This window comes from Magnolia sinica, chromosome 3, assembly GCF_029962835.1.
Source record: "Magnolia sinica isolate HGM2019 chromosome 3, MsV1, whole genome shotgun sequence".
NCBI classification, from domain to species: Eukaryota; Viridiplantae; Streptophyta; class Magnoliopsida; order Magnoliales; family Magnoliaceae; genus Magnolia; species Magnolia sinica.
This window is the reverse complement of record NC_080575.1, coordinates 14,352,719-14,496,897: the sequence shown is the minus strand read 5'-3', so window position 1 is coordinate 14,496,897 and position 144,179 is coordinate 14,352,719. Positions and strand designations below refer to the sequence as shown.

The following is a 144,179-nucleotide window of genomic DNA, read 5'->3' as shown; positions in this document are numbered from 1 at the left end:
AATTCAGCATGGGCAACCCAGCATTGGTTGCCTAAAGTAGCTCGTCCTGCTCCAAAATCATATATAGAACGTCCAGTGACTCATTCCAGTTTGTGAGAGACATGTTTTTTAGGAATAAAATCAACGGTCCACATTCAAGATAGGTCGGCTAAGTGAGGACTTGAATAAAAGTTTTGAAAGCTGGGTCAGGCTAAAATGAGTCTAGTGCATGGCTAACTCGAAAGTTGATTGGGCCATGCATGTGAGGCCCGAGCTCGCCCCACAGGACAAGATAGTAGGTCCAAGCTCGTCAGATCCGTCGGACTACCCGGCACATTGCCACCGTTAATTCTAGTCAGCCATTCTTCTGGCATACATGATGAGCAACCTGCCTTATTTGGTGGGCCTCACCTGATGAATACCCCACACCCATGTGTAAGAGAGCCATCTACATATCACTGTACGTGCCAACGTGGCACACTGGTGCATGATCCCAGCCATTCATCAGGTGGCCCACCTGATGAATGAACTGACCTGATGGAAAGCGGGAAAGCTGCACGTCTGTGGCCCACCTGATGGATGGTTTGGTCGACGAGTAGTCATAGAAATAAACCGATGGCTCAGAAACTCCAACCAAGGTTTCACAGCCATACATTTTATTTTTCTTTAAACCGTGGTGTACTTGATTGGCAGACTAACCTGATACTTGGTCCAGGGCATCTATATATTAGGACCCCCCTAATGGATGGATTGGATCTCATAGTTGTGTACCATGCTGGCAAATATGATGTTGGGAATGTGAGCTGCCCAATAGAAGTGAGTGGGTTAACGGATGGTGCTCTGTGAGACCAAACTGATGTATGTGTTGTATCCACGCCGTTCATCTATTTTGGATTATTATTTTAGGTGTAAGCCTGAAAATAAGTTAGATCTAAATTTCATATGCACCACACCACATAAAAATAGCTGAGGATTGAACGTCCACCATTAGTAACCTTCTATAGCCCTCAAGAAGTCTTTAATAATGGGCTACCATTCACGGCCTAAAATTTGGATATGCCTCATTTTTTAGCTCATGCCTTTATATAAGCCAGAACATTAGATGAGCTGCATGGATAAAACATATGTACAATACAATCTCTATACATTGTCTTCCTACCATATATACTCAAGTTGGGAGTTGAATTTAATAGGAAAATAATAAAACAATAGTTTTATATAAGTTTTTATTTATTTATTTATTTAAGGTATGTCTCACATGTATTAAGCACACATAGTATCGAACAAAATATGTCCAACAATTTACACTACAAAAGCAGTATGTTTCACCAAATCATCTTTTACAAAATTTAAGCTCATCACTTCAACATGTGTGGCCCATCTAATGAAAGGATTTAGGACGGAGTCTTCTCTTGGTATGCTCTTGTTGACTGATCAGGATGAGGTGTTGTCGGGTCTTGTCCTTTCAATGTCGGGTCTCATCTTTTTTGACCTATGCCCCATGCCCATAAGGTTCATCAGCCTATCGGGTCTCTCAACCTTGGGTTTAAAAAATGCTGATTTGGTCCACATCAACGGTATTTACATAGTTTAGCCCATTTGATTGTATGAATTAAATGATAAACTCATGTTCTACTTATACACATTTGTCATGATATTACTATCAAAATTAATTGAACCCCACTCAAAATAAATAATAACTTTGACCAGTAATTTAGACCGTAAAGTCAAGTAGAACTTTGACGTATGATTGCATTTTCACTTGAGCATGAGACACCTGAAATCGTGGGACATACATTAGATTTGGTCTTATACTCTATAAAGCTGTACACAAGCAGAGTTAGCTCAGTAATTTGCTCGACTTGGCTCGAAAAAGCTCGAATCGACTTAGATCAAAACTCTGTTCGAACCGAGTAGAGCTTTTTTTTGAGAGCTTGGAATATTTCGAGTCGAGTCCGAACTAGACCTAACTTGACTCAGTATTGAGCTCGACTCGAATCGAGTTTTGAGTGAATATATAAGGGTTTTTTTTTTTTAAAAAAAAAAACCCTCATTCACCCGACCCTATTCGCCCAACCTAGCAACCCTAACCCATTTCTCCCTCCCTTTCGCCCAAATTGCTCCACCTTAACCCATTTCTCCCTCCCTTTCGCCTAAATTACTCCACCTTAACCCATTTCTCCCTCCCTTCTGCCCAAATCGACCGTCCGTTTGCCTAATATGCTTGTCGTTCTCCACCGCCCGGTGACACTTCCAGCGTGTCCAGACGATCTCTTCTTCCAAAGTGAGTCCTCTCCTCCACTGTCTCTATTTTTTCCGGCGAGTAGCATCCATTCGAGTAACAGAACACATCCAAAAACTCAGCTCAAACTGGACCGATCTATTGGCCGAGCTGAGCACGAGCTGCTGTTCTAAGCTCGAAGGCCGAGTCAAGCTGAGCACGATTTGAGACACGAGCTGTCCGAGTCGAGCATGATCTAGGCAAAGCTCAACTCGACTCAACTCATGTACACCTCTAGTACTCTACTCAAATTGAGCCGGTTGGATACTATTGTTTTCTGTATACCATGTGTGAATAAGATTGGATAGCATACCACTATCAAAAGTGCAAAACATATTTAAATTATATTTGAGTGAGCCCGTCTGAAAAAGCAGTCTGTCCTCCAATCAAATCTTGTGGGATCCATCTTGCTCACTGAGTAGAGGCCACGGCAATACCTTGTCTAAGTCCACCCAAATCAAGATCAATGAGCCAGGGAAGCAGATTGGGTGGTGACCACAGCACCAGTAGTGTTGGGTGCTGTGAGGCCACCCAATTGGCTTCCAATTAGAGAGTCTTGAACGAGGTAATGACCACATGCACTTGATAATTTAAGATGCGTGGCCCACCTGAACTTTGGAATGGCTTGAGTTTAGCTGTGTCTCTTCCCGGTAATGAGGCACATATGATGGTTGGCTTAGCCCACACTCTTTAGATTTCCTGGCCAAAAAGTTAGGCCATTCCCACTCCTCCAGAGAGCCAGATCGTAGGAAACAAATGTATGGTCTGAAAAGATGTTTTAACGTAGCAGTGTGGCCCAACGAATGGAAAGGCCTGATTGTGAGGCCAGAAGATTTAAAAGGTGAGGCCCACCCGTGGGAATCAAGGACCTGTCACACGTGTGCTACATTGCTTTCGTGGATGGCCAACGGTCCACACGCGTGTGGGCGTGGCCAACATGATTCCCGGGGAAAGGGATTGGCTATTCCCCTGCCACTATCCAATGGCCACTGGAGGGTGCTTTGTGGGACCCACCATGATGTATGTGTTTCATCCATGCCGTCCACCCATTCTTCCATATCATTTTATGGTATGGGCCCAAAAATGAGGTTAATCCAAATCTCAAGTGGACCGCACAGTGTTGATTGAACTCCCACCGTTAAAAAATTCTTGGAGCCCACAAAAGTTTTGGATCAAGCTGATATATATTTTTTCTCATCATCCAAGTCTTTATGACCTAATCAACAGGTTAGATGTCAAATAACCATTACAGTAGGCCCTAGGAGGTTTTTAATGGTGGGCATCAATCTCTACTGTTTTCCCGTGGTGTGGTCCACCTGAGATTTACATCTAACTAAAATTTGGTATCTAGCCCTAAAATTATATTTTAAAATGTATGGACGGCGTGGATAAAACACATACATCATAATGGGGTCCACATGGCACCTACCACTGGCTGGTGGCAGCTTCACTGGCCAAACCGCGTCTGATTCCCGGTAGGTGTTTTCAGTTATTTGATACTCGGGCCGGTGCTAACGGTTCATACTCATGACTCTGATACCCGTGGTTTGAAAGTAAAACTTCAAATCCAGTCCATCCACATAATAACAAAATAAAAAATAAAAAAAGACCATTAGGATGATTATTACTTTGATCAATGGACATTTGCTCACTGAATATGGACAGTTGATAAATATAATTTCAGCTATCCATTAGATGTTGGCTCATGGTCCGATCAGGAAACCATTTCGAATTACTTAGAAGGCGTACTCGACACGTCCGATTTCCGGTTGCCTGCGTATCAGCTGTCATACTCCGTCCGAGACTCTTGTTTAGGCAGCAACCACGCGGGCGTACCTCGCTGCTAGGTACCTATCGGTAGGTAAGAGGGTTACTTTCCCAAACCGGCAGCCACGTGGGTGGATCTTTCATGGATCCACCCTGTCCGTCCGTTACCCTGACTCGTTTTAATTGAACCCAAAAATAAGTGATGATCCAATAATTACGTAGGCCCCACCTTTGGAACCCGTTGTGACTATAGCTGGGCATGGAGTTGAGTCGGACCCGGTTTTGAAAAAGGCCTAACCCGTGTTCGATCCTACTCAATACGAACGGCCTATTTGGCCGGGCAGATTGGATGAGATTGGATGGTATTAGAGTCGGTTGCATGGATTTCAAAGTAATGATAGCTGCGTAAGTGGATTGGTGCAAGATATAGGGATTGCTATATCCGGCCTGTTTGGCATGCCGGCCAATCCCGAGATTAAACCTTCCAATCCCTTTCAATCCCTCGAGCCAAGCATGTCGTAGCAATTTTGATGGGATTAGGATAGATTGGATGAGATTTAAAGGTAATGATAGTGAGTCTTAAGATCCATGGGTTTGCTATATCGCAGGTTAGGATCATGTCTGTTTGGCACGCCTCGCAAATCCCAGGATCTATCTTCCAATCCCTTCCGGCCAAACAGGCCCTAAGTCTATCATGCCTAACTCGATTAGGGCATGTGTTGTGCAGTGGGATTAGGAGGGATTAGGTGGGATGGGATTCATCCTGTGCTAATTCCACTCCATGTTTGGGAATAATAAAAAAGCTTGGAATTAAATTAGATGGAGTTGCATTCGGTCCAGTCCATGTTTCACTCAATGTTAGCAAGTTGTGTAGGTCTCACCATGATGTGTTGGCTATATCCACACTGTCCACCCATTTTTTAAGATTATTTTAGAGCATGGACCAAAAAATCAAGTAAATTTAAAGCTCAAGTGGACCCCACCATAGAAAGCAATGGGGATTGAATACTTACTGTTGAAAACTTCTTTGGGGCCACATAGGTTTTGGATCTACCTCGTTTTTAGGCCCATATCATAAAATGAGGTTACAAAACAAATAAACGGTTTAGATATAACACGTGTGTTATTCTAAGTAATTTCAAATGATGGTGGGTACGACCATTCAATATACTACCGTATTACCAACAAAGCATAGCATTAATTTTATCCCATGGCAACAGGGATAATCCCCTGCCATGGGTAATAATTATATTTTTTCCATCCCATTCCACTTAATCCCACCGCTCAAACACGCCCTAGACTGGGATGTTCTAAACCGAGTTTGACCCCGTCAGAAATACCTAGTCAGATCAGCCTAGACCGCTCAATTTGATGATTTATCTGTTAAAATTTTAAGAAAGAAAAAAAATATATATCTGAAATCGAGCCGGATGGGTGGTGTTGTGCAGACAAGTGGAGGAGACAGAGAGGGGAGGAGGACCTGGAAGCCTTGAATGGGTGGCTGTTGGTCGGACGGGTGCTGCTGTGCGGACATGTGGAGGAGAGAGAGAGGAGAAGGAAGAGAAGGAGCTCGCTTATAGAGGGTGGCTCCGTCAGAGTAGGGTTCTCGGATCAGGTTGGGTGCGACGGGCAACTGCTGGCAAGGATCAGGGAACGTAGAAGGGGCTTTTTTTTTCTTTTTTTTTTTTTTTGTATAATAGCTGATAACTAAATCCGAATCGGATTGCGGATTGGGTCGAGTTGGACCGATCGAGTTTCAGTTGGAGTAACTTAGAACTCAACTCGGTAGGGTTCACCGTTTCGGATCGAGATAGGATTAGTCGATCCGAACTCGACTCTGCCATTCGGTTCGAGTTGAGTCGGATCCATCAAGTGGAGTCGCACCGTGTGAACCCTAGTTATGATGGAAATCTCAGTATCAATTTTTGTGTAAGGCACACCATGTTGTTATTTCCTATCCAATCCATTTTCAAGTTGGGCCACATGATTCTTGAATCAACCTGATTTTTGGGATCAAGAACAAAAAAGGGACGTTCTACCTGATGGACGGCGTGGATTTCATGCAACTTAAGCCGTTTTCCGACGTATGTAATATGTAACAAGCGCGTTGTACACGAGCGTTTTCGGCGACCACCATACAGTAGATTGTTAGGTGGGGTGCACCAGCAGAAAGGTTCGAACTCGTGAAACGTCCTTTTCTTGTGATGGCAAAACTAACGTGACCACTGATAAGAGAGTGGGGCCCACTCTCTCTTTCACTATCTGCATTTATTACGTGCGCGTTTTGGGTTGGGTCAAAGGGGCCGTGCGGTTCCAAGGAACCACCTGGAAATGGAATGTGGTCAGAGACGGCAGCGTAGAGCCTCAGAGAGTCACTGCATATACTCTGAAGGAGAAGGATACTCTATACACACGCACCTGCATTTATGTATTAGGACGTCCATTAATTCAAATTAAACTGTTCATATCATGGGGCCCACTGTAGATAGATCACGGGAAACGGATCGGCTACTAACCCTGGCTAGTGGTCGGTGCTCTATGGCCCCCACCATAATGTGTGTGTTTCATCCATACCGTCCACCCATTCTTGGGTATCATTTCACGGTATGAGATCAAAAATGAGGTTGATCCAAATCTCAAGTGGACCATGCAGTATTAATCGAACACGTACCATTAAAACCTTATTCGAACAGCAAAAGTTTTAGATTAATTCAAGATATATATATATATATATATATATATATATATATATATGAAAAAAGGACTATGCGCTCGACCTTGCGATAAGCTCCCATGAGGTTGAGTTGTGTGGGCCCCACCGTGATGCGTGTCAACCATCAACATCGTGCATTTGATGGGTCCCCTCTAAATTATGGGATGTCCCAAAAATCAGCCGTATATGGAACTCAGGTGGGCCATACCATCTAAAATCATGTGAAGACATACCAAAAACATATAAAAGCACTTGGTGGGGTTCACCTGAGTTTTGAATGCTGCTAAAACTTGGTTTGAACCCTCATCCAAGTAGGACATACATAATGGATGAGCTGGATTTGCAAACCATGTCTCGGTGGGCCTAAAAAATGATTATGAATGTTTTAAGAGTGCACGTCCCCTCCCTACTTTTGAATGTGGTGTGGCCCACACAAGTCATGGATTGACTTGATTTTTGAGAACTACGCCCACAATGGAATGATGCATCAGACTGATGGGGTAGATGTTCGAAAAGCATCACGGTAGGACCCACACAGCTCAACCTCTTGGGACGATCCCATCCCCTCAAGGGCATAGTACCTTTTCATATATATATATATATATATATATATATATATATATATATATATATATATATTTCCTTTCATTCAAATACGTGTGACCTAATTAATAGGTTAAATGTCAAATAACCATTAAGTGGGCCTTATGAGGTTTTTAACGGTGGACATTCAATCAAAACTATTTTCCCGTGGTGTGGTCCACCTGATATTTATATCAACCTCATCTTTTAGATCCAGCCCTATAATTATCTTTCAAAATGAATGGACATCATGGTGGGTCCACGTGGCACCGATCACTAGCCAAACCGGCTCCTAGATAAACTGTTTGATTATGCCTCGTTTCCACAATGAGGTTTTGGTATCGACTCCCAGTGGGGGTGGCTGTGGCTAACAGTGAAGCGTACAGTGGGTGTACTCGCGAGATGACAACCAAAAAAAGAAAAAACTGTTTGATTGGACCAATCGACGATTTTATTAGATCACATTTATTTGTTGGTTTCAAGTGCTTGATTATCCACCATATCTCACCGTCCATCAGTTAAGACATGGATGGGGCATCAGTTCAAGCCATTAGATATCCACCAATCAGCTTTAAAGAAATGGACGGTCAGAAGAAGGATAAACGAAGAAAAAAAAATTCAAAAGAGCATGTATGGCCTGTCTGGTGAATCCTACAGACTAATATTTATCATAATGCAAGTCACACGAGGGCCTTTACTTATGAACGTCGAAGATTTCTCACACGCTTGCCAACTTTGCAAGCATGGGGCGCTTGTGATTAGCAAATGTAAACGCGTGGCTGCCAACACAACTCCACGCCGATGTCGCTCCCTCCTCGGGACTCGGGCCCGATTTACCCCTCGGCGGATCGGGCGACTCTCCCTCTTTGGGCCCGTGCGGGTTTACCGATACGTTGATTAATACGCGGTATCATTTGATACTCTTCCGGAGTGTGTTGGTTGATACGCACGCGCCACAGAAAATTGTACATTCCAAAACTTTAAATCAAATCAAACCATTCAAACTTCATAGATCAATGTAGACAGGGCATCAAACCGTTGATTTACTGAAACTAGCCTTCTGAATCTAAAGGGCTGGAAATTTTTTAATTTCAATCACTGAATATCCTCCTATCGGCTAATTAGGTAATCAAATCACTGTAATTTTGCCATCATGGTCCATTTAAACTGGGCCCCACAAAATGAAAAGTGTAATTTGAGTTACTTTTTTGAACGTGTGCCGATTTCCTTCTTCGGATATAAGTCCAGGGGTAGGAGTAAAGAGTACCCGCGTTATCACATGATAAAACGAGTGCTCTTACTCTGAGCGGTCGTTTGACACCTTGGATTGGAGGGGATTGGAGAGGATTGGAGGGGGTTTCAAATCCCTATGGTCGTTTCGCAGCATAAAGCAATTGGGAATTGCCTATCTAGGGGGTTTTCAATCCCCTCTTTGAGGGGATTTGTAATCCAAGGTGCACCTAAAATCATTTGAATAGTTGCAGGTATAAATGTATGTCACTGTACACTATCATTCTACTAGGCACATGGCCCACTAATGATGATTAGCACCATCCAAACATTGTTTATGTAGATCAGCACTGTCCAAATATTGTCCAGCACCGTCCAAACATTGTCTATATCAATCAATGATTAAAAATCGTTAGTTAGTCACTTAGACATGATCTTGTGCTTGCGATCCATCTGAGACTTGGAATTCCATCACTTTTAGACAAAACATATATTTTAACGGGCTTATTACAACCATAGTATCAAAAATTATATATCTCACCAATTGAGGATATTAAAGTTGATTTAGTAATTAAATTCAAACCCCCCAATGAATATACCATGTATAGGTATTTTTGAATTAAAGTTGATTCACACTCAAGGGTACCAAACACATGGAGGGGATTGCTAATCCAGGAGGTTTTCAATCCTGGGGGTTGCGAATCCAGGGGGTTCCAAATCCACGCTCCCAAACAGGCCCTGAGTTGCTCATGAGCGGTCCAGATAAATTATAAAAATGCCTGGATTGTACGTAGTATGTGCTCCCAAACAGGCCCTGAGTTGCTCATGAGCGGTCCAGATAAATTATAAGAATGCCTGGATTGTACGTAGTATGTACACTTGTGACGCACCCAATCTTCATGCAGGTCTACTTTTCGCATATAGATCGCCAGATGAGTGGTTCCGATCTATCACACGTATGCCTCGTTGTGGTGAGTATTACACAAGGTGAGGCCCATCATATGAACGGTTGGGAAGCTTTGGATCCTTAAAACATGGCCCCACATCAGACGTCCATGGTCCCGAAGTGAAAAGTAAGTACGGTTGTAATGCAGCGAATCTCTATCATGACAACGTTTACATTTGTGCATGCACGCATTATCACCTTATGAAAAAACTAGCATACTGCATGCTGCAGACCCTCAATGACTGATGTGTGTCCACATCAGTCAGGATCTGACGGTCCTCAGTAGAGCAGAAAGTAAGCTCACGCCAATAAATGATTCCTATACGGACTTTGTTTCCTTTTTCTTATTAATTGGTACGAAAGCGACTGGAAAGAAAATGGGGAAATCGTCATCCAACGGTCCAGGTTGTTCCAGGGCAGAGGACCAAATACCTAACTGTGGGGCCCACCTTGATTTTATGCATATTATATCCTTGCCGTCCATCAGTTTCTCCCACTCATTTTAGGGCATGAGCCTAAAAATTAAGCAGATCCAAATCTCAGGTGGACTCCACACTGAGAAACTGTGGCGATTGACCGTTAAAAACTCCTAGTGGGCCACAAAAGTTTTGAATAAAGCTGATATTTGTGTTTTCCCTTCGTCCTCCTGGTGTGTAAGCTTATCAACAGGTTAGATGGAAAATAAACTTTCCGGTGGGCCTTAAAAGTTTTTAACGGTGGGCGTTCAATCACGTGTTTTTTGTCATGGGGTCTACTTGAGATTTGGATATGCTCTACTTTTGCAATCCAAACAACCACTTAATAAGGAGAGAAAAGCTTTGATACTTTGGTAAAGTACGGTCACTGACACACAAAATATAATAATAAATATTTAAAGTGATTTCAAATTATTTTACATTTTGGATGAAATACATAATATTTAATGTCCATTAACCTATTTAGTAACAACACAATTTGGACAATTATATTTATTCAAATAATGTCTTGGTTGGTGGACTCACCTAAAATGAGCATAGAGTAGAAAGACCTATTAACCTAGTATCCATATGTCCTTGAAAAGGAAAGTGGTCTTTGAGTCAAATTCAGGGGGTTTCAAATTCCCTCATTAAGGGAGTTTGAAATCCAAGGTGGGACCTTAGATTACATCTAAAATTATTCTCATTGTTTTATGTGTGACATGTGTATCACTAGATTATTAATCTATTGGACACATGACCCACTAATGATATCCTAAAATAATTAGATTATCAATTGCATCACTATAATTACTTGAATATGATGATCAGCACCATCTAAACATTGTCCATGTAAATCAATGGTTAAAAATCATTGGTTAGTCACTTGGATGTGATCTTGTGCTTGTGGCCCATCCGAGCATTGAAATTTCATCATTATGGGACAAAGTATACATTTCAATGGGCTTGTCACAACCATTGTGTCAAAAATTATAAAAGTTCACTAATTAGATATATTAAAGTTGATTTAGTAATTAAATTCAAACCCCTGCAAATATATTATGAACCGTTACTTTTGGATTAAAGTTAATTCTCAATTTAGGATGCCAAACACAACAAAAGGTTTTCAATTCCAAGGGGTTCTAAATCCACGCTAAAAAAGGATGTAAATGGCAAGTAAATCATTGTATGGTCTTGAACTTTGGTATAATCTACAATGACATGCTAAATTTGGACTCTTTAGATCTAAATCATGCATGCCAAGTGTAATTATTGAAAAAAGTACATTAGAAATAATTAATGGATAGTTTAATTGTCAAAAAAGTTCATTAATAACATACTCGGCCATGGCTCTAAATAAATAAATATATAAAAAGAAGAAGCAGAGATACCCATGTGTAGCTATTATTGTGGAACACAACATAAATTGCGCAGTGTAGAACACAGCATGGATGTCAATATGGTATAAAAATGACAAAGCTTTGTAGGCCAACTCAAGATATTTTTAATGATATGGTCAACCATGTATCCTAAGCCTTAGCGGCGGCTTTAAATCTTTAAAATGTATTATTCTAAATCCATTTGGTGTTTGTCTGAGAGAAAAGTACATGCACCAATTAAGTAGGACGATGTCCGAACTAAAAGTACCTGCACCTACTACATAGGTTGATATCCACACATATGCCAGCATCGGCAGTCACTTGCATGTGTTCTATGTGCTACATTACAGAGTATGGTACAATTGTCTGATTTGTTTCTACATAGAGGTGGTAGTATGGAAATCTAACACACTGTACCGGACTCGAACTGCATAGTGTAGAACACAACGTTGATGTTGGTACTGTGCATACATGGAAAAAGTCTATGACCCTTACTGTAATGTATGTGTTTTATCCATGATTCTATTTTTTAAAAAAAATTTCTTTTAGGGCAGGAACCAAAAAATAAGGCTATTTGCATTTGGAAGCAGGTTTCTAATTTTGGATAGTTGAGATGAGAGGATATCGCATGTAAGCATTAGTAGTTGAGGTGCATGTGTTTTATGTGTCGTACCACAAAGTATGGTGCAATTGTTTTCATATAAAGGTAGCAGTACATGAACATTACGGTGGGCATTACCGAGTGCCTTAGTAAGTTTTTTAGTAGTGGGTGTTCAATCACTACCGTTCCTGTGGTGTGGTCCACCTGCGATTTGTATCGGCTTAATTTTTGAGACCACACCTAAAATGGGAACAGATTGGCTACTCCCCCTGCCACCAGCCCAGTGGCTGGTGGTCAGTGCTCTGTTGGACACACCATGATGCATGTTACTCCATTTTTAAGGATCATTTTAGGGCTTCGTACCTAAAATGATATGAATATAAATCCAAGGTGCACCAATGGGAAAACAATAGTGATTGGATATCCACCATTAAAACCCTCCTAAGGCGTACTATACTGTTTATTTGACATCCAATTTGTTGATTAGGTCATGCAGGCCCCGACGAAGGAAAAAAACTAAATATCAGTTGATCCAAAACTTTTATGGCCTTCATAAAGTTTTTAATGGTAAAAGTTTATTAAACATTTTTTTCTTTAATGTGGTCCACTTGCGATTGGAATATACCTCAGTTTTGGTATCATGTCATAAAATGATCTAGAAAAATAAATAGATGGCAGGAATGAAACACATACATCATGGTGGGGTTCACAGAGCACCGACCACAAGCCATTGGCCGGTGGCAGGGGGAGTAGCCAATCCGTTTCCACCTAAAATGGGGGGACCAATTGGCTACTCCCCCTCACACCAACTTCGTTGCTGGTGGTTGGTGCTTTGTGGGCCCCACCATGATGTATGTGTTTCATCCATTCCGTTCATCTATTTTTAAAGATCATTTTAGGGCATGATACCAAAAACGATACCAATATAAATCTAAGGTGCACCACACCACATAAAAACAATAGTGATTGGATATCCACCATTAAAACCCTCCTAAGGCCCATTATACTGTTTATTTGACATCCAATTTATTGATTAGGTCATTCAAACCTAAATGAAAGGAAAAAACAAAGATTAGATTGATCCAAAACTTATATGGCCCCCAAAAAGATTTAAATGGTCCACATTCATTCGACACTGTTTCCTGTAATTTGTTTCACTTGACGGTGGCAGGAGTAGCCAATCCGTTTCCACCTAAAATGGACTGGATGAATGAATGGACGGCGTGGATATACAACGCACTTGGCATTTTCAAGTGGGCCTAACTTGACGAACGGACTGGATCTTGTATACGTGTACCAGGTTGACACGTGCTGATAATTGACTTTTCAACATATCCTTATTAAAATAGCCAAATTTTTGGTTTGAGGCGCCTGCACCACGTTGTCTCACTAATCAACGGCTTGGATCTCATACACATGATCCATCTTGCCAATGAAGTGTACTTGCGTGATCTATAAATGGACCCATGACCTAGATTAATCTTCAAAAACTTCCATATTAGATCAATCAGAAGCCTAAAATAGAAAGTTTCCAGAGAGGGCCTGTGAAATTAGATAGATAAGATCTTCTAATCTGAAAGAATTTTGAGACATCTGCATCTACAGCGGATCTGCCTCTTCAACGGTGTGGATCACCGAAAAACAGGCCCATTATGAGAAACAATGAATCGTGACCGTACTCATGCTCACGGACTCGGCATTGCAGGGCATGAAATCTACATGGGATAGGGGGCGGATTGCCTGTGACCCCGGGCACACTGGGCGGTGTCGGGTGACTCGGGTCCACAGAGATGTCGTGGTAAATCCACTCCGTCCATATTCTTTTAAAGGTCATGATAGTACAGTATTCTAAAAATCAGGAATATCCAAACCTAAGGTGGGCCACACCAACAAAACAGTTGGAACAGAAAAGTCCACCGTTGAAACTTTCCTGGAGCTGACCAGGATGTTTAAATTCCATCAAAATCGTTCATGGAATTATTACCACTCAGATAAACCGTAGGAACAAGTACAATCTTGATACAAAACTTCTGTCACTGTCAGGCTGTTCAATCCTCACTTTTTTGGTGTGGTATGGCCCACATGAGTTCTTTATATGCCTGATTTTCAAAATCCTATCCTAATGTGGTTTTTCGAAAACATATGGGCAGAGTGGATTTGTCACCGGTATCTTCATGGGTCCCACACATCTTTGGACTAGAGATATCTGCTCCCGACTTGAGCCATGGCATGTTGCACTTGATGTTTTAAATCTTATTTTTTGGTATGCTTGACCGGTCGAGGGACTGGCTCGACCGATTGAGAGAGTTGCTCGACTTGAAGTTTAGCGAGCATAGGTTTTGGGTGTCTGAGCTACTCGACCAGTCGAGGGTCAGGCTCGACCAGTCGAGGGTCAGGCTTGACCGGTCGAGGTTACGCAGATTTGAGTCCAGATCTTGTGCGGACTGCAAAAATCTGAAACGGTTTTCGCAAGGGTGTAAAAGTGAAGTTTCTTAAACTATAAATAGGGGTCCCTAGGGCTATTCTAAGGTGTTCTAAAGCTTCCTAAAGGTATTCTAAAGGGTTCTAGGGTTATCAAAGGATGTAATAAGGGTGAGATTTGAGGTTGTTCGAATTGGCTAAGTCCTCTCTCTTTGTAATTGATGCTTTCATAGTGGAATTTTGTCATTTTGTGACGTGATTTTTTCCCGCAAGGGTTTTCCACATTAAATCTGCGTGTTCTCTTGTGTGCTTGGTGTCATTGGATTGTTATTCTAGATCTAGATCTGTGTGATTCCGCAGGCCCAAATCCCAACAAGTGGTATCAGAGCAATCGTTGGGGCACAGATCTGAATCTGAGGTATTAGTAATAATGGAAAGCACTATATATGAGATTGAGAAGTACTCAGGGAAAAATTATTTTGAGTTATGGAAGATCAAGATGATGAGTTCCTTAATCAAGTAAGGCGAAGACGGTGCTCTTAAGGAGCGAAAGTCTAATATGACTGATAATGATTGAAATACTCTTGATAAGAAGGTTTTATCATTGATCCGTTTATGTCTCACGGATGAGGTTCTCTACAGTGTCATGAGGGAGAAAACTGCAGCTAAGTTATGGGTGAAGTTAGAGGATGTCTATGCGAAAAATTCTCTAAAAATCGCTTACACTTGAAGCGGCAATGGTATAACTTCAAGATGACAGAGGGTAGAGATCTGGAGGCTTACATCAGCAATTTTAATAAATTAGTTTACAAATTGCTGAATATGGAGAAGGTGATAAAAGATGAAGAATAAGCATGTATATTGCTGAATTCTCTCCCGACGTCGTATGAGTCATTCAAGGACACTATGTGCAGCACGAATAAGGGCGCCCCTCCTATGTCTAGTCGTCTATGTCGTTGCCCTGTAGCTTGTTTTGTTACTGTTTTAGGATGTCCGTGTTTTAAATGTTGATGGGCCTAGTAGTATTGTAGGTAGAAAGTGTGTTTGCGTTTATTTGTTTGTTTTAATGTTTGCAGCCTTACTTATAATAGCTCATATGCATTTCCTGTCATGATTCATGTAATGCCGTATCTCATGTAATTGTGACAATTTTAGTAAATGAAATGCATAAAGTTTCTTAAAACTGTGCGTGAATGCTGTGTGGTTGAGTTAGTGGGCATGCTGAATCTGACCTGGGTTGCACTCTATGTTGTGTATAGGGAATGTCACCTAAGGCTGCACGGAGTACGGCACGTCTCACTATTGGCGAGTCGTTTGACGGGACACCTCCCCTAAGCGATAGCCATACAGACCCCAGTTCGGACCCGTCTCCCTTTGACACCATGTCGGATTCTCAGCCAGCCACTAACCCCACCAATGAGCCTACACCTGTTGTACTACCGGTTTCACAGCAAAACCGTGCGTCCTCTTCGACGCCATCTGGACCTCAGTTAGTTCCCCCTATTGATAGGTTGGAGCAGATGATGTTGTTGATACAGCAGCAGCAGTAGCAGTGTAACATCCTGGATTTTCACTGTTTTGAATTTTCAAAAATTCATCAATTTTTTAATTTTATTTTTTTATTTAATTAACCTAAATATTACTTAATAACCATTACCACTCAATGTTAGTGTATACAGGGGTGGTACCAGTAAAGAACCGCACCGGTCCAATTAATCAGCCGTATGAAGGCAATGAATCCGCCCGATCACTTGAATATCATGTGTAGTGTAACGTCCCGCCCAACCAGAACAGTGTCCTGGGGCGTCCACGTAGGATTTGCCACAGGACCATTCGTTTAAGCCACTCGTAGTGAGGTATCACAAATAAATTAGACCAAGATTAGCCCAATTGAATAGACCAGGCGGGTCCTGATAGAACCTGGTACGGGCCTCCAAGCCAGATGGCTGTTTACACCTAGCGACAGCCCATGCGAGCTATACCGCGACACGGGAAGGTTAGAAAATTATAAAAATTTAGGGGAGCATAGATCTCACTGGGCTTAGGGACCATCGTGAACCACGGACCCAGTGGACACCCAGAAGTGGAATCTGACACTTGCCAGATGCACCCCACCAATGCCAGAATTGAAATCTAACACATGTAAATAAAACTGGGATGTAAGACATTTCAGCCTTTGAATTTTTTCATAATTTACGATGAGGGTCTAATGTATTTTTCTACGCCCATCTACAAACTCTGGGACCTGATCGTGGAACGGTGACCGTTGATCGCAAATCGGACCCGTGTGACCAAACCCTATATCCGATCGTTTTCAAATTTTACATGGCCTTTCATCGGGCCATGGAGCACCTATCCTATAAGTTTCGTGAACAGAGGGCCACCAGAATTGCTCCAATCACCGGAATGGACCCCACAGAGTCATTTGAAGATCGGAACCGTTTACTCAAACCCTATATCCGTTCATCCGTTTGTTCCAATTTTTATATGGCCCCTCACCAGGCCATAAAGTACGTACACACCAAATTTGGTGGCCAAGAAGGTTTGGGTCCGCCCCAAAGCCAATGAGGAGTCCTAGAGGGCCATTGTGGGAATTCATTGAAACTTAAGGCCAGATGGCCCAAATCTAATCGACCGTTCACTAACTAATTAAGGCAAACATAACTAAATTAAAGATCTAACCGAGGCAGAGTCAGATAATGCCCGAATCTTGAATAATAGAGCAAATCAACCCCGTTACACTTTTAGCCTAAAACCGATGGCTTAGAGTAATCATAACTAAATCTTCACTTTCACTAGTTATGACTAGGCCACACTATGAACATAGTTAATTCAAACCCTAATCATTGCCCATGAGAAATCTCAATACCTAATTCATTCCAAAAATGCCCCGATTTTTCGTACAAGCTCTAGACTGCTCGTTGGTGGGTCACTAGTTACAAAATTATAGAGTAATGTCCATCTTGCCGGGCTTGACATCCATCGCGAGAGTCGGACCTGAGTACTGCCCAGAACCGCTCAACTTGAACTAAAGAACGAGTACATGAGAAGTGCAAATACCTTAAAGAAAGGAGCTGAAACTTAAGTGAACTGGGTTGTCCCCTCTTATGCAAAGTTGAGGATTTCAGACCGTCTATTTGAGACTAAATTTCACACGTGGAGTAAGAATATTTCCCTACTCATATCCGTATAGCGGCGGCCTCGATCGACTATCGGTGACCGTTGAACAAACTTCTGATCATATCTGTTGATCGACGCATCCAAATGGCGGGCCGATCATATCCATACGTAAATCATCATTAGGGCTAACTATCCTACAGTGTAAATCAATGTGTACACCCCATAGTGGGCCCTAGGGCTTAGAAAGACCTCCCATAGGTTTAGTATAGTAAAAACCTAGCCCTTGGGGCCATTTACGCCAAATCTCTGTGCCCGGGGCTGTGTCGAGTCCACAGAGATGTCGGGATAAATCCACTCCGTCCATATTCTTTTAAAGGTCATGATAGTACAGTATTCTAAAAATCAGGAATATCCAAACCTAAGGTGGGCCACACCAACAAAACAGTTGGAACAGAAAAGTCCATCGTTGAAACTTTCCTGGAGCTGACCAGGTTGTTTATATTCCATCCAAATCGTTCATGAATTATTACCACTCAGGTAAACCGTATGAACAAATACAATCCTGATACAAAACTTCTGTCACTGTCAAGCTGTTCAATCCTCACTTTTTTCGTGTGGTATGGCCCACATGAGTTTTTTATATGCCTGATTTTCAAAATCCTATTCTAATGTGGTTTTTCAAAAACTTATGGACGGAGTGGATTTGTCACGAACATCTTCATGGGCCCCACACAGCTCTGGACCAGAGATATCTGCTCCCGGCTCGAGCCATGGCATGTTGCACTTAATGTCTTAAATCTTTTTTTTTGGTATGCTGGCTCGACCGGTCGAGGGAGCTGCTCGACTAGTCGAAGCTTGCTCGACTCGAAGTCCAACGAGCACAAGTGTTGGGCGTCTGAGCTGCTCGACCAGTCGAGGGTCAGGCTCAACTGATCGAGGGTGCCCTTCGACCAGTTGAGGCTTCGGCTTGACTAGTCGATGTTACGCAGATTTGAGTCCGCATCTTGTGCGAACTGCGAAAATCTGAAGCGATTTTCGCAAGGGTACGAAAGTGAAGTTTTCTAAACTATAAATAGGGGTCCCAAAGGGTCTGTTTGGGCGGTGGGATTAGAAGGGATTAGGTGGGATGGGATTCATCTGGTCCTGTGCCAATTCCACTCCATGTTTGGGAAGAATGGAAAAGCTTGGAATTACATTAAATAGAATTGCATTGGGTCCCGTGCCAATTTCAAAGTTGTTGTAGGTCCCACCATGATGTGTGGGCTATATCCACACCATCCACCCATTTATCGAGATTATTTTAGAGCATGGGCCAAAAAATCAGGTAAATCTAATGCTCAAGTGGACCCCACCATAGAAAGAAACGGGGATTGAATACTTACCGTTGAAAACTTCTTTGGGCCACATAAGTTTTGGATCTACCTCATTTTTAGGCCCATGACATAAAATGAGGTTACAAAACAAATGAACAGTTTAGATATAACACATGTGTGTCTCAGTAATTTCAAATGATGGTGGGTATATCCATTCAATGTACCACTGTATTATCAACAAAGCAGGGCATTAATCTTATCCCATGGCAACATGGGACAATACCTGCCATGGGAAATAATTATGTTTTTTGAATCCCATCCCACTTAATCCTTTCTAATCCCACCGCCCAAACAGACCCTGGGGCTATTCTAAGGTATTCTAAAGGGTTCTAGGGTTATCAAAGGGTGTAGCAAGGGTGAGATTCGAGGTTGTTTAAATCCGGTAAGTCCTCTCTCTTTGTAATTGATGCTTTCATAGTGGAATTCTGTCGCTTTGTGCCGTGGTTTTTTCCCCCAAGGGTTTTCCATGTTAAATCTGTGTATTCTCTTGTGTGCTTGGTGTCATTGGATTGTTATCATAGATCTAGATCTATGTGATTCTGCAGACCAAAATCCCGATAAGTGATATCAGAGCAATCATTGAGGTACATATCTGAATCTGAGAAATTAGTAATAATGGGAAGCACTGGGTATGAGATTGAGAAGTACTCAGGAAAAATAATTTTGAGTTATAGAAGATCAAGATGATGAGTTCCTTAATCAAGCAAGGCGAAGATTGTGCTCTTGAGGAGCGAAAGTCTACTATGACTGATGATGATTGGAATACTCTTGATAAGAAGGCTTTATCATCGATCTGTTTATGTCTCATGGATAAGATTCTCTATAATATCGTGAGGGAGAAAACTCTGGCTAAGTTATGGGTGAAGTTAGAGGATGTCTATGCGAAAAATTCTCTAAAAATTGCCTACACTTGAAGCGGCAGTGGTATAACTTCAAGATGGCAGAGGGTGGAGATCTGGAGGCTCACATCAGTAAATTTAATAAATTAGTTTACAAATTGCTGGATATGGAGGAAGTGATGAAAGATGAAGAACAAGCATGTATGTTGCTGAATTCTCTCCCAGTGTCGTATGAGTCATTCGAGGACACTATGTGCAGCATGAATAAAAGCCTGAGTGTCGACACCGTTATCTCAGCCCTTCAAGGGAAGGCTATGAGAAAGTTAAACGGCGATATGGGGACAACTTCTGATGCACTATTTACAATGGGTAGGAATTCTGAACAAGGTACGGGTTTTTCAAGTTCTAAATTCAAATCCAAAGGCAAGGACAAAGGAAAGGTAAAGTGCTGAAACTGTGGGAAGGAAGGACATGTGAAGAAGGATTGTGAAAATCCTAAATCGAAGAAAGAAGATTCTGAGGCTTCATATAGGGAGGCCAATGCTGCCACGTCTGATGGATCGAGTGGATGTGATGGTAATATTTTGTCTGTGTCTACTATCAGGTGGCCATACGATGATCGTAAGGACGAGTGGATGTTAGACACAGACTTCTGATCATATCTGTTGATCGACGCATCCAAATGGCGGGCCGATCATATCCATACGTAAATCATCATTAGGGCTAACTATCCTACAGTGTAAATCAATGTGTACACCCCATAGTATTAAGATGTTTGATGGGGTGGAGCGTACGTACGTTGACTGATGATGTCAGGCACATTCCTAATTTGAAGTAGAATATGATTTCTCTTGGTGTACTTGAGGCAAAAAGATGCAAGTACACAAGTATTGATGGTACTCTTAAAGTATCTAAGGGGACACGGGTAATCATGAAAGCGCAACGACTCGGTAACTTATACAAGTTGATCGGGAGCACTTCTAATTATGCATGCTTGTGTTTGGAATTATTATTTGAACATACTTTTAATTATACTTGTGACCTTACTTTGTTGAATTATGTATGTATGATTGGATGTATGATAGGAGTTGAATAGTTAGCACATCCCCCACGCATGGTACACTGTCTAATTAGACTAGTTACTTAATTGGCATATCTCTTGTAATTTATGAGATTAGACTCACTTTAGGTTAAACGCCTAAGTGTAAATTGCCTTAGTTAAATTGATAAATTATTTAAGTAGACGTTTGTGGTTTGATTTGTATAATTTTAAAATAGTCCTAATCACACTCTCATTTAGGACTTGGCCATAATTTTATAGTTCCACCAAGCTTCTGCACATGTCGTGGTAGACCACCATTATCACATCATGCAATTTCAGTAGCGCCCTTCTTTTTGTTTGATAATCATCTTTTATATTTAGAGCCTTTTATAGGAGAATATGATTTTCCATGGACTCCAACACCAGATGAATTTTCATTGCTGCCAAATAGCTAATATGGCTTGATTTTAGGCTTTTGATGGCTTGAATTAGACTTTTGGTCAATTTGAAATGAATTAGGGCAATTATAAGGTGAATCTATATAAAATTTTATGAACTTGGCTTAAACAAAGTGTGTGGTTCTAAAATTTCATGTGAGAATGATCCTTAGGCTCGTTTAACACTGTCGCTTTGGAATACTTTGATGGGAAATCTCCTGAATTTGGAATACACAATATCTAGAATTCTCCATTTGTGTTTGACACATAATAAAAAATATAGTTATGCACTTAAATTACGTGGCATATTTATAAGAGTTTGAATTTAGTTACCAATTTAACTTTAATATTCGTGATTAGTGTACATATGTAATGATTGAAATAAGCCCGTTGAAATATATGCCTTGGCAAAAAATGATGAAAGTCCAAATCTTGGTGAGCTACAAGCATAGGATCACAATTGAGCACTAACCATCATTTTTAACTGTTGATTTACATGCCAATGTTTGGACTACTCAGATCATTCTACTAATGTAATTTTACTGATGCAGTTGATAATATAGTTGTCTTGTGATATCACCAGCAAACCACGTGTACAATAGATTAGTATATTTAAAAATGAGCAAAAGAAGAAGAAGAAAAAAATAGGGAATTGGTAATCCAAACAAAAGGAGGGATTGCAAAACTCAATAACATGAGGATTTGAAATCCCTCGGATTTGGAATACCCCTTAATCTACTATGCCAAACAATTGATGTATACAAAATACCCTCGAATCCCCCCAAATATGTAGTGCCAAGTGACCCCTTATGATCAAGTGTGATCGATTATTCCATTATCATATAAGGTATTTATAGATTATTTTTATAAAATGGGTCCAATAAATCAATGTATTAATGCTCATAGTTTATAATTCCAAGGAGGTACTTTTATTAGGCAACTGTAGCATCCCATCGATGGCATGGGACAAAAATGATATGGTGTGATAGAAGTGTTGCTTATGCGTCAACATAGAGGGGTTTCGAAGCTTACCTCTATTGTGTTGGATAACAACCATTGAAGTCAATGATAGATCTTGTCTTCTTCGACACACACACACACACACACACACACTCTCTCTCTCTCTCTCTCTCTCTCTCCCTTTCTCCCTCTCTCAATAGGAATGCTTGTTGAAGAAGATGGGAAGAGAGTTGGGGACCGAGTCTTCTTATATAGCTGAAGCTGGCAACGAGTCCTACCCAATATCGAACTCGCCGTTGATGACGTTGACTTCACGCCTCTCCTCATGGGAGAGAAAAACCTTAGCGTAAGAGAAACAATCTTTCTTTACTTTATGGTACTACGTAAGACCTTGATAATTTGGTATGTGCCACACCACTAGAGCTGGGCATCAGACCGAGTCGGATCAGATTGGGTCCAACTCGATTCGGTCTGAAATCTACATGGGCTGACCCGAACTCGATCCGATCCGGGACCGAGTCCGGGACATTTGACTCGAATCGATCCGATGCACGGTTGGCCTGACCCGAATCGAGTCCGACTCGGTTAGGGAAACCGAGTCGGATCAGGTTAGGTAGGGTTCAAATCGGGTTGGGTCTGTGGGTTAAATTATGAGGTATATGTTATATCTGATCTGTCCATCCATTTGGAGACTCATCTTAAGGCTTGAGCTGAAAAATAAGACAGATCTAAAGATCAGTTGGACCACACTACAAAAAATGGTTGGGGATTGAACGCTCACCATTGAAACCTTTTTGGAGATCACAGAAGTTTCGGAACAATATGAAATTTGTTTTTCCTATTCACCAATGTATTTTTAGCCTTATTAACAGATTAGATGGAAAATAAACGTTATAGTGGCGCCCTTGTAACTTTGATCTCATTTGAGCCGTTCCTATAACTCAGAGCTCGAGGCGCGTCGGGGCTCGTCTTTACATGACACATATCTACACCAGTTGTATTGTTGGAGTGTCTCACATGAAATCGAATTTTTACAATATGTTACTTAGTACGCTCTTATCATACTGAGTAAACTTTGTTGGGCCCACCGTGAATGTATGTGGTTTATCCACGTCGTCCATTCGTTTTTCTAGATCATTTTAGGGATTGAACCCAAAATTGATGCATATCCAAAGCTCAAGTGGACTATACCAGAAGAAAAAGTAGATTTATGGATTTCCATTGTTGAAAACTTTATAAGGCCCAGTGATGTTCATTTTGTCATCCAACCTGTTCAAAAGATCAGAAAGACATGGATTAAGGGAAAAAAATATCAGCTTGATCTCAAACTTCTTTGGCCCCCAATAAATTTTCAACGGTAGATGTTCAATTCGCACTGTTTCCGATGGTGTGCTCTACTTGAGGATTGGATACACTCTATTTTTGGGATAAAGCCTTAAAATTACCTGTTAAAAGAGATTAACGGAGTAGATAAATTGCATGAATGATATTTTGGCTCACAAAGTACATGTGGATGGGTATTGACTATGGAGGGTGGTACATTGTTTTTTAAGAGTTTTTTCTTATACACGAAATTGACAGGTTACGACCGACCGCTCGGGTGCGGGGTAAAAACTAAAAAGTAAAAGAGATAAAATAAAAATGGGTAAAAAAAGTAAAAAATAAAAATATTTAATATATATATATATACTTAATAATAGATCCGGATCGGATCAGATCGGATCGGTCCGGATTGACATTGATCTGAACTCGATCTGATAAACGGTCGGATCTTTCTGATCCTACTTGAACCGCACCAATCCAAGCATTCGGTTCTGTTTGGATCGGGTCAGAAATGCCCAGCTCTACACACCACTATGGGCCCCACCTGCAACTCGAACGATTGATCCAATTCGTTCATTTAGTTGCCCCAGCAACCAATGCCTCATGTGAGCCACAAATTACAACATAATGACCATATAAAATAAGGCCAAATAAAAGGCATGATCGCGATATTTCTTTATGGTGATCCATGAATGTCTTCTAAACAGGTTAATTAGGCAGTTTAGGTGAAGCGATGCAACTAGCAGCACTGAGACTTTATATTACTTTGAGAGCATCGAACCATTTGTTGATAATAATATTAAATATAGTAATTATTAGTAATAAGAAGTGGCACATGTGTGTGATCGGACCCCTTCATGAAGTGAGCCTGAGCATGCTAATGTCTTGTTTGTAACATATGGACCTAGCCTAAACCTAAGTCAAGTACATAGAGTAGATGGGTGCCTGAACTCAATCGGATCTAGATAATTGAAAATGGGTTTAAGTTTACGAACCCAATCACCCTTCAACAGATTGTTGTTAAAGATGAAGCCAAGGTAAAACATATTTTGAAGTTATTCAGTCAAATACTTGACCCGATCCCATCTCTGACAGGGAGAATTGCACAGTGCCCTAACACCATGCAACTCGTGTTGGTGTCGGGATATGGTGGGATTTAATTGAACCATGTACTGCTGGCAAAGATGCTTAGGTTGACTATACATTGGATTGTGCCTAGGCAATGGTAGGTGGCACAATCAAATCATGCTATGTCCCAATAGTATTGAGCTACATGGTATTGGATCATCAAGTAATCTGCATCCCAATACTATTGAGCTACATGGTGTTCGGTCATCAAGTAATCTGCATCCATCTGGTAATTTTTAGGGACCCAATCAAATCTTGTCAGATCATGTTTATATATTCAATCCCTGTTCACTAGGCTTTTTTTGGCCTCCAGTCAAATGGAATTGAATAAGTTACTGGTCCTCACATCAAGCTTTTTTATGTGATATGATTTAATTAGACAGCGGGCCACTCTCAAATATTAGGCCATAGAAAACATATATGAAAGTTGTTTAGTTGAGCACAAACTTGACCAGACCCATCTCTAACACTTGCCTGCCATTAAATTAAATTCCTATAAAATGGAAGTGAGCTTAGCCTGGGTAGGGAAAATACCCAATCAGTCCTACTATGTTATCTCTATGTGGCATATGCGGTCTAATCAAATCTTGCTATCTTAGGTGGAGAGAGGTTGGTCTAGGAAGGAGCTATATGGGCCACCATGATTTGTGGATGTCGTATAATATTTCTGACCATTCGTAAGAACCCAAATTGGAAATGACACGTATTATATCAAAGGAAAGATATAACATGCTAAAAATCTTTAACGTTGCTTGGAGTTTTTTACGGAATCACAGTTGACATGATGATAAGACATAGAGCAATTGAGAAATATTTAAAAACAAACCAAGTTGCTGAAAGGCATTCAAGAGATACGGTTGAGAGGTGTTCAACAATAGACCGAGTGGTCGAAAGAACCCAGGAAAAAAAATACTGCCGAGAAGCTCGTTCGAGTGGTCAAAACAAACAAATGTAAAGAGCGGCCAAGTGAAGTGTAGGCAAGCGACCGAAAAAAGAGATATGTTCGATGTGTAGTCGAAGGGTAAGTGACGACCGAGAGAAACACAACTTGGTCGAGTGGAAGAGAAATGATAACAAGAGAAAGATCTAGATAAGAGAAGGATCTGTAAAGATTTTTTGATTATCGTAACTATTACAGTAATGGAAGAAGGATCTGGAAGAACAAGCTACAAAAAAACTCTATAAATAGCAGAGAAATCTAACAGAAAGAACTACTTATCCAATCTAACACAATAAACAAACAAACTTATCTTATCAATTTATCTTTTATCTAAGCTTATCCTACAAGTAGTAGTAATTAAGTAGTGATAATTCTTAGTTATAATCTTTAGTTGCAATCCAAGTCTACACTCATATGCTGGATTTATTTTTTATCCGATATCAAGTCGTTCTTTCAAGAGATGCATTATTGCAGTCGCTCCTAATGACTGATTATAAGTTTTTTTCATTTGTTTTATTTGCACCAGTATTTTGAAAGTCTTTTCTTGTGGAAGATACAAAGTAACCTATCTATGGAGGAAGAACCTCACCCTCTGATTATTGCTTAATCGTTATAAACTTCTACAAGTGACTGAGCGACCGATCTTCTTAGAATTTAGTCATATACATTCATATTGGATGTATCTGCTTATTTTGGTGCTTGGGGTCAAAGTTGATCAGTTTACATCGAGCCGTTGTATCGATTTTGGCACGCCCGCATAATTAAAAACAAACTAAGCAACCAACATTTTTTTTGCATGCTCGGTGGGACTATAAACTACTTTGTTGCGATAAATATTCATTGTGCACCGGTCGTGCAACTATTTTGGCTAATACCAACATTTTTTTGCACACCTGCTAAGACTACAAACTACTTGGTTGCCATAAATATTCATGGTGCACCAATCATGCAATATGCCAAAAAAATTTGGCACGCCCGGTGGGACTATAACACTGAGCCAGTATGAAAGTAAAGTGAAAGCAAGGTACACAATGGATTCTATCGAGATTATGTTGTGTTGGAATGCTCGATATGCGATGATGAATTCAACATATCGTTGAATAGTCATGAGTTCAGGCTAAATTTTAGGTAAATGGATGGCCAGTCATATCGAAAATATGAATCAGATGATGACTCTTTTTGCTGAAAGAACGTCATAGAGCTAGCACCACAACCGACACTACAATTACCTCTTCAACAATGAAATACACCTCTTTCATTATAGGAAGTGTGAAATCTTTCTCCACCTGCCGAGTTTAAGCGACCAAAACGGGAGGTTAGGAATGTTGCTTGTAAAGAAGAAAATCAGGGTTAACCCTTCATTGGGAATCCACCGTATCAGGGAAAACAAAACCATGTAGGCCCCGAACCTCCTTGAACGGTCAAATCTCATCATTTGAATCATAACCAAATTATTCAAATAGTTTAGGAAATAGTAAGCCAAGTTATTGTTTGTATTGCTACCTCAGTTAACCATAAGCACTATTCAGAATGGATTGACTGATAATCTCCATTGTCAAGACCGACTTTGCCGTTTTTCAATTAAGACGGTCGAGTTCAACTAAGACAGTCGAATGTGTTGTCTCTCGATCAAGATAGCCAAGTTCGACCAAGATGACCAAATTTACCGTTTCTTGATCAAGACGGCCGAGTTCAACCAAAACGACCGAATTTACTATTTTTCGACTAAGATGTCCGAAATTTACCAAGGTGGCTAAATCTATCATTTTTTGACCAAGACAGTCGAGTTTGACTAAGACAGCTGAATTTGTTGTTTTTCGATAAAGATGGTTGAGTTCGCCTAAGAGGGCTAAATTTGTCATTTTTTTTTTTACCAAGATAGCCGAATTTTTCAATTTTCAATCAACATGGTTGAGTTCGACCAAGACGAACGAATTTGATGTTTTTCGACCGAGACTATCGAATTCGACCAAGATAGGTGAATTTGTTATTTTACCAAGATGGCTAAGTTCGGCTAAGTCAACCGACTTTGATGTTTTCTAATCAAGATGGTCATTCGACCAAGATGGCTGGAAATTGATGTTTTTACACGGTCGAGCAATCGCATTTATTGGGTCAAATAATGAATAAATGTCGCATTCACCTTTTACCAAGGGTGAGGCGATAGATGGGCCAATGTATCTTATTTCTAACAATTATTATAAAATCGAATTGGAAAGGACACGTGTTATAACGAAAAAAAAGATATAACATATTAAAGATATTTAATGGTGATTGGAGTGCTTTTTAATGAATTATATTTGACACGATGATAAGACATGAAGCAATTGAGAGATATTCAAAAACAAACCAAGAATACATGCAAGAGGTGTGGTCGAGAAGTGTCTAACAGTAGACCAAGCAATTGAGAGATCCTATAAAACATAATGCGGTCGAGAAGCTCAGTCGAGCGGTTGAAACGGAAAGATGCAGAGAGTGGTCGAATGGAGCGCGGACGAGCGATCGACAAAAGAGATGCGACTAATGTGTAATCGAAAGTGAGCGATGGTGGAAAAAAAATAGAACTTGGTCGAAGGGAAGAGGAACAATCACAAAAAAATGATGTAGATAAGAGAAAAATATTAAAATATTTTTCGATTATCGCAACGGTCGCAATAATGGAAGAACAAGCTTTAACAACACTGTATAAATAATAGAGGAATCCATCGAAGTGAATCACATATCCAATCCAACACAACTAATAAACAAAATTATCTTTTTAAATTATCGTGATCTCAGCTTATTATAGAAATAGTAATAATCAACTAACAATAATTCTTAGCTATAATCTTAAATTAAAATTTGAGTCTATGTTTGTTGGATATATTTATTATTTATTAATTTTGAATTTTTTATTTTATTTGATTCGCATTATTATTTTAAAAGTACTGTTTATACTAAAGTTAAAAAGTAATTCATATTTCGATTATTGTTTGGTGGTTGATAAAGTAACAAAATTGATCAAAATTTGATCATATACGTTTATTATATTAACGTATCTATTTATTATAGCGATTGGGGTCAAAGTTGATGGGTTGTATTAGAGTTGCTCTACTGATTCCGAAACGCTTGCACAGTTGCAATGAAAACAAACCGAGCAGCCAACCGTGGATCTTATCAAAGCCGTCCATCCTTTCCCGATCGAAGGCTCAGGGGGTTTATCCATCCACAACGGGCCCAGTGCGCTTCCGGGCGAGCGTGGGAAGTACCCGTTCCCCGTCCCAACCGAACGCACACGGTCACTATCGTGCAAAAGCCTGGGTATTTTTGTAATTTTAATATTCGATTTTTACTTTTTTTTTTTTTGTCTGCTTGTGCAGACTCTCTCCCTCTCTCTATCTCTGGGTGGCAGAGATGTAACCGCCTGTGAAGCCTCGTGTACTGCAGTTCTCACGCCTTCCATGCCAAGTAAGAAAGGCAATCCCACCAACCCTCGAATCTCTCTCTCTCTCTCTCTCTCTCTCTCTCTCTCTCCGTAGAGCATTTCTCCTTCCATGGCTGAGTGTCGTACGTTCATCAGAGCTGGAGAGAAAATATCACAGACAGTACTCCGAAACTGAAAGATGCCTTTTCCTTCTCTTCTTCTTCTTCTTCTACCTCTCTCTCTTTCAGGTATTGCTTTCTGAAGAAGGAGCAACCCTTTCAGGTCTCGTTCGCTCCCTTTCAGGTCTCGTTCTTCCCTCCGTCTCATCACATTACCAGCATTTTCAAAACGAGAGAGAGAGAGGTAGAATTTTCAGGTTTTGCTTGATGTTCTCTGTTTTTTGAGAGAACGGCATTTCCTGGTTTCTTTTTTCAATTTCAAAATCTCGAACTTTTTGGATCGCATTCTTTAAAAAGAGAAGAATCAGTAGCTGGATTCTTGAAAAAATCACTTTTCTTAGCTTTCAGAGGCTTTTTGATGGTAGTAGTCTCAGCTTCTTTACTCCGAAGAGCAGTTGCTTTTACGTGCCTTTTCTATCATTTCTCAGCTTCTTTACTCCGAAGAGCAGTTGCTTTTCGTGCCTTTTCTATCATTCCTGAGACGTATGATTCTTGAAAAGGTGCTTTTCACAGCGTCTTCTGGGATCTTGAAGCTTTTGGATCGTAATATCAGATACTCGGAAATCAGTAGATTTTTCGGCTGCTTGGGTATCAGATATTCCATGTTCTTGAAAAAATTGCATTTCTTCAGCTTTCTTGAACACGTCAGGTCGAATCTCTGCATCTTCTTGCAACAGATGAAGTGATTTTCTTCTTCTTCTTCTTTTATTTTTTGAGATTTTTGCATGTCTGAACAATCTTTCAGCTGACTGATCTCAATGAAAAATCAAGAAATTTCAGGGGTTCTGAATCCTCTCTCTGTCAAACGGTTCTTTATTTCTTTCGGACCTGCCGGAATTTCAAAACGAAAAGAGTTCCAATCTCTCAGCTACTGAAATCAGAATACTGAGATTTCCAGTCTAGATTGCTTTATCAGACCTAATGTCTTATCAGTATGAAATTTCTAGGTTTTGAATATTTTTATCCGTCATCTCACCATTTTCTGTCTTGTTTTTGAGCTGCTGTAAATCAGAAATCTCATCTCTCATTCAAGCAGGAAAAGAATCTCGTTTTTCTTTTATTTTTTTCTAATAAGATAGATCATATTCGAGTTCTCGCACGTAGAAATTTCTGAACTTCTTTTTTTTAATCGATTGAAAAATATTTGTTTTTTCTATCTCGTAAGCTCTCATATCCTCTCGAGAAATCCTCTTTACAGCATTCTGCAGTCGTTTTCTCAACAGCTTTGATCGAGAAAACAAGAATCCGTTTGTTCTCATGTGTATTTTTAAATACATTTTCTTCCACAAACGTTCGCTTTTCCGCTTTTCCTGGTGAGACATCCATCTTCTCTTTTTCCTAATTTTTTAAAACCCCGAGTGGAGGGATTCTCGGAGCATTTCGATTTACCCCTTTTATTTAATTATTTTTAATGTTCTCCCACTCTCTCCTCTCCATCCAACTTGCTTAGTTGCATCTTTTTCGAGCCCCATGCCATTTAAAAATCACGCTTTTTTTTTTTTTTTTTTTTTCATGCTTTCCCATCAGGACTCCCCCTTTTCATCTCTCTCATTTTTTTTGTCTATAAGTGGGAGTTGGGAGTCTCAGCCATGGAGATGATGGGTGTTGTTTCTATTAAAAACCAAAAATTACCAGGGTTTGAGTTTTAGGGTTTTGGGTTATTTTTCTTGTGTATGTTTCTATCTGTTTCTTGGGCATTTTTTAATGCTTTGATGGTGTTTGACATTTGGTTTCAGGTTCTCGTAGGTAAGAGCTGAGTTGGGTTTCTGTTTAATGAGCTTTTAGGTGCATTTACTCTCTTGCTGCTGCGATTGAGAGGATTTCGAGGTGCGTTTGATGTCTTTATTTGAGCTGTTGAGCTTCTCGTCGCATTTTCTTGTCATCCGGGTTTTTTTTTGTCTTTTATTATATAGCTTTTTGGCTGAGGGGATGTTTGGCTCTCTGAATTTTGCCTTTTCGTATGCATCTGAATTCTGCTTTATCTATATCAGCTACAAATCCTTCTGTTTTTGTCTTCTTTTTTGGGTTCCGGAAATTTTACATGTTAGGCCAGCTGGCCTCAACATCGCGTTGGATGGAAAGTGGTGTGGACTGAGCAAAGAAAAAATGATTGGATGATCGTGGCCATTTATTTTCAGCCCCTATCTTTATGGTTGTGATTATAAATCATGGTTATTTTTGGATCACGTACAACCTAAAGGTGGACCCGTCTATTAAGTTGATCGGGTAGAGGACTGAGTAACTCTGTGGGGCCTACTGAGGATGTATGTGTCTTATCCTCACTGTCCATCCCTTTTTCAACATCATTTCAGGGCATGAGCCCAAAATTGAAGCATATCCAAAGCCCAAGTGGACCACACCATAGGAAGCAGTAGAGATGATGATGTCCACCCTAGAAACCTTCCTAGGGCCCACAGCATGTTTATTTATCATCCAACCTGTTTATAAAGTCACATAGACATGGATGAATGGAAAACACAAACATCATCTTGATCCACAACTCTGTAGCCCCTAAGAAGTTTTCAATGGTGGGTGTTCATTTCACACTATTTCCCATGGTGTGGTCCACTTGAGATTTGGATGTGCTTCAATTTTGGGTGCATGCCCTAAAATGAGCTGGTAAAATGGATGGACTGTGTGGATAAGATACATCCCGGTGGGCTTCACAAAATTTACTTAGTATGCAATCTGCTTCCCGTTGATGGTTAGTGGAGCCACTTGGGGCCTGCCTATACATCTGTGCCATAATAAGGCGCGGTGATTTTGCATTGGATCATGACTGGAGAGAATTTGCTTTGAGGGTTGTCAAATTCATTCCCAGATTTTAAAAAAATAAATTTTAGGCTTCAACTTTTTAAAGTTATTTTACAATTTGTATGTGCAACTGTGAAAGTACCTCTGGTGGGTTTTTTTGAGTATGGGGTTGAGATAATGGTCATAATATTCCCTCTGTGGCACTGGTCTGGGTGGAAGAAGACGATGGGGTGATCTGATGGAATCATCTATTGACCGGGCACACCATGGATGGGTTATAACCTAATGATCTTGTGGCTTGGATAATCCTGGTCAGGTGCAAACATGGTCAACCATCCATTTCGAATGGGTGTAACTCTTTGAATAGATGGGCATGATCACCTGACTGGTGTGATTTTTGGGGGTTATTTCCTATCTGCAGTGAGTGCAAATGGAGGAGCAGTTTGGTCTGCACCACCCATGTGCCACAAAGACTGTTGAGATTGCCTAGATTTTTTATTTTTTTTGTTTGCTCAATAACTTTTCCATTTTTGCTGGGGTTTTATTGAGTTTTAGTTAATGGGCATTTGGATGCCTTGAAAATTTTAAGTTATAAACACTATACATCCGAAAAGAGTTTCATGTGTAAATTACTTGTTATGCTGTTTGGGTTTTAAGTGGTAAAGTAGGTAAACATATAAAGTTTTTTGCTAACTTGTAAAGTGTTTACAATATATAAAGTATTCACACCACATAGAGCTTCGGACAATAAATCTCCCCAAAATTTGCAAATCACATAAAAAGGGCTTGACTTTTTTGGGCTTTTGGAGAGCATCAAATACACATGTTGGATGGATTGGATGTCCAACACCCTTCACAGTGGCACCCCACACTATTTGGAAGGTTTATAATAGTGTGAGTATCATCCTAGATGATCCCTCTCGTGTAGCCCATCTGATGATCAATCAAGCTATTTTTCTTAGAGGCAGTAGGAGAGTATCAAGGGACGCATGTGATGGACAAATTAATAGATGTAATGTGCACATTATAGTGCCCCTACACAGCACGAGTGTGTATCAACCATTGTGTTCAACTATGTATAATGTCTTTTTAGCCCTAGAGACTTTACGGGCATGTTTGGATACTATCCAGCATGCAACTCTTTTTTAACTTATTAAGTTTCTTTTTTAAAAAAAAAAAAAAAAAAAAAACTTAAAAGTTATTTTGGTAATGGTAACTGACATGATGAAAGTTACTTATCCTTAAGGGCCTATTTGAATTAATAAAAAGTATGAGAAAGGAAATAATGTTTCTTGGGAAACTTTATTTCCAAGAAACCGTGTGAAAGGAAATATTGTTTTCCTTGTTTGCTTTTTAACAAGATTTTCATAGAAATATAGAATCAATTTTCCATATTATTGTTTGGTAAAACAAAAACTTTTCTTGCAAAGATTTTAGGTAGTCACTAGCTTGTGCTAGATTAGCACATGTGGCGCATGTGGGATGCTTAGAGATGAATAGTTGCACATGTGGCATACACGACATGTGGGTACTTGAGGTTGAATCGTGGCACGTGTGGTATTTGTGAGGTGTTTGAAGTTGCACCGTAGCACATGTGGCACGAGACATGCATTTGCACATTTGGCATGTGGGCACTAGGGCTAGATGGTGACACTTGTACACATTAGCACCATCTGCTCGTGGCGTATTTGGAGAATTGAAGATGGACAATGGCACGTGTTACACATTCGTGCATGTGGGGTGATTTGCACATGTTGGGCATAATTAAGATGAGTAGTGGTACATGCGGCACAATAGCACATGTGGGGCGCAAGAGAAGATGGATGGTGGCATATGTGGCACATTAGCACATTGGGGGCTCTTTACACATACGTGGCATAAGATAAGATGAATGGTGGCACATGTGGCATGGTGGCACATGTGGGGGATGATTGAAGATGAACAATGTCTCAGTTGGCACATGTAAGGCGATTGAACATGGATAGTAGCGCATTTGGACTTTAACCCTTACGAAAGCCATTTTCCTTCCTCCATTGGAAAATATATTTCTTAGGAGTGAAGGTGGGAAAATAAGTTCATTTATTTTCATACAAAGATTGAAAGTGGGAAATGGTATTTTCTACAATTTCCCACAAAGAAACGCTTACCAAACAATGGAAAGTGAGTTTCATGGGAAATGCTATTTCATTTCCCATACTTTCCATGAATCCAAACAGGCCCTAAGGTTTTTTGTTTTTTTGTTTTTTTTGTTTTTTTCCGACTTTTTACTTTTCTACTTCTCTCTCCCTCTCATTTCTCCATGTGATAGATGGTCCATATCAAAGGAAGCCCCATATGATGGACGGTCCACATTGAAGGTGGGATCCACGGGATGGACGTTCCACATCAAAGGTGGGCCCCACATGATGGATGACCCATATTGACGTAGGCCCACATCAAAGGTCAGCTCCTAATGATGATTGGCACACATCTAAGGTTGAGCCATGCATGATGGACAACCCATGTTGAGGGGGGGCCCACATGATGGACAATCCACATCAAAGCTGGGCTCCACAGGATGGGAAATGCACAATGAAGGTGGGCCACACATGATGGATGATTGACATCAACGTGGGCTCGTTATAATGGATGGTCCACATCAAAGGTTGGCCCCTAATGATGAATGGCCCACATCCAAGGTGGGCCCTGCATGATGAACTGCCCACATTGAAGGTGAGGCCCACAGATGGATGGTTCACAACAAAGGTGGGCTCCACGTGATGGGCAGTGGATATTGAAGGTGGGCCCCACGTGATGGATGACCCACATCAAGGTGGGCCCCATATAATGGACAATCCACATCAAAGGTTGGCCCCTAATCATGAATGGCCCACATCCAAGGCAGGCCACGCATGATGGATGGCCCACATCGAAGGTGTGGCCCACACTATGGACAGTCCACATCAAAGGTGGTATCAATGTGATGGGCGGCGGATATTGAAGGTGGGTCCCACACGGATAATCCATGTTAAGGTGGGCCCCTCATGATGGATGGTCACATCCAATGTGCGGCATGATGGGCGACCCACATCCAAGGTGGTCCCACATGATTGATAGCCTACAACGAAGGTGGGCCTCACAAGGTAGACGGTAGCCCACATCAAAGCTAGGTCTCGTATGGTGGATGATCCACATTAAAGGTTGGCCCCACACGATGGACAGTTCACATTGAAGACAGGGCCAAGGTGGGCCCAATATAATGAATGGTCCGTTATCAAAGGTTGGCCCACATGATGGATGGTGGATATTAAGGGTGAACCAAAAAAATTTGAGGGACAAGTACTTACATGAGATTGGAAACCAAAAATATTTTTCTACTTTTTGTCGGATAAGTATGTTCCGAATAAATAGAAACCAAGATAAGCTACTTGAGGTAGTAACTTATGTAAAATAACTTACTATCCGAATGTGCCCTACATGTAATCTAAAGCATGCCCTTTTGCCTAGAAAAAAAGGATGAGTTCCATCCAAACACCCTCGCCTGGGAACTGTGCACTTGCAAACCCTTTACAACTGAGGATTTTACAGGCATCCAAATGGTTAAGAGTACTTTTGCGCTTCTACATGATCAACAGTTTTAGGACTGGGAATCAGTTCTCAGCAATGCATATACTGGGGCAAGATATCCGCTCCCAGATTTGTTTAGAGGTTCCAGTGTGTAGCAGATGCACTGATAATCGGTGTATGCCCTTATCATGACCATTTGGTCATCTGGCAAGGTCTATGGCCCAGCCAAGCAGGTCCAAATCTCGCGTGGGTACTGGATCCCTCAGTGTATGTGCTCCAAGCTGTGATTGCTGGTTATTGAAAATTCAGGAGGAATAGAGATTTTTTATTTTTTATTTTTCTCATTATTGTTACTGCATTACAAATGTACTTTGAGATATGCTTGTGAGTACATTTTTCTGAAGGAATTGCAAAATTTTCCCTTCTATAGGAGAGTAGTTGGTGAGAGAAGGGGTGCTGGGTTCTTGTCGACCTTGAATTCCAAGAGCGATTGAAGTCGCTCCATCCAAGTTGCAGGTAATGTTCACTTATTAAGCATGTCTGAGTTGTTGGAAATTAACGTCATTTAAGCCTGAATGTGATAAATATTGTTTAGTGTTCCATGCTTGTTACTAAGATTTGCAATCAGCGTATCATTTTTCTTTTTTCTTTTTACTGTATAACTCAATATCAGTGTATCTTACACTGTATGGCCTTGAAATGGGCCCCATACTTGGCCTTTAGAAGGTGGAGTCCAGTGGGTCCAGTCCCACTTCACATCTCAGCCCGACCTTTTGTTGGATGGCTATAAGATTCAGCCAAAAAAAACTTCCCAATGGGCATTTCACTGGCTCCTTTCCTTTTTAATGTGGTCATGAATGAGTAATAAATCTGGAAACCCCTGAAATAACCTTGACTTCTCACAAAGCTTGAAAAACTCTGGTAGGGAAGTGGTTCGAAGATTCTGTGGATTGTCTAGTGCTATGTAACATAGACAAGAAATGCGAATGGGAGTAGCATGTGTTAGATGGCTCCATTCATCTTGTGTACTCCACTGAACATGCTTTGGTTGAATATGGTCCACCGTCTTTGTTTTCAAGCCTTCTGTTCTTCTCATGCATCTGGGCCTCCTGACACGAGTACCAGCCTGAATTTTGGTCCAGTTCTAGCACACGTATGACATGATGGTTTGTGCTGTGATACCTCCCTCTTTCTCTCACAAGTTACAAGTGTTGTGGTGCCATGGTAGTAGGGTTCAACTTAGGCAGACATTGGGTGAACCCCAAAAGACTGACATTCCTACTTGTCTGTACAGCTATATGTTATTGAATGATATAGTGTCTAGATATAAATTTACAAATATAACTATAAATTTTAGAATCTGGAGGATCCTATCTATCCAATCTTAAGCATTTTTGCTTTTAATGTGGACCATTGCTTTTGCATTTTCTTAACTATTGATCTTCATGCAATTATCTAAGCATGGGGATTATTTCATCTGGGATATTTTTGGCAACTGGTCCACCTGCAGTGGGACCCATCAGGTGAACAGTCCAGATTACAAACCATGGGCCCCATTTGTATCGAAACTTTATACTGAATAAGAAACTTCCTCATCTGTCACAAATAGAGAGCTGGATTTTGGGGAAAACATATTTAGATAAACAGGAATGCATCAAAAGTTGAAACTATAGGCATATGAATAACGCAAAAAACCAAAGAATTAAGTTTTTTTACTCTATCGTAAAAGCCATGTAAACTGATCACTTGGCACAAATTCTCTGAGTAATGGCAAGCCTAACGCATCCAGAGGGCATGTTTGCATACATCCAATCCAACGCAAAAGAAACAATAAAGAGAGGAAGAAAAAAACAGTAATCATCCCATAATGATTTCAATGAGATTGAAACGTTGATGCCAATTTTGAGTTCTTGTTTGGGTAGTAAATGGAAATCTCATGTTCCTCTAACAATACTCATTTAATTTCTTGTGAATCCAAATTATGGAAAAGTATAATAATTGTTAGGAGGAATATTCTCTTTCCTTTGCTATCCAAACAACACTAATCGTACATCAAAGGAAAACTCCTTTTCCAAATCATGGGAAGAGAACTCAAGATCTGTTAAAGTCCCTCAATATACATTGATACACCATCCTCTGATGGCTCGAGCTTTTAGAGAAAGTGGTTGTTTGACTTGGTATCAGAGCGGAAGGTCTTGTGTTCAAATTCCGGGAGCAAGCCCGGGGACTGGAAAATCAAGCTCAGCCTGTTTATAGTGTGAGTGCCCCTCCACCCTTAATCCATTATGTTCCCGTGCAAAGTTCCACCCCACACATGCAGGGGAGTGTTAAAGTCCATACATTGATACACCATCCTCTGATGGCTCGAGCTTTTAGAGCAAGTGGTTGTTTGACAAGACCTGTTGAAAGATGAAGTTCCCGGACTTTATTTTTCTGACTGTCCATGCATCAATAGTGGGCAGAAAAGAGAAAATGACAGGAATTTCATCTTTTAACAGATCTTGACCTTTTCTCTTCCCATAACCGGGAAAAGGGATTTTCCTTTGATGTAACAAGTGTTGTTTGATAGAAAAGAAAAGGGTCGATTCCACCAATCAATCATTACACTTTCCCATAATATGATTCTGGGCACAAGAATTTAGGTGAGTATTGTGAGAGGAGCATGAGAAAATGCCAGGAATTGGTTCGGTTCTCACATTACTCACATAAAGATTTCTGGTATAGGAGTCTTCGTTTTCTTCGATGTTGCTGATGAATGCAGATGGCCACAGCGCCGTATTCAAAACTTTGAATATAAAGTTATATACCACACCCCAGTTTACTGCATTACTGTTAATTACATTTTCTTAATCACCCTTGATCTTTTGATAAACAGTCTGATGATTGTTTATGGGCACTTGTGAGAAAAGATAATAATTACCAAAACCGAAATTTAGCTGATGGATGAAATGTAAGGGTACTGTTCATTTCTACTACCACTTACATTTTTCCTCCTCTTTTTTTTTTCCCTATTTGCCATTCAAATTTCTAAAGAACCTCCATAGCTCTATTTCTGTATGTTTTCCATGAATATATGCAACTGATAATTTTGTCTCTGAAACAGCTATTTCTAAATTTTTTTTTAGAAAATTAAAGTTAGAAACAAATTGACCCCTTTGCACTTCTGCTGCAGTACTCCCAAAATCCAAACTTGAAAGCTGTTTACGAGATTACTCTGTGCAAACCGCCCCCCCTCAAAATCTTTCTTCATTAATAGAGTCAGCTGCAATATGTCCATGGCAGCAACAAGGTTGTTGAGTTATCACGCTCACATGTTCCTCGTCGTCATCCTCCTTATCCTCCATTCATCCTTCTCTGGCGCAAATTACTCTGGTGACTTCAGGTCGTTAGTAGCTCTCCGGGACTCCCTTGCTGAAAGAAGAGATGCCATTCCTAGTTGGTTTGATCCAGGGACCCCATCTTGCAGCTGGGCTGGTGTAAGGTGTGTGGGTCTTGAAGTTCACCAGATAGACTTATCATACACGCCCCTGGGCCTTTCGATTCCACGCTGCATTGGTGATTTCAGGTCTCTGAAGGTCCTTAACTTGAGCAACTGCGGACTCACTGGTTCTATACCAGACTCCTTGTGGAACTTGCAGAAGTTGCAGTCTCTGGATTTGAGTGAGAACCAACTGTTTGGTGCTCTACCTCCAGCAGTATCCAACCTGAAAATGCTCAGAGAACTCGTGCTTGATCACAACAGCTTTTCTGGAAGCTTAACATCCAATATTGGACGGCTTGGAGACCTAATTGAGTTGTCCCTCTCTGGAAATTCATTCTCTGGAAGTCTTCCTTTGGAGCTGGGGAGCCTACAGAACTTGGAGTCTCTAGATATAAGCATGAATTCCTTCTCTGGGAATTTTCCATCTAGCTTGGGAAATCTCACGAGTCTTTTGCACTTAGATGCTGGTTCGAACGGGTTCACAGGAGCAATTTGCTCTGAGATTGGAGGTTTGAGGCGGCTTCTGTCAATAGATCTCTCTTCAAACAGTTTGACAGGATATATACCATCAGAAATTGGCAGATTGACAAGTCTAGAGTCTCTCTCCATCGGAAGAAACAACTTCAATGGAGGAATTCCAGCTGAAATTGGCAATCTGTTAGAGCTGAAGATATTCGAGATTCAGAACTGCGGACTGTCAGGGAAAATTCCAGATGAAATCTCCAACCTCAGAAGCTTGACAGCCTTAGACATATCGGAGAACAGTCTCGAGGGGGGACTGCCTGCCAGCTTTGGTAAGCTGAGTAATCTAACTTATCTGATTGCAGCCAGTGCAGGATTGAGTGGGCCCATACCAGAAGAAATGGGCAACTGTAAGAAGCTAAAAGCCCTGGATCTGTCTTTCAATTCCTTCTCCGGTCCACTGCCTGCCGCACTTTTGGGGCTCGAAGCCATTAGCGTGTTTATAGTTGATGGGAACCGTCTATCAGGCCCAATCCCCCCCTGGATTTCAAACTGGAAAGGAGCGAATTCAATAAGGCTAAGCAAGAACTTTTTTGAAGGACGTTTGCCTCCATTGGCACTGCAGTCCTTGAAGACGTTCTCTGTGGACTCCAACCAGCTTTCCGGCGAGATTCCGCCAGAGATATGTGATGCTGTGTCATTGACTATTCTTTCGCTATCAGAGAACGAATTTACGGGTAGCATCCAGAACACTTTCCGGGGTTGCTCGAACCTCACTGATTTGATACTGGCAGGAAATGATTTCTATGGCGAAATCCCAGGCTATTTAGGGGAGCTGCCTTTGGTTACGCTGGAAATGTCTCAGAACAACTTCTCAGGCAGGATTCCAGATGAGCTCTGGGAGTCCCGGACCCTTCTCGAGATATCTCTGAGCAACAATCTGCTGGTAGGTCAGATTCCGGCTGCCATTGGTAGGATCTCGGCTCTACAGAGGCTGCTGCTGGACAACAATTTTTTTGAGGGTCCCATCCCGAATTCCATTGGCAACATGAAAAACCTGACTAATCTATCACTCCATGGGAACAGATTAACAGGTGAGATCCCATTGGAACTCTTCGAATGTACAAATCTGGTGGCACTGGACCTGGGTTCGAATGGCCTCACCGGTCTCATCCCCAAAAGCATATCCCAGCTGAAGCTGCTGGATAATCTGGTTCTGTCAAGAAACCGGCTCTCCGGCCAGATCCCTGGAGAGATATGCACTGGGTTTCAGCAGGCTGCATTTCCAGATTCCGAGTTCACCCAGCACTATGGCGTGCTTGATCTTTCAAGCAACGAGCTTGTGGGCCCAATTCCTTCAGCTATCAAGCATTGTGCGGTGCTGATCGAGCTTCGAATGCAGGAGAACAAGCTCAATGGCAGCCTCCCCCACGAACTTTTGAGCCTGGTGAACCTGACATTCATCGATCTGTCTTCCAATTCTCTCACAGGACCCATCCTACCGCAGTTCTTCAAGTCAAAAAATCTCCAAGGCCTCCTCCTCTCAAACAACCATCTGACTGGCCAGATACCGGACGGGCTGGAATTGATGATGCCTAGTCTGGTGAAGCTTAATCTGTCAAGCAACTGTCTCACTGGCCCCTTCCCATCATCCATCTTCAACATCAAGAGCCTGACCCACCTAGACATTAGCCAGAACTCCCTCGCTGGGCCCATTTCGTTTCCCTGGCGAAGTCCCACCATCAGCTCTCTATTAGTCCTGAATGCCAGCAATAACCGCTTCTCTGGTGTCCTAGCTGAAACAATCTCCAACCTTACATCCCTCGCCATCCTCGACCTCCACAACAACAGCTTCACAGGCAGCTTGCCACTGTCCATCTCGAACATGGCTAGCCTGACATATCTCGACCTCTCCAGTAACAACTTCCAGGAGTCCGTACCATGCGCTATCTGCACCATACTGGGCCTCACTTTCATCAACTTCTCTGGCAACAAGTTCAATGGCTACGTGCCTGAAACCTGCACTGCTGTGAAGCCATGCTCTCTGGACAACGCTGTTCTCTCACCCCTACGTGCTTATCCACCCACGTCTGCTCTAACTCGAGCCTCCATCTGGGCGATTGCATTCTGCGCTCTGGTTATCTTCCTCGGCTTACTATTCGGTTTGATCAGGTGGAAGCTGCTGCGGCAAGAGGCCGCTTCGGCCATCCTTTCGCCCAAGGCCAAGCCTGCATCCATTGAGCCAGCCTCCACTGACGAGCTCCTAGCTAAGAAGACAAAGGAGCCACTGAGCATCAATGTAGCCACCTTTGAGCACGCGTTGCTGCGGCTGACACCGGCCGATATACTAACAGCAACTGAGAACTTCAGCAAGGCCCACATTATCGGTGACGGTGGATTCGGCACCGTCTACAGGGCATTGCTGCCAGAGGGACGGACTGTTGCTGTCAAAAGGCTCAACGATGGCCACTTCCAAGGTGACCGTGAGTTCCTAGCAGAGATGGAGACGATTGGGAAGGTGAAACACCGCAACCTGGTTCCACTGCTTGGCTACTGTGTTTTTGGTGAGGAGCGGTTCCTGATATACGAGTACATGGAAAATGGCAGCCTGGACCTTTGGCTGAGGAACCGAGCTGACGCGGTCGAGACACTCAACTGGCCAGCCCGGTTCAAGATATGCCTGGGTGCAGCCCGTGGGCTCGCTTTCCTGCACAATGGGTTCGTGCCACACATCATACACCGAGACATGAAGTCGAGTAACATCCTGCTGGATCGCGGTTTCGAGCCGCGAGTGTCGGACTTTGGGCTTGCACGCATTATCAGTGCATGTGAGACTCACGTGAGCACTGATCTTGCTGGCACGTTCGGGTACATACCGCCTGAGTATGGGCAGACGATGAAGGCGACTGCGAAGGGTGATGTCTACAGCTTTGGGGTGGTGATGTTGGAGCTGCTGACTGGGCGAGCCCCGACTGGGCAGGATGAGGTGGAGGGGGGCAACCTGGTGGGGTGGGTGAGGTGGATGGCTGCAGCTGGGAGGGAGTCGGAGGTGCTGGATCCCTGCGTGTCGGGTCCTGGCCCGTGGAGAGAGCAGATGGTGCGTGTGCTCACGGTCGCAAGGGCGTGCACGTGCGATGAGCCATCGAGGAGGCCTACCATGCTGGAGGTGGTGAAGCTGTTGAAGGATATTAAGATGGAAGGTTCTGGGGTGTGATCAAAATCAAAATGCACACGTGTGGGGGTAGTGTGCGTGTGTGGGGGGGATGGTTAGTAGTTAGTGGTGGTAGGCATGTTCTCGTGCATTGGTTTTTATAATATTAGCAAGGGAAAGTAGGTTGAAGATTACCCTGTAAATAAGCGTGTGAAAAAGGTTAAAAAAGAGAGAAGTTGTGATGTTTGGATTGCAAAAACTGACTTTGATGGACTGCTCGCTCTGTGTTCCCTATGGGGCCCACATGCGGAGGTGGTCCAATTAGAGCTGTTCACGTTTCGGGTGGGGATTTTAGAGTGGTGAACGGTAAGGGACGATCCAGACCCTTTGATTTAAGGAGTTGGAATGGTTCCATATCGTCCATCTGCACTGCATCAGTGGTCGTAAGCTTCTTATTGCGGCTGTAAATGGTAGCGCGTGGAACATGGGTGATTCCCATTGGATAGTTAGGATGGCCTTTGGACATGATAATGGTTTAGATAGTTTATAGGTAGCTTAATGGAAAGTGGATGTTAACTCATTATATTCGACTTTAAATTATCTCTAGGAGGATTTATAAGACTTAATGTTGATCGTCTGTGCATCAGTTATGGATATCATAAACTAAATAACTGAATTTTAAAAGCTGATCTTGAAGGCATCAGATTATTTACATGTGATGAATCGACTAGTTTAGTGTTCTATACGTGGAAGACCACATGCCTTTCTGAAATTTTTTTAATGAGATTTGAGTTTTCAATCTTGTATGAACTTGGGACCAAGACATAAATTTATAGGTCTTGGAGTGGCTCAATGAATCACAAGTACTCCCTCATGAATCCACATTGGATAAAAGTAATGTGGATGGGCGACACAGTCTAAGCACACCTTCTCATTACATATCTAAATCAATCACAATTGTAGTGGGGTCCACCAATATGCTCAATCTAAATATTCAACTATCAAATCATCCAAACCATTGATCACGTGTGGCCCACATAATAGAAATCTTGCATTTTTTTATTTTTATGAAAACAGTTTGCAAAACCCGTTGGTTTGAAATTTCCTAATGGGTACCTACTAGATTTTTAAAAACTATATTGTTATATTTATGAGCAATGCTTCTTAGACCTATTCCATTGAGACAACTAATACTGGATTGTGATAGTCAAGACAATATTTAGTTCTGGCAAAGTAAGACAAATCATGGTCGTAGATGCCAGCAACCTTAATGACATAGATCATGGACATGGAGTGTGGTATGAAAATTGCATGTCTAATGTGATCATACGTGTCTATATTCAAGTGGTCCTACTATCTCTGTTAAGAGTTTTATATGTTTTCAATGAGATAAATCAAATTTTGCTTACTTAAACAAATGTGTGTGTTAAAATAGAAACAAAAACAAAGAATATAACAAAATTGTCAAAATGAATGAGATCTCCACATGTCTATACATAAATCCGATTAAATAAAGCTCCTACTAATTTAGTGCTTCATTGGAGTCAACAATTTCCATAGAAGATATGGCTCATAAGTAGCGTGATAGAACGACCTTTAGGGAGTAGATATGCCATTATTGGCTTTACACTAATAAATTCTACGGGCATTTGACAATTTTGCATTGAGTATAACTTGAAGCCATAATGCCTATTTGTAGGCTTAAGAGAAGCTACGTATTCTGCTATATTATTTCACGCTTTCTATTATACAATGTCATTATGAAAATGTAGTTAACTATGGACTTCTTACCATTAAGGCAGGCCACAAGGTTTGCATCTATATATCCGATGGATTTAAATGATCAAATTTTTTATATGTGTGAGTAAAGCTTATATATTATTCGTTCGTTAAAAGCACAAAATTTACTTTGATCAATGCCTATATTTATTAAAGCCCCTTAGTAATAATTCTGCATATATATACATACATATATATATATATATATATATATGTAGGAAAAGGTTCTATGCGATCGAGCTCATGGGAACTATGTACGAACTTTTTTGAGAACCCATCTTCCGTGATGTGGATCCAAAATCTGAACCGTTCATGTGAAGCAGCACCTCGTGAAACCCCCCGGGTTCAAGTTTTACTTTGATCTAACACTTTAATAGGCCATGAAAAATTAAAACAATTTACTCCCTTGATTTGCATTTCTCTTTGCTATGGCCCACCAGAATTTTAGATCAGGGTGAAAATTTTTCACATGAGGTTTCATGGGATTCCGCATCACATGGACCGTTCAGATTAGACACCCATGACACGTGTGCAAAGGTGCGCACATGCGTAGGTGCACAGGAGAGCATGACTCTATATATATATATATATATATATATATATATATATATATATATATATATATATATATATATATATATAAGCTATAGAGTCTCATTTGTTTTACAATACTCATTTACTATCAAATGACTTAACCCCTTCGGTCAATTTAACATTATTCCATATTTCCTTATCCCTTAAGGGCTTCAATCCATCATTTATGCATCAATATGGAGAGTTAAGACTCAACACTCTTTTTGATATCCTTACTTAACTTAAAGTTCTAAGTTCTCAATGTTCACAATCCTAATCAATATTAATGGATGTGAATGATAATGAAATCCGTAAACTTTTAATTATTTTGAATATCCAACAATCAATTATCCTGGGTCAGCTTTTCTTTCTTGTGGCTTCTAAGGGACAACTCCATGTATGAAGGTACCATAAACTAGAAGCTTTCACTTCGAACTCATTAAGGATATGCATGGTGTACATGTATTATGTCACATGTCACAATTCTATAGGTATTTTACAAATTTTAAAAATATTTAAGGTAACTTATTTATCATAAATAAGGTATGCATGCCCATAATAAGATTAGTCATCTAAATGGGATAAAATATTTCCATCCATTCCAGGTGTTGTGGGGAACGGTACATAAATGTTTGTATCACCTTTGAGAATCTTACACTTTATGTAACAACCTGGATTTTTATGTGTGAGTTTACCCTTATGTAAGAATGAACGATTACACTCGTTCAACCATACAATTGTAGATCCATTAATTTTAATAATCTATTTGTAGTTTAGCTTAAATCTAAATCATATAAAATATTTTTCATCCCTAGATTATGCCAAGTGACTGTTGATTAATAGGACAAACCCCTGTATACCTTGGTATTTACATCCGTTCATCAAACCGACCGTTAAATCAACTATTTACTGGTAGATGAGGATATCTGACTGACCACTTTGAATTTGAAACACCCAATCATAGTAAACCAACTACCTGATCTCCATATTCACTCGTACACATATCAAATTAAAATTATGATTTGTTCATCTTATTTGTCACTTATGATTATGCTTAACCTACCGTCAAAATTATCATCTAGATAATTTGTAGATATGAACGAGTCCCTAGAATTGAACGATATACATTTCTAACATATACCACATCCAAAATCCACTTTTAACATATCCATTTGCGAAATCAACCGTACAATAACTTGTAAACATGATTAACATACTAACATCTAAATACTTAAATTTTTTTACTATCAATTGATCATCCATCACAGTCTGATCTGTTAACTGGGTCATCCAAATGCCTAAATGAACTATTCATTAGAAAGATCACAGGGTATACATTAAAACTACTAGTTAATTTTTACATAGGATGTCGGTAAATGTTGTTTTAAGTTATAAATAGACATAAGCCATTAAATAGACATCTTGGTCATCTTTGAGAAATCATTGCCTAAATTTAGTTTATTGATAGACTGTATAAAATGATATGATTCGGTATAGTTTCACCTCAAACATACGGTACAAATTGAAGTTTTAGTTGTAAAATGGAAGGTGAGAAAAACCATACCCACCCTTACGTGTTTTCAATTACGGATGAAGTCCAGGATGGTTTAATGGTGGTGATTAATACCCATGGCGCGACCCATCTAAGAATCAAATCTACTTCATTTTTAAGCCACGATCTTAATATGAGTAGACAAAACTAATGGAAGGAGTTGTTCTCTCTACAGCTAACTCAAGTGTGGCATGTTGACCATGTAAAATAAATAAAGAAGGAAGAAAGATTTACCAATTTACGTTATTTAAGTAACTGTCTTCCTGGCTATTTAAAAAACAAAAAGCAATCATTGTAACCCAACAAGTCTAGATAATTTACAACCGATCAAGGTCATTCATAGAGATCACCTTGTCCTGAAATGATAGGAAAAAACGGATGGACAGTATGGATATACAAAATATTCATCAAGGTGGGCCACTCACGGTAAGGGTAAACCTACATTCTCGTTGCCCATCCACACACAAGCACGCCTTCTAAAATGGTACGCATTTGTGGGATTTGAGCTTTCCATCAGGTGGTTTGCTACATTTAGATTTTTATCCAAAAATCAAGCTATTCATTCATCGAGTGGATCAAATAGAACTCGTTGTGGACTCATCATCTTGCAGTCTCTATTTGACTATACACAGCTTGGATCGCACATCTGCCTTATATGGCTTTGACTGCATATTTGACCTATGCGGCTTAAATTGTATATTTGTCATTTGCAGCTTTAATAAAATATTGACTCCCTTTGTGATTTGATGGTTATATTTGTATAAACTTGTTGATTTTCGGGTCATTATGTAGAGTTTGATATAATTTTCGAGTGGAGCTAAAGTTCTCTTATCAATTTTCTAGCCATCTTGCATAGTTCATACGATTTTCGAATGACACCGGATTTCCTATATTGATTATCTTTTCATCTTGTGGTGTTCGGTCGTGTGGTAATTTTCAGGTGGAGCTGAAGTTCACTTATCAATTTTCTAGCCATTTTGTTGTGTTTACATACGATATGATTTCCAGGTGAAGTAGAAGTTTAGATGTTGATTTTCTAGTTATCTTGCAGTGTCCAATTGTATTGTGATTTCTGAGTAGAGTGGGAGTTCGCTTATTGATTTTTTAGCCATCTTGCGGTGTTCACATATGATATGATTTTCGGCTGATCTAAAGTTTGTATGCTAATTATCTCTTTATCTTACAGTGTTCAGTTGTATGGTGATTTTCGGGTGGAATCAGAATTCGCTTATCGATTTTATAGTCGTCTTGTGGAGTTCACATACGATATGATTTCCGGGTGAAGTAAATGTTTAAATATTAATTTCCATTATACGAAGTTCGTTATGATTTCTGGGTGGAGTGAGAGTTCGCTTATTTATTTTTTAGTCATCTTGTGGAGTTTATACGATTTTCGGATAATGTTGGAGTGCCTATGTTGATTCTGTCTTCATCTTGCAAAGTTCATTCGTACCATAATTTTCGGGTGGAGCGTGAGTTTATTTATCGATTTTTTAGTCATCTTGCGAAGTTCATATACAATATGATTTTCGGGTGAAGTAGAGGTTTAAAGCTTAATTTTCTATTCACCTTACGAAGTTCACTTGCATTGTGATTTCTGAGTAGAGTGAGAGTTCGCTCATCGATTTTCTAGTCATCTTGCGAAGTTCACGTACAATGTGATTTCGAGGTGTAATAGAAAGTTGTATGATTGATTATTGAGCTATCTGGACACGTTCACCAGCATCGCGATTGTTATTATATTTTCTTAAAGTTGAAATTATATTAATTGGCTTATTCCTGAATACATGATTATGATTTTAAATTACGTTGCTTAATATGTCTCTTCTCATAACTTGCAATCTATCCTGGATTATGAATGATGAGTGTGTAATCTTATAGGGTACTCCTCACTGCGATAGCCATTAACGTTATCAAATCATATCAGTTGATGCAGGTGTAGAACGAGCTGATGTTGTCCACTGAATTGCTATAACAGATTGGGTAGCCGAAGAGTTAGACGAGGTCCTTGCGACCCATATTGAGCTTCATCATTAGATGATAGATTTTTGTTTTTGTTTAATGAAGTTTTGTTATTTGGGTTGTATAAGTCTTGTATAGGCGCTACATTTGGATTTTGGTTATGAATGAAAATTTTTTATACAATGCATGGTTTACTCCACCAGCATTTGTTGCTAACTCTGATATTTAATAAGACCGTTTAAATTTGGACTGAATTTTAAAAGCTAACACTCGGATTTCAAAAACTGAAATGTTACAATTTTTACATATAATGTTAGTAAACGTTGTTTTGAGTTATAAATAGATGTAAGCCATTAAATAGGCATATTGGTCATCCTTGAGAGATCATTGCCCAAATTTAATTTGTTGATAAGCTGAATAAAATGACAGGACTTAATAAAGTTTCACCTCAAACATACGGCACAAATTGATTACACGTACAATTAAGGTTTTGGTTGTAAAATGGGAAGTGAGAAAAACCATGCCCCTAACATCTCTCTCTCTCTCTCTCTCTCTATATATATATATATATATATTACTATGAGGTTTGACCTCATGGGAACTTCCTCATCGAGTTGTGTGGGCCCCATTGTGATGTGCATCGAATATCTACCCCATTAGTTAGATGCACCATTCCATGGTGGACCACGAGCTTAAAATTTAAGTCAATCCATCACTTGGGTGGGCCACAGTACATACAACATTTGAGAGGGATTTCCCTCCTATTAAGACATTCATAATCATTTATTAGGCCCAATGAGAAGTATTTCACAAATCCAGCCCATCTATTGTGTGCGTCCCACTTGGATGAGGGGTCAGACCAAGTTTCTGCCACATACAAAACTCACGTGGGCCCACCAAGTGATGATTATGGACGGAGTCTTGGATGGTTTAAAGGTGGCAATTAATGCCCACGGTGTGGCGTATCTAAGAACTGAATTTACTTCATTTTAGCCACTTTCTTAATATGAGTAGAAAAAAAAACTAATGGAAGGAGTTGATCTCTCCACAGCCAGCTCAAGTGGGGCCTGCTTAGTGCTGACAATGTAAAGCAAATAAAGAAGAAACGAAGATAAACCAATTCACGTTATCTTAGGAATCGTCCTCACAGCTATTTAAAAAGCAGAAAGCCATCGTTGTAACCCAACGAGAATCTAGATAATTTACAACCGATCAAAGCCATTCATAAAGATCACCTCGTCCTAAGATGATAGGAAAAAACGGATGGACGGTATAGATATACAAAATATTATCAAGGTGGGCCACTCACGGTAAGGATAAACCCACGTGCTCGCGCCCATCCACATGCAAGCACACCTTCCAACATGGCACACGTTCGTAGGATCTAAGCTTTCCATTAGGTGGTCCGCTGCATTTAGATTTTTTATCCAAAAATCAGGCTATTCATTCATTCATTACTCGAAAAAAGGAGCCGCTATTTTTTTTTACACTGTGGCCCACCCAAGTAGTGCAACAGTCTGACTCTTTGGCAAAAAGATTTAAAAATTATGACCCACTTGATGGACAGCTCGGATCTCATACACGAGCGCCATATTGACACGCTTACTTGCGCGTGGATGGGTTTGCCAACTCCACGTTATTGGATCCGGCAACCTTTATTTATATGGTTTTTTAATAAAAATAGGAAGCGGTTTGGGTACATTTCCTACCTGTACCCGAACTTGGGACGGGCTGTGCCTCTCAGGGGCTAATGTGATGTATGTGCTTTATCCACCGCCGTCCATACATTTTCCATATCATTTTTGATTAAAAGGTCAAAAATGAGATAGATCTACGGCCCAAGTGGACTACAAAATGGGAATTAAACGGATACCGTTGAAAATTTCTTAGGAGCCACACAAGTTTTGGATAAAGCTGATGTGTTTTTTTTTTTTCTGGTTAATAAAATTCTATATGACCTTATGAATAGGTTGGATGGTAAAAAAAAAAATGCCACGGTGGGCCCTAGGAAGGTTTTAACGGTGGGCATCATCATAAGTGCTCTATCCTATGTTGTGGTCCACTTGAGTCTTGAATCTGCTTAATTTTGGATTTAAAATCTAAAATAACATGAAAAAAAATGAATGGACGGTGTGGATATAATATATACATCAAGATGGACCATCAGAGTCCTAGTATGTCGCGCGCTCGGAACAGGCTGGGTAGTACCTAATCTACGTCCCTACACGTTAGGCTGGTATTTTCTGTAACTCTTTTTATTCCCAAAACGCCCCTACGCATGAGTAGGAGTCTACCCATATATGCAAGTGTGATACACGTGTGCAAGATCCACCGTCCATCCACTGTTACCTATGCGCGGTCAAAAGTTCAGGCCAGTCCACTCGTGAGGTGGGCTACACTAATTTGATACATTGAATGTTGGCTGTGTCAATTTTTTCTGACCATCCAATGTTTTGTATCTTTATGGGCCATTTGATGAAAGTATGCAATGGACCATGGTGCATATACGGTGAGGATCGGCTGATAAACGGCAGGATCTCAAATATGTAAGCTAAGGTGGCCCGCGAGTGGAATTTTATTCCCATTCGCGCGAGTGGCCTTTGTAAGACTGTTATACGCACCGCCGGCCGCGGATGCGAATATCACGTGAATCGGGGTTTACGGAGCCCGCTCACCGGACGCGGAATTCCTGCGACGAAGCCTTTCCCAGAAAGTTCCTGCGCAAGATTCTGTTTGGGTCCAAACTGCGATGTTTGTGAGAAAGCAACTCCGTCCATCCGTTTTTCGAGTTCATTTTAAGACATGCGATGAAAAAATGACGAGGATCAAAAACTCAAGTGCGCCACACGATAGAAACAGTGGGGATTTAATGACCACCGCTGAAACATTTATATGGCCACGAAGGTTTTGTATCGGTTTAATTTCTTTGTTTTTCTTTTTTTTTTTTTACTTCATCTCAGTGAAAATGACCTTATAAACGGTTTGGATGGAATATAAACATCAAGGTGGATCCTGGAAGGTTCTAACGGTAGGAATTCCTTTCCTCACTGTTTCATCTTGTATGGCCCACTTGAATTTTGGATCCTCATCATTTTAGGTCTCATGTTCTGAAATGATCTCGAAAAAGGGATGGATGGGTTGGATTTCTAACAAACATCACGGTGGGCCCCACCCAGAATACTTGCGAAGGAACATCCTTGCTTTTGCAGGACGCGGATATCCTGCAACTGCAAGAGCTTTCCCGTAACGTTCCTGCGCATGGATGCTTGGTGGGTCCACTGAAATGTACGTGAGAAATTCATTCCGTCCATCCTTTTGAGATCTCATTCAGGACGAGGTACAAAATTCAAGTGGGTCACACGAGAGGAAAAATTAGGAAAAGAAATTCCAACAGTTGAAATCTTCATAAGCTCCACTTGATGTTTATATGCTATCCAGACCGTTTATAAGGCCATTTGGGATGAACTGAAAACACCAAAATTATAGCCTGAACTTTTATGGTCATAAGAATGCATCAACGGTGCTAACTGAATGACCATTATTTCTTCTAGTATGGCCTACTTTGGTTTTGGATACACCTGTTTTTTGGTATATCGTTCTAAAATGAGCTCTCAAAACGGATGGACGGAGTGGATTTTACACAAACATCTCAGCGGGCCCCACCCAGCATCCTTGCGCAGGAACTTTTTGGGAAAAGGCTTTCCCATGGAATCCGCGTCCCCCTAACCCTAAGCTCCGTGGGCCCACAGATATGTCTGTGTTACATCCGCTCAGTCCATCAGTTTCTCCAAATGAGAAGTATGATAAAAAAATCAGGATCAGGTAGATCAGAGACTTAAGTGGGTCACAGCACAATAAACAGTGAGGATTGAACGTTCACCGTTCAAACCTTCCTGGAGCCCACAGAAGTTATGGATCGGACTGATATTTATATTATCCCTTCTTCCGGGTCAGAATCATTAACTGAATGGGTTGGATGGCATATAATCATCTCGGTGGGCCTGGGAAGGTATCTAAGTTGGAAACGGATTGGCTGCTCCCCCTGCCACCAGCCAGGATGGTGGTCGGTGCCATGTGGGCCCACCATGATGTATGTGTTTCATCCATGCCGTTCATCTATTTTTATAGATCATTTTAAGGTATAAGACCAAAATTGAGGTATATTCCAATCTCAACTGGACCACATTACAGAAAGCAGTGTTGAATGAACTTCAACTATTAAAAGCTTTTTGGGGGCCATAAAAGTTTTGGATCTAGCTGATCTTTGTTTTTTCCCTTCAGTGTGTATGACCTAATCAACAGATTGGATGTCAAATAAACAATACAGTGGGCCTTAAGAGAATTTTGATGGTGAATATTCCATCACTATTGTTTTTCTGTGGTGTGGTCTACCTGAGATTTATATTGCTATAATTTTTGGTATCAAACCCTAAAATGATCTTAAAAAATGGATGAACGGAATAGATGAAGCACATACATTATGGTGGGGCTCACAAAGCACCGACCACCAGCCACGGGGCTGGTGGCCGGTGGAGTGGCCAATCCGTTCCCATCTAAGTTGGGCGTTCAATCCGAAAATGGATTGGCTACTCCTAGGGCTATTCATGAGTCGAGCTAGCTCGAAAAACTCGCTCAACTCAACTCGACTTAGCTCGGATTGACTCGGCTTGAATGACTGATTCAGGCCGAATTAAGCTAATTATTTGAATCTCGAGTTTAGTTTAAGCCGACTTTTACCAGGGGGCATTTCAACTCGACTCAACTCAATTAATAAACATATTAAATATTATATAATATATAATATATATATTGTATTAATATAAGTTTTAAGTTTTAACTAAAAACCAAAAAAAACCTAGAGTCTTTACTTGACCGCACACACCCCCTTTCCCTTTCCCTTTCTTCTCTCTCTACCCATTGTCAGCCGCACTCTCGCTCGGACCACTACCGCCAATTTTCATTTCAGCTCCACAATAGTATGATTTCAATATCTTGAGATAAACTATTTCTTGGGCGAGAAATCCAAGAAATCTGAGATGGGCTCTTCTCAAATTTGTTAGAGCTTCAAGGAAATCCAATGATCTAATTGGTTGGAGCTCTTTACTTGGATTTATAATTTGTGTTCTGCTCTATTTTTTTTTTAGTGCTTGGATTTCTACTGGTGGAAGAAGATCAAGAATAGATCGGTTCTTACAGGTTTCTTCATCCTATTCGAACTTTGTTTAATTTTTTAATCGAGTTTTACTTTGATTCTCCTAAGATTTTTGATTTTTTCATCAATAGAGGAGGATCAAGAACAGAATCCATCACTCTCTCACCCAACAAGCTCGAGCTCGACTTGGGGTAAACTCAACTCAAATCGAATCATTAGCTTGACTTGAACTCAATTGACAGCTTTGGCAAACAAACCAAACTTTGATGTTAAGCTCGAGGCTGAGCTCGAGCAACCTCGAACTCGAGTACAGCATGGACAAGTTGAGCCGAGCTTGGCCCACCTTGACTTGGCTCGGCTCGATGGCCACCTTTAGCTACTCCGCCGCAACCAGCCAATGGTTGATAGTTGATACTCTGTGGATCTCACCATGATGTATGTGTTTCATCTATGCCGTTCATCTGTTTTTTAGGATTATTTTATAATATAAGATAAAAAATGAGGTATGTATCATTGTTAACTGGACCACATTACAGGAAACAATGTTGAATGAATGGCGACCATTAAAAACTTTATAGGTCATAAAAGTTTTGGATCAAGCTGATCTTAGTTTCTTTTTTCATTCATCTGGTTCTGTATGACCTAATCAACGGATTGGATGTCAAATGAACAAAAGAGTGAGCCTAAGGATGATTTTAATGGTGGATATCCAATCACTATTGTTTTCCTGTGGTGTGGTCCACCTGAGATTTATATCCCTATAATTTTTGGGTCAAGCTCTCAAATGATCTAAAAAAATATGGATGAAAAGGATGGATGAAACATATAGATCATGGGGTCCACGGAGCACTGACCATCATCCACCGGGCTGGTGGCAGGGGAGTATCCAATCCGTTTCCGTTCAATCTCCACTTCTTGTGGTGTGGCCCAGGTCCTGGCATGAGCTGGCGAAATTGATGGACGGATTTAGATTTCACCCGTACATTTCAGTTGTCCCACAGCTAGCAACCCCGTTTACAGGAAATTGACGTCCGCCAGCCACAAATAGTCTGCTGGTGCGCCAATTCTGTACAAATGAATGGTATGCTCCTTTGATCCAGACCGTTGATATGTGGGCCCTACCATGGATGATGGATGCCTCAAATATTTCCTGAAACTGAAAAGTAACTTAGATGTCTGTTCATTGGCATTTTCTACTGGAGGTATTACACGGTCCGGTTCACCAGCATGACTGTGTACACGTAGAGCCTTGTGATCCATCGATCAAATGGGATGTAAGTCTACGGTGGATGCTTCTAAAATCTTCAAGATTGGAAGATCCCAACCCTTAGATCGATAGCCCTTAAAGAGGCAGTTAAAGAGACGGTCAATGATAAAAAAATTGTACCCTGCGTGTGTATTTTCTCTCAACCGTCTGTTTGTAGGCCATTAACTTCAGTGATGAATTTTTCTAAATTCGATGGAATATTCCCATATCCCATCGACGATGAAATAGATCTTATCAACGGTCCAGATCAACGAATCAGAAATTTGTTTACATGCAATAAACTCCTTAGGACATTCATTACCAATTTCCCGATGCATCAGCACCATAGGAAGTGGTAGCACCGCAATTCCACGACAAAAGCGGGGGTACTTTCGTAACAACACCCACCAACTTTCGTCCCGATACCGCGCTCCTTAATACAAGGCCATTAATTCCGGTAGTCCTTCGGAGATCCTTCTTTCAGAGCTCTCCCAACCCAAGAGGGAGGAGGAGGGGAAGAAGCGTCAGCTGCGGGTGCACTGAAGCAAATGCCGGACCACCATTCCTAATCTGACGAATTCTCCGTCTCTGTAAGATTCCAACCTCCCATCCCATTTTCTCGTCCCGAAATTCTCAGATCTCGATTCCGTTTTCCCCCTTTTCTCATCCATCTCTTCGAATCTGAAAGCTTCTAGGGTTTGAAATCCCGGCCATGGATCGATCCACAAGCCCTATATTTGGATCTTTTCGCCTCGCTTTCGTCCTCATTCTTCTCGTCGTTGGATCTGCTCAGGTAATTCCGTTTTGTGTATTATTGGAGAATTCTAACCCGTGCACGGCGCACTCGTTTCCTTATCTGGTGGTCACAATGAAACTGGACAGTTGGGACGGCTGTTTCAATGATCTGGACCGTTCATCGTGTGTGTTCCATTATGGATTGACGACTGTTAGCAGATCACATGGAATTTACAGGCTATCCAAACACAGACAATCATTTACCTGTAAATCATTTACCTGTAAATCATTTATAGCTTACAGCCAAACAGGACGGCTAAAAACATTTACAGGCATCCAAACGACCCCTAATTGATTGGACGGTTGGATTGGGCGATCATCTAGATTTTATCTTTCACGGCTGATCCATGTATGGACCTTCCTGATGAATGGTATGGACCATGAATGTTGTGCCACGTATCCAGTTCTTTTGTGGGAACTCACAATAAGGAGCGCTGGTGAATGGTGTGAAAGACAAAATCTAGATAACTGCTATCTCAAATTCCTTTTTTCATCATTACTGCACAATAGATTGGAAGATTGGAAGAAGAAATGATTTTTGCTATTTCTTATTTTGTTTTAAACTTGTAGGAGTTAGGGTTTGAGGAGACAGACAATGATAATCAGTCTAACGAATCTCGATACTTGGATCGGCGTAGCAAAGTGAGATGGATTTTCTCTTTGATCTCTTTCTTTCTTATTTATTTGCAGCATTAGAATGTTTTGTCTTTCTGCATATGCGGTTTGTAATCACTGATTTTAGGTTATCTATAGAAAAATGTCAATCCTTTTAGGATGCATTTCTGTTGATGTGCGCCATCGGAATAGAACTCTTGTAAAATTGCAATGCAATCAGCTGCATTTTATGTCACGATTCTGTTTTAACAGAACACTTTGTCATATTCCGATGACAAAGTGTGAGTAAAAATCCCACGTATGTAAATACAAGATGTTTAGATGTGGGTCAAGTGGTGAAAAAAAGGAGTATCTAGAGGTAAAAGCCGCTCATATAAGGAAACACGGTAGTGGAATGGTGAGGGCCAACTGGCTATTAGTGGGAAACAATCATGTTTCAAGGCATGGCAATTGGCAATTGACTAGAAACGATAAAAATTTAGAAGAATATTGAAATGACAAAAAAGAAGAAGAAAAAACTAAGAAAGTAGGAAGTGAGGCTAAACACAAGGCATATGATGATCTGCACTACAGATTGGGGAGAAAGATGTTTTCAAACTTGTAAAAATGTGAGAGAGGAAGGGTAGAGATCTGGATTATGTTAGATGCATTAAGAGTGATGACCAAAGCATATTTCTAGTTGTTAAATGATGACCACTTTGAGAACTTAGGGATGGAAGAAGGAACCATTGACTCAAAGTGGCCAGAGACTGTAGTTACTTCTGTTGGATTGTCATATCTGAATTGAAGTGAAATAAGCTTTGAGAAAGATGAGGACATGAAAGGCCTGAGGATCAGATGGTATACTAGTAGAGTATTGGAAGTGCATGGGAGATCAGTTTATTTTGGCTGACCAAGTTGTTCAACAAGATTGTAAGATTGAAGAAAATTACAAATGAGTGGAGAAAACACATTGTGGTACTTATTTACAAGAATAAAAGCGATACCGAGCTGCACTAATTCTCATGGGATTTAACTTATGAGTTAACCGTTGGAGTTATTTTCCTACTTAGACAGTTGGCGGAGAAATACTGGAAGGGAAGGAAGGAAGGATCTACGCACAATCTTTATGGACTTAGAGAAAGCATATGATAGGGCCCGCCAATGAGATAATTTCTTGTGTCTTAGGAAAGAAAAGAGTCTCAAGAGGATATATTGACGTGATTAATGATATAAGGACAAATGACCAATAACAAATTTGAGGACAACTAGTGGAGAGAGAAGTGAGTTTCTAATTTCTATAGGCTTGCATTAGGGTTCTACATTGGCTCCATATCTTTTTACATTGTTATGGATGAGTTAACAATGTGTTTATAGGAAGTGTTCACATCGCCCATTGTATATGTTGTTTGTAGATGACATAGTTTTGATTAACAAGACAAGGGAGGGATAAACTCAAAGTTAAAGCTATGGGGGGATGCTTTGGAATCCAATGGTTTTAAAATTAGTTAGACCAAAACTGAGTACGTGGGTCGATAATTCATGTGAGTGAAGAGGTTGAGAAGGATATTACTCAAAGAATTAGAGCTGGGAGGATGAAGTGGATTTTTGCCTTTGGAGTTTATAACTTTATGTGGTCGCTGCATACCAATAGAATAGACGGGAGATTGTATAGGATACCTATAAGACCAGCCATGCAATAACATTATTGCATGGATTCGAGATGCCTAGTTTGATAGTGGGTTTCAGCATGGTTTTGGTCTATTTGAGACTCTGTCCTTGCATATCCTTCATATTCCAAGATCCAAGTAGATTGAAGCCAAGGACAATTGACATGTCCTCCCCCAAACTATCTCAAACCAGGGTATAAGTAGAGGGTTGGTACTATAAGAAGGTTTGATCCTTATTTGAACTTTTTCCACATATGTACAAATACTGTTGCTGGGGTGTGGGCTTTTCTAAGTGGCATGATTTACTGTATGCAGCTGGCTTTAAAAGGATCCTTGTTGAGAGTGATTCGAAGTTTTCAGTTGATACGTGAGTGACTAAAAGATAATGGAGTAACATGGGAATCTGGCAAGGTGGATCCAGATTATGAACTTCGAACCAAAATGGATGTTCGACCCCATCATATCTTTAGGGAAAGTAATCACGTGGCTGATTCATTGGTGAACCATGCTGTGTCTCAAGGCAAGATTCTTTATTTTATGGCCTTTAGTAGCATCTAGATTTATTTAAGGTTGCATTTAAGACCAATAATTGCATTGATTAGGAGTGAGTTGATTCAAGTTGAAGGCTCTAAAAGGGCAAGGGGAAGGCCCAAAAGGACGCAAAAAAAAGAAGGCATTCTTAGCAAAGTGTTCCATATCTGTTACGATATACTCGTAAAGGCCGATACGTATAGGTAATGGCTATGACCGTTACACGATATGAGGGTGAAAAGGGGCAGTTAGTTTTTTGAGAGTGTATCAGCCGTTACGGTGGCCGTAAAGGTCGTTACAGGGCATAATGACCATTACTCTCGTAACAATCGAAAAATGATCACCCTTTTTTTTTTTTCCTTTTTAAATTCAATTTTCTCATCTTTTTCACTTTTTTCATTAAAAAAACTCTCCTATATCATTTTACAACAGATTTCGACCACTTTTACTATAGCTTTTAAGATTAAAACTGTGGATTGAAGTGATTTGAGTGAATAGAATTTCCGAGTGCCTTTTTTTCAAAAAACTGAAAAAGCAGTATTTATGTCTTTTTTCTGATATCTAGTTCTAATGCTTGATTGTGATGTGTAAACATTAGAGACATAATCATATTAAACAATTCACTAGACAGCCCGATAAAACACTCACCAAAGAGTGGACCGTTACACTACCATAAACATGTTTAAAATAAAAAATGAATACATATTTGAAATATTTACATTATTCTTGATTTCGTAGATATTTTTTTCAGAATTTTTAGGGCAAAAGAAAATTTTCAATCATTACAAGGGTCATAATGGTTGTTATGCCCCTGTATCGGCCGTTATGGTTGATACCCGTATCGGTATACGGAATACCTTGATTCTCAGCCACTCCTTAACTTGCTGTTAATGCAGCTTCCATTGTGCATGTGTGCAATGAAGATGGCCAAATCAGAACAATACACAGGCCTCACTGTGAATAGGCTTTGGGAGAAGGATCAAAAGACCTCTTCTATAGGCTTTCGGTAGTAAATGCCCCCCAATTTTATTTTCATTCATGTAAAAGCTCCTTTTTCCTGAGTAATCGTCCTTACCATAGTTATGAATATCGGTATCGCATCAGCCAATACAGCCGTATCGTATTCTTATCAGCCAAATACACTATGATACGAGATATGGTACCGTTTCGGTCCGTTATGAAAAAAAAGCCCATATCAGCTGTGTTAGCACCAATATTGCTGTGCCATATCAGTTAAGGTGTGCTGTATCGGTTAAACTGTAACCAATACAATTATAAAAAGGCTACAACCAGTCCCTGTTTTTTGATATTTCTCTTTGCTTTCTTCTCGATTTGATTTTCTTTTTTCTTTTTCTAGTGAGTGTTTCACATTTTCGACTAGATTTAGGTCAGATTCGAAGATCAAATTTATTTATTTTTGCATCAAATTGAATGATTCAAGCTACTGAGCCTGATTTTGCAAAAATTGAAAGAGGTAAAAATATATTTTTTAGCCGTTTCAAACTGGAATCCCATCGAAATAATTCTAATTACCATTTCGATCAAATTGTGGTTGATTTGATCTCGATCTGGTTTATTTATTTTTATTTATGCAGGAAATTTATGAAAATTTCATACACACACACACACACACATATACTGATTGTTGTTATGATGCTTGAAGAGTTTTCTGATACTTTGGATCTACTGATTTGGTCTCGATTTGTTTGTTTGTTTTTTTTTTTTTTAAAAAAAAAATTACGCATGAATTTTCTTTAAATTTTTTATTTTATTTTATTTTTATTTTTTTAAAGGAGATTTTTTCCCCCCCTATAGATTGTTGTTATGATGCTTGACAAGTCTTTTAATACTATGGATCTAATGACTTCACACATGCATTGATTAGAATTTTTTTCCCCCCTATTTTCGATTTATTTTTGGTCACTTTAGGAAATTTTTTCTTGAAAATAATTCTTGGAAAATAATATGATTATGAATGATAGATTTAGGTTAAAATATGTTTGTTTTGAACATAGATCTACCATTTACCGCTAGATTTACAGTATTTTCTTACATTCGAGCCATTTAATACATTTTTTAGGTATTTTGTTGAATTGTTTTTCTTCCTAACTTTCCTTGGGAGAATGATAGATCTATGTTACTTAAAAAAACCAACAGCACACCTTATAGTAGGTCAACCCATCGAAATAACATTATGTCTAAAGAATTGTCCAATACACCCTTGAATACATTGTCAAAATACCAAAAATGATGGATTCTTGGATATATCATTTTTCCTAATTTTCTAATATTCTTCCGCGCGCGCGCGTGCGCGTGTGTGTTATATATATATTAAATCTGACTGATACGGCCTCGATACCGATATGTGATGCCGTATCGTATAATTTTTTTGGCTGGGCCAATATGCCCACTGATACTGACATTCAGAACCATGATCCTTACCACCCCTTGGGTAACAAAAAAAAAAAGAATAGCTTGGGACTTGGTGACTTTTTTGTCTATTTCTAGTAATATGCCCTTCCTTTTGAATTGCGATAGCTTGATTATGGGTAGTCATAAGGGGATGCCAACAATTAACTGAGCACCATGTGCAAAAGAATGCGTGCATGGGATCCATGCTGTCAATTGGGTGTGTTGCCTCATGTTGACTTTGGAAGCCAAAAATTGGGTTGGTTCCAAACTCAGGTGGGCATATTGTAAGGAAGAGTTGGGATGGAATGCTCACTATTAGCTGCGTATGGGACCCACCGTGGTTTGTATTTGCCATCCAATCCATTCATATGACTCTTCTCACCAAGGTGAAGGTACTCTTGAAAAAATCATTCTATTTTAAGACTCAAGTAGACCATGCTACTTGAATTTGTAGGTTCTATGCAGATTTAGACTGTTTCCTTTATTTAGGTCCACCTGAGTTTTATATCAATGTGATGTTTGGAATCAAGGCCTAACATGGGTGGTGCACCTGATGGACAGGTTGGATCTCATCCACATGAAGTTGTCCATCCATGTTAGGGAGAACAGTCATGCCCTTGCATGACTAGGTGTAGTCACTCTAGCATTTCTGCTCCTAAATCATGCTATTTTAAGACTCAAGTAGACCATGCTACTTGAATTTGTAGGTTCTATGCAGATTTAGACTGTTTCCTTTTTTTAGGTCCACCTGAGTTTTATATCAATGTGATGTTTGGAATCAAGGCCTAACATGGGTGGTGCACCTGGTGGACAGGTATATATCATCCACATGAAGTTGTCCATCCATGTTAGGGAGAACAGTCATGCCCTTGCATGATTAGGTGTAGTCACTCTAGCACTTCTGCTCCTTTTACCCGAGTGGTTTGCCCTCTTTAAAAGAGGGGAAGTCATTTAATACACCTGCTGTGTATGACGGTTGAGACACATTCACTTATAAATTGTCACTGAGGCACACATGAACTCAGATTAAACTAATTAAATTATGGGAGTTTCTGTCTCCAACTCAAAGCATACCAAAATCAGATTGGCCAGACAATCCTAGCCTCTGATTTGTGGACAATTATATGTTGAAATATGATTTTTGGATATTTTTCAGTTTTAACCATCAAATAGATGTCCACCAATTGGATAGCCAACCAATCGAACAAGCGTAGATTTTTTTTGTTTGTTCATGATACATCTAAATTGAGCCCCACAATTTGGACAATCAATTTGAGTCATTTGTATTCCACATAGGCACTTTCTAAGATGTTAGAAGTGCCTGTATATCATCCATCGGACTTTGGTAGTGAGCCTGGTGTGAAAATGTCCTTGCATTAATTACCACCCCCCCCCGTGAGGAGTTTCTAACATGAGACCTCCCGCTTTTGACGTAGGACAACTTACCACTTGCTCTAAAAGCTCGAACTGATAGAGTGTGACAAATCAATCCCTTTATCTCACAGACAAGGTGATGCGGACACAAGCGCATTCAAGGTGTACCAACGAAGAAAGTGCCAACCACAAGTGTTGTCTTTGTGGATAGGCGACTATTGAGGAGCTGAAGACCTTTCACATGTGATTGGACATATAGAAGACCCCACTCAGGGAAGACGCATGTGAAAGAAGACCGAGCGCCCAAACTTTCCCGTACTTATGTTATTTGCGTGTTTTTGACTTAGTTAGGGGTCTTTTAGTAATTTTATGTCTTTATTTGCTTATTCTAGGGGTATTTTAGTAATTTTATGTCTTTATTTGCTTATTTAAGTGGGCTAAAGCCCTAAACTCGAATTTTTAACTATTGATTAATGAAAAGCAAACCCTTTGGTTGCCTCCTTCCTCTTTTCTCTCTAATGGTGCTTCTTTTCTCCCCTTGATCTTCTTCTTCTAATTTCTTCTTGTGTACCTCCAACTTCTTCAAGGTAATAATTTTCTTCCTTTTATTTTCCAGTTTTGGCTAATCCTTCTTCGATCAAAATCTTGAGAATCGACCTAAACCCTAAATTCTCAAATCCGTAATCGGAGAAACTTCTTGGTTCTTCGGACTAGTGATCTTCATTGATCGATTGGGTGTGACCATGCAAGATTGGGAGGTCTCATCCCTCGCCGGATCCAACCTAAGTAGTAATTGAATTCCATAATCCATGGTTGTAGTGATGGCCCGCTCCATTGCATGTTTCCTTTATGATTTTCTCAGTTATGATGATTACTGTTAGAATTTTAGATCATTTATTCCTTTTATTTCCGCTGTTTAATTATCTCCATGAGCATGCATCATAATTAGGGCTGTCCTGCGTCAAATTTGGTATCAAAGCCAAGTTTTGCATGGTTTTTGTCTAGATCGAATAATCAAATTAGGGTCTTGATTTTTAGGTTTAACTTAGGAAAGTTCCAGGTTTAGAAAGTTTTCAATTTTAGAAACTTTTCAATTTTAAAAAGTTCCTAATCTGGAAAAATTTTCAGATTTGAGTTGTTTCCTGTTTCAACTTAATTGTGTCAGTTCATAGTAGTTTTGCATTCATCGCATTCATCTTGAAAGTCATAACACCTAGTAGTCTAGTTAGGTAGAGTATGGTTCAAGTCTTCATTGTATACCCACGAGAAGAGGTAGAGGTTTCGGACTTCAACCTACCATGAATAACGAGCAGTTATCTGAGCAACTTGCTCAATTGATACAAAAGATAACCGCCCTAGAAGCGGGTCAAAGGCGTGAGTTTGCCTGCCTTGAGAACCAAATTACTACTACCATGATTAAGGTGGAGCAACTAGAGGCGTCCCAAAAGGAAAACCCCGCTGTAGGGGAAGATGCACACTCCCAAGTGGAAGGAATCATTGAAGAACGCGCTGCCACACGTGGTGGTAGTGAGGATAGAGATCGTGGTAATGGTCGTCGTGTGGTGCGAGAGGCACGAGCCACATGTGGTCATTAAGACCGTTATGATCCAGATGAGCGTGCGATGAAGAGTGTGAGAGTTGAGGCCCCGAGTTTTGATGCGCGCTTGGATCCCAAGGCGTTCCTTGATTGGGTTGCTGACATGGACTACCACTTTGAGTGGTATGGCATGTCGTAAAACCGTCAAATGCAGTTTGCTAAGATAAAGCTTGTGGGTCAAGCCAAGCTCTTCTGGACTAACACCGAGCATAGGATAGAGAGAGTTGGTAGAGCCCCTATCACACATTGGTATGAGATGAAAGGGAAGTTAAAGGAGAAGTACCTTCCTCTCTCATATCGTCAGAAGCTCCTTGACCAATGGCAATCCTTACGCCAAGGGTCAATGCCTGCCGCTGACTACATCGCTAAATTTGAAGAGTATGTGATGCGATGTGATATCCGAGAAGACCCTCTAGTAACGCTCTCGCGTTTCAAGACGGGCCTTTGTGCAGATCTTCAGCGCGAGCTTATTACTCGGCCCTTAACGGACTTAGATGAGGCATTTCAAGTCGTGCAGGAGTTAGAACAATATCTGAAGGCTCCTGTCGTTCGTCGTTTTGAGTCCCGAGACTCCAGTGTTAGATCTAGTTCCCAAGGAACTAGACCTAATATTGGTGGTCAACCTAGGGCACAGGCGACCATTCCGTCTAGGCCTAGGGAGGACAAGGGCAAAGGGGTTCTTGGTGTCGGTCCTAGTAACATGAGCCAAGTGAGGTGCTATGAGTGTGGCAACCTTGGCCACATGTCTAATCAGTGTCCTACGAAGAGCCGTGGGAGAGCCTTAGTTATAGGCGAGCCCCACGAGGGTGGAGATGGCCAGGGTGATTATGAAGTTGAAGAGTATCACCCCGAAGGAGGACTTACTGATGAAGAAGTGGATGGAGAAGCAACGCTTGCGATAGTCAGGCGTGTGTTAGCTCAGTCTAGAAGTAGTGCTGACTGGCGTCGAAGCACTATCTTCTACACTATTGCCAAGTGTGGTGAAAAGAATTATAAGGTGATAGTGGACAGTGGAAGTTGTCAGAATGTGATATCCACTAGCACCTTAGATCGCTTAAAACTGAAATCCACACCTCATCTAGACCCGTATAAAGTTTCTTGGGTTGACAAGACATCCCTACCTGTCACTCAGCAATGTCTAGTCCCCATCGAGTTTGGGTCATACAAAGAATCCCTGTGGTGTGATGTTTTACCTATGGATGTGGGACATGTTATCCTAGGTAGACCGTGGCTATTCGATAATGATGTCACGATCTTTGGCCATTCGAATGCGTGTACTTTTATGTATAATGGTAAAAAGATCAAACTTAATCCCATGCCACTTGAGAATACACTAGGGAAGAAGAAGGATGAGAAGGCAAGTGAGCCTAGAGAAATGGAAAAATCCAAACCTAAGTCTTTACATATAATCAGCGCAAGAGAGTTTGAAAAAGAGGCTAAGGAGGATTCTATGGTGTATGCCCTTGTGGCTAGAGAAATTACACCTGAGGTTCCATCAGAATTGCCCCGTGAGGTGACCTCGGTCCTGAAGGAATACAGTGATGTATTTCCTGAAGACTTACCGAATGAGTTGCCACCTATGAAGGACATACAACATGCCATTGACCTTGTCCCAGGGTCTACTCTACCGAACCTTCCTCACTATAGGATGAACCCTGCAGTGCATGCAGAGTTGAAGAAGCAAGTTGATGAGCTTCTGCAAAAGGGTTTCATCCAAGAGAGTATGAGCCCGTGTGTCGTGCCTGCATTGTTGACGCCAAAGAGAGATGACACGTGGCGCATGTGTGTGGACAGCCGTGCCATAAACAAAATTACTGTCAAGTATATGTTCCCTATACCTAGACTTGATGATATGCTTGACATGATGGCCAGGTCCACTATATTCTCTAAGATAGACCTCAAGAGTGGATATCACCAAATTCGTATACGCCCAGGAGATGAGTGGAAGACGGCGTTTAAGACGAAAGATGGGCTGTATGAGTAGTTGGTCATGCCCTTCGGCTTGACTAACGCACTCAGTACTTTCATGCGGGTGATGACACAAACTTTGAGGCCGTTCATGGAAAAATTCCTAGTGGTGTACTTTGACGATATTCTTATTTATAGTACCACTAAGGAATCACACATTGAACATTTAAAGAAGGTCTGTAGTGTCCTTAGGAAGGAAAAGTTGTACGCTAATCTTAAGAAATGTGCATTCATGTTTAACTAAGTTGTGTTCTTAAGATTTATAGTGTCATCTGAAGGGATGCGCGCAGACCCTGAAAAAGTCAGGGCCATAGTTGAGTGGCCAGAACCAAGGAACATTCATGAGGTGCGAAGTTTTCACGGCCTAACAACTTTTTATCGTCGGTTCATTAGGGGTTTTAGCGCGATCATGGCTCTCATTACTGAGTGCATGAAAAAGGGAGAGTTCGTGTGGTCTAAAGCCGCCGTCAAGGCTTTTAAAGAAATTAAGGGCAAGATGGTGGAAGCTCCTGTCATGCGTCTACCTGATTTTTCTAAAGTCTTTGTAGTAGCGTGCGATGCGTCTGGTGTCGGTATAGGTGGAGTGTTGAGTCAAGAAGGACACCCAGTGGCCTATTTCAGTGAGAAACTGAATGAGGCAAAACAAAAATACTCCACTTACGATAAAGAATTTTATGCGGTAGTGCAATCCCTGAGACATTGGCGACACTATCTCCTACCGCAAGAATTCGTTTTGTTTTTTGACCATGAGGCTTTGAGATATTTGCAGTCTCAGAAGAAACTCAACCCAAGGCATGCCAAGTGGGTAGCGTTTCTTCAGGAATATTCGTTTGTTTTGAAATACAAGGCCCGGGTTGAAAACAAACCAGCGGATGCCCTTAGTAGGAGAGTGGCGTTGCTCAACTCCTTGAGTGTAGAGGTAGTCGGATTTGAGCAACTGAAAGATGAATACCCTATATGTCCTGATTTTGGGGGTACTTACGCGTCGCTCTCTAGTGACCAGCATATTATGGGTGAATATGTTCTTAAAGATGGCTTTCTTTTCAAGGGAGACAGGCTTTGTATTCCCCGTATGTCCCTTCGTGAATTCCTCATCTGGGAGCTTCATTCAGGAGGGATAGCTGGCCATTTTGGTCGTGATAAGACCATTATCCTCGTGGAAGATCGTTTCTATTGGCCAAGCCTCAAGCAAGACGTAACCAAAGTTTTAAGGCAGTGTCGAACATGTCAGTTGGCAAAGCAAAGAAAGCAAAATACCCGGCTGTACACGCCATTGCCAGTGCCACATGCTCCGTGGCAGGACATTAGTATGGGCTTCGTGCTCGGGCTTCCCAAGACTATAAAAAAACACGATTCTGTTTTTGTCGTTGTGGACCGTTTTTCTAAAATGGCGCATTTCCTCCCATGTTCGAAGACGTCAGATGCGTCTCATGTTGCTCATCTCCTTTTTGATGGTGTGGTGCGTCTCCATGGGTTACCTAAAACCATAGTGTCTGATCGTGATGTTCGATTTACTAGCTATTTTTGGAAGACACTATGACACATTATGGGAACTCGTTTGCAATTTTCTACTGCTTACCACCCACAAACAGATGGTTAAACTGAAGTGGTAAACCGTAGACTTGGAAATCTTCTACGTTGTCTAGTGGGTGAACATGTTAAGACTTGGGACCTAATTTTACCAACTGCTGAACTTGCTTATAATGGGTTAGTTAATAGATCTACAGGGTTGAGTCCTTTTGAAATTGTAAGTGGTTATAAACCTAGAATACCCATAGATCTCTTACCTATGTCTGTTACCCAAAGGTCTTCTGAGTCAGCCGATGCATTCGCATGCCGTATTCATGATTTGCATACACATATTAGACAACGGTTAAATAAGAGCAATGATAAGAAGGAGACTATGTAATGGTGCGAATAAGGCCAGAGTGATTCTCTCAAGGATCTGCAAAGAAATTACAAGCGCGTAGTGCTGGACCATTCAAGATATTACAAAAGGTTGGGTCCAACGTGTATCGGGTTGACCGTCCACCTGAAATGAGCATTAATCCAACTTTTAATGTGGAAGATTTAGTCCGTGCCCATACTCCCATTGTTGATACATCGTCCCTTTCATGGCCTTTTTCTGAGTTTGCTACCCAACCCCTTCCACCCCCTCCTCCACCCATTACCCATAAAGAAGCAATTGAGGAAATCTTGGATGACGAGATAGTATCCACGAGAGATGGGGGTTTCCAAAGGTATCTTGTCAAGTGGAAGAACAAACCATCGTCTGAATCTACGTGGCTGTCGGGCGACACATTGCAGGGTATTGATCCAGATCTACTCGAGCGCTACAAAAGTTTCAACTCGTCGGAGTTGAGTTTTTCTCACCCGGGGGGAATTGATGCGGACACAAGTGCATTTAAGGTGTACCAACGAAGAAAGCGCCAACCACAAGTATCGTCCTTGTGGATAGGCGACTATTGAGGAGCTGAAGACCTTTCACATGTGATTGGACATATAGAAGACCCCACTTAGGGAAGACGCATGTGAAAGAAGACCGAGCGCCCAAACTTTTCCGTACTTATGTTATTTACGTGTTTTTGACTTAGTTAGGGGTCTTTTAGTAATTTTATGTCTTTATTTGCTTATTCTAGGGGTATTTTAGTAATTTTATGTCTTTATTTGCTTATTTAAGTGGGCTAAAACCCTAAACTCGAATTTTTAACTATTGATTAATGAAAAGCAGACCCTTTGATTGCCTCCTTCCTCTCTTCTCTCTAATGGTGCTTCTTTTCTCCCCTTGATCTTCTTCTTCTAATTTCTTCTTGTGCTCCTCCAACTTCTTCAAGGTAATAATTTTCTTCCTTTTATTTTCCAGTTTTGGCTAATCCTTCTTCGATCAAAATCTTGAGAACCGACCTAAACCCTAAATTCTCAAATCCGTAATCGGAGAAACTTCTTGGTTCTTCGGACTAGTGATCTTCATTGATCGATTGGGTGTGACCATGCAAGATCGGGAGGTCTCATCCCTCGCCGGATCCAACCTAAGTAGTAATTGAATTCCATAATCCATGGTTGTAGTGATGGCCCGCTCCATTGCATGTTTCCTTTATGATTTTCTCAGTTATGATGATTACTGTTAGAATTTTAGATCATTTATTCCTTTTATTTCCGCTGTTTAATTATCTCCATGAGCATGCATCATAATTAGGGCTGTCCTGCGTCACAAGGTCAGGCGCCGAACCCCCCTCATGGGCCCCATTTCACACAAGCCACCTGCCTCATACGGGCCACCCACCCCAAGTGTGCCCCCACTTCACAGAGGCCACCCCACTCGTGCCCGGTGTGAAAATGCCACTGCATTAGGTTCCCTAGAGTATGTTTGCTCGAATATGTCTTGACCTGTACTGGATGGGGAATGTTGATCCACTGTGCGAAGGTCAAGATAAAATTATTGATTAGATTACATCTGTCGCCTTAGTGTCCAAAGAAAGCTGAAAAAAATTGGGAGGTGAAATGTGACTCATGTGCCAACTTGGCGCATGGTACTAGATCTGAGCCATTCACCAGGTGGAGTCAACTATGAACGAATACAGTCCCATAAATCAGGCTAATCCACTCATCAGGTGGACCACACTTGTATTGGAAGAATGGACAATTGCAAAATGTTTTACCATGACCTAAATTCATATTGCACTGTGAAAGAACTTACAAATGGACCTGATGTGATAGGGCATCTTCACGATGAGCAACACCCAGTAGTCCAGATGTAGCGCGTGTATAGCCACACCTGTATGTGGTTCAGTTTCACACATGCACCAACTTGGCAAGTGTGCTGAGATTCTTTTTTGATCTGTCTTTTTCTTGTTCTGATCCATGTTTGTCTTAGGAGGGTGTCAAAAAAGTCAATGGTGCAAGTCATTTTCTTCCATCTCGGGGTGGTTAGGATGGTTTCCCAAAATGCGGGGTTTTGCTAGAATGAAAATAGCAGCGGGCGGTTGCTACGGAAAGCTTATGGGAGGGGGCTTTTGGTCATACAAATATTCCATGGGCCGAGCATCCTAAGTGTATGATTGGCGGCTGTAAAGCAGATGATTAAAGCAAAGAAAGCCACTCTGGGATCGTTAGGCCATTGAATACCCATTCAAGGCAAGCCCACCAGTTATGCTGATCTGACTCGTAACTGATTCATGTAAAATAGAGATCAGAGCAACACAATATTTGGAGTGGCAGAAGTCTCTCCTTTTCATTCTAACATTGCTTTTAAAGAAGGCTTCTTGTTTTTTTTTGGTACTGATGCGCATTTAATTATAAATTTCTTTGGGCAGATTTCGCTGTCCACTCTGCAAAATGAAGCTGCAAATGAAATTGATGTTCGAGATTTGGGCATTAGGAACACAATTTCTCGTGGAAATTCAGAACCAGTTGGTCTTGGGATTTTTGATGCTTTCTTTACAAGTTTATCAATGATCTTGGTTAGCGAGGTCTGTGCACACAATACCAAGTATTTTTTGTTTTGCCATTTTTCTTATTATTGTATATTTCAATCTGATGTAAATGCTGATAACTGACACCATTGCTAGATTGGTGATGAGACCTTTATAATTGCTGCACTTATGGCGATGCGTCATCCGAAGTCAATTGTTCTGTCAGGCGCACTCTCTGCCCTCGTTATAATGACGGTAAGTGTGTAGGTTACACTCTGCATTTGAAGCAAGAATCAATCTCTGTTGGCAATGCTTTTCCGTTTTGCGGTGATTGCCTGTAAGATTCCTATTAACATGTATATTGTTGTTTCCATGGGGTGATAGGTTACCATGGTTGGGCCCTGTGCATATCAATTTAGTGCTAGGTTAAGGGGTTTTCCATTAGCTTTTCTCAATGGCATCAACCTCACATATTTTACTTGTAAATTAGGTGCTTTCAACTGGACTGGGTAGGATTGTACCCAACTTGATCTCGAGGAAGCACACAAACAGTGCAGCTACAGGTACTTTGTCACTGACCACTTCTAACTACCAAGAAATTCTCTGTCAGATGTTTGAAGCTTTATGTTTTGGAGTTTCATTCGTCTTTGATATTTTATGGTTGCTGTAAATTTTCTACTCTTAAATAGGTAATTGCCATAACCCATTATAGAAAAAGGCCATAATTATAGGAATTTGTACTAGGCATTTAGTCTGCATTTAGCATCCATTGTCTTGTCAAGTTGTATCTGCCTTCTTGTGTGCTGTGCATTTGTGGAATACAAACAGAAACAAGATGTCTGATCCCTGAAAAAGTGTTTATTGGTTAGCTTTTTACCAAATTGTTTATTCTGGTGGGCGTCTTAGAATTGAAGATGCCTGATCATTTATGAACAGTTGTATTTAGACTACAGCCTTCTTTTGATTTTATTATTTGGTTATTTCATACAAGATCATGTTGATTTAATTTATTTGGCTGATTGGTGCTCATTTAATTTATTTGGCATCTTCTGCTTCTTACAGTGGCAAAGGGTCTGAAAAACCGTGCCAGTGGCAAAGGGTCAGGATAGATGAGTGATGAGTCAGTCCAGGGAACCCAGCCAACACTAGAAACAAACACGAGGGAAGACAATTTCTTCCAAACTATAACCCCTGAAACAGGGACCCCCCATGCTGAAACTAGAAACAAACATTGGGCCTGTTTGGTACGTGGGCTTAGGCGGGATGGAATTGCATTTGATCCTGAGCGGGATTTCTAGTGGATTTTGAAATCCACTACATCTGTGGGCCCCACATTGATGCATGTGTTTTATCCATGCCATCCATCCATATGCGGCCTTTACACGTTACATTCGATTTGTATACGTGTGCAAGTGATTGACATCAGTTGTGAATTTGGTCTGTTGATTACAATTTCATGTTCCACCAAACGTGGGTTTGGCTTAATACAGGGTTTTCCCATTGGAAGAATCTGATTCCAAACGTGGGGATTGGATGGTCAAAATACTATGGTATTTCCAGGCATGCAATCATTATGCAATAATGGTGTTAATCCCATCTAATGCAATTCCATACCATTTAATCCCATGGACCAAAACTATACAGCGGCATAGGGTCAGGATAGACAAGGAGTCAGTCCAAGGAACCCAGCTGAAACTAGAAACAAACACCATGGGGACACAATTTCTTCCAAATTACAACTGCTGAAGTAAGGGTACCTTCATTGCCCAAAATAACATATCCTTTTTCTTTTTAAAACACCATAGTTTTGTTGAAGGGTCCTGTTGTTACACTCTTTCCACGTGGCCCATAAAGACGCACGAATCATAAACTGTTACAAAACTGCTTTCCTTTTGCTAAAAAAAGAAACCCCTCTCCCACCTACATTAGGATATTGTATTTTAGAAAATGAACTTTAGAAGGAAGCTATAGGACTTGGAATTCTGATGTTTGAGGAGGTAATCTTGACTTTAGAGAACAATTACATAATTCTAAGTGAGGAGACGAAAGAATGTGGCCTCAAGGCCCCCTCTGACAACTTTCATCTAGGGCATTCTTTATAGCAATTGTACTTGAGAACCTATGAAGACCACCCACTCACAAGTGTGGTCTCATGAAGGCTTTTTCTTGTGCATCAGTTTACAACAAAATCTTGAACTTCGATCATCTTCGGAATAGGAACATTTCACTACTAAACATTTGCTTCATGTGTACGGGTGATGGAGAGAATGTTGAACACTTATTTCTTCTATTGCTGGTTAAGAAAAAGTCTTTTGGGTGATTACGAAATCAGTGGTTGAGCTCTACAAAGATGGACAACAGGCCTGTTCTCCAATGATGGTCAGATCCTTTGGAATCTCCTTCCAACGGACAATCATGTGGACCTTTTTGGGATGAGCGGAGTATAAATGGAGAGTTCAATTGACATGGCTGTTGTTGGGTCTGCATGAAATAGGAAGCCCGACAACAGCTAGATTGGATCCTTTGTTCTGTTCTAAGTTCTAACATCTGTTGTTGTTATTCAGACGTGCATGCCTTTCTGTATCTCCATAAATCTTAACGGCTGTTGTTCTCTCCTTTTTTATTTCTAATAATAATAAAATGTTCCTGTTTTAGCCGAAAGGCTTAGATGATGATGAATGAACTGTTTCTGTTGCCGATACAAAAAAGGAGCCTATGCATGTGCCAATTTGGTTGAAGCTGATTTTTTTTTTTCCTCCTAATCTGGAAAATGTGATGGTTTATAAAAATTGAATGGGCCTGTTCCATGAATCAGAATTGACTTCTAATACTACAAAACTGAAATTCTCGTATCTGTTCATTCTTCGTCTTATCCTGCTTTGTTGATATTTATATGATCAGATATTTCCTTTCTAGATTTAAGGAGCTACCAGCACACATTTCCCATAACTTTTCAACATTATGATGAGCTTAGTAGTTCATTTCCATATCCAAATCAGAGAATATCTGCTTCTACTTATAATAAGAGTGGTTATGGTTATTAAATTTTGTGTCGTGATAACTACTTTATAATCATTTAACTTGAACACTGTCTTGTTTTGTCGTGCAGTTCTCTATGCATTTTTCGGGCTGCGGCTACTTTACATTGCTTGGAGATCAGATTCAAAGACGTCACAGAAAAAGGAAATGGAAGAAGTACGTCTTCTTTTTCTCATTATCAGACACACTTACATGTAATTGAGGCAGAATTCTCTATTACTCACTGATAGAGAACTTCGCCACTGCGCATCAAGTTAGTACATGTGGGACCCATGGTTTGGTTATTCAGATTGTTTATTTGATGCCACCTGTATGGAGGGACAATGCCCAGAAAAATCTGCCAATTGGAAGATCTTGGCCATCCAAATTGTTGCCCTTCTTCATTGAATGCGGACTGTTGGTTGGGTTGTTTCCTCTTAACAAACCATATGCAGGCCAATAATTGAAAAGTTGGGATTGTCCCATTGTGAAGATTTGTGGGGCACGGGCCAATTATGAGGGCCATTAGGCCAATGGTTTGGATCACTGAACCATAGGCCTCGCATATACAAACTTGGTGTAAATAAGGAAGTTCCCTGATAGAGAACTCTACCTTATATGTATTTTTTAACAGAGAATGTGTCTGTTGATCCTTGTTAAGTACTTTATTGCACTGTCCATTGCATTTCCATGTCATGCACCCTAGGTAACTGATGCAATTGAATGACATTTTATCGAGGCCTGTGCACCATTTGGTTCCAATTGATGCAGTTAAATAGGCAAGGAAATGCCCATTGGATTCATAATTCTGTTTGCTATAAACTTCGTTTTCACATACCATGTGGTTGCATGATGGATCATTTTCACACATTTTTTCTCTTCAGCAATAAACTTATCTCAGAGACTCAGCTGAACAACATAATCCTTTCAACATAGGTAGAAAAGAGGAGAAAGTGTAGGTTTGTTGGTCATCTGGGTTATTTCAAAGGAAAAATTGGGGAATAAAAACATAGATATTTTATATTCTCGATAAAAATTGAGCCCTCTATTTTTTTGATGGGTAATAAATAGATTTTATTCAGGTGCCCGAAGGGCAAAAAACAGAGCAGATTCAAATATCCAATATGGAGGCATCCCCTAGAACATGATGGGGATTGATGCCAGCTGCTTCCACCCTAAAATAAACAGGCTGTTTAACTCTTAGGATAACCGCAGAGACAGGAACACATACAATTTGATTGGTATATCCAGAAGCTGTTTTGAATTTGATTGTTAATAGAGCTTAGTCATCTCTCTCTCTCTCTCTCTCTCAGTAACTTCTTTTCATTGCTTTTTAATTTTCTATCCATTTCTTAATGTACCTTTACAGATTCTGCTTATTTGCAGTATGTGTAAATCTAACGCTGTAACCTCTCTTTGTTTGCGGTTAATAGCCGACTTTGCTCAGATTTTGAATTGCAACTGCATATTCATTCAGCAGTTTGTTTTGCACTATTACCTTAATGTCTGCTGTCTGTTTGCGTGTTCACAATAGGGTGATTCTGAACTGATATTCATGCTTCTGTTTCTTAATCTAAATGTTTGCCATGTCCCATGCGAATGAGGACTTTGTAATCGTGAATGCATATTGCTGTTCTCAATGCATTTATTTTCTGATATCTGCTGTTCTTAATGGGCTCTACCCAATTAATTTTGAATCTAGTGTAGCACCTATCTAGAGATCCTTTTGTAGTCAGACTGGAGTCAGACATCAGAACATTTGTTTGACTATTGGCAGAGTTAATGTCATTCTCTGCCAAACCTTTGGATCCTCTTTTTGAAAGGCGGCTCTTTTGAATCTCCCTCTATACTTCATGTCTGTGTTCAAATGCCAGGCTTCGATATTGGTAAGACTAGAAAATCAAGGCATGACTTCCTATGGCATGGGATGGAAGAGAAGAAGAAATTCCACTTGGTCGATTGGAAGGAGGTGTGCAAGCATGTCCAAGGAGGGGTCGGCGAAAAAAATCTCAAAAGTATGAATTGAGCTCTATTAGGCAAGTGGACTTAGACACTTGGGACAGAGAATGGGGCTCTTTGGAATACGGTTATCAAAAGCAAGTATGGTCGCTTGGAGGGAGGTTGTTGGAACAAAGACTCCTCCAATTATAGATCCTTAGCTCTTTGGAGAGGCATGTTATCCATAAAGGAGGAGGTTCTGAAAGGAGTTGGTTTCACAATTGGGAATGGCGAAAGCACTCGCTTTTGGGAAGACTTTTGGGTGGGAGATGTAGCATTGAAAGAGGATTTCCTGTGTATCTTCTGTCTCGCCCCAAATCAATCCATCGTGGTAGCAAGATGCTTCTCTATAGTTGGGGGAGAAGAGTGGAATCCTCCTTGCAGAAGATGCCTTCAGGATGAGGAGGTTGACAAATATGTGGCCCTTCTTAATCGCATCTATCTGTGCCCTGTGTAGACAATTTAGTTAGGAGATTCGATAAGTTTAGTGGGTTCTCGGTAAAGTCTTTCTATGAATTTCTTAGCAAGGATCTCTCTTCAAGAGAAGAGGCGTTGGCAGATCATGTCTGGAAGTACCAAGTCTTGCCCAAGCTTGTGGCCTTTGGATGGCTATTTGGCAAGAAGAAGGTCCTCATGGTGGACAATTTGCGTAAAAGGGGTATGGTTATCACAAATGTTTGTCCATGCTGCATGGCAAATGAAGAATCGGTGGACCACCCTTTTGTCCACCACTGTAATTTCATTAATCAGATTTGGTAAGATAATTTAGCCTGGTTTGAAGTCCTCTAGTCCTTTCCCTCTTCAGTGGGAGAGCTCTTAAAGGCTTGGCATGGAGCAAAATTGGGCATACAAAGGACCGCTTTACGGAGAATGTCCCTGCTGGCAGTCTGGTGGTCTGTGTGGGAAGAAAGGAATGGTAGATGTTTTAGTGGTGTTACCAATCCGATGGAGTCCATAGCTCAAAGGGCGATGTTGCTAATAGTTGAGTGCGCTTCTAATGTTGAAAAATTAAAGGGTTGTAATCTTCATTTTATAGGAGTGTAGCTGGTTTGCTATCTCAGCAGCTCGGTTTCTCTTTGTAGTCCTTTTGCTTTGTTTGCTTAATAAAATCTTCATCATCTTTTAAAAAAAAAAAGAAAAAAAGGTGTAGTGGCTCTCCTTATATATGCATTGAAAGGCACCACTTCTAATCTTTGCAAATCATGGTGTAACATTTCAATCTCCAAGTCTGGATGAGTGGATGGTGTGCCTATTTTTTCTTGTTTATTTGGGAGCACTGTGATATGCTGGCCTAACTTTTGGTGCATGTGTGCTCGTGTGTGCGCTGGTGGTGCATGTGTGCGTCATGCCCGGTTACATGCATGCGCATGCACATGGTTTGTGTTTGTCACTCATGGTGTGTGTTTCTGGTGATGCAGCATGATAATTTCCATTCTGCCCAAATTTTACAAGATTGTTTTGGGTGCCGTTGGCATAAAGGATGCGAATGGCATTTAAACGAGCCAACTTATGTTTGAAACGGTGCTTTGTTTTGAAAGTGAGGAAACTCCATTATGCATTTAGTGGAATGGAGAAAGACTGTCAAACCAACTCCAATCAAAGCTCATTTCTTCAAATAGAAGAAACCAGCAAAATATGGCATTTAGACCATAGTCCATATCTCTGTATGATTTTATGGTGTGTTGCCATCTTACTTGGAATGATCTAGATGTGTGGATGATAGCGTCCATTCTGCCCAAAATTTACAAGATTGTTTTAGGTGCCGTTGGCATAAAGGATGCAAATGGCATTTAAACGAGCCAACTTCTGTTTGAAACGGTGCTTTGTTTTGAAAGTGAGGAAACTCCGTAATGCATTTAGTGGAATGGAGAAAGACTGTCAAACCAACTCCAATCAAGCTTATTTCTTCAAATAGAAGAAACCAGCAAAATTTGCCATTTAGACCACAGTCCATTTCTCTGGATGATTTTATAGTGTGTTGCCATCTTACTTGGAATGATCTAGATGCTGACTGGATTGCCCATCGCCAAATTTATGCAGGTAGAAGAAAAACTGGAAGCTGGGCAGGGGAAAACAACATTCCGCCGCTACTTTTCAAGATTTTGCACACCGATTTTTCTGGAGGTGTGTTTTCTGTAAGCATTAATTCAAGAATGCCAGTTATCGTGATTGATAACTCATTTCAGATGTTCATGCCACATATAAGAGGCATTAGTACTACATCCACATAATTAGGGGCATTGCGCCTTTATGCACTGTGCACAAAAATCTTAGTCTTTTCCAGGTTGTTCAGTGCTTGTACAATTAGAAATTTTCTCTTGAACTACATCATGATCAGGAACTCTAGAGATATGGACTATAGTCTTATCATATTCATCTAAGTCCTAAACCAATTAATTGGGGTTGGCTGCATGAATCTATTCTGCCATTCCAATCCATCAATGGTCAGATCTTCAGTTAGGGAACAACCTAGCATGAGTTTGGAGCGTCATACTGTTCGGATTCATGATGAAAGTTATGAGTTCAACGCCGGCTGCCAACCTGGCTCAACCCTCCTTTATCCGGTCTGGGGACCGGCAATGAGAGCACAAAACTCTCACAGGCACAATGTAATAGACTATTCTGTAGGTTGATTACAATCAATCGCTCTGTTATAGTCTATTACAGTAGGTTGGAATAGTCTAATACTCTATGTACTAGACTATTGCATATGTTGATTTCAATCAATGAGTTATTTATATGAATTCTTATCCTATCTGTTTTTTAATTATCTACAGTCGTTTATTTTAACATTTCTGGCTGAATGGGGGGATCGAAGCCAGATTGCCACGATTGCAGTAAGCTGATTATACTCCATCCTGTTTATTTTGGTTTATATTTTCTTGTTGTGATCTTTTAGGTTGGATTCTTATAATTGAATGATTGTTTTAATCAGTATAGTTGAATGAGATTTTGACATCCATTGCATATTTGTCTTATGAGGCTGTTGACATTTGGTTCTGTGATGGTATGTTGGTATCTGGTTTTATGTAAAGACTAGTGAGGTTTCAGGTTTATATTCTTCTGTTGTCAAATTTCGGTCCTCACATGATTTATTAATGATTCTAGTTTTCCCTCTTCTTCTTTTTTTCCTTCTTCATATGATTTCAATTTTAAAGCATAAAAAACTTGACCTTTTTACCAAGGTTCTGTTCTGGTGTTGTGCACATCACTGATGTCAATCTTTCTGATTTTATCTGTTCCACATCTCTTTCCAGAATAGCTTGCTGAAATGGGCTCTGGTTAAGGTGTTCTTCACATGGTTTTCTTGTATTTTTCTTTGATCAATAACTAGAAATTTATTTGAAGATCCAAAAAGATGTACATATCCACGTGGCATTGTAGACAATGAGCTCATGCTAAGAGAGCTTGCTAGAGAGTTGGCTAGCTCATTTGCTTCTCTAGAGATACAAGAAAGAGAAGAAACTAGGGCCATAATTTTGTGATCAAGAGATAAAACTGAATCTTCAAGGATGAGTCCTTCACTTTCTCTTGATGGCCATGGGATGTCATTTGTAGAAATGCCTTAAACTATGACTGAGAAAACAGATCTTCATGAGGTTTCAAACGGATCAATGTGGCTCTGATTTGGGCTTCATTATAATCCCTTTCCCAATGAAATAACATCACTGGTTAAATATTGATTGCCTGTAAGGCTTTATGTTTGACTATTTAAACATTGTTTCCTTTTCAAAAAGGAAAAAGAAAAAAAAATGCGCTTATTAGGCGTTATGTCCAGTTGTTCCCATGTAAAAAGAGAAGACTCTTGAGTCGTTATTTCCAAGACATGAATATGAGTACATCAAGCGTTGGATTTTTTGGAGTTGGTTTAGAACTTAATTCAAATGTATGTTGTTAATAGTTACTCAATGAGGAACATCTGTACTCTGTTGAGTCTCCAGACTAAACAAAGTACTCTTTGTATGTAAAAGAAATCATTCTTCAGATTTATTTTGACAACCCCAACATCACCCCCCCACCACACCCCCCCCCCCCACCAAAAAAAAGAAAAAAGAAAAAAAGAAGATTTCATGGCACCACTGTCCTAATATATTGAGAAATTATGGTTTACTGCTCCCTTTACATGCAACTGATGTAATTCTTGACAACTTGCCTTGTACACATGACTAATGTATATGCACCAGCAACTAACTGCTGGGAGGAATGTTCAGTCCCTCACAGGGGGTTGTAGGTTGGCTTAAACTACAACCCATCCCACGTATAAAATATGGGCCACACCATGCAGATTACCATGCTGGAAAATCAGTCTGGTCCAAGCATCAGGCAGGCCACATGTACCTTGAATCAGCGCTGCTGGTCTGATTTAAATCATTTATTGTTTTTGTACAGGTTTGCCTGCCTAATTATTTGGTAGGCCTATATTTTGTGCAATTTGATCTTCATCATCGGGCCCCACCCATTGCATGGTTCAGATGTCATGAAACTTCACATGATGTTACATGGAATGGGTTGTGGCTTCATCCAACCTACGACCGGTCACATTGGTGATCATTACTAAGAGGCTGATATGTTCTTGTAATACACTGGTCAAATTTGTGCAGCATAGGGAACACTGGGGGCCTGGTTGGATCCTTGTATTGGTCAATTGAGGACTAGACGTCATGTTTAAAGTGGATGTATTGGCCAATCCTGGATTGCCCAATACAGGGATCCAAATGGGCCCAATACTGCTGCCTATGCTTCGTATGCATGTTTTCCTGTTAAGTGAAAGTGTTTGATAAATATCTAGAAGAAACTAAGACGCTATTCATGCATGGGGATTTCTGTGACATCAGCAGATGCCCTTGTATGTGATTCCATATTGGGAAGTAAATATAGACATTCCCAAGGGATATGCTATGTTATTTTTGTCATAGCCAAAGTTCTCAAAATCCTATGATTTACAATGTGTCAAATCTTAAGCAAAATTATTTGATTCCCAGCTTGAATCCCTTTTTAGATGAATCCTATGATTTGAATGTCTGACGATTTTTTATTGAAATCCTGATTTATGATTCAAATTGTACCTGTTCTCTTCTATTTCAAGCTTTACTTGGCTTTCATTTTTTGTTTTTAAATTGGTGCTGGCTTTAAGAATCATATAGAAGAGGTCAATTATTTTGTTCTTTATAATAGAGGTTATATGATAGATATTCTCTTAAATGTTAAATCGTTTTGCATTTTCTTATGATTCTTACTTCTTAGTTGGTTGAAACACCAAATTGATGTATGACTTATCTGGAATGTTTTATTGATGGTTATGATTATGTTGACCTATCTGTATTGTGGTAATGATTAGAGCTGGGCATCGAGTCGAGTCGGACTGAGTTAGGGCTGACCCGACTCGATCCGTTTGGAAATAGGCCCGACCCGAACTCCACTTACTCAGTCCGAGTCTGGCTTGGACTGATCCGGACTGAGTCCGACCCAATCAAAAGTATTGAGTTGGAGAGAGAGAGATTGGGATTGGGTCGGGGTTGGGTGCGGCGGGTAGGGTTAGAGATACTTAGAAATTAGGGGTTTTTGTATATATACTCGAATCCAAGTCGAGTCAGACCGGATTGAGTTTCGGGTTGAGTTACTGGGTAACTCGGACTCGACTCGGTTTGAGTTCGGATGGGCAAAGCCTACTCTGTTCGGACTGACTCACCCATTCGGTTCGGGTTGAGTCGGGTCTGAACAAGTCAGATGAGTCGAGTCGTCCCATGCCCAGCTCTAGTAATGATAGTTAGAAATCAAAATATCTTCTTTCATCGGTCTTAAAAAATCAAATGTTGCTTTTCCAACTTGATTCTATGCTGAAGAAAGGTAAAAAGAACATAAATCATTAAAGGATTCTTGTATGTTTTTTTACGGTAAACATACAGTAAATTTTCTTGAACGAGAATCCTCTAACACAATCATGATATGGTGGTATTACTTGGTGCATATTGATGGGAAATGGATGATTGATGAGTTTTTTATTTTTTATTTTCTGATTTTGTTATATTTTGCAGATTTATTTATTTATTTTTTAAAATTTTTTGTTTTTTTAAAGAAAAAAGCATAAAAAATTTTGCAATTTACAATATGATTTGCGATTCAATATGATTCAACCCTTGTTATAAATTTCCGATGCCATAATGATTTTGACAACATTGGTCATGGCCCATACAGGTCTAATCACCTTGAGAAATACCACCCACTGTTAGATCTTAGCCAATTTGGCTTTTGATCAGTTTTCATTTTCTGTATTGTGGTGTAATGCTTGAACTGAGGAGTGTTTTGCGTGGTAAACAGAAATGCAAATGTTTATTTCAGTGGTACTAGGACGGACTGCAAGATGAGTTTTGACACAAGCGTTGTAGTTTTGAAAAAAAATAAAATTGACTCCTCGTTCTTATCTAAGCAACTGCTAAACATTATTGTTTTTACAGTGAGACGCATCTGAGCAAGTGATGATGATTGTAATCTGATACTTTTTTCCATGAGGTTTCAAATATTGAGCTTTTTAAAACTGATGCTCAGATGCGTCTAAGAGTTATTTATTTATTTTTTCATGTAATTGCTAAACATTGTCCTTTTGCATTCTCTCCATGTGTGGGAGTGAAACTTCAACCAAAAAGAGCCAAAATCATGTGCTGATTTGCATTGTGTAAAATTTCTGGTTCTTGATTGAAAATGACACCAGTACCTATGTTTTAGTTGGAGAAGTGTATACTTGCAGCAGATATTGTAGCGAACAGTGTTTCTTGACTTTCATATTAGTTTCCTACATTCGTTTTATCATAGCATGATTCACATGCATTTTGATGGTGGGATCTCAGCTGTGTGCACTTGTTGGCATTTTTTTTTATATGTCAAATTACAAACTTGGCATCTTTGTGAGCCTCTGCCATATGGCTGGTTTCATAAAATTTTGGGACTTACTATTTACAAGCCATAAAACTTATTCCAATGTAATATTTAAAAGCCGGCCTAAAATTGATGATGATGATGGTCCCACAACCATTTTTCTTCCTGCATATGGTAATGCAATGGTGAAAAGCTGTATCTAATCCAACCCGAAATTCCAACAATATCAATGTTATCAAGCACGTATGGAATGTTCATTGACTGTTCCATACATCCAGCGGTGGCTTGGGTCTCACCCAACTGAGTGGTTTTTTCTGTTTATGCCCACATTATCTGCCTAATAGATTAAAGGTCCAGATCTTGTGTATGTACCGCTTCTACTAGTAAAGTTGATAGCACTGACTGGATGATATCTCATCTGTTAACAAGGCTTGAGTGTAAATTACATGCCCTGTACATTTATGTCATTTATCTGGAAATATCATCATTTGCAATTTCTGAAACTGCAGTTGGCTACTCACAAAAATGCACTTGGAGTTGCTGTGGGGGCAACAGTGGGACACACCATCTGCACGTCGATCGCTGTGGTGGGTGGAAGCATGCTTGCATCAAAGATCTCGCAAGGGACGGTGGCGGCTATCGGGGGGCTTCTCTTCCTCTGTTTCTCCTTGTCCTCCTACTTCTATCCTCCGATGTGATTGTAGATTATACTGATTCTTTGTTAGTAGCTTGTGCTAATCCCCCTCCCATTTTGTTTGTTCGTAAAAATCAAAGCAGGACTCTGATAGAGATAGTACAAGATTTTGGGCTGTGTTTTTCCCCCCCTTCTAGTTCATTTTTTTAATTATTATTAATTATTTGTATACTACAGCCCATACCCATGCTGCCTTCTTTTTCAGATCAGTGTTCCACCAAATCATAGAAGTTTCAGATTAATAGCATTTCCAATTAAGTCTTGCAAGTTAATAGCATTCCACAGAGAGAGAGAGAGAGAGAGAGAGAGAGAGAGAGAGAGAGAGAGTTGCAGATTAGAAATTGTCATCCTAAAATAATCTAGCATCCGAACAAGTTCCATGGAATGTGTGGTCCACCTGCATTGGCCGGAATAATTCATCCAGTGGGTCCCACACCTGCCCTTTTCTAACTGTTGATGGGGGCTCAGTAATTGTTGGGACTACAGAAAACTGCCTATGTAGAATTTACATACCGGCACCTTTTGCCAAAAAAAAAAAAAGTTTTCAACAAGCTTCCTGGCTGATCTAAATAGTTATCACTAAGGTACCTTCTAATAGCAGCTTGGGTCAGCCCATTTCAGTAAGCAGGTCATGGCTCAGGTGTGCTCCACCCCAATGTTTATGCGAAATCCACCTAAACCCCCAAGTGGGTCACCCTCGTTAGCCAAGGCTTAAAACTCAACTCCATCCGTGGTTCAGGTGGACCATATGATTGGAAATGGTGTACAAGGAAACCCTCATCTTCCAAGCTGTTTCTTGTGTGGCCCATCTGAATCATGGATTGGCCTGGCCTGATTTTTTTTATTCCCAGGCCTAAATTTTGGTGTGACATCTGATGTTTGGAGTTGATTTCATGTGCTCATTACAGCAGGCCCTATAAAACCCTATGAAAATTAAGGGTGATCATTTCTCTCTAACTGTTTCCTTTGGTGTGGCCCACCTGAATCACTTTCAGGGAGATTGCCCACCTGAATCTAATGGTCTGACTGGATCTCACGGATGCCCGGATTGCATATCACCCTGGGCCCACTGATGTTTGTATGCCATTCAAACTCTTCAAAGGTCATTCGCACTGGGGTCCTTACGCATGGCTTATTTGTAGACTCGCACGAGTTTCAGCACTAGGGTCGTGGCTGGTCATTTCCACTGGGTCCTAGCTCATGGCTTATTGGTAGAGTCACATGAGTTTCAACAATAAGGTCATGGGTTTGAATACCCATTGTGGTGTGTGTGGGTGTGAGGGTCTGTGCATATGAATGTTTCAATGGTGTGTGTTCAATTTCTATTGTTTCTTGTCGTGTAGTCCACTTGAGTTTTAGATCTGCCTCATATTATGCTCATGTCTTAACATGAGCGGGCAAAATGGATGGATTGGATGGATTTCTCATCATCTAGGCCCTGCCTAGCTTCCCACCATGTTCAATCTCTATTGTTTCTTGTCATGTGGCTCACTTTAGTTTTGGACCTGACTTATTTTTAGGCTCATGTCTTAACATGAGCTGGCAAAAAGGATGGATAGTGGATTTCTCACCAAACATCACGTACGCCCTGCCTAGTTACTACAGGCGATCCACATCTGAATCTCACATATATGAAATTTCTTTTTTTCAATATATCAGCAGGTGGAAATATCTATGTTCTATTTCTGGAATAGTTAAGAGAGGAATGTCACCCTTTATTTTTTATAGGGCCCACCATGATTGTGCATGTAAAATCCAGGGAGAGACTGGTCCACCCTTAACTTTTACCAGGACCTACCGTCATAATGATGTGAAATTCACTTCAACCGTTAGATGACACCAAAAAACCAGGGTCATCCGTGGTTCATGTGGGCCACACCAAGGATAAAACAGTTTGAAGGGTGAATGTTTCCTTGTATACTGTTTCCAATTGTATGATCCACCTTAATCCTATATTAATTAGGTAGATTTTTCTTAATTATAATTTTTTTTAAAAACTTTTATTATTATTATTATTTGCTTTTAATTATTTGTATAGAACAAACAAATCTAGCATTATCTAGCTGGATTTGGTCGACTGTCAGTCATTGGAACCTGCCCTTTTCCCTACCCGTAGAACTTGGAAGGGACTCATTCGGTAGTGACCCGTTGTACCAACACCGGTGCTGCAAAAGCTATGCCCTACCATCATGTATAGTTTTATCCATGCCGTCCATCCATTTTGTCAGCTCATTTTAGAACATGGCCCAAAAATGAGGTAGATCCAAATCTAAGGTGGACCACACCAAAAAAAACTGTGGTGATTGAACACTCACCATTAAAATTTCCTTGGGGCCACAAGTTTTGGCTCAAATTGATATTCGTATTTTCCATTCATCCAGGTCAGTGTGACTTAATTAACAGATTGGATGACAAATAAACGTTACAATGGACCTTAGGAAGTTTTAAATGGTAGGCGTTCAATCAATGATGTTTCCTGTGGTGTGGTCCACCTGAAATTTGGATCTGCTTCATGTTTGGGCTTGTGCCGTTAAATGAGCTCACAAAATAGATGGATAGCGGGGATAAAATACATAGGTACATCCAAAAATAATCTAGCATCCGCACCACAAGTTCCATGGAATGTGAGGTCCACATCCATTGATCGGAACAAATCATCCAGTGGGTCCCACCTGTCCTTTTCCATGTTCCTTTATTTTTATTAGTATGCCACCAAATAATAGATGTTGCAGATTAGATGCGGTTCTCCACAAGTAATCTAGAACCCATTAGCTGGATTTGCAGAAGCTCCACGGAATGTGGGGTCCACTATCAGTGATTGGAACCCCACTACAAGTTCCAGGGACGCGGTTTGGCTGGTGACCCCACACCAGCCAGCTAATGTCAAAGCTGGGGGCCCTACCATGATGTGTGTGTCTCATCCATGCTGTCCATCCATTTTTTTCAGCTCATTTTATCCATGCTGTCCATCCATTTTTTTCTCATTTTAGGGCATGATCCAAAAAAATGAGGCAGATCTAAATCTCAGGTGGATCACACCACAAGAAACAGTGGTGATTGAATTCCAACCGTTAAAAAACTTCCTATGGCACACTATAATGTTTATTTGTCATAACCTGCTGATTATATCACATAACCTGAATGAAGGGAAAACACAAATATCTGCTTGGTTCAAAACATTTGTGGCCCCAAACAACTTTTCAACCGTAGAGTTCAATCCCTACTGTTAACTGTGGTGAGGTCCACGTGAGCTTTGGATTGGCCTCATACCCTAAAATGAGCTAGCAAAATAGACGGACGGCTGGATAAAACTCATACATCATGGTGGGCCCATAGAGCTCTGACACTAGCTAGCTGGCTGGCGTTGCATACTGACCAGTGGGACATTACTGGTCAGTGCTCTGTGGGCCCCACCATGATATTTTATCCATGCTGTCCATCCATTTTGCAAGCTCATCTTAGTGCATAGGCCCAAAAATGAGTCTCTCAGGTGGACCACACCATAGGTAAACAATGGTGATTGACTGCCTACCATTAAAAACTTCCTAGGGTCCACTGTAATGTTTATCTGCCATCCAGCTTGTTGATTAGGTCACACGGAAGGGGATGAAGGGAAAACATGAATATTAGCTTGACCCAAAACTCTAGCCCCAAGGAAATTTTATCGGTGGACATTCAATTACCTCTGTTTCCTGTGATGTGGTCCACCTAAGATTTGGATCTACCTCAAATTTGGGATCATACCCTAATATGAGGTGGAAAAATGGATGGATAGAGTAAATAAAAGAATATGAGATTTCCACTCGCTATCCAAACAAGACCCTATAAAAATGACATCCATGAGAATCCATGTTTCAATAGCGCTCATGAATCCATGGAAAACATTCATTGGATAATAGTTACAGTTTTCTTCTCCTATCTCACAATCCAAAAAGAGATATTCATAGATACAATCTTCATGCATCAAAAGGACTACATTCATGAATGAATGATTTACTTACATAAGCAAAATCTCTGCTTTCAGCTTACATGCAAACCTGACCAAAAACAGGGAATACCAAAAAAAAAAAAACACAAAAACCCCTCAGGTTGGAGGGAAGAATCTGTTGAGATTGAAGGGGAGTGTGTAGAATTCCTCATTCCTTACATCCCCTCTGAAGTTTCTGAACTTTGCCCACCACGGCATTCCCCTATCCTTCTTTGACCCCTCAACATCTACTGTATTGTCCAACACAATGGCGACTATCAACGCAACTGTCGGCGCCGATGAAAACACCGTGTTGAGAAAACCGTCAAACTGAAAGCAACATAAATATAATGCCATTAAAGTGGTCCTGTAGAGATTGTTCCAATGAAAAGGAAAATGAAGGGTGTGTTTGGATGCACAATTTAATTGAGTTTCGATCAGTCTAACGAAGTGGAACCAAGCAAATTGCAATTTCTTTGGCATGCACATTGAGGGTAATGCGATGTGAATATCACTTGGAAGAAACCCAAGTGCGGTAATGCAATGTGAATATCACTTGGAAGAAACCCAAGTGCAGATTAAGGGTACTTGATGATTATGAACTATATCGCAATTCAATTCACTTGTGCATGTGCATCCAAACGCAGCTTAAAGGAAATGAAGGGTGTGTTTGGATGCACAATTTAATTGAGTTGAATTTGTTAGTCTAATAAAGTGGAACCAAGCAAATTGCAATTTCTTTGGCATTCACATTGAGGATAATGTAATGTGAATATCACTTGCAAGAAACCCAAGTGCAAATTGAGGGCACTTACTGATTATGAACTATATATCAGAATTCAATTCACTTGAGCATCCAAACACAGCCTAAATAACTCACCCAGCTTGCTCTCGTGTGCACTGGCCCATGACCCGAAGAAGAAAAAAACTGATTGAAGTACTGCGGAACGGATAGCCCAAGGAAAAGAGAGAGGCCGGTGATGAACATGTTTCTCATGCAGTTCATGTTTGTGAATTGGAGGAATGATAGTCCAAGAGATGCTGCAGATGAAAACCATGGAGTTTAGCTATTCAGACCATTGATCATCATGCCAATATATATATATATAGAGTGAGAGAGAGAGAGAGAGAGAGAGAGAGAGAGAGAGAGATGCTCACACACAACTAGTTGGACCATTCAAATTGGTCCAACTAGCTGTGCATTAAATTACAAAAATATCTTTCTTTATTTACATATAATGCCCACGAACAGTGTAGATCTTTGACGCATATTCTTGTTGTACCCCTATAAGACTTTATCTTACATACTCTCTCAGAGCCTATTAATTAAAATTTATTTGCGAAAAATAGTAAATGAATTTCATTCTCAGATCCATATATGCAAGTTAAATTTGAACTGTTAGAATGGATTTTTAATAACTAACTTTTCTAGTATAAATATATCATACTGTTGATCACAGAAAATAATATTTCATGTCATTCACATGCTTACAAAGAACCTTACCTAATTAAGGAACTAGATTTTTTTACACATGTGGTGCTTTACTCAAATACATCGCACATGTACTGCTTGTCTCCTCATCCTATTTTCTTTGGGAAAAAGCCTCTTCCTTCTCTCTATCTCTTATCATTTAATGTTATCTCTTCTCGTTTAATGCAATCTCCATCCCTATGCTATAGGAAGCTAAGTGGGGCCCACTATGACGTTTGTGATAAATCTATCTTGTCCATCAGTTTTTCTAGATCGTGTTAGGACATGGGTTTGAAAAGGAGGCATATCAAATGATCAAGTGGACCACACCACATGAATAGTAGGGATTTATAGCCTACTGTTCAAAACATGTTGGGGGCCACAAAAGTTTTAGATCAAGTTGATATTTATGTTTTCCCTTCATACAGGTCTATGTGACCTTGTGAACAGGTTGGATGGCAAATAAACATGACAGTGGGTCTTAGGAAGTTTTCAAGAGTAGGAGTTCAATCCCCACTATTTCATGTGATGTGGTCCACTTGAGCATCCAATCTATCTTGAGTAAGAGTTCAATCCCCACTATTTCATGTGACATGGTCCACTTAAGCATCCAATCTATCTTGAGTAAGAGTTCAATCCCCACTATTTCATGTGACATGGTCCACTTGAGCATCCAATCTATCTTTTTTTTTTTTTTTTGGGTTCATGGGATAAAATGTCTGTCAAAATAGATGAATGGTGGTGATAAAATATATAGATCACGTTGGGCCCATAGAGCCTCTGACACGGCCATCCGTCCTGGATAGGTAGATAGGTCTGGTGGAGGTAATACCCAATCCATGCCCTCTTTTAAGCTTCTTTCCAGATGAGAGTGTATTAGGTGTCACCGGGTAATATGTGAGTGGGTGCTAACCTAACCACATGTGGCCCACCTTGATGAATGTATTGTATATCCATGTTGCCTATCCATTCTTTCATCGCATTTTATGCTTGATCCTGAAACTTGAGAAGATCCAAACCTAAATTGGACTACACCACTAGAAACAATACTGATTGACCATTAAAAACTTAATGTGGGCCATAAAGTTTTAGGTTGAGTTAATCTTTGTATTTGTCCTTCATCCAGATCTATCTGATAAATCTATCCTGTCCATCAGTTTTTCTAGATCATGTTATGCAAATAAACATTGCAGTGGGCCATAGGTGGTCCCTAACTAGTTTTTGAAGGTGACCATTAAATAAACATTGTTTCCAATGATGTGGCCCACCTGAGTTTGGATATACTTAAGTGTTGAGATTTAAGTCCTAAAATGTTTAATAAAAACTGATGGACAGGGATGATGTACAACACGTTCATCAAGGTGGGCCCCACAGTCAAGGTAACATCGAATGTTGAGATCAAGTCCTAAAATGATTAATAAAAACTGATGGACAGGGATGATGTATAACACGTTCATCAAGGTGGGCCCCATAGTCAAGGTAACGTCTAATCCAGTCCCCTTTGAAAACACTCTGAAAGAGTACCATGCACTCACAGACCCTATCCACTGTCATACCAGATCATGGTAGGACATGGGACAAAAAATAAGGTAGATCCACGGCTCATATGGGTTGTGGGACAAGAAAAAGTGGTTAGGGAAAAAGTTTATGGTTGAAACCTCCATGGGTCCACACCATGATGTTTATACTGCATCTATACTATTTTATAAGGTCATTTACTACTATGATGAATTGAAAATACAAAAAATATTAGCCTGATCCAAAACTTTTGTGGCCTCACATATGTTTCAACAATAGACGTTCAATCTGCAGTTTTTCTTATTGTGTGGGTACTAAAGTTTTGGATTTGTCTTATTTTTAAGCTCATGTCCTAACATGATATAGAAAATCTGATGGACGGGATAGATTTATCACAAACATCAAAGTGGGCCCCAATAGCTTCCTATGGCAGGAAGTTGCGGAAGGCTAAAAGGCAACTGACGTCCGTTCAGTTTCTAGCGTCACAGGGGAGAGAGAGCATTAAATGTGGAGAGAGAGAAAGGAGGAAGAGGTTTGTTTTTTTTTAAAAAAAGTGAGGTAACCATAGAAGATGTGCACTTGTGATGGATTTGGATAATGTATCAAATGTGTAAGAAATCCAATCCGTTAATCAATTTGTACGTATATGAAAGGTATTAAAAAAAATATATATATTTTTATAAATAGTTCATAATATTTTTATACAAGAAAAGTGGGCAGTTAGAAACCCATTCCAATAATCTAGTTTCAACTTACAAGTGTGGATTCAACTATAAAGTTCATTTATTAATTTTTGGCCAATAAAATTTAATCAGTGGCCATGTTTGATAAACAAGCTAGATCTTTGGCACGTGTTCCCAACATAGCCATGTGATACTTGATGTCACATTGCCTTTCATATGTAGGCATTACGTGTAGATAGAAAGAGATATTTAAGTAATTTAATGCAGAGCTAGTTGGACCAATTTGAATTGTCCAACTAGTTGTGTGTGAGCATTTCTCATATATATATATATATATATATATATATTCAAGATTGGAAAATCTAACACATCCAATCCTTTCTTTCTTTTTTTCCTCCCCTTAAGTTGAATGGACTGCTGCTGTAGTTTGTTTCTTAACCATCTGTTTGCTTTGCTAGCCACCAACTGAGTGGGTAGGATTGTTCCATCTGGGAGATTTTTAGGGCATGGCCCATCTGTGATGGCTGTCTAAATTATCTTGTAATGATGATTTTTGCTAAGTAATGCTTCTTCAGATAACAGCACTAGGGATCGAATATGGCGTACTTATCAGTCCAAATAGAACACAGTAGAGTGCGGCGAATATTGGGAAGGGAATGGATGCGAACAAAGCTCCAAATTTCCCTGCAGATACAAGGTTAGTGTTGGAAGCAGTGATCAATGGAGATCGGAAGTGGGCCCATCATGATTACTACTGTACCTAAGATTGAGAAAAAAATCATGAAGCCTGCTGACACTTGAATGATCCTGCGGCTTCCAACTCGAGATAGCCCAAGCAGCCCCACATTCTCTCTGAAATGAGATTGAAAATATCAGTAGTCTTTTAAATGTCCATGGAAGAATGTTCATGAGTTCCGAAAGATAAGATGGTTTTCTTACATTGAAACGGTTGATCCGGTGGCAGTTCCATAGAGGCCGTCGAGCAACACACCAATTCCCTATATGGAGTTACTAATCAAAACAGTGACCAAAAGAAAGGGGTAGACTAGCATGTGCGGTACATCATTTCATGGATGGTAAGTGGGGCATTGATGTATATCAATCCAGACCATCGAAATCGTTGGCCTCACTGAAAGCATGTTGCATGTCCAGAAAATCACACTGATTTGATGATCCAAACATCCAATTGGTGGCCATGAGATTGATAGTTGAAAGGATAATGATCATGTGTCCAGATTCAACACATGATATCATGCTACAATGTGTGTTTCCCGTTCTTCCTTAATGGTGGTGAATTATCCATCACAGACGTTGCACGAACATGATCCTGAAAACCACACTGATCAGCCGAGCGGAACCATCCAATTGGTGGCCATAAGATTGACAGTTGAAATGAAAATGACCTTATGAGAAATTCATGGCTGATATCAAATAGATAAGGTTGTCAGATCATTATGGCTTTTGGGCTGTGGTTCATCCACTATGGGGCCCATGATTTTGGTGGTCTGGATTGACATCCATGTATGCCCATACATGTATGGATGCTGCGTTACCACCATTTAGGAAAGAACTGTTCAGTCAAGCTCACCTCCTAAGAGCATTGAACAAATATAAAACTGATCATGGTACTTGAGATGAGTCTAAGAGATCCCAGATTGCTCAAATTCATATTTGTATGCCTCTGGATTCTACTTTCGACAATATCAACCGTTGGATTATACCTGCCATCCAATACCACGACTGAGAACATAGGCAGGTGGCGGTGTGGCCATGGCAAAACGCGATGCGGCGATGTAAGCGCCAGTGGACTGAAATTGTAGAGTAACAAGTGAGAATCCAAATCCCAACAGGAAGCCCATCAAAAACTGGAAATTTCTCATTCCAAACACCCAAGCACAATCACCTCTATCTGCGAAACGATAACTGCTGCCATCATGGCAAATGAATGGCCCGCATTGAACGTGGGAGCACCCCATTGAAGAGGATAGGGGAACTTGAACCTGAATATAGGACATGAACAACATCATTTGAATTTCAAACCTGTGAATTACTCCAAGCCCTGCTCTTTTGGACCCACACGTGTGAGATCTGGGCCATTCGTGATCATCATGTGATTCATGCAGTGGTCTGTCCAGTTATCAGATGGACCACACCACTGTTTAAGCAAATGTAGACCTCTGGTCAATTATTTTTAACATCCCGTTGCATGGCCCAACTGATGAATGGAGTACAGACCTCATTTCCAAGTGTGACACATCAATGATGGTACCCACCTGGATCTGGTGGCACATGCAACATTGGCAGCAGAGGAAGATACTAGGCTGTTCATAAGGTGGTACTGCCCGTTGGTTGAAAATCAGGTATGTCCCGTCATCCCACGGGCCACATGTTTATGCAAATGTAGATCACTAGTCAATTGTTTTCAAAAATGCATGTGCCCCATATGATGGATGACTGGACAGACCTGGTTTGGGCGCGGCTTCGGTGGATCCCTGGATCCACTGAGGTGGGTGGATCCTTGACTGTTCGGCCCACTGGGATGTATGTGACTTACATCCACACTGTTCATCTGTTTTGAAAACTCAATTTAGGGCATGATTCCAATAATGAACCAGATCCAAGTCTTAGGTGGACCACACCAAAGGAAACAGTTTTGATTGAATACCCACCATTAAAAACATCTTGGTTGCAACCAGAATGTTTATTTGCCATCCACACTGTTGACAAGGTCACAAAGAACTGGATGAAGGGACCACAAAAATATCAGCTTGATCCAAAAATTTCGTGGCCCACAAGAAGTTTTTAATGGTCAATAACCACTGTTTCCTATGGTGTGGTCCACCTGAGATTGGATCTGCTTCGTTTTTGGGATCATGTCCTAAAATGAGCTGTTAAAACGGATGGACAGCAAGGATGTAATGAAGATACATCATGGTGGTGGGCCCCACAACCAGTGATTCACCCACCTCTGTGGATCTGGGGATCCACCGAAGCCACACCCACCTGATTTTTGAGCCATGGCACATCCACGATGGGACCCATCTGACAAACTGCCTGGATCTCACACACACATGCCATCGCACAGTGTCATATGGGTAGAGCAGGATTCTGGGATTTGAGCGATTAGCCATCACACTTCTATGGATTTAGCTTCTCATTATGTTACATGCTGCTCTGTATAATCTATAACATAGAAGAAAACAAATTTGTTCTTGAGGTTAAGTTCACGTACCAAGGTGCAGATGATATCAGATAAGCTCTATCGGTGCGGCAATGATCTTTGGTTTTTTCCGGTACATGTCTGTAGGCACCTCCAACTGTCAAGAGATAGGAATACAACCATATGATCACGATGCTCAGAAGAATGCTGAACCGCTCGAACACAGGTGTATCTTTCCATATCCTGATATGCTTCAGATACTGCAATTCCAATCAGACCACAACCCTTTTCAGTAATGGAGCTACAAGCTGATGTAGGGAGTAACAATAGATCAGAGCATTTTGTGGAGATACCAGGCAAAATGCGATGACTGTGAGAAGCATTGGAATTCCAATTTCTACACACTTTCCGACCTGCATGAAAACCGTACTTCGGATAAATAAAGCTAGAAGGACGTATAGTAGTGAGGACAGGAATTTTATGATCCTCAATCAGAGGTCATGTCTAGTATCCGTGGGCTTTCAGTTAGCACAAGTGGGGCCCATTGTTCAATAAGCATTGATCCATCGAGACCATGACCCCCCCGTCTATGGGTGGGTCATGCCTTAGAATCGCGTACGGGTTAATAAAAGAAATACAACAGCAGTCCATATTCAAATTAAAGAAAAAAAAGAGGCCAAAACGCTAGGTTCTTGGAGTCTGGGACATTTTCATGGCATTGTCCATGCATCCAGGGTGGGGCTGTCAAACGAACAATCTGGATCATTGGATCATTTTGACCCCAGCTGCACAAACTACACATAGTTCAGTAATCACTAATCCAGACCATGATCTAGTGATGGGCCATGTACCAAAATCTCTTCCAAGTTAATGAAAGAAATACAACAACGGTCCATATTCAACTGAAGAAAAAGTCAGATGCCATGTACTTTTTTTTTTTTGTTAGCTTGTTAGTACACCCACTGTCAGATCACACTTCACTGTTAACCACCCCCACAAGGGAATTGATGCCAAGACCTCAGTGTTGAAACTGAGATATCTTTCACTTAGGTCTACCACTTGAGCTATGGATCTGGGTGTATGCCAGGTACTTAATCTGGGAAAATTTCATGGCATTGTCTATCTATTGAGGGTGGGCCCATTAAACGAACAATCTGGATCATTAGACCATTGGCCCCACTTGCACAAACTGAAAAAGAAGATATACTAGGAACATACTCCAGCCAAAGATCATAAAATTCCTTTGTAGAGGAAGGGAATAGATGAAGCACCGCGGGAAAGCCATTCTCCAGTAGCCCCAGACCGAGTAAGCACATTACTGGAGACATGCTCAGCGGACTGAAAAATCTGTCAATAAGAATTCACCATGGTTAAAATACATGATGTGTAAGGTTCCATTTGGATGGCTCGAGAATTGTAGGCGGGCAGAACGCTTTTCTGCGAATTGATATTCCACTCATTTTGAAATGAGTGAAATTCATTTTTGGCAGTGTTAAAATGGCAAAATGATAGCACGCACAGTAGGGTTTTTGTTTTCACGCTGCCCCAAACACTAGCAAAGTTCAAAATGCAGTGACCCCACCAACAAATTCAACCAAATGCCAATTCTGGGGCACTTCCAAATGCAGCACAAGCATCGAAAGATAATTCAGAAAAATCTAAAACATACCGTGAGAAGATTCCCCATAGCTGACTATAACCGATGACGATTTGCAAACTCGATGCGACGATAACCGCTCCTTGAATTGCACGCATGGTTTGTAAGAATCTCTGCAAGATATTAGGGAACGATGCTGATGGCTGATGAGAGAAAAAGCATCCTAAAAGTAATGCACCACCTACTTAGCTTTGCTCTCCGACCGTACTTCTTGATTGTTTGAAATCTGACGTAGTGAAGGATCGCCTATGATTGAGAGGACGGGTATCACGAAAGCATAAGATCCACCGATAATTGCAGGCAACCGAGTTCCGAATAGTGTCTGAAGTAACGTTTTAATGCCAGCTACAAACAGGAGTGTCTGTATGACCCTTGCTTTGTCACCCTGAATTGTATATGTACTGTAAGAATTCGTTTGAGAATTTTGGCAGCTAGAGTATGATGAGCCAACTTACATTACTACCACCCATCAGAGGGACCAGCATGGATGGGATCATCACAGACGTCCCGAGCATTAAAATGTAGTTCTGAAATGCCAATATCATTGTTTGATCTGCAAGAGAATTTCTGGCTGTCATTTTTAATTCGTAAAATCATAACAAACTACGTATGGGTTCACCAATCAATTGATCTATGTAGTTTTCCACACATGATTATAGTGCATTTACTATGAAAGATTCTCCAGTGCTCTCAGACAATGTTTTCAGTATCGGTATTGACGGGATGTATCACACCCTTGGGATACGGAAACTATTGGTTGTTGCATGGGAAATATCAGATGTATCGTGTAACATTTCATTGTTTTTGGGAAATTGGTCAATTTTTTTAATGAAACTTCAGGGGATGTTTAAAAAGAAATCATTACACACTTGGAAATAAAGAGATTACAAAAAACAAGTGCACATAGTAAGTTTCCCTTGTATATAAGGTCCTAAACCATGCACTATCTGACAAAAGTAATGCAACTATATTCAAAATCAATTCATATAATTTATAAATCATAAAAGACATGTATGAAAATACAACCAATTAATTATTTTATAATTTGCATATGTGGTGTACAAGTAATTGAAATTAAATGGTCCAAACTGTCTCATAACCCAAAATTTAGGTTTATTTTCTCGTCAGGATGAGATTGGTGGACATTTATTGGACAGTTGAGAATGAAAAATATCCAATGGTCCTGTTGCAACAAACAAGTGTTCACGAATCAAAGGTCAAGATCGTTCAAACAATCTGATGTGAGGACCGTGACTTAGTGACAGTGGGTTCCACAATGTAATTATTGGTTTAATTTGAGTTAATATGTGACATGTGTACAATTTCTGAGTGCATGGACATCTAAGTGTTATGCATTTGCTAGAGTATCATACAAGTCCCCTTTTTAAATAGAGAATAGGAAAGTTGGGGAGCAAGAGGTTGCAACTTAGGTGGGCCCCACCACAATGTTCATGTGAAATCCACTCCGACCACCAGGTGTGTCAACCCATGTCAGGCACAAGGCCCAAAAATCAGCCCCATCTGTGATTCAGGTAGACCATAGAATTGGAAACAATGTACCTTCATGTGGCCCGCATGAAGCGGGCATGGGCCTGATTTTTGGGCCCCATGCCTAAATTTTGGTGTGCCATCTAATGGTTGGAATTGATTTCATATAGTCAACATGGTGGGCCATGTAAAAAATTAAGGGTGGATGTCTCTCTCCAAACTATTTCCTTTTATGCAGCGCACCCGATCTTTTGGCCGTAGGCTTAATGTGGGATTACACATCTAATGTTAGAGTAGATCTCACATACACATCAAGGTGGGCCCTATTAAAAATCAAGGTGTCCTACAAGTAATAATATAGTATCTTCTAAACATTTGGTAGAGGGATGCCCACACTTGATTTTTTATAAGGTCCACCCTGATGCAGTATGTGAGATTCACTATAACCATTAGATGTGTAATCTCCCATTAGGACTAGGGCCAAAAATTGGGAAGACCTGTGATTCAAGTGGGCCACACCAAAGGAAATAGTTTAGAGAGAGACATCCACCCTTGATTTTTATAGGGCCCACCGTGATGATTATATGAAATCCACTCCAACCATTATATGCCACAATGAAATTTAGGGATGGGAACCAAGAATCAAGGTGGGCCCCATGGATTGCTTATGATTCCAAAGGATTGCTTTTGTTAGGCAATCACGAACATTCCATCCATGGCTTGGGAAAAAGGATGGCTAAATAAAAAAGGCAGATCAAGGATGGATTTAATCATCCAATCAGTTCTATATTTACATGGTAGCCCATGAGATGTGTTTTGAAATTAATAGACTGTTCAGATCAATCGATTGGACCGTCCGAGTGAACAAATAAAACTAGGAGTTTAGGGAAACTATAACTTATATAGTGCTCTGGGAGCACTAGAGCGTTTCTCATTTACTATTGACATATGAATATAGAAAGACTTTTAAACAATGTTATGATATTTAAGTGCATTACATAACAAGATAAACACACAAAATTTCCTATGTTTTCCTCCTTTTTTTAAATTCAAAAATAAACCTCACTTTGACTGGTCTCGGCCAGTGGAGTTTCAACCTAACTCAATGAGAGTGTAAGAACTACAAACAGTTCATGATGGAATAAATGAAAGGTTTAGTATTTGCTTATAGAGATGGTAAGGTTTTAGAGAATCTTCTCTAGTTCTTTCTCACCTAGACTTATGGTTTTGAAAGCAATTCAAGTGATAGGATCACTTGGGTGAAGTGGCATCCTTCGGAATCTTGATGGTTGGCTTTTTTAATGGATGAAATTTTGCTTCTAAGATAAATATCTTGTTTACAAACAGTGGTAAAGAGGCTACCGACACCCAAATGAGGGATTTGGGGGTTATTTCTCCTCGCATTGCAAACTCATTTCCTTTCTTTTGTGGCTTTTAGGAGCCTGTTTGCATGCAGGGTGTGAATGAAAGAGGATTACCCCTGTCCTCTTTGATTTGAGTTTGGATGTTTTGTCAAGGCTACACAAATAAACAGGAACTGATATACATTCGTATGGAGTATGATACGAAACAATGGATCTGAAACTTTGATCAGCCACCGTCCATTTTAAAGACTATCCTCAGATTGAATAATTGGAATGTATTTCAAAAGAACTTTTTTTTTTGAAGAAGAAGAATTACTTTGAAAGAACATGCTGAACTAAGATGATACAAAACAGTGAATCTGAAACTTTGATCAGCCACAGTCCATTTTAAAGACTATCCTCAGATTGAATAATTGGAATATATTTCAAAAGAACTTTTTTTTTATTTTTTTGAAGAATTACTTCGAAAGAACATGCTGCACTAAGATGATACGAAACAGTGAATCTGAAACTTTGATCAGCCACCGTCCATTTTAAAGGCTATCCTCATATTGAATAATTGGAATATATTTCAAAAGATTTTTTTTTGAAGAATTGCTTCGAAAGAACATGCTGAACTAAGATGAGCTAAGCACGATCCTTGTACTGATAGAACCACTGGATAGAACCACTCCAAGGCCAAGGATGTCGACAATTGAAATCTTGAATTTCTGTGGTTTTTGTTTTTATACTTTCTTTTCATTTTGTGCTTAGCTATTTTTGGTTCCTAACCGATTGCCATGCATTGCTTTGCTTGCTCCGTGTTTTTGGTTCTCTAGGGCAGGGCTCTTCTGCTGTTTTTGACTTGTGTTTTGGGGTCACAGGCTCTGGGTTCCTTGCAGCACAGCCTCATGCTTGCGCTAAGCCAGTATCAAACACTGTTACAGGCTCAACCCAGTTCTCCTACCTGATCACAAAGTTACTAGATCGCTAACCCCTTGATTTTTTGTTTCAAATCTGGATTGCATTACCCAGTTTATGGTCATTTGCGATCCAGACCGCTACTCTAGCATACCGAAATTTTGGTTTTGTTGTATATTAAGTTGTAACTTAAAAGTTTAGATTTAGAATGTAGAAATTTATTCTTCGATTTATTCAACAAGCATGCATTTATGCTAACTTCCATCATTTCATATATAAGTTATGACATATTAAGTAACTACGTTGCATCATCTCTTATCATATTGCTTTGTAATACATGGTCATTGTCAGTTTTAAACAGTACTCCGAATTCGAATCAACGGCCACATATTTCTGATCATGTGAAGCAATCTTTTGTAGATTTGTATGAGATCATGTAATCCTTATGAAGATAACTGCTTATGCAGTAGTGTTATATCTTGAAAGAAATTTCAATTTCAATTTGCAACCATAATAATCTGAAAATGATATTAGGTGAACACATTGTTCGTTGGATCATCCTAGCTGTTCGATTTGGGGAAGAACACTCCCCATTACTGGGCTCTTCAGATAGAGTGGCTAGCATAGTTTAGCATTCATAGATTGCAATGATCAATGTGGAAGAGTGTAGAAATAGTTACAAGAGGCTTACCCCAAGGTGGATTCGAGTCGATGCAGAATTCTAGATCCTGCAGTTGTTCCTGTGGAGGATGGCTGATGACGATATCCCCCATGGTGGCCCACTTACTCCGATCACTGAACAACAGCTCCAATACTCTCAAGATTCAATACTCTTCATGAACTGAATTCACTATAGGCAGATAAACAAATGTTTATCAGAATTCCAACGCTTTGCAAAGCCATTTCCCGCCTTAGGATTCTTGTTTCCTATCTATACTAAAACACCCAGAAATCGAATTCCAAAACCAATATAAGAGACCAGGCTCTTCTTCTTCTTCTTATACCTCCTCTCTATGAAGAAGCTTAGGAAAGAGGGAGTCTTGAAACCAGAACTCAAATTAGCTTTTATGCTTACAGAAGAGATGCCAGGTCACCTGGGTCGAGAATTCTATTCTCGCCGATCGCAGCATGTGGGCATGGCCGTTCATCAGGTGGGTCCCACTGTTTATGTGATATGGGCCCAAAAACCAGGCTGGTCCAGTCACCAGGTGAGCCACATGAGTGCCCCTTAACAGGGCTGGGAGGAGGGTGGTGGAGAACGGGCAAGGAGCACATGAGTGCTAGATCTGGGCCATTCATCAGTTGGGGCCCACCGTGAATAAGGCCGATCTGCCAATGGACGTGCACTTCAGGTCTCGGAAGGCGCATTTTCATGGTGGGCCATACCTGACGGACGGTCCCAATCTCACACAAGTGTGACACGGTGGCTTAGATCTTCCACATCCCACTGAGTTGGGAAAAAAAATGGAGGGCTAGGAAGAAAGACGACCAACTCCTGAGATAGGACGCAGACGTGTGGGCCCAGTCGGGTTGATTTTCACCAGGCCACGGGACATTCATGGTGGGGCCCACCTGATGAACGGCTACCCACCGCGCACACACTGGCGAGAGTAGGATTCTAGGAAGAGGAAAGAAACACCAAAGTTCACAAAAGAAAAAAAGAAAAGAAAAGCAAAAGAAAGAAAGAATCAAAACAGCCCAAAAGATGGAAGAAGAAATGTAGAGGAAGCAACACTTCTCAATGAAAGAAACAAAAAACAGCTCACATCCTTTTTACAAGATGCTTTCCTTAAATTTCAAGGATTCTCAGCTCCAACACAACATCACAGAGAGAGAGAGAGAGAGAGCCCAAATGCAAAAACCTATTGGAACAAAGCCCAAACCTTTCTAAAACCAGAGGACTGCATGAGCGATAGAGAGAGACCCAAATGCAAAAACCTATTGGAGAAGAGACCAAACTTTTCAAAACTAATCTTGGAAGCACCCTTTTGCATTTGTACTACAAAAGAGAGAGACCCAAATGCAAAAACCTATTGGAGAAGAGCCCAAACCTTTCAAAACCAATCTTGGAAGCTCCCTTTTGTATTTGTACTACAAAAGAGAGAGACCCAAACGCAAAAACCTTTTGGAGAAGAGCCCAAACCTTTCAAAACTAATCTTGGAAGCCCCCTTTTGTATTTGTACTACAAAAGAGAGAGACCCAAATGCAAAAACCCAATTGGAACAAAGCCCAAACCTTTCAAAACCCATCTTGAAAGCTCTCTTCCTCTGGTTCTTGTACTACAAAAATAGCAAAACCATCAATGCATGCATGTATGTGTTTTGGTGGGGCCCACTTAAAATTTTCATATCTTGGGTCTGTTTCTTCTACTCCTGTGGATGGTCCTCAACCCTCAATGCTCCTCTAGTCACATAAGCAATGAAAGTAAGCCATACACAGAGAGGTAGGCCATGAAAAACCATCAGGTACGGCAGTGCAAAAGATTTTAGAGTTCAATAAAGAGTAGGCATACCCCTCTACATGAAAAGCAGTGTCCCTGTTCGGGAACAAAAAGCTCTTGTTTTATGTGCGCTGACTGCTCTCTGTGTGGTGAGAGAGATACTTAAATGGGTGAGGAGTGAAGCTGTTGCAGACTCACACTACACAATAAAAAACATGGATACTCTGTCACATCGTATTGCTCCATACTCATGCACATGCCCACCATACACGTGGCATATGTTCGCCTCAATCTAATACCGTTCGAACTTTCCAAGATAGATGGTTACTAGCCACAAATGCACAATGAACAAATGGATATAAGTTTTAGATAAGTGGATATGTATTTAGAAGTGTAAACAAATATACATCAATCAGAGGTAGGCATTTTCCTATAAAATTGAGTATTGTGATATGTCTATATTAGTTTGTATCACTAATTTGACGGTTTGGATTTAGTAATTAGAATGATATATGTCCAATTAATAAGTGAATGTGCATTATTATTATTCGACCGCAGTGTACGGGACGGAATCATCGGCAACACCCGTAAAATACCAAAGATCTGTGTGGCTCACCATATTTTATATGTAAATCGACTCCTTCCATCAAGTGATAAAACTTAATTTAACCGTAAATACAAAATATCAGACCTATAGAGGTCTCTGATGGGCCACACTAATGGGAATGATGTAGAGTAGAACCTGTAATTTCTTTCGGCATGGCACGCATGATCTTTGGATCTAGCTAATTTTTCTATATTCACTCAATCCTTGTGATTTACACCTGATTACAGGTTTCGATGAAAGATAAAGGCCATGGTAGCCCAAAAAACAAACATACAGTTTCCATCCATCCTCATTGTTTCCTATAGTATGGTCCACCTGAGTTGTTTATCTAGATTTTTTTTTCTCTAAGTCTAGAATCGATGATGGAACCTGATGGACGGAGTGGATTTACATATAAAACATGGTGGGCTCCACAGATATTGGGTGTTTTACGCACGGCCCACGATTTCCGTCCGCAGCGTACCTAACTCTTCCTTCTGCATGCCCCGGTGAGAATAACGCTGGTACTCTTGACAGTGCTAATGAGAACTATTCCCCTACACTCAACTGTACCACAACTTGTGGTACTATTTCATCTTTCCCACGTAACATGCCACGTGTAGTAAATCAGTACCATGATGAAAATAGGCCACACCATGAAGATCACCAATCCAGATAATCAAGCTGATTTTTTGACTAGGTGGGCCATAAATCTATGTTAAATAGGACCGTCGGTTTTTCATTAATTCCAAAAGTTTGGTCCTTTTGATTAACAGACCAGATTGATTTTTATGTATGGTAATCTTCACTGTGGGGCTCTACAACTTTCATTGTACTGATTTTCTATACAAGTATCATCTCAGCAGGTGAGGTACCATAAGTTTTGGTACCTTGCTTGCACGTGATCCGTTTTCAAAGTTCCCAAGTTCTGGTGACCTGTACTGTGCCACAAGTCTCGAAGTATTTAAACTATAAACGTCCATCTCATGTCCACCAATCGGATGGCTATGATCACCTTTACGATATAAATTTTCGATGATCTCTAATCCTGAATGGTAATCATTATTTGAACGGTTCGGAGTAACTTAAATACATGCCACGTGTATAAGAGTAGCTTGCATGTCTATGGGTCATGATCGTTCGTACATGTATTGCTGGCAACGTATCAGAAGCAGATTTTATTGCGTACCCCAACTGTAGCATTTAGTATCAGCCAGCTGACGTGGCAGTGCAATTTATTTCGGCTGATTTTCGCTGATTTTGTGCACCAGAAAATTCGAATAAGGTAAGGTAAGGTAGTCCTCAGACTACTGAAATGAAATCATAGTCCGGCAGCTGGACCATTAGTGTCAGCGTAAGACCCATTTCATGGGTGGGCCCCACGATGGATAGGCCATGGACGGTCTTGTTTTTATGCAATGATGGTCCAAACCATTCGAAGATGGACTCGAATGCAAACCTTTGATCAGTCAATGATTTGTGTCCGTAGATGGAATAGGTGGGATTTTTCTTATTAAATCCCACTCTTTCCATTCACGATGGACCCATTATTGAACGGTCTCGATCATTCATTCACGTGGCCAGCAATGGACTACGATTTAAGTTTAGCCCGCGGACTACAAGACGAAGCGTCTTCAAGTAACTGCGGTCCTTTTGAATTTGAAAATATTGACCGTTAGGTAGTGTATGTGAGCTCCATGTGTTCCGGACATAAGCCCTGGCACGCACATTGCAAGTGCCACACGTGCCACGTGCGAAGTCCCAGCCGTTTATAAAATCAAATATCTCTCCAGACTCTCCAAATGGTATACACACGTGCCAAGTGCGAAGTCCTAGCCGTTTATAAAATCAAATATCTCCCCCGACTCTCCAAATGGTATAGATGGAGCATAGTCTGAAATGACATTACGCATATAATAATATTTTAATATACCAATCAACAGCCTTTTATTTTTTATTTTTTAACACACCCCCACACCACACACACTCATGCCCACACCTACCTGTCCATTCATTTTGACAGCTCATTTTAAGGACATAATACCAAAAATGAAGCAGTTCCAAATCTTAAGTAAACCCTACCACAGTAAACAATGTGATTGAATCCTCAATTTAAAAACTTCATAGGGCCATCAAAATATTTATTTGCCATCCAACATATTGATCAGGTCACACAATCTTAAATGAAGTAACCACTCAAATATCAGCATCATCTAAAAATTTTGTATCCAAGGAGAAGTTTTTAATGATTGATTATCAACTATTTCCTATATTATGGTCCACCTAAGATTCAGATTTGAATCATTTTTGGGATCATACATTAAAATGAGTTTTCAAAACAGACAGGCAGAATGGATATAATGAATATACAATTACGAAGAGTCCCACAGCCAGGGATCCCAGCCACATTGCTCCAACAAAGCAGTGGTCTACACCCATACTTAGGTAGGCACTCAATCCTAGTCCTCCCCAATCAATGGTAAGAAAAGACTTCAAGTCACAAACATGTAGGTGACAAAGAAAGACTACAACTCACTATCATTCTCAATGTAGGATTATCTATGTGGCCGTCCTCTCCTGTCCTAGTCTATTTCTTCTTTTTTTAAATCCTGATTGTTGACCATCTGTTTCCTTTTTTAAACTTGAAGCTGTAAAACTAAAAAGCTCGGTGGTCTAAGTCACGCAGGACCATGGCTTGGGCTTACAAACTTAGCTCAAGGGTAAGGCCTTAGCTGAGCTGGGCTTGAAATCTAGGCTTAATGTTCAACATGCATCATCGAATAGCCCAGCTTGCCCTGGCACATTGGACTCACTATATCATGCATGATTTGCTCATTTTAGCAACATGGAGTGGAGTGTATATAAAAGCCAATATTTTGGCACCTGTAGGTTGCCGTGCCTCAGTGGTATGCTGCGTGGAGTTTCGACACTAGGTCACTCATTCGGGCGCGTGTGTTTAAGAAATCCAATCTAATTATAAGTTGAGTGACCTAATTTGAAGCATAGGCGTTCTCTTCTATTTAAAATTTTTTTTTTTTCCTTTTATCTTTTTTTTGGCCCACCTAATTCACACATTGGCTTGATTTTTTTTTATCATGGGCCTAACGTGAGATTGTGCATCTAATGGTCAAAGTGGATTTTGCATAGCTGGTGTGGGTGGTGTGGGTACGTCTCACGCGAAGACAAGTCGTGATGCACCTCGAGCTCCGAGTTGTACAAACAGTTCAAAGGATATAAAATTTAAATGGGCCCCAAAATGATGTATTTATTATATCCACACCGTTCATACATTTTTTAAGGTCATTGTAGAGCATGAGCCAAAAAATGAATCATATCCAAAGGTCAACTTGACCGCACCAAAAATAGCAGCGGGGTAATGATTTTTACTGTTAAAATATTTGTAGGGCCCACAATAACATTTATTTTCCATCCAATCTATTTATAAGGTCGCAAAAACCTAGATGAAGAGGGAAAAAATATCATATTGATCCAAAACTTCTGTGACCCTTAAAAGGGTTTTAATGGTAGATGTTCAATACCCATTGTGCCTTTTGCAGTGTGGTCCACTTGATCATTAGATCTATTTTATTTTTCGATTCAAGCCTTACGACAAGCACTCCAAAGGGATGGACGGTTTGGATATGACACATACCTCATTATGGGACCCACGGAACTTGCTGACATCAATGCACCAGCTAGATAGCCAATGTGTGGTACACCAGCCAATCCGCTTCCATTTAATATGCTCTCTACATTTATAGAACATTCTAGTGGCCCCGTAGAAAGCTTTTCAACCTTTCTCTCTTTTGCTTTGAATGTGTAGGTAGGTATTTGTGTGTAACTGTTCACGTGGAAAGTAGGAACCTAGTGCAACAAGAAGTTAGGTGGGGCCACTATGATATTTGTAAGAAATCCACAGGGTCCATATTTGTTTTGCCGAATCATGTCAGGATATGGGCTTAAAAATAAGGTGGATCTAACAACCAAGTGGGTTGTCCCACAGGAAAAATTGGGTAGGGATCCAAAACTCAAGCAACCTACCCCACTTGAAAAAGTGGGTAGGGAAATGCCTCCGGTTGAAACCTCCTTGGGTCCACCATGATGTTTATATGCCATCTATACCGTTCTTAAGGTCATTCTTACTAGGATGAACTAAAAACACAAAAACTTTAGCCTAATCCAAAACTATTGTGGACCTATGAATATTTCAACATGGACATTCAATCCTTATTGTTTCTTGTTGCGCAACCCATTTGAGTTTTGGATCCACCTCATTTTTTCGTCCATATTCTAACAGGATCTAGAAAAATGAATGAGAGATGTAGATTCTGTTAATCAAGTGCTTTTAATCAATTGCTAAAATGGGATTTTTGATTCGATCAACAACCTTGTCGATTCGATCGAGAAAATCCCAGAAATCCAAGTTTACTCTCTGGACACTTTTGGACATTTTCAATTCGATTGACAAAGGCGTCAATTACAGGGGTGTAAAAATACCATGTTAATCACATGATTAGGGTTAAGAAGAACATGAGAGCTTGAGAGCCAATGGTTTTGAGAGAGTAGCTAGGGTTTTCCGTCTGTAAGTTGTTCAATCTCTTGTAATTCTTTTGATATGGCGAATTGTTTGTCTCTTTGTGTCATGGTTATTTTTTCGCAAGGATTTTTTCCACATAAAATTTGTGTGTTCTTTATAGTTTCTTGAATTTTCTTTCTCTATTGCGTTGCTTAATTCTGTCTAAGGTTGCTCCCGTGCCCAACAAGTCATGTTAGGGTTTGTTACATTCTCAACAAGTGGTATCAGAGCATACGTTGGGTTTTTAGATTGAATCTGCAGACATGACATCGATGAGATCGAATGTGAAGTTCGAGGTGGAGAAGTTTACAGGTACAAATAATTTTGAATTATGGAGGTTGAAGATTAAAACTCTCCTAATTCAACAATAGTTGCTGCATGTACTCCTTAGGAAAGCGAAATGTCCTTAATCGATGAAGGAAGAGGATTGTGATAAACTTGATCAGAGGGCGATTAACACAATGCAATTGTACTTGGTCGACGAAGTCTTATACAATGTCATTGATGAGACGACCACCTCAGGATTGTGGGTGAAGATGGAGAGCATCCATATGACGGAATCTCTCTTCAATCGTCTATATTTGAAGAGACAATTTTATAATATAAAGATGACAAAAGGGTTGAATATCTTTGAGCACATCAATATCTTCAATAAACTGGTTTGTAAACTGAAAAGTGTGGAGGTGAAGATCAATGAAGAAGACAAAGCTCTAATTTTGTTGACGTCTCTCCTGGTGTCCTACGAGTATCTGGTGGATATTCCGTGCTATGGTAGGTATACCTTAGGCATTGACATCGTTATTACATCCATTCAATCGAAGCAATTGGAAAGGAATATTGGAGGGGAATGTACTTTTACGGGTGCACTGGTTGCTTGGTGAAGATAGTCTGAGTGAGAGAATGGGAAGTTGTGATCGAGGTCCAAGTTGAAGGACAAAAGAAAGTTGAAGTGTTGAAATTATAGCAAGATGAGACATATGAAGAAGGATTATACAAATTCTAAAGCCCATAAAGAGAAGAGATCCGATGATTCACCAAAGGAAGCTAATTCAGTGGAATCCAAAGAAGGGACAAGTGGGTGTGATCTGTTGTCAGCGTCCAAGGTTGGTTACTTTGTACAATGAGTGAATTTTGGATAGAGGCATCGTACCACATGTGTTCTCATTGGAGTTGGTTCACCGCATATAGCGAGTATAATGGTGGCCTTATTCTTATGAGAAATGATCATGCCTGTATTATGATAAAAATTGGTTTGGTTTGCATCAAAATATTTGATGGGGTAGTGTGTATTCTAACCGATGTGAGACACATTTAGAATTTGAAAAAGAATTTGATATCTCTATGAGCTCTAGATGCACTCGGGGTACAAATTCGCTAGTTATAAAGGTATCATGAAAGTTTCTAAAGGGACACTCACTGTTATTAAAGCACAACAGAGTGAAAACCATCACAAGTTGACCAAGAATTCTTATCAGGTAGAGTTGCATCGTCTATAACAGATTCTACTGAGTACATTTGTGGCACACGTGCCTAGGTCACATGAGCGAAAGTGGTATGAAGGTACTTCTCGATTTTGGTTTAATTCCTTGTTTTAAAAATTTTGATTTAAATATATATGACCACTACATATACAGAAAACAATCAAGGTCGAATTTTTTAAATGGAAAACATGTTAATAAATGACAACTTGATTACGTGCATTTGGTTGTGTGGGGGTCATCGCTCTTTGTTTTTGAAGAAGGGTTGTATTTCTTTGTCACATTCATCGATGACTTCTCTAGAAAGGTATGAGTTTATTTCATGAAACATAAATCCAATATTTTTGCTACTTTCAAAGCATAGAAGGCAATGGTTGAAAAGTCGACAGGGCGAAAGTTGAAAATTTTGAGGATAGAAAACGACAAAGAATTTACTTATAGGGAGTCTAATCAGTGTTGCAAAGATGAGAGGACATAACACAATGAAGCATACGCCATAACAAAATGGTGCGGCTAAACGTTTGAATAAGACTCTTTCAGAAAGAGCTGGAAGTATGTTGAGTAATGTTGAGTTGGGTAAGGAGCTATGGACTGGGGTCATAAACATAACTTATTATTTAGTAAATCGATCTTCGTTTAGATCGATTGATTATAAAATTCTAGATGAATTATAGAGTGGTTAGGAAGTTGTTTACTCAGTGTTGCGTATATTTGGTCGTAATGCTTACTCTTATGCACTTTCAGTTAAGAAATATAAGCTAGACCAATGAGCTAAAAAGTGTACTTTTGTTGGCTATGATAATGGGGTGAAAGGATACATATTATAGCACCGAATTTCATGCAAGATCTTATTTAGCTGGAACGTCAAGTTCGATGAAGGTTCATTGTTCCAGAGGATAAACACAATGAATAAAAAAAATAGTGATTGATGTTGAAAAAGATAAAAGTTGAAACACTTGAAGAAGCTGAGTCGCAAACAAATGTACAGGAAGAGGTGGTGCCACCACCTTTTAGGAGAAATCGAGTAGGAGATCATGGGGTACTATTGAGATACATAGATGACTCAAAATGTTGGATTAGGGGGATTCGTCGACCTTCTAAAAAGTATTAAATGACACATGTGCAAAGAAGTGAATGACAACAATGCGTGATAAGACGGACTTTCTATACAAGAACAAAATGTGGGTGCTGGTAGAGTTATTAATTTGTAAGAAAGCGATTGAGTGCAAGTAGGTTTTTTGGAAGAAACTGAATAGGTACAAAATTGAATTAGTAGCGAAGGGTTATGCTCAGAAAGAATGTGTCAACTTCGATGAGATATTCGTACCAATGGTCAAGTAAGTATCTATCATATTCGTATTGACATTGGTTGGTCAATACAATCTGAAATTGAAACAGTTAAATGTGAATATTGCATTTCTACATGAGGAATTAGAATAACATATCTACATGAAGCAACCTGAAGGGTTCAAGATACGGGGAACAGATAATAAAGTTTACATGTTAAAAAGGTTATTGTAGGCCTGAAATAATAGCATAGCCAGTAGTATAAGAAGTTTAATTCTTTCATGTTGAGCAAATGGCTTATCAAAAGTGATTTTGATCATCGTGTCTACTTTAGATCACTGAGTGGTGAAATTTTCATTATTCTAGTATTGTATGTTAATGATATGCTTATCACCAGCTATAACATATTTGAAATTAATATATTGAAGGCTCAATTATCAAAGACATTTAAGATGAAAGATCTGGAGGCCGCAAAAAAGGATTCTTGATATCGATTTACAGAAAGATGAGGAAATGAGTAATCTATGGTTGTCTTAGGAAGAAGGTCTTGGTCAAGTTTGGACTTGAAAATGCAAAATCAATTAGCACACCCCATATTGCAAATTTTCGGCTTTATTCGAACAATGTCCCGGATCAGATGAAGAAAATCAGTATATGTCTTGTGTGCCCTACTTGAGTACGATTGACAGTCTTATGTACATCATGGTCTATACTAAACTAGATATTTCATATGTTGTAGGTGTTATGAGCAAATACATATTAAACCTTGGTAAGCAACACGAGAAGATAATGAAATAGTTACTTTATTACATACGAGGTACGATGGGCTATGTCTTGACATTTGAAAAACATGATAAGAGAACTGTAAGCTATGTGGATGCGAATTATATTGGTAATGTGGACACATAAGGTTGACTTCTGGTTACTCGTTTGTGTTAGCGGGTGGAACGATCAGTTGGATGTCGAAGCTTCAGTATGTAGTTGCTCTTTTCACAACTGAAGTGGAATATATGACATCGATGGAAGCATTTGAGGAAGCCGTTTGGTTTAAATGGATGATGAATGATTTGGGGCTTCAACATGAAGTTATACCTGTGCATTGTTATAGAGAAAACACAATCAATTTAGCGAAGAACTCGATGTACCATTCCCAGGCTAAATACATTTATGTGCGTCATCATTTTATCTGACAAATGCTAGAGGAATGCGGTGTTATTCTTGAGAAAATTCACACCAATGAAAATCTAGTGGACATGCTTATAAAAGTGGTTCTTGTAGTGAAATTCAGATTTTGCTGGACTTCTCTAGCCTTGACAAAGAAAAAATGAAGACAGAGTGTGCACAATAAGCGAAGATGATGAATGATGCTGCTATGAAAGAAATTAGAGATGGTGATAGGAGTTTGAAACAGTGGAGCTGGAAGATTAAAGCTATGGTGGAAACTATTGATTGAGGGACTTTAATATGTTGTTGAAATAAAATTTTCGACTCAATCGTCAACCTTGTTAATTTGATCGAGAAAATCTTAAAAATCCAACTTTACTCTTTGGACACTTTTGGCCTTTTTGATTCGATCAACCGAGGTTTCGATTTGTTCGATGGCCTATCAATTACAGTCAATTCAATCGATAGTCCGATCCATAATTTTTGCAATTTCTATATAAGTGTTTGTTTTGTTTCTAATTGTGTATGGGGTGTAAAAATACCATGTTAATTATGCGATTAGGGTTACGCAAAACATGAAAGCTTGAGAGTCAAGGGTTTTGAGAGGGATAAAGGTAGGGTTTTTCATTTGTGAGTTGTTCAATCTCTTGTAATTCTTCTGATATAGATAATTGTTTGTTGCTTTGTGCTGTGATATATATATATATATATACTGTAAGGAGTTTTTTCTCATAAATTTTTGTGTTTTCTTTAATTGTTTGAATTTTCTTTCTCCATTACATTATTTGATTATATCTTAGGTTGCTTTTACTTCCAGCAAGTCGTGTTAGAACTTGTTGCATTCCCAACATATTTATCACAATCATCACGGTTGGCCTCACCTACTTTATTGCAGTAAAGTTCTTGAAATGCACGTGACCCTCCCTCTTTATTGGATATGCCAGACCCACTACTGTTGTACATGCCTTGATTAGTGTTAGGCTAATTTTGCCCTTATAATTAACTGCCATGAGGTTTGGGCATTTTTGTCTTTTGCCTAGGGTCAACCTCGGCCTACCTTGGCCTAGGCCTCATTGGAAGAAAGGGACAACCCAAAAATCACCTTGATCCAAAACCCAGGTGGGCCATGCCTGTCACATGCATTGGGCATCGCACAATCCCTACTAGTATTAAATATCTTATTTTCACATCGAATTTGGACCACTCAATATTTTCCTCTTAACCATCCATTTGATAGCTGTCAATTGGACGGTTGGGATTGTTTGATCAATGTAATTTTAGGGATATAACCCATCCACATCCGGACCTAGAATTTGGATGGCTTGGATAGCTGTAAATCAGTGCCACAAGTGAGGAGGGCGAACCCCTGTCATTTTTGAGTTGTGCAAAATAAACAAAGGAGTCTATCCTTATTGGAAACGGATTGGCTACTCCCCCTGACACCAGCCCATTGGCTGATGGTCGTGCTTTGTGGGCCCCACCATGATGTATGTTTTTCATCCATTCCGTTCATCCATTTTTACGGATCATTTTAGGCTTGATAGTAAAATTGAGAGGTATCTAAGTCTCAGGTGGACCACACCACATGAAAACAATAGCGATTGGATATCCACCATTAAAATCCTCCTAAGGCCAACTGTACTGTTTATTTGACATCCAATCTGTTGATTAGGTCATATAGGCCCAGATGAAGGGAAAAAACAAAAATCAGCGTGATCCAAAACTTTTATGGCCCCCAAAATGTTTTTAATGGTCGACGCTAATTAAATACTGTTTCCTGCAATGTGGGAGATTGGGATATACCTCATTTTTGGTCTCGTACCGTAAAATGATCTGTAAAAATAGATGGACGGCATGGATGAAACACATACATCATAGTGGGGCCCACATAGCACCCACCACCAGCCACTGGCTAGTGTCAGGGGGAGTAGCCAATCCGTTTCCCTCCTTATTTTCCTTCTGGCAGTTGATGTGGGCCAGTGGTGTATTTTTCCTACTGTCTTGGGCTAAAGATGAAGGGATGGGATCCTCTTCAAGCCTTTATATATACTTATGATATCACGCCTTTATAACACGTGTGAGATCCAAGCAGTCCATGAGGTGGACTATAACATCAAGACATTCTAAATATCAAGCTTTTATATATACTTATGATATCGAAAATGATTGTGAAACAAATGAACAAATTGGAAAGCTCTTATCCAGTCCGCCGTTCATCTGTAAGCCTGCCTTTCTGTAGCGTGGAATCTGGCACGTGTGGCCCACCTAGTGAGCTGGTCCGACATTGCACGTGTATGCGACAATAGCATTTGCATTGAAGTACATGCGTGTAACTACACACACGTGAGCATGAGACAAAGATACAATTTTCCGTACCTTTTGAACTTAAGGAGTCAAATCATACTCAGGCCGTCCATGACAAGGTACGGAGAATATACGAACTCAAATAAAACAAAATTGGTGGAGCCAATGTCTCTGAGGGGGCGGTTTGGATGTATTCAAAATCATGTACTCGCATGTGCTGTCTTGCAGACGCACGGAACGTTATGCAGTGTACCAAACAGTGTTTGTAAAGCATTTATAAGGCATGGAAATGGTACATGTGAAGAGCTTGAAATAATTGGTGATATGGTTAATATTACAAGATACGTACGCATTGATTAATACATGTGTTGTATGTGGGTGTGTAGACACTCCACTACGGCTAACATGATGATCAGAGCATAATGAGAAGGAAACGGATCGGCTAGCTACTCACCCTGCCACTAGCCAATGGCTAGTGGTCCGTGCTCTTTGGGCCCCACCATGATGTTTGTGTTTCATTCATACGGTTCACTCATTCTTCTATGTTATTTTATTGTATAAGCCCAAAATTGAGTTTGATCCAATTCTCAAGTGGACTGTGCCGCACAGTGTTGATTGAACGCGACCATTAAAAACTTCTTGGGGGCCACAAAATTTTTGGATCAATCTGATATAAATTTTTTCCCTTCATCCAACTATGTATGACCTAATCAATAAGTTAGATGTCAAATAGTCATTACAGTGGGCCCTAGGAGGTTTTTAATAGTGGACATTCAATCACAATTGTTTTCCCATGGTGTGGTCCACCTGAGATTTAGATCTACCTTAATTTTGGGATTAAGCCCTAAAATTATCTTTCAAAATGGATGGACGGCATGGATAAAACACATACTTCATGGTGGGGTTCACATAACACTAACTACTAGCCACTTGGCTGTTGACAGTGTCACTAGCCAAATTGCGTCCTAATAATAACCATCTTGGTCAATTTAATTAAACTTAGTCCAACTTATAAACCCAGTTAATTCATTAAAACTTAGTTAACTCAATCATCGTAATTCCAAGCTCAAGTTCAAGGCTAAGCCCATTACTACTTAGGATCATAATAAGATAAAATCTGGTAAACTAGGGGGGGAAAGTGCTACCTCGGGAGTCTCCAGTAAAATATGGAGGCCATGCATGTGGTGAGTGGTGCATAGTATACCGCCTGCCATGTGGACATTCTCTACATTTTGTAGGGATGTTAGGTGGGGTGATAATATCATCAACTCTCCTTATTAAGCGTGCTGGAAAGGAAAAAGACCTCGTTGTTCTTATCCTTGGCCAAAATTATAACTTTTGCTCTTCAATCTAACTATCATGATTGTGTCATGTGGCAGCAGCGAATCCCAGCCATTTGACTTACTTTTACAATTGGACTTCTCAAGAATAATCAAAATGTCATCCCAAAACCCTATAAATATATAATTTTACAACTGGATAGGGGTCGGCCTTCCACTCTCTTATGTAGCATTTATTAGCTTCGCCAGGTTAGGAGGATTGTGTAATAAGCGGAGGCCTATGCCTTATAGAAATTATCTACATAAGATTGTCCCTTGACTCGTAGGCCCTAACACAAGGTTAGAATTCTAAATCTTGTAGAGTGGTATCTTACTGAAGGCTCAGGCTCCCTCGGAAGGAGGCCTACCATTATTCCATCTTCCGGTTGGAGTCTGCCCTCAGGGTTATACTATGGGGGTTATATTTGATGGTCTTGAAGGCAGTCAACCTGTGACTCACATGATCATGATCATAGAATATATTAGTGAAATTCAAGTGGCAAGCAACACCCTGGTGCATAGCTCAAGTGGTAAATTGAGTAAAAGATACCTCAATGAGGTCTTGGTATCGATCCCTAGTGGGGGTGGCTAACAGTGAAGTGTGAACTCCCAACTGGGGGTACAAAAAAAAATGAAGAATAAAAATAAAATAAATAAATAAAAATGGCAACCTAGGGTCAACCGATTTTACGGACTTGGGCGTTAGGTGTTTATCGGGCCATGCTTAGACTGGCTGGCACAAACCCGGCCCATTTCAATTTCTTAGTACGGAAGGAACCTCTTCCCTTCATTATTTCTTAAAATGACAAAACCGTCCTAAGGCATGTACACATTGCATACGTGGAATTCTAGGTTATGGCCTATGGCTATGGGTCCCAGTTTAGATTTGGACGCGGTTTGGCTGGTGACCCAACACTAGACATCTAGCTAGTGTCAAAGCATTGTGGGCCCCACCATGATGCATGTGTCTTATCCACGCTGTCTATCCATTTTTCCGGATCATTTTAGGGCATGAGCCCAAAAATGATGTAGATCCAATATACAATTGGACCACACTAAAGAAAACAGTGGAGATAATGACATCCACCTTTGAAACCTTACTAGGGCCCACAACTATCTTTATTTTTCATCCAACCTATTCATGAGGTTACACAGATATGGATGAATTGAAAAACAAATATCAGCTTGATCCAAAACTTCCATGGCCCCCGAAGAAGTTTTCAATGGTAACCGTTCAATCCCCCCTCTTTCCCGTGGCGTGGTCCATTTGAGCTTTGGATCTGCCTCATTTTTGGCGTAGTGCTAAAATGAACGTGCAAATTAGATGGACGGCATGGATAAAACACATAGATCATGGTGGGACCCAAAGAGCTTTGACGCCAGCTAGATGGCTGGTGTTGGGGAACGGATTGGCTACTCCCCCTGACACCACCCCTGGGGCTAGTGGTCGGTGTGCTGTGGACCCCACTATGATGTATGTGTTTCATCCATTCTGTTAATTCATTTTTAAAGATGATTTTAGGGCTTCATCCCAAAAATGAGAGGTATATACATCTCAGGTTGACCACACCACATGAAAACAATAGAAATTGGATATCCACCATTAAAATCCTCCTAAGGCCTACTGTACTGTTTATTTGACATCCAATCTGTTGATTAGGTTATACAGGCCCAGATGAAGGGAAAAAACAAAAGTCAGCTTGATCCAAAACTTTTATGGCCCCAAAATGTTTTTAATGGTCAGCACTCATTCAACACTGTTTCCTGTCATGTGGTCCAATTGAGATTGGGATATACCTCGTTTTGGTTTCATATTATAAAATTATCTGTAAAAATAGATGGACGGAATGGATGAAACACATACATCATGGAGGGCCCCACAGAGCACCGACCACCAGCCATTGGCTGGTGTCAGGGGGAGTAGCCAATCCGTTTCCGATTTATTCCTCCTCAAGAGATATTCGCAATAAATGCTCGAAGAAGGTTCTTGCACGTTTCGATTCCACCTACACCACTTTTTTCGAGTTCATTTTAGGTTATTCCACCAAAAACGAGGAGGATCAAACACTCAAGTGAGCCACACGAGAGGAAACAGTGGGGATTTAGTGACCACCGTTGAAACATTTATATCACCACAAAAGTTTTTTATCGGTTTAGTTTCTTGGTCTTTTCACTTCATCTCAGTGAAAATGACCTTATAAACGGTTTGGATGGAATATAAACATCAAGGTGGATCCTGGGAAGGTTTCAACGGTAGGAATTCCTTTCCTCACTGTTTCATCCAGTATGGCCCACTTGAGTTTTGGATCCTAGTCATTTTCGGTATCATGTACTAAAATGAGTTCAAAAAACGGATGGACGGGTTGGATTTCTAACAAACATTACAGTGGGCCCCATCCAGAATCCTTGCGCAGGAACTTAGCCAATCCGTTTCCCTGGTGTTGGGGTCAGATGCCAAACCACGTCACCAAACTAGTTAGAGTATCGGATCAGTAGATATCCATTGGACGGTTAAAAATGAAAATAAAAATAAAAATCCAATGGTCGGATTTCAACGAACAAGTGTCCACGAGTTAGGGGTGAGGATTATTTAATCAATCTGATATTGGGTCCGTGAATAAGCTAGAGTGGGCTGCTCAATTTATTCAGTTTAATTGTACATGTGTACACTTTGTAAGTGCCTGAGTATCAAGTGTCATACTCATCCAGAGTATCAAATCACTCTCCTCTGGTGTTCTGAGGCCGCTCCGCACATGCGCGCAGCAAACCACCATACCGCATGCCCCTACCAAAGCCGACCGTTGCTCTTGACGTTTTGAAATTCCCGCGCCTTTTGTCCTCCTCCCGCCAAGCTCCTCTTCCAACAACAACATTCTCAACATCATCAATCAAACGCTTCCTAACAACCATCAAACTCAACCCAAATGACCATCTCACTACTCTCATCTTCCAATCTTCCTACCACTCTCCATCCTTTTCCGCCGAAATCCCACAAGAATCCTTCTTTCATTTGCTCAGAAATGCCGCGAAGACCGAGAAAACTCTTTCGGAAGTCCAAGTTCTACACTGTCGAGCAATCAAGACCGGTTTCGAACAGAACCCGCAAGTGGGTAGCTGTCTTTCGAATCTGTATGTGAGATGTAGGTGTTTGGATCATGCAGGCAAGCTGTTCGATGGAATTCCCAACAGAGATGTGCGTGCTTGGACGGTTCAAATCACAGGTTATGCCCGTATTGGTCTCTTTGGAATGGCGGTGGATCTCTTCTCTCGAATGCAAACGGAAGGTGTTTTACCGAATTGTTTCACTCTATCTTGTGTTCTAAAGGGTTGTGCGGGTGCTAATTTTCTCAAAACCGGGAAGGAAATTCATGGATGGATTTTGAGAAATAGGATTGGATTAGATGTCGTTTTAGAGAATACAATCATTGACTTTTATGTGAAATGTGGTGTGTTCGATTACGCAAGAAGAGTATTTGAAATGATGGATGAAAGGGATACGGTGTCTTGGAATATTATGATAGGTGCCTATTTACAAATCGGAGACATAGAGAGATCGGTTGAATTGTTTAAAAGATTGCCCTTTCGGGATGTTGCCAGCTGGAATACGATCATGGTTGGGCAAATGCGAAATGGGTTTGTTAGGATGGCATTGGAGCTTCTTTATCAGATGGGTGAAATTGGACCCAAGTTCAATCAATTCACATTCTCCGTCGCTTTGGTACTGGTTTCTTCACTATCCATGTTGGGATTAGGAAGACAGATTCATGGCCATGTACTCCGAATTGGGTTTGAGTCCGACTTGTTTATAAGGAATTCACTTATTGATATGTATTGCAAGTGTGGGAAAATGGAATACGCAACAGCTGTTTTCGATAAAATGTATAATTTGCAAAATCCCACAATATTCCATGATGGATTGACGGTGAATGCCATCACGTGGAGCTCCATGATTACTGGATATGTTCAAAATGGTAGGTGTGAAGATGCTCTCAATCTCTTCTGCCATATGCTTCGGGAAGGCATCTATGTGGACCCATTTACCCTCACAAGCATAGCTTCGGCCTGTGCGGATGCTGGAATTTTAGAGCAAGGAAGGCAGATCCATGCCTCCATTGAGAAACGCGGACACAGATATGATGCTTTTCTGGCATCTGCGATCATTGACATGTATGCTAAATGTGGGAGCTTAGATGACGCTCAAGCGATTTTTTATAGGGCAAGACCTAGTGATCAGAGTGTTGTGTTGTGGACTGCGATTGTATCTGGTTGTGCTTTGCATGGGCGAGGAAGGGAGGCCATCCGTCTCTTCGAGCTGATGTTGAAGGAAAACATTCAGCCAAATGAGATAAGCTTTGTAGGCGTTTTATCTGCGTGTAGCCATGCGGGGCTGGTTGAAGAAGGCCATGCATATTTCAAGTCAATGCAAGAAGACTATGGGATAGTTCCTGATGTGGAGCACTTCACTTGCATGGTTGATCTTCTCAGCCGAGCAGGCCGACTTGATGAAGCAAAGGACTTCATTCATAAAAATGGTATCTCCCACTTGAATGTTGTGTGGAGGGCATTGTTATCTGCTTGCCGAGTTCACAACAATATTGAGATGGGGAAATGGGCCTCTGAACAGCTGCTTCAACTTGAGCCATTCGATGCTGGTTCTTACATTTTGTTATCGAACATCTACGCGACCACACAAAGATGGGCCGAGGCAGCAAAAGTAAGGAGTTTGATGCAAGTCAGAGGGGTTAAAAAGCATCCGGGTCAGTCTTGGATCCAACTGAAGAACCAAGTTCACACGTTCCTTGTGGGTGATTGGTCCCACCCGCAAGCAGCTGAGCTTTATTCTTACTTGGAAAAGCTGATTGGGAGAATGAAGGAAGTGGGGTATTCGACCAATACGAATCTGGTTCTTCATGATGTAGAAGAAGAGCAAAGGGAAGTTCTTATCAGTTACCACAGCGAGAAGCTTGCAGTTGCATATGGTATCATGAGCACGCCTTGTGGGACCCCTATCCGTGTCATGAAGAATCTGCGTGTTTGTGGTGATTGCCACACAGCCATCAAGTACATTTCTGAGGTTACAGATCGGGAGATCATGCTTAGAGATGCATATCGGTTTCATCATTTTAAGAACGGGAGCTGTTCTTGTAGAGATTATTGGTGAAAACAGCTGAAATGTGCTTCTGGTGGATTAGAAAGAAAAATCTGGTGTTCTGTTTAAAAAGACTCATGGCATTTGTCGCTGATGGCCCATCGATGATGGGGACGTATCACAGCATGGTCAGATGATCCAGACTGAGCATTTGGTGGGCCATATGATTGATGGACACTATAAGTCACATGAGTGGGACAATTATAGTCGCGAGGTTTTTTCCCATTTAATGTGGCGGTTATCCATTTCTGTTTTTAACCATCTTTTCAGAGGCTGGTAATTCGATCGCTGGGACCATCCCACCGATACCATATTTGTGCAGTCATCTATTCATTCAGGGTCATTCGATGGACGGTAAACATCATCTGTCCAAGCTAGCAATGGGCCCATCATGGTTGGTGAAGTGAACAAACTCTCGAGTAAGGTTGATAATCTGTGAAAGGTCAGTCACTTCTCTCTGAATGAACTTACCAATGACTTATATTGAGGTAATTAGCAAATAGTGTCGAAGGAAATTTCTCAATAAATAAGCCCATGAATGTAAAACTGTCTGTATGAAATTGGAGCTGGTTTTGAGGTGCTGATGGGGCATGTATGTGCAAGGCCGGGCTGTTCATACCATGGGCTGAAACCAGTCTGATCATTAGGTGGGCCACATGCACAATAAAAAAGAAAGTGAATGGCTAAAAGGAATTGACCAGCAGATCACATTCGACATGCTTATGTGGCCCACCTGATGACTGGTACATCTTGATTTTTGAGCTGTGGAATGATAAGACCAACCTGATGTCTAACCTGGATATCTCACCTTTGTGCCACCCATCATTTTCACATAGTGGGACCCACCTGATCAACCAATGTTCTATCACTCATTTTGATTTGGATGCGGTTTTCTCGCAAACCTGGTCACAGGGAGTTCTTCTAACCAAAGCTCTGTGGGGCCCACAGAGGTGTCCACCTGACATCCACTCCTTCCATCAGTTTTGCTAGCTGCCTCGAAATTCAAGTGGGCCACACCACAGGAAACAGTGAAGATGGAAAATAGGGAGTTCTTGTAACCAAAGCTCTGTGGGGCCACAGAGATGTCTGTGTGACATCCACTCCGTCCTTCAGTTTTTCCAGATCATGTTACAACAGGTGCCCAAAAATGAGGCACATCCAAAAATCAAGTGGGCCACACTGCAGGAAACAGTGGGGATGGAAACACACACCATTGGAACTGTCCACCATGATGTTTATATGACATCCAATCCGTTCATAAAGTGATTCATCAAGATGAAGGGTCAAAATCAGTTTATATAAAAATGCAACTTCTGAATGAATTGCAAAAATGTGTTTTCATCCCATGCATTTCAATGGACATTCTATCATCCAGGTTATGTTTCCCTATTACCAAACAGGCCTTTTCAACTATAATTAAGATCCGCTGGTATAGGATTGGATGATTCTTGTGCTAGTTGATATTAAACTGCATAGGTTGGAGATGGTATAAAGAAAGAGAATTTTACAAAAACTCTCTAATTAATATGGAATTTACACGCCGAGAGCTTTTTCAAAAGATTTTCACTCATTAGTTGATATAATTTTCATTCTACTACCTTGCATTTCTTCAACCGCCGGTTGGGTGGATGTGTGGGCAAATGGGTTGACTGCTTGTGTGAGCACCACCATGATGTTTATGTAAAAATCCATCCTGACCATCGGTGCCTCACCTCATGTTAGGCTGAGGGACCAAAACACACCCCCATCTGTGATTCTGGTGGACCATACGATTGAAACAGTGAATAGGTAATGATCACCCCCAAAACTATTCCCCTTGGTTTTGCCTATATGAATCACGGATAGGCCTGATTTTTAGGCCCTGGATTTAATTTTTGATGTGGCATCAAATGGTTGGAGTGTATTTCATATAATCATCATGATGGGCCTTGTAAAAGTCAATGGTGCACATCTCTCTCCCAACTGTTTTCTCTAGGATGGTCCACCTGAATCACAAGTCAGCCTGATATTTCTATTCTTTTCTTTCTTTTTAATTTTTTCGTGCTCTGGGCCTAAATTGGTGGGATTACGCATTTAATAGCCGGATGGTATTTTGCATACACATCATGGTGGGCCTCGCTCTTGATTTTGATGGACCTATTGTGATGTTTATGTAAGATCCAGTCCAATCATTAGATATTTAGTCATTGTTAGGTCCAGAGGAAAAAACAAGGCTTACCTGTGATTTTGGTGGGCCACACAAAAGAAATAGTTGTGAGAAAGACATCCACCCTTGATTTTTACAAGGCCCATTGTAATAATTACATGAAATCCACTCCAGCCAGTAGATTTCATATAAAAATTTAAGCATGTGGCCCAAAAATTATACTCAATACATGATTCATGCAGGCCACACTAATGGAATCAATTCGGAGGACAAGCATTGACATCTAAACTGTTTCTAACCATGTGATCCACCTAAGTCACGGTTGGAGCTGATTTTTTGGCCCTTGCCCTAACATGGGGTGACATACCTGTTAGTTGGAGGGGATTGTATATAAACATCATGGTGGGTCCGCCCAAGCTACCAACCCATTTGCTTATAGGAGAGCAATGAAGTAAAGTTAGGGCTGAAAGTCGAGCGGATTGGGTCGGGTTGGTGCTCAACCATAGCCCAACCTAAGGTTCTTATACCTCAGCCCTAATCCAACCCAACCCAGGGTCGGAAATTCTCAACTCAAGCCCAACCCAAGTGGGCTTTGTTGGGTTGGTCGGGTAGATACATGCTAATATTTTCATTATTACAGTAGTCTATCATATTTCAATACATGCCTTCTTTTTATACCTTTGATTTTATTAATTATATTTTTAGTTATTTATGTAAAGAACTTCAATTTTTCTAAACAAACAAGCTAAAATATAGGACAACTACTCCTTTAAAAGTCGTGTTGGGTAGCATGCAATTTATTTGGGAGAGAGAAATCTGACACATCTTGTTAGCTTAAGTCATCGGAAATGACGTGGACCAATGAGACCTAATGGTACTAGAATTTCCCATACCTTCAACACAAACGTTCCCCACTCAATTATAATTTATAAGTAACTTATATATTGATCACGTCCAGTTGAGTCAGGCAACCTGAGACATCAACCCGAGCCTGACCTAAGTTTTATCGGGTTAGTGTTTATATAGCCCAAGCTCGAGACCAAACCCGATACATCCTGCCCAAGCCCAACCCAATGTCGGTCCGGTCACCGGTCGGTCGGGTTGAACCCACACAACTTTCAGCACTAAGTAAGGTAGTGGAATGATGATATTGGTTAGTGAGGTACCTTTTTAAAAGGTCAAAATTTCGGGTGGTTTTTTTTTTTTTGTAAAATTTCAAAACAAAAAAAGGGTCCGTTTGGATGCAACCTCTGGAAACCCTTTTTCCCAGTGGTTTTTATTCGGATGAAGTTGGTGAACATGCATTCAATGAGGGAAACGTTTTGGCGACAAAAGCCCCTTTGCTGGTGCATCCAAATGGGCCCTTTAGATGTGGACTTGAATTACTGTTGGGCTGAGTTGACTCAGCGGGTCACAGTTTCAGTCTGTCTGGTCTACCAAGTTTCTATTTCTATTTTACGTTCATTGCTTGCTTGTTAACGTTCTTATTCTCTGATTAACTCAGCACGGTCCACATGGTGAGTTGACTCAGTCTCAGCTGAGCCTATGCAATGCAAGTGTAGAAGATCGATACAAGTACAATGATGCGTGCGCTGAGAAAAGGGCACGTGGCTCAATCCGACAGTGCAGAATGTTGCAGCTGTGAGGGTGGGTCGCCTTTTACCTAACGAAGAAAGAGATGAACTGGAGCTTGGCTTGATCTCGTCTTCAACTGAGTTGACTCGGTCGAGTTGTATGATTACTAAGCTTGGATTTGAACTGGTATGACTGAGTTGACTCGGGCGAGTCCCATGGCAGCAACAGTAAGCTTTACTGTCAGAATCTGGGCCTGCTTGCTTTGACTTTCTGGAAATTGTGGACGAGCTGAGTTCACTCGGGCGAGTCATGAGTTTGCCGAGTCTTTTAAGTCTAGTCGCTAGCCGAGTGAGACTTTCTTGGGCTGGAATGAGAGCGGATTGGGTGTTACCCGGCGGCCCACCTTGATGATTTATTACATATACATGCCGTCCATCCATTTATCAATCCCATTTTAGCTGTGGTACCAAAAATTAATCAGATCCAAATATCAGGTGGACCACACCACAGGAAGCAGTGGTGATTGAACACCTACCATTAAAAAATACCAAGGTCTCATAATAAGCAGATCCATAATGTTTATTTTCCATCCAACACGTTTGTAAGGTCAAACAGACATGGATCAAGGGAAAATACAAATATCAGCTTGATCCAAAACTTTGGCCTACAAAAAGATTTTAACGGTTATTTACCACTTTTTCCAGGGGTGTGGTCCATATGAGATTTGCATCTTCTTAATTTTTGGAATAATTTCCTAAAATGAGCTGAAGAAACGGATGGACGGCGTAGATATATAATAAAGTGAACAAGATGGGCCCCACACGGTAAGGGTAACACCCACCAAGCTGTTACTCGGTAACACCTAATCCGCTCTCCGCGGTTGTCAATGGGCCGGGCTCGGGTCTAAATTTAGAATTTTAACCAGCTCGGTCCGAAGGCCCGGCCCGAAACAGTTCAAAATCCGGGCCGAGAATTACTCCAGGCCCGGATGACAGCCCCAAATACTGTGGAAACTCACCTAACCTAACAACTAACTAGAATGTTTAAAGCTCCAGTGTGGGTTTGCCACGAAGTATGAAGATTTCGAGAATTCATGCGCTTTGCACGTGGAACACATCACATGCATCCAATCCGTCCAAAATTTGGTCCCGTTGTGGCGGAAGCGTATACGAGAAATTGCATGGATTGAACTATCCCAGCTATCTGCTTTTAGCCATCAAATGGATGGCCGACAACAGTCCAAATTCAATAGGCAATATCTGATGGTGAAGATCGTTCGATCATGTGATTTTTCTGGCTATGCATGATCCATGATGAGGTCCATGATTTCGATGGTCCAAATCAGTTTGGAGTTATCGGGTGGATGGGTTGCCACAATTTAGCGGAAGCGGATTGCCCGGCGACTGGACGCTGCTGCCATGGATCCCTAACTGTTGGGCCCACCATGATGCATGTTCCTTACATCTACGCCGTCCTTCCGTTTTGAAATCTCATTTTAGGGTATGATCTCAAAAATGAAGCAGATCCAAATCTCAGGTGGACCCCACCTCAGGAACAGTGGCGACTGACCATTAAAAATTTATTGTGGGACATAAGAGTTTTGGATCAAGCTGATATTTGTGTGGTCCGTTCATCCAGGTATTTGTGACCTTATCAACAGGTTGGATGGAAAATAAACATTCTGATGCCCCCCATGACCTGGATGAAGGGACAACAGGAATATATCCAAAACTTTTGGGGCCCACCAGAAGTTTTTAATGGTCAAATCACCACTGTTTCCTGTGGTATGGTCCACCTGTTATTTGGATTTACTTCATTTTTGGAATGATACCTTAAACTGAACTGTCAAAACGGATGGACGGCATGGATGTAAGGCACCTACATCACGGTAGGTCCCGGATCCACCTAAGCTGACCCAACTTTGCTAGAGATTCATTATGATGTATGTATTTCATCCACGCCGTCCATCCCTTTTTCCTAGCACATATGATGTAAGTGGATGAGCCCAAAAACTAAACAGATTCAAAGATCAAGTGGACCACACCACTGAAATTAGTGGGGACGATGATTCCTAAGCCCAACCATGATGTTTATTTGTCATCCAATCTGTCTGTAAGGTTCAACAGATCTGGATGAAGGGAAAACACAAATATCAGCTTGATCCAAAACTCCTGTAGCCTCAAAAAGCGTTTAATGGTGGTTGTTCTATTCCCATTATTTCCTTTGGTATGGTACACTTGAGCTTTGGGTCTGTTACATTTTTGGACTCATTTCTTAAAATGAGTGGATAAAACGGATGAACGACGTGGATGAAACACATGCACCAAGGTGGGCCCTGAATAGTTTGGTCCCCAGGCAATCCGCATCCCAACTGAGCCACTTGTGACAAAAAACACATGTAAGTCTACCCCTTTCTAAAAAGACAAGAGTCTCCTCTCAAAATAGGAATATCGCAATCCCAAAATGCCTAACTCTCTTGGAAAGTTTTGGACCATACACATGAGAGGAATTACATGGTCCACATACCTTATGTTTGCACATTGTATGTGGGTGGGTTTTCAATACAGACAAGTGGGGCCCACCGTTTTCCGATCCAAGCCATCGATCTATTGTGTCCGGTAGTTGATGGGCCATGCCCTGGAAATATGCCAGATCCGAACATCCCACAGACCAATCTTGGGGCTGTTTACAGTTGAATGTGGACCGTTGTTGCCTCCATAGGCTGTGAAATGGAAGGTTGTGACCATCCGCATGAGGATATTTTTGTGGGGTTGTTCATGAACAGTGGTATGAAATATATTGATTGTCTGGATCACCTAACCATGGGCCCCACTCGTCAGAATTGAAAATCTTTGTATCCATCCTCTAGAGATGATGATATACCTTTGTACTTGTGGAGAGAGACATGAGACAATTCCCTGCAAGCAAGGGCAAAAGAAGGGAATCAGTGCTTTAAGCAATCTCAATCCACACATATTCCTCTCAGAATTTCAAAGCTTCCATACAACTTTAAGCTATTCCAATGGATCTGAATCTATCATTGGATTTATATGAGTCTTTAATGGATTATTTTCCAAAATCAGAGTGAAAAGTAGCATATCACATAATAACAAGGAACCCAACACCACCTCTCTACCTCTCTCTCTATCATTCATTGGATTTCTTTCAAGAACCTCAACATGGTCTCCACACAACCTTTAGCTACAATACTCACATCTTGAAAAAGAAGAAAAGCTTGATGTGGGTTTGAGATTGGACGGTGTGGATTGGTCTTAAGAGTCCAAGTCACTTGCAATGGACTCTTTGACATGAAAGTAGTTCATTGGGGAAGAGTCCAGAGCAAGAAAAGAGAAAGGAAAGATGTTTGAAAGGGTGTCTTGGTATGTAAGGGAGGGTAGTAAATTCAAGTGCTCACTTGAGAATAAGAGAAAAATCTTAAACTGACAAGTTAGTTTTGTGGGCTCGACCTGACCCTACTATTTGGACGTGCAATCAACATAGTAGGTTGAATTGCACACAACCAACATTCTCTCTCTCTCTCTCTCTCTCTCTCTCTCTCTCTCTCTCTCTCTCTGCACAATACAACCAACACCCTTCTCTTTCTCCTACCAAACTTGGATCTTTCCTTTCGTACGTAAAATCATGCTAACTTGCTAACACAGCAAATACCACCTAATATAACAGACACCACCTAATATAACAAACTACACTTCTTGGTTGCATGCACATAACCACCTCTCTCTCTCTCTCTCTCTCTCTCTCTCTCTCTCTGTCTGTCTGTCTCTCTCTCTCTCTCTCTCTCTCTCCCCACTGTTCAATGAAGAGATGAGAGATCGTATGGAGCGCCTGGTGGTTCTTCCTTTCTCCATAGGCTGCGTTTCTCAATCAAGCATTGCCGTATGTGAAAATCAACCCAAGAAAACCAAACAAGAACCAAACACACCATCAACAAGTAATCTCCATCTCATTTCCTTACTTTTTCTTTCAAATCTCAATTGGTTTTGTTTTGATGGGTGATTCTCTCTCTCTCTCCCTTGTTTTTTCATTCAAAATTATTTTGTTTTTGTTTTGATGGGTGATGCTCTCTCTCTCTCTCTCTCTCTCTCTCTCTCTCTCTCTCTCTCTCTCTCTCCCCTTGTTTTATTTTCAAATGCTTATTGGGCTTTATTCTGTGTATGTGTTAAAAAAGGAGAGTGCTTATCAGGTGGGAGAATGAAAACATCACTTGGGTTCTCTGGAGGGTTCCAAAGGTTGATCAAGGGCTTCAAGAGCTTCTCTCAATTGTTCGGTAAGTATGAGGTGAAAAACGATCAATTTTCAACTGTTTTAAGTGAACATTTCAAGCTAGGGTTGAACCCTAATCAACCTCACCTGCCCATTTAATTAGTTTATCAATGGGCTGGATCACATAACCCAACCTGGCCAGTCCGGATGAGGTATGGAAAAATAAAAACTCTTTGATTGAATATTTCAACCCTTTGGTTGGACAATTTATTTATGTCAAATTTTCATATTCAAAGAAAAAGAACCGAATCATCTAAGGATTTAAATAATTCAATCCAGAATATTTATTTATTATCTTTCCACCTTACAAAGTGATCAGAATCAGCCGTATAAATGATTTGGATCATTGGAAAATGACCTTAGTTTAAAGGCTAAAGTCCTAACATTATAAGATATTCAATCAAATCTCTATGATGTATGTAGGTTTGGATGTATACATTACTTGGACAGTCCTGACACTTTTAGCCACATGTTCCATTCCTAAACCCAAGTGTGCATGCTAGGTCTACCAGTCGAGTCTGTTGAATCCAACTCAATTATAATTAATGAATCTGGTCCCTTGGGATTGGGTTATATGAATTTTAAGTGGGTTAGGTCAGGCCACAGGTTAACAGGTCATGGGTCAGTTTTGGGCTGGGATTTTTGGCTCTTTTAGTGAATGGGTCTGGCTCAGATTGACCCCAACCTGACCCGGACCTGACCCATTGGCCTCTTGTCTAGTAGGGCTGTGGGCTCATCAAGTACCATTACACCCTGGGGAATTTTTAAATACCGACCTTATCATCATCATCTTATTTTAGTATTATGTGCTGTGGTGGGTGGCCAAAACGGAAACGGATTGGCTACTCCCCCTGCCACTAGCCAATGGCTGATAGTCGGTGCTCTGTGGGCCCCACCATGATGTATGTGTTTCATCCATGCCGTCCAAAAAATTTTATAGATCATTTTATTATATAAGACCAGAAATTAATATATACCAATCTCAAGTGGACCACATTATAGGAAACAATGTTGAACGAACATCGACCATTAAAAACTCTTTGGGGGCATAAAAGTTTTGGATCAAGCTGATATTTGTTTTATCCCTTCATCTGGTTCTTTATGACCTAATAAACAGAAAGGATGTCAAATAAACAGTACATTGGGCCTTAGGAAGATTTTAATGGTGGATATCCAATCGCTATTGTTTTCCTGTGGTGTGGTCCACCTGAGATTTAAATCCATCTCATTTTTGGGATCAAGCCCTGAAATGATCTGTAAAAATGGATGAAACACATACATCATGGTAGGCCCCACGGAGCACCGACAATCAGCCACCGGGCTAGCGGCGGGGGAGTAGCCAATCCGTCTCCACTATATTCCACCAAAAAGAGAGGCTTCTTTTGATTCTGGGCGTCCAAAGCTCTTTCCTGTAAAGGGTATTTCTACGTCACCCGTGCCAACATGGCACGTGTTTGCAACATCCAGCCCGTTCATCAAGCTGGTCCCAGCATATATTTGACCATTGATCACAGAGCTGGATGTTCGCTTGTGGGATGGACCTTCTTTGTCTCCCTATGTAATTATTGAGGTTTCTAAGCTAACTCGTGTACAAGGCAGGTCATGTACACGCCATGCGACATGCCAAGGTGGTACACAGGTACAAAAATCCAAGCCTTCCATCATGTAGCTATGAACTTTTAGATATTCTCTAAAAAAAAAAGGAGTTGGCCCAGTCATCATCTGGGCCACAATAGCCAAGTTCTCTCAGCCGTACACATTTTTTAGTATATCTGTGGCTCAACTCACAAGTGGACCGACATTATTCTTGGGGAAGAGAATCTACATGGTGGTATCCCTCATGTATTGGATCTGGTACCAATATGCCATGCTGGCACACGTGTGTCATGTACACGACCTGATTTGTACACGCGTGGGAGTCGTATTTCTTGAAAATTAAGCAACCCTGAAGCTCGAGTAAGTACATGATCCTCGACCCAATCAGACACAGCATCCTCGGATGTTCAGTTTTTACAACTGAAGCCCATCCAGACCATTAAAATAATGGCCTCACTGTAGATGGACTGATCCCTGAAATTTCGCCAGATCGTAAGATCCGATCCATCCAATCTTTGTACTTTTTGCAAAAATGATTGTGGACTCCTACTGGATATGTTTTCTTAACCGTCTATCTGCAGGTAATCAAAAGAAAGGTCATCACCACCCCAAGAAAGGATTCTTGGGGCATAGTCAATCCACTATGGGTCCCATGAAACCAACGGTCTGGATCACCGAATCATGCCCCCCACAAGCACAATACTTCTACTATGGATGAATTGAGTGTTGATTGATTGATTTTTGGGTCCTTTTGTAGTGTACAAGGAAGAGGAAGAGGATGTAAAGATGGATATGGAGATTGGATTTCCAACAGATGTGAAGCATGTCACACATATTGGATGGGATGGGTCCACCACAACCAACACAACAATGAAGGGCTGGGATGATCTCAAGACCCCAGATTTGATTTCTCTCACTCCAATCTCTCTAAGGCAATTTGAGCTTGCCATGGCTGCTCAATCAGATGCACCCCTTGCACATGGCTCTTCTCTCAGGCTTACCTGATCTTCAGTGCATCTGAGATTGTATAGACCTCCTGACGTTTGCTAATTCCACACACGTGTAGAGTCGTACAAATCCACACGTGGGCGCACGTGTCACGATGTGATACGTTCATAAGATCTGAGCTTTTCATCAGATGAGCTACGTTGTTTAGATCTTCTATCATAATAATCATGCCATTTCACACCTCAGGTGGGCCTTTTCAGATCAAAACAAATGAATGGCTGGAAAAAGGCTTTAGCCTCTTTAAATTTACTTTGCATGTTGTGGCCTACTTAAAGAGTGCAATTATCTATGCAACCATTATTTCTAATCTTATGGAAAGCTCAGATCCTTCACACGTGTTTCGTAGTTGCACCTGTGCCCGCGTGTGTATATGTACGGCTCTACACGCGTGTGCAATTAGCAAATCTCGTCCTACATTATTTTTTGTGGATTGCTGCGTTTGGGAGCTTCGTTGAGTGATGACATACGATAAAGGGTTGTTATTTATACTCCGGCTAGGTGTGATGCTTGATACGCATGCACTTGGAAATTGTATGTGTGTCATACACTAACTCAAATTTAAACCGATTGAACTGTGGAACTCACTGTTGAGGAGTCAATCTAAAATTTTATTAGTTGAATAATCTTAACCTTTGATTCTTGGACACTTGTGAAATAGGACCGTTGATATTCTCCATTTTAATCGTCTGATAATTGACTGTGGATCCGATTGTGGTATAATTAAATAAGTGTAATTTTTTGTTCATCATACATTGACATTGGGACCCATAATTTGGACAGCGTGATTTGAATTACTGGTATATACATTGACATTGGGACTCATAATTTGGACAGCTTGATTTGAATTACTGGTATTCTAAGTAATTTTTAAAGCGCCTGTGTATCATCAACCACACTCCGCCAGAGAATCAAAGTGGATAGGGAAAATTACAGTCAAGCTGGCACTGGGATAGATTTTAATGGGAAGCGGATTGCTCACTGAGTAACACAGTACGGTAAGGGCCTGTTTGGGCGGTGGGATTAGAAGGGATTGGGTGGGGTGGGATGGGATTCATCTGGTTGTGTGCCAATTCTACTCCATGTTTGGGAAGAATCGAAAAGCTTAATTACATTAAATGGAATTGCATTGGTCCAGTGCCAATTTCACTCAATGTTAGTAAGTTGTATAGGTCCTACCATGATGTGTGGGCTATATCCACACCGTCCACCCATTTATCGAGATTATTTTAGACCATGGACCAAAAAATCAGATAAATCTAACGCTCAAGTGGACCCCTCCATAGAAAGCAAGGGGGATTGAATACTAACCGTTGAAAACTTCTTTGGGGCCACATAAGTTTTGGGTTTACCTCATTTTTAGGCCCATGCCATAAAATGAGGTGACAAAATAAATGAACGGTGTCAATATAACAAACGTATATTATTTTAAGTAATTTCTAATGATGGTGGGTATATCTATTCAATGTACCACCATATTATCGTCAAAGCACGGCATTAATTTTATCTCATGGCCCCTGCCATGGGTAATAATTATGCTTTTTGAATCCCATCCCACCTTATTCCTTTTAATCCCACCGCCCAAACAGGCCTTGAGAGTACTGAGTAAACTCTGTAGGCCCCACCATGATTTATTCATTTTATCCATTCCGTACATCCATTTAACCAGATATTGTTAGGCTTGAATTAAAAAAAATTGAATTATATCCAAAGATCAAGTGGACCACACCACAGGAAACAGTGTGAATAGAATGTCTACTGTTGAAAAATTCTTAAATTATTGTTTCGTTTGGCGGTGATACATAAAGGGCGTGTATACCAGTTTGGGACGAATGACCACATGAGATCTAATCCATTGATCCAAACGGTTCACTAGGGCGAGTGCACATTTCATTTGCTACCATGCGAACGTCAGACAATCTGTAGATATAAACCATTTGATCCATTGCCTCTAATATGGACGGTCAATGCTGGTTTCAGAGGAAAAAGTCTAATAAACAATCCTGTCCATCTATTTCTTAGGGCCCTCTATGGATTGCTTATGTTTTCAAATAATCACTTTTGTTAGGTAATCATAACCATCCCATCCATGGCTTGGAAAAAAGATGGTTATAGAAAATAAGACCAAAGCAAAGGATGGATTGGATCATTGCATCAGTGCGATTTTTGCGTGGTTTCTACGGTGTATGAAATAATTGGACGACGGAAACAAGCACAACTAATGCAACCAATGGATGCATTTGTTTGGGACACAGACTACTTTAATTAGTAGAATGGCCTGATTTTTGTGCAGGGGAAACTGATCTACCATCTGATGGGAAGACATGATTTTGCACACGGATGCTAGCTTGCCACGTGCAATAAATATAGATGGGTCACTGGGCTGGGCCATACACATGGGCGTGCTTACTGAGGCCTGTTTGGATGCTGGGCCCATAATGTACTGTATATTTTAATAAAATATATAATTTAATGCTAGTCTATCCAAACGTTGCCAGTACGTCGCCAGCCCACTTTTTCGAAACCACACGTCTCGTAAATCATGCTATAATGCATGTGTAAGTGCAGTGCTTTCATTACACTACACTGCCATAGCTCCGCCGTTGAAAATCCACCATTCCTAAATCTCCATCTAGCTTCTTCAAATCTCGGCCAGAAAATCACTCAAAAGCCGTCGTTTCCTGGCAAAAGAACCTCGCCGGAAAAACCCATCATGCCATTCCAAGCCCAATCTCAGAAGACGAGAAAAACCCTAGCATTTGAGCTTCTGTAGTCCCGAATCCAGACGCAAATGGAAAGTTGTTCCAACAAGCAGAAAAAGAAGCCGACTCCACCTTCACATCCCCATTTCACAGCGAAACCTCCCGTGTCGGAATCTGACCCACAACTCGAAGATAACCTGAGCAGAGCTCCTCCCCCACCTACACCTCCTATTGAAGAGGAGATAGTAAAAGAAGTGCTTCCAGAGACATCAAAACCCTCCATTCCGAAGATCAAAGAAGAAGATGAGAAGATCGAGAAAAAAGCTTTGATCGTGATCAATGGCTGTGATGAAATCTCCGATCTCTGTAGCTTGAGCGAGAGCATTTCCACAACAACGATGACTGAGAAGAAAGGCGAGGATGGAGACGATGGAGAGGTCGAAATGCGGTGGGTAGAGAACAGATCTCCGGCCAAGTTCTAACGGAGAGGTCGAAATGCGGTGGTTTTCCGACTGATGAACACTCCATTCCCAAACACTGATTTCGGAAACGATGGTTTCCTCTAATGACAAGTGCACTCTTATCCAAACATTGTGAGTGGTTTGCAATTTGCAGACGCATTATCGCTGCAAGACCACTAATACCTTGATGGGACAATTTTACTTCCCCGTACAATATTACACGCGAATCCAACCACTTAAATCATGCTGTGCATCTAGAAACATCTCCATTAAAAACTTTGCACATCCACTGGATGTAAGAATTCTATAAGGTGGGCCTTATTGATCAACAATTTGCATTTCACTAAGGGTTGGATAGTGTGATCGAGTCATTCTCCATGTAATTGAGAATGGATAGAGTCATAAGTGGGCTAAAAAGATTGATTTCTTCTTCTGTAAGAAGCCAGGCCATCAAAAGAAAGACAGCATAAAGTACAAGCAGTGGCTCGTAAGGAATGATAATAATTCTATCTGAGTCTATTTTAAATGTAATATAACCAATGTGTTGGTAGATTCTTGGAAGATAGATTTAAGAACTATTATTAAAATTTGTACTTTTATGTAAGATTTGCTATAAAGCAGGTCACCATCTGATGTAGAATGCTCGATATGCATACGTAACGGTATAAAAGTTGATGTAGAGTCAATTAGAATATGTGGGCTTAGGTTATGGTTAGGTTATTCATTGAAATTAGTTGATACATTTTGTGTGCCTTCTATAAGGCACAATTTAATTCCAGTTTCTTGTTTGGACAAATTAAGATATTCTTTCAGATTTAAGAACAAAAAGTTGAGTATTTGCTTTGATTAAATTTTTGTTGGCACTAGCTTCACGATTAATAACATATACTAATTAGACTTAAATGTCTCACATGTGTATAATGTAAATGCCCTACATATAAATAAAGTATGATCTAGGCATAGACTATATTATGAAAATTTCTCAATGTTGTGGCACATGTGATTATGACATATCTTTTGTGAGAGATTGGAAAGGCCAGTGTAGGATGAGATTCTTTATTTTCTAAATTTCTCTGCCCATAAAATATGTGTTGATTGTATTAAGGGTAAATAGACAAAAAATAGAAAGAAATGTGTAAAAAAGAGTGTAGGACTCTTAGAGGTGATACACATGGACATTTGTGAGCAATTCCTTACAGTATCTTTAAGTGAGCACGAATATTTTATCAATTTTATAGATAATTACTTTCATTTGGGGTACTTTTATCTTATAAATAAAAAATCAAATACCCTATATGCTTTTAAAATATATAAGGCTAAAGTTGAAAATCAACTTGATAAGAGATTAAGGTTGTCCGTTTTGACTGTGGTGGGTAGGTATGACAAATACGGTCACAATTCAGGACCCTTCACTATATACCTAAAAGATTGTGACATCATTGCTTAGTACACTATACTTGAGACTCTAAAGTAGAATGATGTGACTAAAAGATGCAATTCCACCCTATGAACACGGTGCATAACATGATAAGTAATTCGACATTGTTAGAATCTTTGTGGGGTTAATGTGATCAAAACTGCAGTTTATATTCTTAACAGGGTCCCCAAAAAGGCCGTAACTAAAATCCTTTTGAGTTGTGGAATGAGAAAAAGTCAAACCTTTGATATTTACATGTTTCTAAATTAATCATTGACATTAATCAATGTGGCCCAAGTGGGAGAATGTAAGAATTCCATAAGGTGGGCTTTATTGATCAATGGACTTGATCTCCCTAGGGGTTGGATAGTGTGATCGAACATACCAATGGACCCTATAAAGTTGTGATTCATCTAAAATTGTGTAAGGGATGGTGTGCTACAATTTTGTCACACGCACAATATTCTTGTAACGCCCTGAAAATCGGGGGTCGAGCAGAAGTTCAACTCCTGAGTTCCAACGCATCACCTATGCAATATGGATAATGATGATTAAATGTTGTCCGTGTTAGTGCACTAAATATGAGTAAGATTATACCAAATCAGCATATCATACCCCAGAGACAGTTAAATCACGTAAGCGAAAGACCATGATAGGTCTGTATAAAACATATAAGTGGTAGTGCATCTCCAGAGTATAATCATGTTCCAGGTTAAACAAATACATGTATCGTTTCAAAATACAAAATATTAAAATGTGTAGGTCCGTCTACATTATGAAATCCCTATAGCCTCGACGATCAAAATGCAGCCTACATGAACCTGCCAGAATACTGCATATACGAGAACTCCTCCTTGTTGTCATAAAAATCAGGCTCCGCTCCATAAGCTGCGCCATCATCTGCAACTAAGACAGTCTGGTTGGTGTTTTAAAACACCATCCCAGAGTGGGAGTGAGTGATCAATTCAGTAGAACTATAAGGCAAATGTTAACATGTTATCAATTCAGTCAAGCAGTAATGATAAAGCAGTACAACAATCATGTCCTATATTACTCTTGTTAATGCAAGAATGGTATGCAATAATGATGCATGCCCTCGCCTACACTCTCTTAGCGACTTCATCTCACGTTCGCGCATGACATCCTCTCGAAACGTGCGCTTCCTCGCCAAAGCACATGCAGTGCGGTGCATGATCGTGTTAGCCAATACTTAATTAGGTTTATTCATATAGAAGGTTTAGGAAACTAAGGTACCTCCCTTTGTATCATTGACCCAACATTGATCCATCTAGGGTTGTCAATCCTAGTAGTCACATACGATCGACAGTTCTAAGGCGCTACGGAGAGGGTCGTCACCGTCAGCGTAGGCATGGTTTATACTTTAGTTTACTATGGAAAGGCTTGTCACCTCAACATAGACCTAGTGTATTCTCGAGGTCACTACGGGCTCGTCACCTGATCGTGACTGATAGCTTAAATACAGTGTTCCATACAACCGTATTCGGCTCACGAGTCTGGGTTGCTCATTAGACACTACGGAGAGGCTCGTCGCCCTAGCGTAGGCCGACAATACGACCACGGTGTCCCATACCACCATGCCCGGCTCATGAGTTTTAGCGGATTGAGGTACCAAGGTTAAACGGCTTTTTATCGGTAAGTGGTACCTTAGATTTCAAGCAATTGCGTCCATACATGGTAAACATACAATGGGCAGATCGGGTTGCTTGACAAGCTTGATTGGTACGAGCGTATGTTGAATTGATCGACATAGAGCGCGTAAGCACTCCGCGCGGCCCAACCACTGCCGGCAATTTCCGTACGACTCGGATTCCTCGAACAAATCTGTGGTGGCGAAATTAACTCAGCCACTCGATCGGGAGTTGTTACCGATAGCCTGGACTATGTAGCAGTCTCAAACATACTTAAACATAACAAGAAAGCAAATATGATAGGCATATCAGTAATAAACAATTAATTCAAATGAGGGAACCACTTGAGCATTTTTATGAAGTACAAATAAACATGCTTTCACACCCATACATTTCATACGTAAATCACATCAAATAATCTAAGTTACATGAATAGATTTATACATATAGCTAAGGTAGTTGAGAATCTTATCTCAATACCCATATAAAATATAATTTACCAAATATTTACTCATTCAGACATTTCTACAAACACTTAGACTACACACTTCAACATACATGATGTATGTTGGTCATAACATGTATTAGGGCAAATCCTTTCACCAAGGAGTTGTCACCTATATAACAATCATATATCCACGACGGATAATCATGGCAAGCACGAGTCCAAATTCCATACCCATTCAAACATTTCAACAAACACTTAGACTACACACTTCAACATTCATGATGTATGTTAGTCATAACATGTATTAGGGTAAATCCTTTTACCAAGGAGTTGTCACATATACAACAATTATATATGCACGACGGATAATCATGGCAAGCACGAATCCAAATTCCATACCCATTCAAACATTTTTACAGACACTTAGACTACACACTTCAACATACATGGCGTATGTTGGTCATAACATGTATTAGAGCAAATCCTTTCACTAAGGAGTTGTCACCTATACAACAATCATATATCCACGATGGATAATCATGGCAAACACGAGTCCAAATTCCATACTCATTCAAACATTTCAACAAACACATGAATTATATTACATTCAACATAGTTTATATATATTTGTAAAGCGAGGGAAATATCATATCTAGCATGAGAAATGACAACCAGGTCAGTTATAAATCATTAACCGACATTGACAGCCTTGAAAACCATAACCTAAACGTTTATAGTTCGTACCTTTCGCCGGTAAACTCGTAACGGATTCAGTTTGAACACTCTTGCCTTGTAAACTAGACTTAAATACCTAATCAATAAAACAGGTTAGCTATTTCACCGATCTACGTATTTGGATTCCTAAAACAGGTTAGGGTTTCTTATCCAAGAACGGAATCAGAATCTCCGGTATAGTGACACAGAAGTGGTAGTTACGTACATAGAGTAGTGGGATCGAATCTCAGGAACTATCTCACACTCGCTCTCTCACTTCTCCACGTTCTCCTTCACTTTCTCTCTCTTTTCTCTCTTAGGGTTTAAAATTCGTATGGAATGAGAGAGGGGTGGGTAAAGGCCCTTATATAGGCCCAGAACTGAAGGGAATGACCCTAGAGCCATGGTATACTTAAGTTATAGTCAAAGAGTGGCTGTTTCAGTCCAACGGAGCACATCTGGAGGCCCCTTTTCTGCATATGATATGGAGAAAGTTCTTTGACATTGGATCTAGGTCAGGTTAAGTTTTCGGACCGATCGGATTTACGAACGACCACAGAGGATCAGTTTCAGTTCAACGGTCACCACCACTCGATCAGGGCCATAAGTACACTGACCTGCGTATGAAATTTTTCCTAATCTAAGGGTGTATTTGGGTTAGATTCTGATGGTCTGAAACCTTAGAATTGGCCTGCAAACGAACAACCCAATTTACTTAAATCTGAGTACATTTTCTAAAGATATTCGCGTTTCTCATACACTTCGCTCTGGGCTAAGTTGTGCGTTTCTGGATACTATTTGGACTTGATTTCCGAGATGTTTGTCAAGCCCAGTAAGGCGGTCATATTTGTATAGTCTCACAGTAATCGAATTTTCGACATACGGTACAGGTCCGATACGGAGTTTCGGTGTGCTCCCAAGAGCAACCGAGTTTTGAGATTGATTCTAAGTTTCAGGGTAATGTAGCGTCAACAATTCTACATGTTTTAGGTCTTGCAGTTCGTATTTAAAGCGATTCAATCTAATTTCACAAATAATTTAGTTTAGCACTTGATTAATTTTCGTTTAATTTTTAAGGGATTTAGTCCTGAGCGATTTCTGCCTGAGGTGGAACTCAGGTCTTTGTATGGATTTTTTTTTTTTCCGAGACATTACAATTCTAGTTAGACTAGGATTGACACATTCGTCTGGAGCCTAAAGGACAGGAATTTTGATGGATTTCAAACTCCTTAACCATCTAAATCATCTAAACAAGGCTGGATACCCAAGCCTACATATGACGGAAGCTATTTCCCCATCTCGGTGCTTCTCTAAAGGGTGTAAGGTAAGGAAGACCACGGTATCAAGCCTACAATGATGGTGTCCCAATCAGATATGTCGTTTATTTAGGTTATTTGATCTCCGTACTCGATGCATAGCATGGTCCCTTCAATTCCGCATTATAGTTTACACCGTACATCTGGCTACATATGATTGTATTTTGGGGTCATTCATTTGGAATCCCATAAAGTTGGAGTTTGATAATCTTAATGTGTTCTTAAAACAAGGAGTAATTTTGGTGTTTTTGGTCTAATTCAGACCAAATACACTCTTCCAAACACACTAAAGTTGTTGATTCACACTAATTACCACTATACAAGGTCACAGTTGTAAATTGGTAGCAATTGAGATTTTTGGGAGGAGTCATTTGGTGTGAATTGGAATTTAATTCACACCAAAAGCTACTCTCTTTTTCAAATCATAATAAAATTATGTGTTTTCATTTTGTATGGATTCTTAGCAACAATATACAAATCACATTCATTTGTCTCTCTCTTTCATATACGGGTTGTCAAGCACAATTTGGTGAATGCAAGCATTGTTGCTGTAGATTCCAACGGATTCCTATTGTAAGCATGCATAGGATGACTCTAATTCATATGGATTCGATGATAATTGTCCATGTATATTAAATACAGACTTTCAATTCACTCTTTAAAATAAGAGTTTTTAGCCATACATTTGTAATAGTAACTAACAATGTATGGATTGGTAGATCAAATTAGAACGGGTAGATATGAGGAGGATGAGCGATCTATCAGTTGTGTCTCTCTCTCTTTCACTACTGTCTCTTTTTATCCGGGCTTTTGCTTGGATGAAAAGAGCATGATTGAATGCATTATTATTTTATATACTTTTGCATTAATAAGAAGAGTAATTAACTAAACTATCTCTCTTTCCTCGATCTTTTGCTTTAATAAGAAGAGTATAATCCCTTCTTCTTTTTTTTTTTTTTTTTTTTCAGTTAAGTTTAGAACATGAATAAAAAAGGAGGTCGATAAAAAAATAAAAATAAAGTGTGTTTTGTCTTCATCTGATAAAAAGGTTCGGTGGAAAATAAATCAACATCAAAGTGCACCTAAAAAGTTTCAAAGGTAGGCATCATTATTTGCATTGTTTTTCTGTAGTGTAGTCCACTTGAGCTCTGAATCTCTTTTATTTTTGGGCTCATGTACTGAAATGAGCTGGCAAAACGGATGGATGACAATGCATAAAACACATACATTACAGTGGCCCCATGGAATCCGGTCACCAAGGATATCCTGTCACCATCGAATCCGCTCGTCGTGTCGGCCATCCTATAAGAAAGGAATGGACGGTTTAAAATGACTTGCCAGTATTTCACAATCAACGTATGAGTGTTGTTCACTTGATGAATGAGCTGGCCTGATTTTTTTTATTTGCCCAATCATGTGAATGGCAGTGTCTACCTTATTTACAGCCTAGATGTACTTTTCGTTTTTACTGAGCCATGGAGCCGGACCCAGCTCAGATGTACTTCACGTGCCAGTTTTGCATGTCTTTTACGGCACCTCTACACGCTGCACATGAACCATTGTGGAATTGTGTGGCCATCTAAGGCATGAATAAAGTGGCCCCCACCGTGAACACGCCAAGAGTCTCGTTTGAATGTAGACCGCTGGCAGTTTTCTAGCCGTCTATTCTTCTCGTTAGTGGTGTCCCACCTAATAGGCAGACCGGCTTCGTGCTTTTTTGGCTAGCAAGCTCCTCTTTATACGGACGTGAAATGCCCATGCTCCCTGACCACACGTAGTTCCTGTGGTGGGAGCAATGTGGGGCCTACAGAGGTACCCGTGACCAAATCTACTCTGTCCATTAGTTGTTTAAGATCACGATAGGACACAAATTAAAGAAATAAGGCAGATTCAAATCTCAGGTGGGCCACACCACATGAAAGAGCGGGGATTGAACGGCCACAATTGAAACTTTGTGGGGGCCACAGAAGTTTTGTATCAGGATGATATTTGTGCCTACGATTTATTTGAGTGGCAATAACCATATGAACGGTTTGGATGTCATATAAAGAACATGGTCCGCTCTAGGAAGGTTTCAGTAGTGGATGTTTTGTGTCGTGTGGCCTAACCGAGTGTTGAATCTGTCTAATTTTTGGATTTTTATGCTATTATTATCTTAAGAAACTGATGGACGGAGTGGATTTGTCACGGGAATCTCTGTGAGCCCCACAGATTCCAATCACAGAAGCTTCACGTTGATCGGTTGATAACCATTTGATTGGTAGCTTGTAAAGAGACAATAATCATACAGGAGGCCCATCACACGGACGGCCTTGACGGATACGCAATGAGAAAACCCTGATAGATGGCATCTATATTTGGGGTGTGGCCCATCTATGATAGGACGGATGACTAGCTACTCGGCTGAATAGTTGCGGCCCGGCCTCACCCAACACGGTGCGGCCCTGACCGTGGGGTCCACCTTGATGTATGTATTGTATATCCTCGCCCATCTGTTTTTCCAGTTCATGTTTGGGCATGAGCCCAAAATGAAGCAAATTCAAATCTCAAATGGTCCACATCAGAGGAAACAATGGTTATTGACCATTAAAAACTTATTAAGGGCCACAAATGTTTTGGATCAAGCTAATATTTGTCTTTACACTTCATCCAAGTCCTAGTTACCTTATCAACAGGTTGGTTAGCAAATAAACGCTATGGTGGGCCCTAGGAAGCTTTTAATGGTGGGGAGTTCAATCACCACTATTTCCTAGTGTGGTCTACATGAGTTTTGGATCTCTATCTCTTTCATTTTTGGTCTGGTGCCCTAAAATGAGCTGGCAAAATGTATGGATGGCGTGGATTTACAATACATACATCAAGATGGCACCTATGGTCAATGCTGCACTGCCTTTGGATCCACTCCTATGAGATTTGAGATAGTCGTTAGGGTGCATGTGGGTGAGAGTAAATGCAACTAAATGAAATGAATTGGGAGTAAATGTCTTGTAAATGAAATTCTATCTAAAAATGAAGTATGCCTTTTTGACTCCCTCCAGGAGTTGTAAGAGTAAACAAATTAGGTATTGTTAAGCACATGTTCATGGTACACGCACATGTTTATTGTACATGTGGCACACCGATGATACTCCAAAACAATACAATTATTGGCCACATCACTAAAATCACAGCGATTGAATGATCTAAAATGTTTAAAGGTCGGCCATCTAAATTGACGGTTAAAAAGCATTCGCAGGTTGTTTGTGGGGTCCCTACTAATGGCTCAGTGTTAGGGCTGAAAGTTGGGCAGGTTCAACCTGATCGACTGATCACTGGACATTGGGTTGGGCTTGGGCAGGATGTATTGGGTTTTCTCTTGGGCTTGGGCCGTACAAACACTAACTCAATAAAACTTGGGTTAGGCTCGGGTTGCCCGACCCAACTCGAACCTGATCAATATATAAATTCCTTATAAATTAATTATAATTGAGTGCGGATCTGACTATAACGCCTCTTCAAAACACTCTGGCTCACCATTATCTGTTAGCAGTAGATAATGTAAGGAGGGTGAGTATTGGACCGTGGGTCTCTTCTCCCGAGTAGACCTCCTCATAACCGGTGTATACGGCTCTGCCTCATAATACTCCTGTGCATGATCATCCTGTGGCACTGTAACACCCGTGTCTGGTAACTCTTCCATCTCTACGAATTTCTTTTTCTCGGCCTTATTTTCCTGCACACTGTCCTTATGCATCACTTTTTCATTGAAGACTACGTCCTTGCTTCTGATGATTTTCTTATTTTCTGCATCCCAAAACCTGTAGCCAAAATCATGCTACCCGTAGCCTATAAACGTGCACCTCCTGGACTTCGCATCCAGCTTGTTTTTGTGCTCTGCATCAATGTGAACATATGAAGTGCAACCGAACACTCTGAGATGTGCAAGGTTCACTTCTTTCCCAGTCCATGCTTCTTCTAGTAGTCCACCATCTAATGGTGCTGAGGGATTTCTATTGATGAGATATGCCGTAGTATTCACAACATCTACCTAAAAAGTTTTAGGCAACCTTGCATGTAACCTCATGCTCCTGGCGCGCTCAAGGATAGTCAAGTTAATACACTCAACCACACCATTTTGCTGCAGTGTTCCTGGAATCATTTTCTGATGTTTGATTCCATTTGCTGCACAATACTCCTCAAATCTCTTATCACAGTACTCTCCCCCATTATCAGATCTGAGACATTTTACTGTTTTACCTGTCTCATTTTCTACCATAACTTTTCACTTCTTAAATACATCAAATACATCAGATTTATGTTTTAAGAAATAGACCCACAGTTTTCTACTAGCATCATCAATAAAAGAAACAAAATAACGTGAGCCACCAAGAGATGATACCTGTGCCGGTCCCCACACATCAGTGTGTACAAGCTCCAACAGATGCGTCTTTGGAGTGCGTCCTGTCTTCTTGAAACTTACCCTCTTCTGCTTGCCATACACGCAGTCCTCGCAGAATTTCAAGTCAATAGACTTCAGCCCTGGTAGCTTCCCTTTTGACAATAGCACTTTCATCCCTTTCTCACTCATATGTCCCAACCTCTGATGTCATAACTGCCCATTTACTCTAGTTGATGCGACTGTGAGTGAACTATAAGATCTTGAAATCCCGTACAAAGTACTTTTATTCTTACCTTGAGATATTACCAAGGTATCTTTTGTAATCTTCTAGGAATCACTAGTGAATGTCGTCACATATCCGGTATTGGCCAACTGCCCTAATGAAATCAAGTTTCGTTTCAAACTCGATACATGTCTAGCATCCTTCAATTTCAAACTCATTCCGTCTTTCTAACTTATATGAACATCTCCCTTTCTAACAATACTGCACGACTCATCATCACTCAGGTAGACTCTCCCGAAGTTACCTAACACATAATCACGCAAAACTTCTTTACAAACGAAGCACCTGAGTCTATGACCCAAGACTCATTTCTCGCATCAAGAGACAAGATCAACACCTCTGTGTCACTCTCCTCAGATAGATTCACTGAATCCCTCCCACCTTGAGAGTTTCCTTCTTGTTTGTTAAGCGCCCTGCAATATCGTTTCATGTGCCCCTTCTTCTCGCAATGTCAACACCCGTCTTTGTCTTTCGATCCCTTGGACTTCTTCCTCGACTTAAAACGTCCGTGTTTATTACCTCCTTTGTTCAGTGATCTTCTTCTTCCTTCAACGTTTAGAGCATTCCCTGAATCCCCTGAAATTCCTGATGCCTTTCTTCTAGATTTTTTGCTGAGAATTAGACCGGCCACATCATCAAATTTCAGTTTTATCGACCCTGAAGAATTGTTCACGGCAATCACCAAACCATCCCAACTATCTCGCAAACTGGACAAGATCAATAATGCCCTGACCTCGTCCTCATAAACAATGTTAACGGATTCTAACTGGCTCATGACTGTATTAAACTCATTTAGATGTTCAACCATGCTCCCACCATCTGACATCTTCATGTTGAATAGTCGTTTCATGAGATGAACCTTGTTGGACGCTGAGGGTTTTTCATATATCGTAGCTAGGGCTTCCATTAATTCTTTTGTGTTTTTCACCTTGGATATATTGAAGGTGATGCTCTTAAACAAAGAGAGTCGGATCGTTCCTAAAGCCTTCTGATCCAATAAA

General features: G+C 40.4%; 4 protein-coding genes and 1 non-coding gene across 7 annotated transcripts; 4 read left to right on the top strand and 1 right to left on the bottom strand.

The window, feature by feature from the left end:
- The first annotated feature begins 29,006 nt into the window (after positions 1-29,006).
- On the top strand, positions 29,007-43,118 carry LOC131239574 (leucine-rich repeat receptor protein kinase MSP1-like). 3 transcript variants are annotated; one of them, XM_058237340.1, is made up of 4 exons: positions 29,007-29,201; positions 30,835-30,925; positions 35,829-35,914; positions 38,571-43,118. In XM_058237340.1, exon 4 carries the CDS (start codon positions 38,668-38,670, stop codon positions 42,553-42,555), a length of 3,888 nt encoding a protein of 1,295 aa, XP_058093323.1. In that variant the 5' UTR covers positions 29,007-29,201; positions 30,835-30,925; positions 35,829-35,914; positions 38,571-38,667; the 3' UTR covers positions 42,556-43,118. The 3 variants fall into 3 exon arrangements, with proteins under 3 accessions (XP_058093323.1, XP_058093324.1, XP_058093325.1); XM_058237341.1 differs by having other exon boundaries at positions 35,803-35,914; XM_058237342.1 differs by lacking the exon at positions 35,829-35,914.
- A 12,033-nt stretch (positions 43,119-55,151) lies between these two features.
- Positions 55,152-119,785, top strand: LOC131238813 (putative pentatricopeptide repeat-containing protein At1g68930). The gene is made up of 13 exons (XM_058236408.1): positions 55,152-55,346; positions 55,445-55,549; positions 56,122-56,193; positions 70,011-70,166; positions 70,266-70,364; positions 70,600-70,672; positions 73,219-73,304; positions 77,166-77,249; positions 77,903-77,962; positions 82,508-82,695; positions 98,754-98,907; positions 106,923-107,352; positions 116,797-119,785. The coding sequence occupies exons 2-13, from the start codon at positions 55,469-55,471 to the stop codon at positions 119,214-119,216; spliced, it is 3,903 nt and encodes a 1,300-aa protein (XP_058092391.1). The 5' UTR covers positions 55,152-55,346; positions 55,445-55,468; the 3' UTR covers positions 119,217-119,785.
- On the top strand, positions 81,593-81,670 carry LOC131241693 (small nucleolar RNA SNORD36). The gene has a single exon (XR_009169249.1). It is a non-coding gene; the product is annotated as a small nucleolar RNA SNORD36 (small nucleolar RNA).
- LOC131239575 (nucleobase-ascorbate transporter 1-like) lies at positions 86,581-101,322 on the bottom strand. The gene is made up of 15 exons (XM_058237344.1): positions 101,137-101,322; positions 99,592-99,732; positions 95,604-95,701; positions 95,357-95,533; positions 95,161-95,261; positions 94,763-94,838; positions 93,845-93,904; positions 93,564-93,751; positions 92,235-92,331; positions 92,053-92,139; positions 91,271-91,329; positions 91,092-91,183; positions 90,938-91,015; positions 87,540-87,700; positions 86,581-86,989 (listed from the first exon to the last, which is right to left on the bottom strand). The coding sequence occupies exons 2-15, from the start codon at positions 99,671-99,673 to the stop codon at positions 86,777-86,779; spliced, it is 1,569 nt and encodes a 522-aa protein (XP_058093327.1). The 5' UTR covers positions 99,674-99,732; positions 101,137-101,322; the 3' UTR covers positions 86,581-86,776.
- Positions 119,786-126,676: 6,891 nt separating the features above from the next.
- Positions 126,677-130,457, top strand: LOC131239573 (CRIB domain-containing protein RIC4-like). The gene is made up of 3 exons (XM_058237339.1): positions 126,677-126,877; positions 127,115-127,213; positions 129,563-130,457. Exons 1-3 carry the CDS (start codon positions 126,751-126,753, stop codon positions 129,808-129,810), a joined length of 474 nt encoding a protein of 157 aa, XP_058093322.1. The 5' UTR covers positions 126,677-126,750; the 3' UTR covers positions 129,811-130,457.
- Positions 130,458-144,179: the final 13,722 nt, after the last annotated feature.

Coding starts and splice junctions, on each gene's coding strand:
- LOC131238813 (XM_058236408.1), top strand. CDS start 55,469: ATGGATCGATCCACAAGCCCTATATTTGGATCTTTTCGCCTCGCTTTC. Junction 70,365..70,599: donor CTGCCCTCGTTATAATGACG/GTAAGTGTGTAG, acceptor CTTGTAAATTAG/GTGCTTTCAACTGGACTGGG. Junction 73,305..77,165: donor AGAAAAAGGAAATGGAAGAA/GTACGTCTTCTT, acceptor AAATTTATGCAG/GTAGAAGAAAAACTGGAAGC.
- LOC131239573 (XM_058237339.1), top strand. CDS start 126,751: ATGAGAGATCGTATGGAGCGCCTGGTGGTTCTTCCTTTCTCCATAGGC. Junction 126,878..127,114: donor ACCAAACACACCATCAACAA/GTAATCTCCATC, acceptor GTGTTAAAAAAG/GAGAGTGCTTATCAGGTGGG. Junction 127,214..129,562: donor GAGCTTCTCTCAATTGTTCG/GTAAGTATGAGG, acceptor GTCCTTTTGTAG/TGTACAAGGAAGAGGAAGAG.
- LOC131239575 (XM_058237344.1), bottom strand. CDS start 99,673: ATGGGGGATATCGTCATCAGCCATCCTCCACAGGAACAACTGCAGGAT. Junction 95,262..95,356: donor AGATTTCAAACAATCAAGAA/GTACGGTCGGAG, acceptor AATATCTTGCAG/AGATTCTTACAAACCATGCG. Junction 92,140..92,234: donor TTATCGTTTCGCAGATAGAG/GTGATTGTGCTT, acceptor CTACAATTTCAG/TCCACTGGCGCTTACATCGC.
- LOC131239574 (XM_058237342.1), top strand. CDS start 38,668: ATGTCCATGGCAGCAACAAGGTTGTTGAGTTATCACGCTCACATGTTC.